Source organism: Euleptes europaea, chromosome 5, assembly GCF_029931775.1.
Source record: "Euleptes europaea isolate rEulEur1 chromosome 5, rEulEur1.hap1, whole genome shotgun sequence".
Taxonomy (NCBI): Eukaryota; Metazoa; Chordata; class Lepidosauria; order Squamata; family Sphaerodactylidae; genus Euleptes; species Euleptes europaea.
The window spans coordinates 92,863,600-92,997,840 of NC_079316.1; the positions used below are offsets into that span (position 1 = coordinate 92,863,600).

The 134,241-nt window shown below is 44.3% G+C and overlaps 1 protein-coding gene across 1 annotated transcript; it reads right to left on the bottom strand.

Annotated features, from left to right (window-relative positions):
• Window positions 1–13,902: 13,902 nt before the first annotated feature.
• TET1 (tet methylcytosine dioxygenase 1) lies at window positions 13,903–108,628 on the bottom strand. The gene is made up of 11 exons (XM_056849998.1): window positions 106,688–108,628; window positions 95,273–95,323; window positions 67,494–69,996; window positions 66,640–66,730; window positions 63,981–64,074; window positions 27,321–27,529; window positions 26,319–26,469; window positions 23,011–23,100; window positions 21,485–21,622; window positions 17,151–17,490; window positions 13,903–15,168 (listed from the first exon to the last, which is right to left on the bottom strand). The coding sequence occupies exons 1-11, from the start codon at window positions 108,626–108,628 to the stop codon at window positions 14,039–14,041; spliced, it is 6,738 nt and encodes a 2,245-aa protein (XP_056705976.1). The 3' UTR covers window positions 13,903–14,038.
• Between the last annotated feature and the right edge of the window lie 25,613 nt (window positions 108,629–134,241).

A 134,241-nucleotide genomic window follows, 5' to 3' on the forward strand; every position in this document is an offset into this window, starting at 1 on the left:
GCATAGCCAAAATATGTCCTGTCTTGACTCATGAGTGGCTAGATCATGGTAGTCTTAACAGTTGGTAAACCTCTAGACTGGACTATGGTAACTCACTCTATGCACGGGCTGCTCTTGAAGTTGCTCCAGAAATTGCAGCTGGTCCAGGATGTGGCAGCGCAGATCCTGATGGGGACCCCATGGAGTTGGCCATATTCAACCTATGCTTCACCAGCTGCTCTGGCTCCAGTTTGAATACCAGATCAAATTCAAGGTTCTGGTGCTTACCTTTAAAGCCCTAAGCGGTCTGGGACCTCTGTCTCTACGGCACTGCCTTCTCCAATATACCCCCCAGAAAGCTTTATGCTCCTTAGGAAACAACTTACTAGTGGTTCCTGGCCCCAGGAATATCTGGCTTCCTCAACCAGGGCCTTTTCAGCTCTGGCCCCATCGTAGTAGAACTCTCTGTCCAATGATACCCGGGCCCTGCAGGACTTAACTCAGTTCCGCAGGGTCTGTAAGAGGGAGATGTTACACCAGGCATATGGTTGAGGCAGCAACAGTCTAGATCAGCTGGCCTCCCTTCCCCTCCTCCCCCTTTTCTCCCCTCTGCTGGCTTATTTCCTGTTTAGGCATGGAGCTGGCGGAGGGAGGGGTGTGCCATGCACATACGTGTGCTGTGGAGCCCCATGGGCCGGGCACGGAGCCAGGGGTAGGAGCAGAGAGAAATGCACTGGGTGGGTGTGCAGGGCCCGCCCCTGCTGAAAAAAGAGGGAGAGCAGGGCAGGCAACTGCGCCCATGCTGCGGTGGCGCTCCTTCTCCCCATGCCCGTGCTGGTGCCCTCCCTCTCCTTGCGCCTGAGGCAAGTGCCCCTGTCAGACTCCCCTCCCCCAAGATCCAGCCCTGTTCTTTTTCCTGTATTCTTGTCTCAACTCCTTGAGGACTTGTTACTTCTAGATCATTGTTAGTCCTTTGCCTATGACCGTTTATGAACCCACCTCGCCATCAGGACAAAATTTAGTATTATACAGTAGGTATATTAGACTGCCATCTTTTTAACTTGATTAGTAAAATGTTTTTAGTTGTTTTTTAACCTATATTGTCTATATTGATTGTTGGAAGCCACCCTGAGACTGACTTGGTTGGGAAAGGGTGGGGTATAAATTAAATATTAATAAATTAATAAAATTAGTCCTAGCAGTATGTAGTCTGGGCTATTAAGCATTTAAGATAGACATATACTTTAAAAGCTCAACCAAGAATTTTGTGTCACTCTCATTTGAGTATTTTTGTATACTTGCCATTACTTTCTACTATTAGAGAATATCCTGGGTAAACATTGCTTTTATATTAAGATCTTTAAAAAATAAACATTATGTCCATTTCATCAGATCTGTCATCATTCTGAGAATACCCAACCAGCAGTTTCTCATACTAGGCATGAAACACCATGTTGTCACATTTGGTCTTGTAACATTTTAATCATGATCCTACCACACGTGGATGTCACAAGTAATTGGTTCAGCTGTGTGAGGACATATCGAACAAATTATGGAGAATTTACTGGATATCATAGCATCTGCAGAAGTGAAGCTGCTTTAATTTAAGGTCTTTAGATGGCCCCTTAATGAAGGGACTGATCTAGCTCTTCATACTGCACCTTTCTGCAAAAGGGGCTTCAGATCCTTGGACTGACCTAAGGTTGCCAACATCCAGGTGGGGCCTGGAGACATCCTGAAATTACATTTGGTCTTAAATGGGCAGGCTATTTGGCCAGCAGAATTTGCTATTTTCTAAGGTATGAGATCCATAAATTAAGTCAAAAGGGATGGAGGACAGTTGGCAGTTATTTGTGTCCCCCCAACCAGCGAACTTAATACACATTAGTCATACAATAATAAAATAAGAACCACTCTACTGAACTTCAATACCTACCAACGCTAGTAAAAAGGCAGACAAATGCCCATGTTACTGTTATGGGACACAGAAGAAAACTAGTCTACTAGCTAACCCAATCACAATATACCCCAAAATGGGTATTGGGGGAACGGTCAGCATCCCCATAACATTTACATCCTCAAAACGAGTAGGGCTGAATTATATAGGGCTGCCATGGTTCAAGGTGTTTTAATAAAGGGGGAGGGATTGTGGGTTACACTACTGTGTACATTATCTGGTTACCATATGTATTATTTTTCTCTTTGTTTTCTACCTGTATAATTCCGATTTTTGGCATTGTTAACATGTCTAATGCTTTGTTTTAAAATTTCTGTAATCCCAATCCTATTACTTCATTTATCCAATGTCTTATTCTATTGATTGCACTTACTTATATTGTGTAATCTGCCTGGAGTCTAATTGAGAAAGGTGAACTAAATAATGTAAAATATTATGATAAACTTTAGACTGTATCTGGTATTGCAATTTAATTAGAAAAAGACATCCTGTCTTGCTGCATGTCATCTACAGATATCAACAAGAGAAATTTTTCATGGCATGGAAATAGCATTTCTCTCCTACTAATGGCTGCAGATCCAGTAGGAGTAAGAGGCAGCAAAACGTTAGCAGTCCACTATCAGCTGTTATCAAAATTTACTTTATTATATTTGAAGGAATGAGACACATGTGTTCATATCGATAAGTTTTATTGTACACATGTTTTGGAAAAGCAGATTTACTATGAAGAATTGTTTGAAAAATATAGGAACGAATAATTAAGACAACTGAGTGCAAAATAGAAGTATAAAATTTATTTAAAACCATCCACAATGTTCTGTGTCATCAGTAATGATACACTTTGCAATAATATTTTTGAAGAAAATCATGACAAATTTAAAATATACTTTCAATGACAGTAATCCGTTGTCTTAATCAGTTATGACTTTTTAAAAAAGGAACATTTACGGTCTAAACATATGACACATACAAGAAAATAAAAAAAACAGATCATCACAACAACAATCTTTACACATATGTTTCAATACAATTTCAATGCATCTTGCTACATAAACGAACTCATGTACAATAACTGTTGTGCACCAAAAAGTGTAGCTTAGTAAGATCTTTCAAGTAACATGCAGTCAGAACTCACAATTCTTCAAGTACTGCTGGTAAGCTTTCCCTAGTCTGCAGAGTATATTCAAATGCATTTCTCCCCAAAAGAAATAAAGCAGCTTTTATTTCCTTTTCCTGTAAGTATTGTGAAATAGTGAAGTGCCTTTTCTCCCCTCTATTCGAATCTTTTAAGAAGTGTTAAATGGTTTAAAAATGTATTTGCCTTTAATTTTCCATCATCTGATACAGTAGATTGTTAAAGGGAAAAAATCTACCAAAATAAAACACAAATGTTGAAAAATAAATATTGTACACATCCCAGTTTTTTTAAGGAAGAAAGGTACAGAGAATTAGTCAAACAATATATCAAGTTTCTTCTGCTTTAGCATAATGCATTTTCCTATTATTCTGAGGCTATTAAAACATATCTGATCATGCTGCTCCTTACAGGGCATGATCCACTGGTGGCTGATCACAACTAAATCCACTGAAATCAGTCCTATGCATTTTTACTCAGATATCAGTCAGACTGTTTAACAGAACTTACTAGGAAGCAAGTCCCAGCGAATACAATGCAACTTACTTCTGAATAAGTATGCTTAGAAGCCAATTGATTTCGACAGTACTAAGGTCGTATTACTATGCACAATTATCTTGGATTTATTCCAAGTAAACATGCACAGGTCAGCAGTTCTTTGCATTTTTTTCCTTTCATCGGATGGCACCCTTCATTTCTGGTTATAATGGCCAATATCCAGGAAGTCCCCTTATGGACTGGGCAGCATCATTTTCCTACACAGCAATTCTTTTCTGTCTTTCTGCTCTGGCAGAAAGGTGGGATGCAGAGCTTAGCCCCACCCAAATCTCTGAATCACAGTCATCCCACTTCTGAAATATTTTGTCATGTTATTTAAAAAACAGCTCTTATTAAAAAAAAACACCTGAATATTGTAAGACCTTAAAATGTCTAATATCAAATGTCTCTGTGTTGATGAAACTATAAATGGAATATCTGTAACATTGTACAAAGCATTAGCAACATTTTCTCTCTTTGAAGCCTTTAAAATCTTGGGCAATAGCTACATTTAGCATTGAACACAACATACAGAATCTCAAAGCTGCCATGTTTTGCTAGAACTATAAAATGGCATTCACAATAGCAAGAACTACATGTTATTTCTGCCATGACTTGTGCATTAAATATGGTTATAATACATACACAACAGAAACCCAATTATCTGATTAGAGTAAGTGTAACTGCATATGACTGTATTCCTACAACCACTTCTTTAAAAATTAATTTTGATTAGCCCAAAATTTTAGGTGTTCCCTCCCCCCCCACCAAGCCATTTAACTAAATGAGTTTGTACTTGCAACTGATGCTACAACAGTTCTTACTGGGTTTTTTTTAAAGGAATATGTTTGATCAGATGAATGTCCATTGCCAACCATTTGCTTGATTTCATAATTGCATTTTGTTGTCCTGGAATGTTGCTTGCAACTGCATGCACGTAGCAATAGTTGTGTGACAGGCTAATACGCCAAGTTCCATGCAAGAAGCCTATTCCACATAGGATGTCATAGGGGATTGCTAGTGGAGTCATTCTTCAGCTCCAAAATTCAGTATCAGACATTCAGGTCAGAGGCATTTATTTTGCTGTTAGCCTTACCACATTAAGATGTCAATCCTGTAAATTGTGTGTGCATATTTAATCCTACTTACTAGGCTCGACTCAAATCAATTTGGAATTGGTATGAATAAGTTACTATCAACATATTTTGGATTTTATTGCAATAAGAAATTGACTTGGAGAAAATTCAATCCTAGCTTAAAAACTCAAGGAACACAAACCATTAGTTTAATTAAACACTGCACAACTGGGGAAATTATTCACATAAAATACCATATTCTACCAGTACCATGGTTCAGGAAACTGTTTCATGGCACAAATCAATTACCACAATCCTTTTGTTGACAAAACAGTGCAATATTGGTCTACAGCTATAAACCTAAATTCTGAGTCAGAGGCTGAATTTTAATCTCTAACTGTCAACCCTAGAAAAGAATCATAGTTTGAATTTACGTAGCATGCGGGAAACAGAGAACTTAAACTAAAATCTTTGATTGCACAATTGACTTTTTGGTTTCATCTTATAACAAGGTGGCACTCCTATTCATATCTACAGTACTTCAAATGTTCTTTTTACCCTGCAAGACTGACATAAAGGATTAAAACTCTTCGGAAATTAAAAGTTCCTTAAGCTGGTACTTGAAAAGAGGCTCATGTTTGTGACTCATGATATTTGAGAACCCTTTCATGTTGTGGACCAACAGTTGTGATAGGGAGTGCAAAGTAAACCACTTTTTAATGTGGTTATATGGCATTTGTGCAACTGGCATATTTCAGATGTGATCTCAGTTGCTTTCTCCCAGTTCATCACTTTGTATACAGTTCGTTAGTTACACTTGAAAGTGGCCAAGATACAGTAGGCTTAATAGCACTGCCACATCTGAAGGGCCAAACCTCCAGTTCTGGGGAAATACTTCTATTACATAATAGGATGAATCTTACAGCCACTTTACACATGCGAATGAGGTGAAGAGACAGACAATATTGAACTACATGTTTATTGTAGCACACGCTTTGTGTAAGACAACGATCTAAATGAATAGGAAAGACAAGCAGGATCAGATAGATAATTAGTAGGTATTCCTCTGGTGCGTTTGCAAAGGGCAACTCCATGTAGGTGTAACGCTCCTCCTGCATAGCGAAATATTAGGCTGTTTCACTATTCATACCTCAAGGGGAAACAATGTGGGGAGCCACAGTTGACCAACAATACTATGCTAAACAGAGTTACACACTAAGTACACTGACTACAATGGACTTGGGAGGATGTAACTCTGCACAGGAAGGTACTGCAGGTAATCTAACACACAGTGCATGTAGTTAAATATAAAGGAATGCAGTAACCTCATATGAAGGTGTAGAAGCAAGCACATCTTACATGTTTGTGTGTGTGCCTGTGTTTTCCATAATGTGCAGAACAGCCTTCAAATTGGCATTCCCATTATGGCATTGCTGCTTCATGTCTGGCTTAGCAAAGTCCCTTCAGTTCATAATCCTTTTGCACTCACTCAAGAGCAAGAAAGGACAATACCCAATTTTTTGATATCCCTCTTATTGTGAGTCAGCATTAGATGTGTATTGGTCCCAATAAAAAATTGCTAGTTGTGCTTAAATCCTACTGAAATCAGTGATCTGATTAATTTCTGTGAACTCATCTACTAGTTTTCATTAAATCAGAGCCATGAAGTTCTGGATAATTTGCAGAAAAACAGAAACTGCAACTAGTGTGTGTGTGAGGGGGGAACTACTAAATTTATCTTAATTGTTATGTGACCTCATAGTGTGATGTAGTGTGTAGAGTGTAGGACTAGGAAGACCCAGGTCCGAATCCCCACTGTACCATGGAAGCTTGCTGGGTGACCTTGGGCCAGCCACCCGCACTCAGTCTAACCTACCTCACAGAGTTGTTGTGATAAAATGGAGGAGAGGAGAACAAAATAAAAGCCACTTTGGGTCCCCAGAAAGAAAAGGTATACATGAAGTAAATAAACAGTGCTGCATTGGCTGTGGGCCCTTACATTAAAACCCTCGTTAGCTATTGCCACCACAGGAGAGTAGGCCCTTCAACATCCCAGAAACATATATGTCCCTTCCAAGTCTACTTTGCAAGCAATTACACAGAGAAGTGCCCCTCCCTTGCCCAAGCTCTCCTCATAAAATGCTCTCACACATCCTGGTAACTGCAAACCTTAGGCTTCATTCAATCCTGCTTTTTAAAAAAAGTCTCCTTTCTTCCTAGCACGGACTTTTCCAAATGGGCTGTTAAAGGTACATCATGGTGGCCAGAGACAGTCCCAGCAAGAAGTAAATGCGAATGCAAAATGCAACCTTAGATGAACCAGTAAGAGACTGAGAATACAAAATGTGCTTTATGCACCAGCAAGGCAGCCAAGAATCATAGCCTGAAGTAGTGAAGAACACAGACTTAGCCTAATTAATGCAACTACCTACAGCCCACCTACATGCTTTGCTTTTCTGTTAATAACATTTTAATAGAATTCAGTGGGTTGAACTACGCACTTGAATAACACAAGAAACTATCTGCTGCAGGACCAAAATTAAGCCTACATCTCCAGCACCCTTGCAGGGCTGAAGCCCATTAATATAAAATATGTATGTTACAAACCAAGGAAAGCTTAGTAGTTGTTTTTTTAACCTTGTTGTTTCCTAGTCCCTAAACCAGAGAGTCTGGTAGGACCATGCTGAAAGCAACAGGAAACTGGAAATCAAATTGCTTTATCCCCAAAAAGTGCATTGCCTGCACAAGCACCATTGATTTGAAAGGGACAGATTGCTGCAGCAGTCTGAGGATTTTGCTGCTTGTCATAGCCCCCCTCCCAAGAATCACAATTACAAGACAACAATATTATTGCAATCCTTTGTAGCTATAACCTCATTCACAAAATTACATCAGTTTCTATGTAAAAATGATAAATATTCTGAAATGCTACAATAAATAGCACACAGCTGTATCTACAGTAAGTCACTGTCAGTTCTCACACTACAAGTATGCTTGTAAAACAGCAACTATATCATGGGATATAAGAAGACAATTGGCTACGCTTTCTGGGTGCAAGAACGGTTTCATAAACTGCGCCATTTACATTTCAACTTATTTAAAAGGGACTGGAAATGAAAAAAAAATCTTAAAAAAATTCTGTAGTATATTGTCGAAGGCTTTCACGGTCAGAGTTCATTGGTTCTTGTAGGTTATCCGGGCTGTGTGACCGTGGTCTTGGTATTTTCTTTCCTGACGTTTCGCCAGCAGCTGTGGCAGGCATCTTCAGAGGAGTAACACTGAAAGACAGTGTCTCTCAGTGTCAAGTGTGTAGGAAGCGTAATATATAGTCAGAAAGGGGTTGGGTTTGAGCTGAATCATTGTCCTGCAAAAAGTATCAAAGGTAATGTGCTAATCATTGTCCTGTAAGTATCAAGATAATGTGCTAATGAGGGTGTGGTATGTTAATATGGAACCATTGTATCCTGCAGTGATCTGTTAATGTGTGAAATCCAAAGCTAATCCGAATGGCTATTGTGGACTGTAGTCTTTGTAGTCTACGATATACTCTGCAGGAGTATATCATATACCTTGCAGATGTGGACAAGTTTACATCGGGACCACAAAACGCAGCATACAAACAAGGATAAAAGAACATGAAAGATATTGCAGACTTGGCCAATCTGAGAAATCAGCAGTAGCTGAACATGGACTGACAAAAACAGGACACAGGGTCTTATTCCAAGACACTGAAAGACTGGACAATTCTACCAACTATTTTGTCAGATTGCACAGAGAAGCCATTGAAATTCATAAACATCAGCACAATTTTAACAGAAAAGAAGAGAGTTTAAGAATGAATAAGGCTTGGCTTCCTGTCCTGAAAACCTCCAGACTAACAAAGACTACAGTCCACAACAGCCATGCGGATTAGCTTTGGATTTCACACATTAAGAGATCACTGCAGGATACAATGGTTCCATATTAACATACCACACCCTCATTAGCACATTATCTTGATACTTACAGGACAATGATTAGCACATTACCTTTGATACTTTTTGCAGGACAATGATTCAGCTCAAACCCAACCCCTTTCTGACTATATATTACTCTTCCTACACACTTGACACTGAGAGACACTGTCTTTCAGTGTTACTCCTCTGAAGATGTCTGCCACAGCTGCTGGCGAAACGTCAGGAAAGAAAATACCAAGACCACGGTCACACAGCCCGGATAACCTACAAGAACCAATTCTGTAGTATATTTTAAACATTTTGATAGCCTGATGAATTCAACAAAGTTGGATTAGCTGCTAAAAGGGACCATTCACTCCCATTCATTAGGCAGAAGTATGTCCCAATGAAGTTATCAGAACGCTAAAATCAGTGGGATTTCTAGGTTATGGATTATCAGAGTGCCACTTCATAGTTTAAATATGTGTTGCTTCCTGTCAATTATTGTCATTTTAGGATTGGATTCTCTCCGCTAAAACAGTACAGTTTTTACCAATAGCTGAAAATTCTGCACTGCACAAAAGTGATATTTAGAGATGTATCTATCTTGATGTTTGGCCTTTTTAAAAAAGTGATCCTTATTTTAATGGATTCATTTCAGGTTCTGCATTTTCTAGCGTTACTAGAGCCTAGCATGTGATATGGTATGTATAGAGAAGTCCATCCAACATGGTTGCTTTTCCATTAGAGTTTCACAAGTGTTACAGGATAAATTTACAAGGAACAGCGATACTCTCAGCATAGGTATTAAATGCTGTGGGAAAAATAATTTCCTTTTTGACAGCACCCAACTCTGATAGCAAAGCTAAAAACACATTTCATAAGCTTCAGCTGATCCCTTCAGCAAGGTCTTGTTCCTACAGAATGATTTGTCATAAAGCTTGACTAAACCACAGTACTCCACCAAAAACAAAAAACAAAAATCAACCCGCAAAGACAAGCAGTGGAAGAATTCACAATCCTGCTTACTGTACAAACAGCTGCTATTTTTGTAATAACTTTTAGGCTCACAAAAAATATACAAATTTTAAAATGTAAATCTAAGGCACACAAAAATACCATAATGATTCAATGTATATAGATATCCAAGAAGCAGAAAACTGCTGGTACAAAATGATGATATAGTATTGACTTCTAAATTATTTACAGTCCCTTCATATCCTCTATTTCAGCTAATCATAAGCTTTGAACTAAAAAAATTGCAGCATTTTTTTTTTACAAAGTTTGTTTTTTGTACAGACAGAAAGACTGGATGGAAATCTTCCCCTCCTTATGTGTGTGATTCAAACTCCAGGTGATACAATAGGCTGTGGCATAAGAATTGCAGAACTGGTCTGAACAGCACTACATTGTAATTAACAGTGAAGTGTGGGGGCTTAAATCCTCAATGCAATCACAGAGCCTCATTTTCTTAAGACTCTGCAAATGTCTGCAGGATTGTAGATTGCAAACACAACCCAGAATGGAAAAAATAAGACCAGTTCAATTCCCCCCCCCCCCGGCAGAAATTAGCAGGACTTACTATATTCTTCCATATCACCGAGTCCATTTTTTAAAAAAGCTTGATTGCTTCAGCAAGTTCACAACAGCTATTTATAAGCAGAAGTGTGTATTTGCTGATACATTTGTCATCCTGGGAGTGCAAATTCTGGTGATGGAGAGGGGAAGGGGCAGTAAATCCTGCATATAGCACCGGACTTCACACATAGTGCTACTGCATCAGGTAGAGATCACTTAAACAGGAGCAGAACTGTTGTCTCTAACAGCAGTCGGTCACCTGTTAGACAGGGGTAAGGAAAGCAGGGACCAGACTCAGTCGCAGACACCACTGCCCCATTCCTCCCCTTGCCTAACAAGTTTTCCGCACTGGCTGGTAGGGCAGCAGGGATCCTCTGTATAAAAGAGGCCAAGGAGTTCCACAGTGCAGCAGAAGGTTCACGGTCTCCTGCGATGCTCCATTCCTTAATCCATATCTAATTATTATGCAAATCATAACCCCCACACTTCATTTCTGCAGGACCAGAGTCTGAGGTGACTTAAGGGTAAGCTATAGTATTCACATACATATATTTTAAAAACCAGAACATCGTCAGATTAAAACCACAACCATGGTAGACATTTTCCAAAAAATAATAATAAAGCACCATGTCTAGTTTTTTGCAAGAAAGCAGATCTAGACATTTCAGTTACATTTTGTTACAGCACCACTACTATCATCAAGTATGTTATCAAAAATTCAGACTGGAAAAAACATTCCAGCTCTGGTTATGCCTGTGGGATTTATATACACTGCAGAGATAAACAGGAATAACAGCATTTACCCTTCAGGCCTGAGACCCTTATTCATACAAACTATGCCAATTCAGAGCACACTGCTTTTAGCTGGAGTGGTTAATATCAACACATTTTCCATCTCTTGACTATAGCCCAGCCAGGGCACAACCCCAAACAGGGTTGACATTTGTTTGCGATCAAATTAATCAAGAATAAAACTGTACAAGAAGATGAGAAAGAGAGAGAGAGAAGTGGGATGCTACAGTATTCCAAAGAGGAGTGTCTACTTCTCCTAATACTTAATTAGGATCTCACCATCACGACTAGTTCAAATCAGTTAATTCACCATTTGAAACTAAGGTCTGATTCACACAATGTTTTGCTCATGGCATCTACCTTAAAAATGACTATCTCCCACTGTGACGCAGGGCTGTTGTGCGCCTGTGACTGTTTAGCATAAACTGCTCCAAGACAAACCAGTGAGCATCCTAGTCAAGTACTTGATTTGCTTTCTCCTCTTCCTAGAGGTGAAAGTTAACTTGAAAAATTTCTTACCTGTACAGCACTAGCTCTCATGGGGAGCCTTGAGGCAGAAATGAAAGGTGCCGCTTTCTTACTCTGTACTGACCTGTACTTTTATTCCTGCCCCTTTCTGGGAATTAAAATAATCAAGGCGTGTTTGGGGGTGGGGGCGACATTCTGACACCTAGCAATTTGCATTACAAGGCTGCCTAGATTTTGACATTTGTTAAGAACAGCTTGGAGATGGCTTAGGGATGGAATTGTGTAGGGGTCCATTTCAAACAGTCACATCTTGGCCCGGACTGTTTCTGTTGTTTAAGTCTTAGGAGCCCGTAGCACTGCCTTATGCTGAGTTGGATCATCTTTCTAGGCCAGTATTGTCTAACCTGACTGGCAATGGCTCTCTAGGGTCTTTGTCAGGAGTTTTTCCCAGCCCAGCTTACCTGAAATTCTGAACTGGAGATGCAAGAGGCATCCAGAGCTTATGACTGACCACTAAAGCTCAGCCCCGCTTAATAATTGGATCATTATGTTTTTCTATGGCCTTTTGATCAAGAAACTTAATTGATCTACCCTATAACCATGTTTTAAGGAACAAATCAGTAAATTCTTGTAATCACTTTGAAAATGGCAAGACCCAAGTCCCACTGTAGGACCAATAGGATTGCCAGCTCTGGGTTGGGAAATACCTGGAGATTTTAGGGGAGGAGCCTGGGAAGGGAGGGGTTTGCCACAGAATCCACCCTCCAAAGTAGTCATTTTCTCCAGATAAACTGATCTTGATCCTCTGGAGATAAATTGTAATAGCAGGAAATCTCTAGGTGCCACCTAAGGATCAAAGTCCCCACAGCAATATTAAGACATGTGGCTGAGTTTGTACCTGATAAAAAATGTGGTGAGGATCTGAGCACGTAAAACATAGAAAAGTATGTTGTTTGAATTCAAAACAGACATAATTCACATAAGGGAGGAAATGTGTGTGTAAAAATGCAGTGGTCTGTCAACAAGCTCAACAGTTATGATGTTAAACGTAGAAAAGTATGTAATTTGGCTTCAAATTGAGATAGGTATATGATATGTATTCTGAATTAAATATTGGTCCATGTAGCCCAATATAGTGCGTTCATACTGGTTCTGCTTTTCCTAGGCAGAAATCTTTCTCAGCCCTGCTATGGGAGACACTTTTTAAAATCTGACTGAAGATGCCAGGGACCTTCTGCATATAAAACATGTGCTCTGCCCACTCAGTTATGGCCCCTCTAACATGAAACATTTTGTGGGAATCAGCCTTAGATGCCACTGTTTGTTTTAGTATAGAGGAGGCGGCAGACAAGATTTTACAGAATATGTTATTTAATTGACAACAGCTGATGAAGATTTGGGAAGCTTAATAAAACTAAAAGTTATTCCAAAGCCACTCATACTGCAAATTTCTCTCTTTTGGAAAGGTTCTACTTTCCAAAATATTAATAAGGCAACTCAAGGGGGCAGTTTCTGATCCCATAACAACTCTACCCCTGAGGCATTAGGAACATTTGGTTGTGTCATATAACTTGCAGTGTTCCATACAATAGAGACTTATGCACTTATTGCTAAAATAAACCATGGTCAATTCATGCTTAAAACCAAAGATCACTCCATACCAATACAGATATGAACACAATGTCTCAATATTGGAAATATTGAACTTTCTGCATTTTAATTACCTTTTCCTTAGAAACAGAAATATTCAATGGGAAAAGGAGCGGGAGAAGAAATTAAAAAACAAATATTCTTAGTATATATTCACTGTTATAGCTGTATGGAACTTTACCGAGTGAGAAAAAAAATCCTTGGTAGAGAATGCACAAACTTTAGACTACTGTGATCCTTATACTATTTCAAGTTAACTTTAAAAATAGAAAGTGCTTTTAAATATATATATTTACAGCTTACAACCCCAACCATCACTAGTGATAGTGTGTGACAGAGTATGTGTGCGTGCTTATACACAACACATACATACAGCTATACATATGTGAACAATCTATACACAATTAAAATCATCATTGGTTCTTTATCCTAAAATTGGGCTTTATAGCAATGATTGGAAGCGGTCAGAACAATGGCACCATGAAGAAATAAATCAGCTTATCCTTAACTGTTCTGTGTGATTAAGCACCAAGAGCTCTGTATAGCTAATACTGTTTAACTTGATTTTACATCATAAAAGGTGAAATTTGTTAAAATCTCTATAAAAAGCCCATTTGTAGTAAACAGACGATTCAAAGCACCAAAGTATAAATTCCAAAAATGTAATAAACTGAATAAATTCAATCAGGGTTAAATAACCTAGCCAAAATCATTTAGCTATACAATTTTTTTTGTTTAAAATGTGCTTGAGCATCAGATGTTAAAATATATAAAGTCACAGTTTAAGAAAAAAAGCTCATTTTTAAATCTCAGCCTTCAAACGGTTGAGATGAACAGAGTAAGCCTTACAAGGCTTTGTTCTTTAACAGCACCTTTAAAAATTATTGTATAACACTGCTCCAAGGCAAGGTTGTATAGTTGCTATGAAAATTTATGCCCAATGGTTATATGGCCCAGCAACCCGTGTGAGGGCGTAAGTAGACACCGTTATGATGTTATCATGAGTTACTGTTAATGCTCGGCGGGAGGGAATTTGGTTGAATTCATTGTCTTCATAGAAAATCTCTCTGGTGGCATTGGCCTGCTGTGCGCTCTTGTCATTGGGCTGCAGATTGGTATTTTCCGCTTCCAATCTTTCTGCTTCTTTCTCCTTTGCTCTTTCAGCCATCTTTGCCTCCCACAGGGCAATCCCATGTTTTGGCTCATTTAAGTTTTTGTGTTGGTAGAAGACTAAAGAGATCCGTGTGGGATGATTCCGGTTGGGCTTTTTAATAGGCGTCGTAGCATGTAGTTCACGGCGTGCACATTCGATTAAGATGGAGCCATGAGATGGTGCCACAGCTACCCCGCCAATATCACTGTCCAAAAAATTATGCTCACTATCAGACCACATTTCCTCCGCTTTCTCTTCAGAATCGGTGCTTTTTAGGAGCTCACTGCTTGGCTTGTTATCCACAGTGGTGGAATTGCAATTTGGGTTTTGTTTGAAAGCACCTTTTTTCACTGGACTCTCCTGGGAAGAGCAAATTTCACTTCTGATCACCTCTCCTGGAGCATTCAACAGCACTGATGGATCAGGGTTCATCAAGTGTGAGGCAGAAGAGTTTTCCAACTTCATTTCACAACTTTGCTCGTTGACTACTTCCTGTTCAAGTGTGCAGGGAAGAGATTCTCTGTAAGATGCAGGCTTTGAAATAGTACGGTCTTGAAGGAATGGGGGCATGCCATTCCTCTTCTCATCCAGCAAAATTTCAGTATGATCACTGGCTGACACATCAAAGTACTTATCTTTGGGTGTCACATGAGGTTTGTTACTACTGCACTGAAAATACCCGTAGGGAGTTGAAAAATCTTGTTGACTATTAGTCACTGGCATTAAACCACCAGGTTTTTGAGTTAATGGGGAACAAGAATGTAAGCTATCCAGCTTTAAAGAGGAGGAAGAAGCATATTCTTTTAACACAGAGCAATTTTTAGCAGTGTCTGAATTATGTTTTATGGTAGAAAGGTGATCACCAGTTTCCATTTTTGTTCCAGGTTGCAATGTATTAGTTTTGCTCCCTAAGGGGAAAACACAAAAATGTTTCAAAGGTTTAATTTTCCCATAAACTGTTCATAAAAACTGCATTATGAGAATTACAATTTCAACTTCTCCTGAATGTTGTTTTTTACAACCTTGTGGCATTTTTCCGATTACATTTTAAAACCACCTCTTTTGCTATGAGAGCCAAAAAATGTTGTTGTCATGAAAAGAAAGTTAGGTTTCTCAGAATTCTAATAAGGCTTGCAGGTTGTACGGAAGTATCTCAAGGTCCACATACATGCACTCATGGGGTCTTCATTGTCCATCCCTGGCCAAGAACTATCCTGCCGTGTTTAATGAACAAGTAATAAAAGCACTATCCTAAATTAAGGTCCATAATCAGACACATACAGAATGATAGAGCACTTTCCTAATTTCTGGACTGATTATATTAAAGTACAACAATCAAAGCTCAATTAATATCCGCTACTACTACTTTTTTTGTTTCATTTGACATATCTCCAGTAATACTTATTGGCCCTCCTCTCTGGTTTTGGTGTTTGTTTATATATTTATATTGAATTATTCTATAATTTTAAATGTTTTTAATTGTTCAAATGTTTTAATGTTTTTATGTGCCCTGCCTTGGAGACCCTGATCAGGAAGAAAGGCAGGATAAAGCTGTTTTAAATAAATACTTATGATTTTGATCTAGTGATCCATAAGCAGTGCTCCAGCCATGTAACTTGGATGAACTTCTCTCCCCTTTCCTGATCCAGCCCCCACCCCCTGGCCCTGTGCCTCCCTGCCAAACAGAAGAACCCTAAGGAATGGCAAAGGAGGTAGCATGGGCAGCCATAGCAGGAAGGATGAAATCCCCCCTACAAACACACAAACAGAAGTGCCCTTCTTCTGTTGCAAAGGCAGATTTGGATTTTATCCAAGCCTTAGTACTAATGATGCATCAGACACATGACGGTAGAGAACACAGAAGAGACCATGCCCCTGCCTGGGCGACAAATGGTGCATCTAACGTGGAAGACTAAATTAAAGGGAGAGATCAGGAACTAAAAATGGGGGATCTTGTTTAAGAGGAGGTAACAGACTGCTGGATGAAAATGGGCTGTAAGGGAGAAGCATAGCTGCAGCAAAGCAGACATTCACGCAAGTTTGCACACAACAGCATTTTGCCCCTACATGTACAGGAAAAGAGGCTTCTGCCTGGAAACAGGTGATGTCTATGAAAAAAGAAACTACATGTGAAGTTGCCCACAGTCAAGGGCCTGAGAAGGAAGTCAGAAGTGGAACCTCTGAATTATTATGAAGCACATGGCAAGAAGGAAAGCATCAGCAGCAGAGAAAAAGTAGCTGAGGAAAATGAACTGAAGATGGTAGACAGACCAGGAAGGAAAGACAAGAAAGAAGAGGTTGCAGTGGTACAGAAAGAAGGTGAACGAATCATGGAAAGGCATCAGCAGTCCAAAATACAACTGAGAAGGTTGCGGGTTTGGGGAGGGTGAGGTTACAAAGGACAAGGAGAACAAAGACGACTCCAAGACACCATATACTGTCAACAGTAATAATTTGCTAATCAAGTTTGAGAACAGCATCATTGAAATAATCATGTGGGAACTATTTCTGAGTGGTATGAAAACTGCAACAAATATTTCACAGGCACAAGCCTATATCCTTTCAACATAAGTGGAAGTTTACCATTCCTAGCCACTTCTGCGCCCCTACTAGTACTCTGTCCCGGATTTTAAAAGAACTGGAAGAAATCAATAGGACTGCCATTCTGCCTTTTAGTGCAAGCATACAGCAATTTTCAGATCTTTACAGCCAAGACACTGTCCCTCCTCATACTGCATTCAGCTCCACTTGGGTACTATTAAATATACTGATGCCAAATCCTACAAGGAACTTTATTGTCAGTTCCAAATTCTAGAGTCAGCACCACCCACTAACTGGCAGATTTCTAACAACAACAGGAAAATTTTTAAACTCAGTATGTTTTACATACCTAAACTCTGTGACGTTTTAGTCATATTTTGCAGCACTCCACTTTTCCCCTTTACAGGCGTGGGATGCTTCTTTTCTGCTGATGTTTGCTTTTCAACAGGCACCTTCTTTGCTTCTGATTTCTTCTTCTTTGTTGCTCTACGTGGCTCAGCTAACATTCTAACTTCTCGGGGAAAAGCAGTGAGCACCTGTATTGCTCCAGCTTTTATCTTGGCTTCCAGTCCCTCCTCTCTGCCAAATTCATCCGTTTGTGAAATTTTGTAAAGGGGTAACACATGCAGCTGTTCATCATTTGGTATCATTCCCACTGTACGGTTATCTTCTTTTGTTAAAGTACAAACCTAACAAAAAACAAATGGTACCATCAACTCCGAGTTAGGTTTTACAGAAGCAAACGAAGTAAAAACAGGTTCATAGTGCAAGTCGGTAAGGACGTGGTAGGGATCTCATTTTCCCTCTCCCTCTTTCTTTTAATCTTTTCTCCCTAGCATTGCTTACAGTTTCTGTCCTTTTCTTCTCACATGCCCTTCTTCATTTGTCTGCTTCTTCTCCTCACAACCTCTGCTCCCCTGCCACCTTCTTCGGTTCCTTTCCCGCAACTTCAGCTTTCCGTTTTTACATATTTTGCTCCTCCCCTCCTACTTTACCATACGTCACTCCTATAATTTATATTTTGCGGGTTGCCTAGTAACTTCCAAAATGGCCATCAAGATCTCCCAACATAGTCTCAAGACATCTCACTAGCATGCTTTTCTTAAAGAAGCAGACATTGCTTCTATGATTTGGATTTTTTTAAAACTGCAAATGTATTTTTCTACTTTTCATATATTTCTGCAAACCTGGGGCTTTCCACCAGGCTTGTAGAAAAATTCTCTGTCTGTCCCCATTATGTGTTTTTTTCATCCGTACTCTATGGCCCAGTTCAGAACTAGACATGATTTTCCCTTTTATACTTTCAGTAAGATAGGAAAAGCCACGCCCCCCCCTCCAAAGCATGCCCTGCTTCAGCTTGGAGAATAATTTAGCCTAAACAAGCATATGTTTCAAATACAGGCATTTCTGTACAAAATTTACCTCAATTTTATATACTGATTTACCTGTTTTGATTTATGCAACATGGCCCAAATTTTAAGACATTCAACTGCCTAATATTAAAGTGAGATTGGAACAACACACAGTTATTAAAATATTCTAGTTTGAATTAAGTAGTGAATAATAATGATGATCCACTAGGATAGCCACAGGCATTACTAAGCTTATTAAAGGAATCAAAGTTCTAATTCTTTGGAGTCTCAGCTAACGTGAAGGAAAGGGAACTAAAATGTGCCCTCCACATACTATGAATTCAGTGCCTATATTTAGCTGAAAGAAGACAACACTGAATGTAAAATGATCCTGCTAAAACAAGTTATATACAAAAGGTGTTTTATTACAATACATCACTGTAACTTGTATGTAAATATGAGATGGTCCCCTCTTCTTCCTGATGACACATACAAGAAAAAAAATCTAGACCTTTCACATAAATAGAGTAATTCCATTCGAACCCTCCATTAGTTTGAGCTATGGCAGCAAATCTGCTTGACCCATATAGAATCCCATAAGGACTCTGCAGTACAAATCAAACTAGATGCATAAGAAACTCTCAACTCAACAAGATCACAGAGATGGCAAACAAAGACCATTGTTCCTATGTATGTCAATATCATCTAATAATCTTTCAACAACTTCCTTTATCTCAGGTCATAAATTTAGATTACATTCTTCCCCTGGGATTGTATTTAAGAATTTGAGAGAAAATCTTGGCTCACACTTTCCTACCCTTTGCAAGACTTGCGTCAAGACTTTAATTATTCTTTCTGGCCCTTTGGGGCCTTATAAGAGGCTAATTTCATACTTTGGCACTTTCCTTGTTCAATTTTTCCATATTAGAGAAATGATAAAGTATACAAGGAAGCTCATGAAAAAGGAAATCGGTTCCGAATCTGTTCCCACATACTTTTCCAGTTGGGGAAAATACGTTTATTTTTTTAGATTAAACTCTTGTTATTCACATCTACCTCTTCCTATTTTCTTATCGACTAAACTTTATATAGCCACTAAAATAGTCCTTTGCAGGAAGTTTCCTTTAGGGAAAGAGACATCAGTTTGGAGGGAACAGGATGTCAAACTGAGAGTGTTCTGTTGTAAGATCTCCCCTCCCATTTAATCTGGTGCAAATGGGCTTCCATAATACCCAACTCCAAAAACCAGCCATATAATTTCCAAATAAACCTGTTATCTCCTGTCACAAATTCTTCGAAATGTGATCTAAGCCTAACTTGACTACATTTTAGCCTTAATTTAGATGATGTTATATTTGAGCATTCCTGGAAATCAGAGAGTCTATCACCTTGCATTTTGTCCACCATTTCCTAGTAGTATTCTATCCTATTGTTTTCTCCACCATAATGTTATATAAATAATTTGCTTTCCATACAGTCATGCCTCCCAACACATTTACTTGCAGCTTCATTATACAATAATGTACTGATGTTAGCAATGAAATGCTGATGCTTAAATCTACTTTGAGTTTTCCAACACTGCACAATGCCTATAATGATAGGGCTCACTTCCCCACCCCACTAAGAATTTATCACAGTTGCGATGCCACAATAAAGCCTAGACAGACCTACTCGCTCTAGTTCATTTTCTTTATGAACATTCTCTCACAGCTGCTACCTTCATAATAGTTAATCAAATCTGGCAATGCTGAACTTCTGTCCATAAATCCATTTCTACAATGCTGTCTGCAACAGTCAAACGAAATAAGACAGTAATCTTGCCCTACTAGCTACAACAATGACAAAAGGGGGGGTCAAGAAGCCGCTCTAACTGGCAGTGCAATCCTATGCAGAGTTACTTTTAACAGGCTCAGACTGGAGTAACTCTGTGTAAGACTGCACTTGTAAGAGGACAGATCAAAACAAAGCTTGCTGAGACGGTCTGTAGCTGACCCACTCTGGTCAGAAGGAAATTGAGTGGGAAGGCGCTTGCTCCTTGGAGGAAGTGTTGGGAGACTTTGCTGTTCTGCCCAAGGGAAAAGAGCATCAGCTCTGTCCTGAAGTAAAGCTCTAAAAGGTTCCAGTGGAGCTGCCCATCGGTGCGCAACCTAACTGTGGAAGTAGACAGAGGTCACAAAGAAGAAAAGCAGACTTTGACGACTGTGTTAAAGATGGCCATGCAATGCCATTCCCTCTCTTTCTGGGTGGTCCAAAGGCAGAAGGAAGACAGCACAGCTTCCTGAGGTTCCACAGTGCAGATTCAAGGGAAGGAGTCTCTGGTCAAGAGGAACTAGGTGGTGCTAGATTTGAAATGAGGTTTGGAGTTATGTCCCCTTGGTTTGGCATGAGGCCTTCAAATTGATGTGGTTATGGGGCTGTCTGAATTTTCATTTTCTTCTCTCCTCCCCCTGTAAAGCAGAAAAATACATTCTGCTTTTCCTATGACCAGTTCCAATGTACAGTTCAAGATAAACCAATGAGAGAAAACAAGCGCATTGGTACTGAGAGATACTCAGAAAATTAAGAAACAGACTTGCACTATTTGCTTCCCACTGTTATTTCTCAAATTCATTAGACCCAAATGCTTGAATTTCTGGAGTCAACATAGGACAGGTCTTCTATACTTAAAAAAAAACAGATATGAAAAAAATCATTTCAGTAAGTGCAGCTCTGAGCCCTGCAGTGGAGAACCTTCACATGTTGAAAGCTTCCCTTGACTACAACCAGAGTCTCATACGGACTCTCGTAGTCTTACCTTGTGCAGCCAAACCTCTGATCCTCTAGGATAAAAAAAACAAAAGGTGGATTTTTACTGTGGCAGATCCATGCCAGGATCCAAAAGACATGGGGGAGGGACAGCACATGTGCACAGATACCCTTTAAAAAGCTCTTGTACCAAACCAGTTTCTAGAAAAACCACACATACACACACTCTGGATCCAGACTTCTCTCAAGCTAAAAAAACATGAGCTTTAATCTTGTCAACTGGAAGGGCCCCTTGCAAGTGATTTTCACTGAATGAGGCATAGCACTGAAAAAACCAAAGAATTACAGCTCTGGTTAAGCAATATTTACATCAATAAACTCTAACAAACCAAGAAAGCTTTATTGCAATTCCATACTGTGTAAGTGAGGTTCCTTTACTGAACTTTGCAATGCAAAAAAGTAGAGAGCTAAAGGTTCAGAGATGAAGGAAATCCCATGAGAAATCCCATAAAACAAGAAAGCCACAGGAAGGCTCCAAGTGAAATAATTAAGCACTTTGGGAACAGGATCCAGAAACATTACATACCACAGTGCTTCCATTGTGCATGTTGTGTGTATCCTTATGGGCATGGGCACAGAAATCTATGCAAGCTGTGACACCAGAGAATGGACGACCATCCTTGGACCCAAGCCGACAGTCAGGTCCCAGGTGCTCGTTTTCCACCTAAGCGCAAGATAATCAGATTTTATTGTAAGGTGATATGAGAGAACATCACACAACCATCAGTTTCAGGGCTCTTTTTCATTCCAAGCAAATAAATCTATACATTTTCTTGTAATGGTTGTTAACAAACGTTTATGACTCATCCGCTGGACAATGAATCTGAAAATAAAATTAACTTTTAAGAACTTAAGACAATATTTTAATTCATAGGGTCACCATAAGTTGGAAGCAACTCGATGGCACATAACACACAAGCGCACAAGACAATATACAAGCAAGCAGTTAGAATCAATTATAACCATTCAACCAATATGCGCTAGGAGCCTAGAATGTTGCAGCGGACAACTTAGTATGGTTAGCAAGTAGAAAACCTAGAAGCAGAAATCTGAGAGTTGTAACACGCTAACTATACAATCCTCAGCAAAATTCAAGCGCCATGGGCTTAGAAAGCTATAACTACATTCAGGATTGTATTTTAACTAACATTTTATCTAAGCCTGTGAAACGCCTTCTTGGAATCAGCTACTAGCACGTGATGACTGAGAGTCCCATATCTTAGCACTTAGCAGTGCAAGCATGCTCAATGAAGTACCTTCAGTAAACACACAAAAAACCTCACTCTCCAACAGGCATTAACAGCCTGCTCTCTGCTTTTGCAGATTTCCACAGCTGCAGGAGCACAGCAGTGTTTGGCTTGTTGCATAGCTGAAGTTACTCAGCACCCTACATGGTTACAGCCACTCTTTGGCGATCACTTAAACTCACCCTACGATGTCTGCTTTCAGACATCATTAACACAACAACAGAGTCTGAAGTTGAATGCCACAAACAAATTGCAGTTAGACTGAGAACTTACAGGTTCAAGTTCAGCACTGTAAATGGTGCAAGGGGGGGGAGAGGAGCGGTGTGATAGTCTAGGATTTCAGGTTCATTCTAGTTACAACTAAATTGCAGTCAGCTTGTGACATCTGAAGGAGGCTAATAAACGGTTGCATGAACGCTTTATGAAAGATACTGGTATACTACTGCTGTTTATGTATCTATGAATTCTGACCCTTACTGAAGGCTGAGGACTCGCAAAAGTGAGTATATAAAAGCAAATGGACATAAAAACCCGATAATAGTTCAGAGATGCAGTACAGCTGCAAAATTGGCAAATTGCTTCATGATGTAATTTTATCTATTGTAAAAGTCTTTTTGGACTACCGTGATTAACATTTTAAACAGGAATTGACCATTCTGCTATACGACCAACTTGTCAATAGATACACTGATATTTTTGTTAGTTCATACCTTCAGGGCTGTGTGAATTTTCTGTATCAGCAGTATTTAAAATTATGAGTACAGGGACACTGTGTGTCTAAATTTTGTTATTTTCTGAAACCTACCTGGTTCTGGAAAGCATCAGGGGCAAGTCTCTGATACAGTGGAGCCACATCAGTAGCTAAAGTTTGCAAATTATTTTCCAGATTTTCTTCCTGGACAAAGAGAAAGAGAATGAACATCATACATTTTATAGTTTGTGAGGCAAGTCAGTAAAATTATGAGCGCAACATGAACACAGCCCTGGTATGGTATTTTTTCAACTGCCTGCGGCTTGAAAGACTAGCCTATAGGCACTCTTAAAGCTATGATAGTAAACCATGACATACTTTGAGCAGCAAATGGAAAAGTCAACGAATCAATCACTTAGTACAAAAAGGAATTCGCAAAGGACTTGCAAGCCCAGCTTCCCTCTCTTTTGCCCATGTTTCATTTGAGTCCAATGGCTACCAGAGATGTTTGAAGAGGCATCCTGGTGGCAAAAAAAGATGGACACATATTTGTTCTATATACAGAATATCATATTTGGGAACCCACTATATAATACTTATCATTACAACCATCTTAGTTATTTAATAGGAGTAGAGTTGATGTAGCATTTTCAAAAGAATTCTAAGTGCTTCCCACACATTATTTCAGTAACCATTACAACTGCCCCATAAGGTAAATCAGCATTACCATAATCTCCATACTGGAGATGAGAGCAAGGGGGCTAAAGCAGAGAAATGATACATTTGCTAAGGCCGATCACTGAGTTCTTGATCAGTGCAACATTCGAGCTAGGGACGTCCTGGCCCGCAATCTGGTCTGTTTAACAACAACAAAAACCCCAAAGACTAAAAAAGGTTTTGTTTTAAATTAAGCTTTTATATTTGATGAAGAAAATTCATTTCGATGGGGGTTAATAAAGATTTATCACCCTGTTTTGTACTAGCTAAGCTAAAACATTAAATGCACATACAGGTTGGGTATCCCTTATCCGGACAGCTTGTGACCAGAAGTGGTCCGTATTTCGGATCTTTACGTATATTGGAATATTTTCAATATAAATAATGAGATATGTTGTGGATGGGACCCAAATTCATTTATGTTTTATATACACTTTATACACATAAAGTGAGTGTAATTTTAAACAATATTTTTAATAACTTTGTGTGCATTGAACCATCAGAAAGCAAAGGTGTAACTATCTCACCAGAATACCTGTATCAACTGTCAAACAGGAACAACAACAAACTAACTAACACTGGCAGGCTTTCAGTCTCCACCTATGATGTAGTGTACCCTGTATTTTATTTTTTTAGGTGAGAGGAAACATTGAAAGGCAGCACGGATCTGCCTGCACGTCAGCTCAAAGGGTCTGGTTTTCAGATCAGTCCAGATATGGGTTGTCCGGAGAAGGGATAGTCTACCTGTATTAATATCTGTTGTTAACAGATTTGAGGCCACTGGTGGCTTTAGAAATGCAAGGATCTGAATTCAGGCAATCCAATAAGCTCTGAGTACAGGAAAACATCCCCGTCTCAATAACTATACTAAAAAATTAAACGGAATAAATAATACAACCTTTCATGAAAGGGTAGTTCTTGGGGGTTCCCTCCTTATGTTTAAAAAAAATCACAAAATAAGACTGGAGTGGCTAATCCCAGGAAGACACGGAAGTATAAAGGAATGACAGGTGGTGGTTAGTGAGATGTGGCAGGTTCCTTTCTCCCCAGTTTCTGCCTTAACATGAAAGCCAAAGTCTGGTATGGAATGTTCAGTGCAATTGTGTCACAATGGGCCAGGGTGTGCAGCACGGGGACCCAAGAATGGCCCCAAGCGAGGGTGCCCTTCAGTTACCAGGAGAAAAGGAAAGACAGGACTGAGCCCCAAGAGCACCTAAAGGTAGGCAGGGCCAAACACTGCCAAGTATTAGCTACCTTGTGAGTAAAAGCCTATTCATATGTAACTCTAGACCATTCTCCAATGACACCTCTGTGTGCATGAGGAATCCAGAGTATGTATGCATAACACAGTAATTCTGATTACACTGCTTTGGGGGATATTGTATGGATTTTGCATGAGCATACCATACCATAAACTCACCCACATACAAAAACAAAAAGAGCAACAGCCCAGTATTTTTTGTTGACTCTTTTCGAGATAATTGATCTCTCTATCTTTGAAACTATACTACATGCTATTCTTACCTAAAAGGTTTTATCTTTACATTTAACCTCATCTCACTCCATCCAATTCCTCACATGATCCATATCTGTCTGTACTTTGAATCTATCTTCTTCTGTATTTGCATTGCTATACATCCTAGTTTTATGTCATCTGCAAAATGATCAATAATCAACATTTAGCTAAAACGAAGGTACAAGAAGAGAAAGACAGCTCCAAGAAGTGATTTTTCCCCCAGGGACATTTTCATCTATAACATCGGTACTATGTTTATATTAAACACCTTGAAGGTAAGCAGAAGGTGAATGATGAATTTTTGAGTGGGCAGAGGGCATACGATGACCTGTCTGCTATGACTCTGCTCAGCAAAACGTGGCGCCTTCCTCCAACTTGAGGCTCTTCCACTGGCAGAAAAGTTACTTAAGCTGGAGGAAGGCGTCAGACTATGCTGAGCAGAGTGGTAAGGGGCAGGACACTGCGCCCATGGGTGGAAAGAGATCTTTTTCCTCTTCTCACTGCAATCTTTTCTGACCCTGAGAAGGCTGATTTTTGTGGTTAGGGGATCCATGCGAATGGACAGCCATGGTCAGGGGGCTGTGCTGAACAAGAGAATGAGGGTAAAATCATCCTCTCTCCCTTCTTCAGTGCAGCTCAGATTGCAGAAGAGGCAGGAGGGTGGTTTCCACTACCCTACCCTCCATCACTGCAGTCCCCTAACCCATGTGGCTATTAGTCCATATGGGTCCTACAACCCCATGAATCAACTTAGGGTTGGATAGAACTATTGGGGAGGATATCTACAGCCATCAGTGCCTTCCACTTACAGATTGCTGGTACCCATCCAACAGATGCAGAAGAACTATGAGGTATTTGAGGCAGTTGAGGATGATGTGTGAAAAACTGCACAATTGAATGAAAAAAAATTCAGGAAAGCATGCTATAAGTTGACAACATACAAGAGGCTTGGTTATTATTAGAGCTCTCTTAGTGCTGAATCTACATATAGAAATCCATGTAGAAGTGATAGGTGTATGGGGGGACAATGGCATTGCATTAGACACCAAGTTGTCTTGAATGTTTAATGAAGTGTACTGGAAGAGTGGTAAGATGATGGTACACTGTCTCTGCTATTAGCCATTGAAAGTAACAGTAGAAACTCTATGGAAGGACAAAAGAGTATGTGAGTGGAGGGGGAGACACTTACCTGCTTGGGATCATCTGTGAGGAGTCTGAATTTCCTAGGGACTTTGCTTCTGGCAAACTTACAGCCATTATAATACATACTCCACGAACAGCCAAAAGAGAAAGATGCTCCACACGTCTCTGGATCAAGACCTTGACAGGCACATGTACGACTATGGAAAAATAAGGAGCAGCCATCAGCTAGCTGAACAGCAAGATTCTATAAATGCATGCCTGGTATAAGTATGAAAGGAATATTCAGAAAACTGTTCACCAACAGTTTTACCAGCACGACCAATTTAAGAATGGGGTTGTACATGGACCTGGCTTATCACCATGCTTGCACATCCTTCCCATGTCCCTCTTCACCCTAGTTTAAAACATACCCTGGATACCACAAAGGTATGAAGATAGGTATGAAGGTTAATCACAGTTAATTCCCCCCTTCTCCAAGCCAGGATGCTAAGCCTACAATCATATGATGTTAGTAACCAGAGTTTGTTTTAAACCAATGTCCCATGCTAGGAGAGAGGAGTGAAGAGCAAGGTGCACATGGCAAAAAGCTATGGTTGTGCACATGCCAGCTTAATGTCCATTTGCTGTGACATCTGAGAACAGCCTAAGACATGGAGACAGATCCCATGCTTTGATTTAAGAAGGGTTGGTTATGATCCCTAGATGGCATCAAAAGAAGCATGGCAAGCTGTGGGCCTGGCCAAGGGCAACCCCTTAAAAGATGAAGGTTAATGCTCCTGCCTTTATATAGTCCCTGCTTTGCCAGCTGTGGAAATGCAGAGCAGGAAGCTCATGCTGTCCTCCCACACACACTTCATAGTGTTTGCTCAATCCTACCATACAGAAGGAACACCATCGCAAAATGACAGGTCCTTTGTATTTTCCCCCCAAACGGTATATATTATGACTAATCCAAAATCTAAAAAGGGTAATCAGATTCAGAAAGATAATTGGATTTGATAATAAGACTTTCGTGCGTCACAGTATCAATGTTACAGGGTTCGCTTACTCTTCGTTGAGTGCGCATCGACGACTTGTTGGACAGCCGTATTTTCTGAGACTCTGCGTCAATTCTTTGTACAGGGTGTCAGCCAGAAGGTGGGGGATCCCTTCCCAAGCCAAAATAAGGATCACAATGACTGCTGTTTGACAGTGATGTCCTGCACGCTGTCGGACCAAGCATAACAGCTTTTCCTCTTCACTGCTTCTTCTTATAACCTGCAAAAGCAAATTTAGTTGTCTTCAGACTGAACAGAAAGGATTTAAGGTTCTGATGACAACTATTCACAAAAAGCCAGCTCCTGTGCCGGATTCCTTCTATGACAGTAATTGTACTAACACCAATTTACTGCTTACTTACTACATTATTTGCTACTGCAGTGTCCATCACCATCATAGCTTCCTTGTTAAATATCCAGAATCTGCCAAGACTGTGAGCATCTGAGATTGAATGCGATTTGCAGACAACATTTGTGGTTTCTAAAATTGTGGTTTTATATGATTGGTTTCAGTACCAATTTCTCCGAGACTTCTTCAAGGAACACAGTAAACACTATTCCACCTTTTCTATTACAACATTCCATTCAAATAATGAGGGCCACTTGTGTAATAAATTGTGCAGTCATCAATTACAACATAATTTCCTAACTACATTAAAATGTTGATTTTCAAATACTGAAAATGATATCCTCATGAAGAGTACAGTAGTTCCCTGCATGGGTGCTGTGTTTATACACACAGACAGCTAGAACAAAATTTCATTTCTGATGTGCACACCAGATGTGCACACATACTATCAGTGTAGGCCTACTGCAGCAAACAGGAGGTCTGCATGTGGCAATGATATCCCAACCCTCTGCAAGGTCATGTTTCCCAACCAGCTAGAGAGGGGCTCCAAGCATGGTCCCTGTCAGTGCCATGGAGCCTACCACACCTTTCCTGGTGCCCACCAAAGGCTTTTAGAAAATGGGTATGGCCAGTGGGCCTTTTGCCCAGCAGAGCCACTGGAGAGCTGATTGACTGTACGATTTTTTAAAAGAAATGTTTTGGCAGCAGCTGCCACCACAGGCACAAAAATCTTCACTGTGACTGAAGGTAAGCGGGGTATATGCATGAAAATTATTTTTAAATAATACATTCATTTTGAAAAGTATTTATTAAGCAGAGCTACTGCCTGAAACGTTGAAGAGTTACTATTAGAGTTATGCATAAACTCCCTCCCTAGCATTTATTGGTTGGCTCTGCCTTCTGTGGCAGTCATTTCATTACTGGCTCCACCTCCAGTGGCAGCCATTTTGTGGTTGCGCCCTCCAACCTGTGTCAGGATTCCAAAGGTGCCCACAGGCTCAAAATGGTTGGGGGCTCCTGAACTGGGGCATGCAGGCTGGCTGGCGGTAAGGAAAGTCTGTACTGATCTCCTGTTCCTTATAACAGATTGATGCAGTGCATGCATACATTAAGAAAGTCTGTTCTGCAAGAAAAGACTGTGCCTTGTGTATTTTGGCCAATTAGTCTAAAAAAGGAGATGTACAGAATAGTAAAAATTGGCTGGTAGTATCTCACAAGCTGTCAAATGAACACTGAAGACAATGAAAGACAAAACAGAAAAAGTAGTTAATGCTCAGGTATCCACACAGCAGCCTAACAGAAATAGATTCTGTACCTCTTCACCAAAGATAACCATGGTCAAGCATTATTGAAAGGGTAATGTGTGCATCTGTCCTATCTGAATAAAACTCAGCTAAATCATTTAAGACTGATAATGGGAGAACACACAAATCAAACCAAATGCAAGCCAGATTCTTAGGAAGCTGCAAATCATAAAGTACTGGGCTTGCAAGCATATTATGTCACACATACAGATGAAATAAAGCAGACGAGACATAAGAAGGCCAAAAGAAAGCCCCAGCTGCTTCAGTAGCGGTTTTAATAGATGGATTGCAAAGAAAGACCCGTCAGGTCCTGCAGCCTCAACCAGTGATCCAGATGACTTTAACAGTAACATAGGATCCTAATGCAAAGCCGTCACTGTGTAGCGTATTTGCCTTTGAGATATCTCCCCTCCTTGCAGTACAAGTTGGACGTACTTGCCACAAAATTGCCACAAAAACTTTCAGAATCCAACAGAGTATGCTTAGGTGGACAAACAGGTTCAACCTTACAAGAAGAGTACAAGCTGAAGGTAATTTAAAACTGAGACACCAAAATTAAAAAGTATCGTATACAAGACAGGTCTCACTGTCTAAAAATCTCACTGATTTTTATTGGTGGCACAGGGATTCCATCTTCTGGTCCCTGGCAGAAGCTTTAATAGCTACATGAAACAGAAATTTACGATCTTTCCCCCACGGCATCATCACAAGGCAGTAGCTTCAGCTGATAAATCTCTGCATATGACCCAACTGCTGGATATTCATCAGTAAAAAGTGTCATCCATCTCCAAATTCAACAAGGAACTCATCCAAACACAACGCCCCCCATTTACAAACCTTAAAGCCAATATTTGAAAGTACTAGACAAAAAACAGAAATAAAGCTTAAACTTTTAATATCCTTAATACCATACTATTTTCGAGGTTGGATCCAGCAGAGAATTTTCATGGTGCAAGAACATCTGCCTACAGAACACAACTTTCTTGGCTTTGCCCCTCTCACAACAGCTCAACATGCCCCCTGAAATTCTATTCTTGGGATAGCCTCTCCCTCAAAAACAAGATGGGGGCGGATTCTGGGCTGCCACAAAAAGGGGGACTCAAGAAGATTGTGCTCCATGGGAAGTCTTTGTGCTCTCAGAAATGTTGGATTGGAACCAACCCTTCAACAGCAACACTCCAAGTTAGATCACTGTAATTTCTAGATGCCCCAGAAGCTGCTGGGGCAACTGAGACTGACTCACCACTCATTACATGTACCTTAGTAGACAGAAGGACAATTGAATGCCTACTGTACAGCTAACCATTTTTCATTTTAACTAGAATGCACTGTGGATTAAACTCATGCCACATTAGTCAAAACATGCTAAAGAGCCTATTTGCAAGCCTGTGAAGTGGAAGTGATGGGGGTGAAGAAGAGGTTCTTTTTTGCCACCACTGCATCAGCTGAAATGTCCAGCAATGCTGCCTAGGGTCATTCATCTGGGCAAAGCACCCTTCAAGAATCGGATTTTGATATTGACTGTGATGATTTTACAGGATTCTTTGCTGATAAAGTCTCTCTGTATATGAGTGCTGGTGATATCCACTCAGAGTTCTATTAATAGTTTTTGGTGGTTTATCAGACTGATGTTGACAGACTGCTTGTTTGTTAATCATGGCCTATGCCTTGGACTGCTTCCCATCATGGCTGATTAAATAATGCAGTGAACAGGTGAGAGCCCTCTGGCAAAGACTATTAATGTGTCCCTGGTTCAAGGGAGGTTCACTTAACAGCTGAAGCAGGCTGAAGGAGCTGAAGGAGGCCCATGCTGAAGAACTCAGCTCCAGACAAGAGGGATGTGTACCATTACCCACCACTGACCAACCTCCCTTTTTAGAGTAAGGTGACTGAATGGTGGTGACAGAACAACTTCAGGCATATTTGGATACCACCTCTGCCTTTGACTGATTTCAATCTAGCATCAGATTTGGCTTGGGACAGAAACAACTCTAGTAGCTGTGCTGGATACTGAATAGGGGCAATGCTTCTCTGCATTTTGCTAGCTCAGCAGTGATATTTGGCACAGTGGATCATATTTTACTAGAATGGTTGGAATCCATGATAGGTATGAGAGGACAGCACTCCAGTAGTCTCATTCTTTCCTTATAGATAGGAGTCAAAGTCAACAAGCTGGGATCTAACGTGGAGTTCCACAAGGATACATTTAATCTCCTATTCATTTTTAATATTAAGGTGAAACCACTGGGTAAAATAATCTGCAGCTTTGGCGTTTGCTTACATTTATTTTCATAAATATAAAGAAAATACCCAGTTCTGCATTTCTTTATCTAAGGCTCTGGAACCCACATGGACCATTCTGGACCAGTGTCTTGAGGCTGTGGTCAGATGTTTGAGGGTGAACAAACTGAAATTCTAACTGAGACTGATTTATCAACTTTAGATGGCATTAAGCTCTCTTTGTATGATCAAGGGGAATCTAGGGAAGCTCCTGGACCCAGCTTTGTTCGTGAAGAACTGGTCAGCACTGTTGCTGAGCTCTTTCTTTCAGTTACATCTTGTTGGTAAGTTAGCTTCCTGTCCAGATGCTACTGATGTTGGTTCCTACCTTTAAAGCCCATCACAGGCAGGAACCCTCATACTTTTCAGACCACATCTTCCAACGTACTCCCACATGCCAATTGCACTCCTCAGATGACCTCTTCCTTGCTATATATACCCCCATGAGTTTTGTTTGCTGAGCTCCAGCCCAGAAAGGGATATTCTCAGTGGTAGTACCAGTGCTGTGAAATGTCCTGCCTGAAGAAGTGCAGAAGGGCCCTTCACTTTCTGTATTTCACAGGGCATGCAAAGCTGTCCTGTCAAAGAGCTTTTCTTGGAGGACAGTAAATGTCTAGACTTCACAGGGTTCTAGTGGACTTTCTGCTTGAATGTGATGCTTATAGTGGTGTTATTACTGAATTACCATTTTATCTTCCTTGTAATCTGCTGTTGCATTTGTAAACTGCACTGAATTTCTGATAAGGATGAGGGGGATGTTTCTACTAAACAAACCTTGCAGCCCTGCATATATACAATCAGCTTAATTTCTGGATTAACCAACTAACACTAAATTTTACTTGTTGCTGTAATTAGTGAGTGCAAATTTTAAACTAGTGGTGCTATGAGTTAAGACTACTATTTTTTTGCATGTTACTACAATGGGAAAAGGTGGCAGAGTGGTCTAACACCTGGTATCTTTGTAGTGCATTCCTAAGGAGAGTTACTCCCGTCTAAGCCCATTGAAATGAATAGGCTTAGACTGGAGTAACTCTCCTTAGGAATGCACTGATAGTTTGTTAAATCATAAGCATAAGCTATCTTAGGGCCAAAGCGGACTGCTTCCCCCACAGGGCAAACTGCTGCCCCAAGACTGGTTATGCTGCCCCAAAACCAAGTGTGACTCTCTACTCACAAACACTACCACGACCTCTGTCACACAGGTTCAGGGATATAGGTAGGTCACAGTTTGCCACTCGGCTCTCTTTTTCATTATATAGAGAGCCCTGACCCTTTCACACCGGAGGTTCCCTGTCTCATTCACAGAGACACCCCCAGACAGGGCAGCCCAGTACCTTTTATCAACCGCCCCTCACTCAGGTACTTCACAGAGCTGCTGAGACTGGGACTCAAATGCTGCTTCAATCACATGCTACCATTTATTCATTTCCTTGTGTGTGACACTCTATCTATATACACACACCAAGATCTAACAGGTTTGTTTGTGAGTCTCTCCCTCACTCCACACTCATTCAGTCTGCTGGGTTAACCATAATCAAGGAGATAACTTTTACTGCAGGCTACCAACAACATTGGAGTGATTCGTGAAGACACTCAGCCATGTTCTTATTCATGCTTTTGAACTATTCATGCTTCCAAGCCTATTTGCCACAAGTTGCCTTCACCTCAGCCAGCATCAGGCTGCACTTCTCCCTCTCCCTTCTCTAGCCCAACTCACCCCTAACTGAACTAAAGCTCTGCCGGCCCTCCTCCCAGCATCCCGACAACTCTTACTGGCTGCTCGCAGAGAGAGGCCGAACTGGACCTGTCCGTCACACCAAGTGTGGGAGAAAAACCATGGTCAATCTCCTTCCCATTCCTGGAACTGGGGGTTCTGACCAAACAGGGGCCTCCCAAGGTGGCTATTAACTGTTAAATATATCACAAGAGATCTAATCCCGAGGTGACATCATGGAAGGAGTCAGCCTTGCACTCTACCCCCACCCCCAATGCATTGCCTTCGGGACCTCCGAAAGTGACAAGAGGTAATGGTGACGAGAGGTAATACAAATGTATGGAAATTTAACCTTGCCCAGATAGCGGGCTCAAATTTAATTGGAGAAAAGTGGGGAAAAAATGATTAAAGTATGTGTTTAATCTTCTGCAAGAATCTACTCCGCATATTCTTCAGCTTTTAGTAAAGTTATGCTGTGGTGTTTCTTTCTCACACCCCTTGTAATTTTCTGGGCCAGTCACAGTTCCCTCAGAACTCTCTTAGCCCACATGGAGGCAGGCAATGGCAAACCACCTCTGAACGTCTCTTGCCTTGAAAACCCTACAGGGTAGCCAGAAGTCAGCTGTGACTTGATGGCGCACACACAAAGAGCAGAAAAAAGCAGCTGTGTAATCTGCCATGCGTTGTGCAGCTTTTCCTTTTACGAGGTAAGAAAAGATTGTGCAATTTCTCTGCCTTCCATTTCTCAAGCCACATAACCAGATTCTCTCTTGCTTAGCTGCTTGGTACAAAGCTCTCCTTTGTGAACTACAAAATATTTCTAAACTTCAGAAGTACAGTCCAGAGCAAAGTGAAAGATAGGCATAGGTGGGGTTTGTATTTCCTCTTAACCACCCTTATATTCCCCTAAAGTTAAATATTGCTGGAGTTTACTTCCTTGTGTATGCCTTAGACACCCGCCACAATATAATACACTTGTCATTCAGGAAGTGAAGGCAGCCCAGGGATTTGTCAGTTGTCTTGTCTACAGCCGCCCTATCACCCTCACTGCCCCATAAATTCTCAAATTTTATTGCATGAATGCGGCTGAAGTAGTTTCACTGGCTTTGCCTCCACTGTTAGCTGTACAAAATACACTTTGGCAGATCTCACTTAGCAAGAAACATGGAGCCATGTTCCAAAGTGGCAGCCTCATGTAAAGGTCCTCTCCCACTCCATAAAACTCATGTTGGATATTATTATACTATGCATTCTTCCATCCAATGATATAGAGCAGAGGTGGGGAAAGGAACTATGTAATGCTACTTGAACACAGGGAAACACATGTATGTTTTGGGGCAACAGCCTGTATTCCTTGTAACATTTAGTTCCCCCCTTACCCAGGAATCTTGAACTTTTTCTTCCTCTGTGTAACTGAAGAGACATATAGGACTGCTTTCTGTCATCAGGTAATGTTTCAGAGCTAAGAGCTCTGGACTGTTGATATTCAGTTTAAGTGAGGCATACTTCAGTTGATTCTAGCAGTGTACTAACAACCAAAACCTGAATTTATTAACTTTTATAGTCATTACAATACAATGATAGCAACTGAATTCACAAACATGATACTCCTTATTTCTTCTCCTTATGGAGAAAAAAATGGAACATTCCCAATAAACATCATTCATACGTTTCCTGTGCATTGTGTCACCAATGCAAACATAAGTCGTTACTTCTAAATTTAAAAAAAGGTAAACGTCCCCTGTGCAAGCACCGGGTCATTCCTGACCCATGGGGTGACGTCACATCCCGACATTTTCTAGGCAGACTTTGTTTCTACGGGGTGGTTTGTCAGTGCCTTCCCCAGTCATCTTCCCTTTACCCCCAGCAAGCTGGGTACTCATTTTACCAACCTCGGAAGGATGGAAGGCTGAGTCAACCTTGAGCTGGCTACCTGAAACCAACTTCCGTCACGATCGAACTCAGGTCGTGAGCAGAGCTTGGACTGCAGTACTACAGCTTACAACTCTGCGCCATGGGGCTCTTACACTTCTGAATTAACCCCTATCAAAAATCAGTACTGTCCTAATTTGTACATATGAATGTAGGTTAGTTTATTCATAAATATATATCTTCTGTATTGTTGTGTAGAAATATATTCAACTCACAAGTTGACAAAGAAATCATGGTCTACCTTGGCCACAAAAGATTAAGAATACAGTAGTAATTCTTCGCTTCCTTCTTTCAAGCAATTGAACAAAAGCTCAGTAACCTCAAATTTAAGTATATTTTTTCCTACAAGGGAAGCAACTGCCACTAGGTGGCGAGTTAAAGGATTCTAGTTACTATGTCTTTAAAAAACAGGGTTGCACTTACCTGTAACTTATGTTCATCAAGTGTCTTCTATGCAGGCACACATTGGGACTGTGCATGTGCAGCCTGCCTCAGACAGTTTCTACTAACTTTTGAACTCTTGGGAGCGCTAAACCCTCCTTTGGGTCCGTTGCAACCGTTTCCCACTCCAAGAGTCACATGGACCAATGGACCAGTGCCCCAACCCTCAGTTCCGCCTAAGCCACTGCAAACCCTTCTCAACATAAAGCATAGAGCTTGTAGCAGGGCAGGAGAGAGGGATGTGTGCCTGCACAGAAGACACTTGATGAACATCAGTTACAGGTAAGTTTTCATCATCGGTCTTCTGTGCAGTCCTACATTGGGATTCTAGCAAGCTGTTCACCAGACGGTGGGAAAAGCTCTATGACTGACCTTCATGAAACACAGCTTGCAGAACCACCTTCCCTACTGATACCTCCTTTCTTGCATCTAGATTCAAGGCGTAATGTTTCACAAAGGTATCAGCCGAAACCACGTTGCAGCTCTGCAAATGTCCAGGATTGGGACTCCACCTAGAAAAGTTGTGGAAGGAGCTTGTGCCCTTGTGGAGTGAGCACATATACCCAATGGACAACTCACACCCGCCTCAGCATAATACTTCTTTATTGTGGACACAATCCAGTGAGACAATGTCTGTGAGGAAACTCTCTTCCCCTTGCATGGACCAGAATAAGTAATAAATAAAGCATTGTCTTTCCTGAACTCTCTTGTCCTTTTAAAATAAAACAATAACACCCTCCTAACATCCAAACTATGTATCTTTCTTTCAGCCTCGGACGAAGGGCTGAGAAAAAAACAGGCAACACAATATCCTGAGCCAGGTGAAACTTAGATACTACCTTTGGTAGGAACTGTAAACTGGTTCTTCAAACTACTCTCGCAGGGAATATTCCTGGACAACTGTGCTAATGAAACCATAGTTAATGGTTCACATCCCCTAGACGTTAGCGGAGTCAACACTAAAGATAAAGACCGTTGTGGCACGACTTTAAGGTGTAGGGAAGCGCAAGAAGCGCATCCAAATAAGAACTCAAGAAATCTCTTGGTTAGTGAATGCAAAAAACCTGATTGTTCCTGGATAGGGGGATGAAATGTGGAAATTGCCGCTAAATGAACCCTGACTGATGAGAAAGCTAAACTCTGCTGATGTAATACCAGCAAGTATTCAAGTACATTCTGCAGTGAAGCCGTCAAAGGGGACCAACCCCTTGAAGCTGACCATTCTGAAAACCAACTCCATTGATGATTATACAAACACCTAGTAGCTGGCTTCCTAGCCTGAGCTATAGTATCTGTCACTTCTGAAAAGAAACTGAACCCCTGGGCTGGCCCATCAAGTGTAGATGAGTTAGATTGTAATGCCACAATGACCCCACAACAATTAGGTTTAGGTCCTCTGGCAGGCGTAAGTATGTTCCCTCTGCCAAATGAATCAGCGTTGGACAAGGCCAAAATGGGGCAACAAGGATAAAGTAAGCATCGTCCTGCAATATCTTTGCCACTACCCTGCCTATCAAAGGAATGTGCGGAAAAGCATAAAAAAGCGCTCTGTCCATCTGATTCGGAACACATCTCCCAGCAAACCCAGCTCCATTCCTGCAATGGAGTAAAACTGCTGGGCCTTGGCATTTTGCCAAGCTGCAAACAAATCCACTTGAGAGAACCCTCACTCCATAAAAATTGGGTGCCCAAATCAGACTTGCAATACCCATTCATGGTTCGTCAGCATTACCCTGCTCAGAGGGTCTGCCTCCACATTGGTGCAACCAGCAATATGAATAGCCTGCAAGGCTACCTTGTTCTCTAATGCCCATTCCCGTATGTCCACAGCCTCCAGAGACAATCAGCAGGAGCCCGTGCCTCCGCTTGTTGAGATAATACATAGCAGCAGTATTGTCTGGACCAGCACTACCCTTCCCTGCAAAGTATCTGTAAACGAAGTTATAAGGGCATTTTTAATAGTTCTGAGCTCGAGAAGATTAATGTGACACCCTCTTTCTGATGGTAACCACATACCCTGAACCCATGCCCCATCACAGTGAGCTCCCCGACCCACCTTTGATGCATCTGAGGTAACCACTGTTTCATGAGAAAAAAGACCAAATGGGGTCCCCATAAACAGGACACTGTCCTTCGTCCACCGTCCTAGACTGTGACCTGATCACCACTCATGGAACTGATTCAGTCAGAAGTCTCACTCTAAGTATAACTCTGTGTTAGCGCTCTGCCTCAAACGCTATGAAGAAGTAACAATGCTTCAGTTAATATGACAAAAGTAGTACAAACCTCTTAAGGAGAATGTTGTTTATTTACAGAAGTTTATAATCTTTTATTAAATACAGTTTTCTTTATTCTAAATACGTGTGCTGTTAATATTCCTCCACATAGCTTTTGGCTGTTTCTAAATCTGCTGATTTACACAGGTGGTATATCCTGCAACAAGTGAGTGCTGGGATATTGCCCCACATGAGGGACTGGATTAATTTCCATTTCCCCCCACCCCCTACAAGAGGGTCCTGGGCCCAGCCAAAGTGGAGTGAATAATTTTTGAATAAAAATGGCCACGTATATGAAAGCTGTAAAAGTCTTAGAGCCTGCTGTTCCAGTCCTCACATCAAGCAACTATGCTTTGTGGAAATTCAGGATGGAAAATGAGCTAGTGAAAAAGGATCTCTGGGAGACAGTTGAAGAGTCTCCACCTACAGAAGAAGATCAGAAAGCTCAATGGGAAAAACGGGACAGAAAGGCAAGAGCAGAGATTTCTTCATATGTAAATGACAGTGATTTATATCACATAAGAGATTTTAAAACTGCCAAGGAACTATGGTCGGGCTTGAGAGAGTTATATGAAAGAAACACTCTTAATGAAAGACTGTTTAATTTGAAATTAAGTGAAGGAGGAGATCTTGAAAAACATCTAACAGCCCATTCCTGAGCTTGGGTGGCAAAAGTGCTTAGGAGGCCCGAGGGGCCTCGCGACGGCACAAACAGCCTTGCCGCCAGTGTAAGACAAGTTACTGCAGTGGTGGAGGGGGATGGCGCGGCTGCGCCAGTGCAAGAGCCGCACTAGCGCCTAAGAGGCCAGGGGCGGCCATGGGGGCATTCCCAGGGGTGTTCCGCCAGCTGGGAGGCCTCCTAAGGCACTTTCTGCCCGGGAACGCCCACTTTTGCCGCCAAAAAGGGTCATCTAGTCCAACCCCCCTGCACAATGCAGGAAATTCACAACTACCTCCCCCCACACCCCCAGTGACCCATACTCCATGCCCAGAAGATAGCCAAGATGCCCTCCCTCTCATGATCTGCCTAAAGTTATAGAATCAGCATTGCTGACAGATGGCCATCTAGCCTCTTCTTAAAAACCTCCAGGGAAAGAGAGCTTACCACCTCCCGAGGAAGCCTGTTCCACTGAGGAACTGCTCTAACTGTTAGAAAATTCTTCCTAATGTCTAGATCGAAACTCTTTTGATTTAATTTCAACACGTTGGTTCTGGTCCGACCCTCTGGGGAAACAGAAAACTACTCGGCACCATCTTCTATATGACAGCCCTTCAAGTACTTGAAGATGGTTATCATATTCCCTCGCAGTCTTCTCCTCTTCAGGCTAAACATACCCAGCTCCTTCAACATTTCCTCATAGGACTTGGTCTCCAGACCCCTCACCATCTTTGTTGCCCTCCTCTGGACATGTTCCAGCTTGTCTACATCTTTCTTAAATTGCAGTGCCCAAAACTGAACACAGTACTGTAGGTGAGGTCTGTGCCGGTCTGCTGCCGGTCTGTGCCGGGGGTCTGGACTTTGCGTTTTTCTCGCTCCAACTCCCCTCTCTGCGGGGACTGTGCATGGTTTTCGCTCCAACTCCCAGGCGGGGTTCTTGGCGCTATGGCTCCTCCAGCTGCCCTCTCTGGTGGGGGGCTCAGGGGAGCGACCACCTCTGAAGGAGAGCGCCAGACTTTCCCTCTCCACTCTAACTGTTGGCATTGTCGAGGCTCACACCTGCCCTCACCAAGAGAGAGCCTTCGGGGAAGGCAGGGGCGAGGTAGCCTCTCATCCCTCTCTGTGATTTTTTTTCAGATGCAGCCGCAGTTCTGGCCAGCCCAGGGGCTCGTCGCCACCTCCATGCCGCTCTGCCTCTCTTACAGCAATTTTAAAATGTATTTATTTCCTCTAAAATAGCATTAGTGGCCACAGGTTGGACCGATGGCTGCCATAATGCCTAGATCGGTCCTTAGATCCAGTTAAACCTGGACTACACCACCACTTCCATAGTATTCCCTGATACTAAGTATGGGTGTGAAAGCTGGGCAATGAAGAAAGTAGATTCCTTTGAAATATGGTGTTGGAGGAGAGTGTTACGGATACCATGGATGGCCAAAAAAACAAATCAGTGGGTTATACATCAAATCAAGCCTGAACTGACCCTAGAAGCTAAAATGACTAAACTGAAGCTGTCGTACTTTGGTCACATTATGAGAACACAAGAGTCACTGGAAAAGACAATCATGCTAGGAAAAGCTGAAGGCAGCAATAAAAGAGGAAGACCCAACAAGAGATGGAGTGACTCTATAAAGGAAGCCAGGGCCCTCACTTTGCAAGATCTGAACAAGGCTGTTAAGGATAGGACATTTTGAAGGACATTAACACACGGCAATTAACACACACACACACCATCACAGACTGCAAGGCTAGACATAGATATCTGTAGGATTCCCTACAGTTAAAAAACTACCGTATATACTCGCGTATAAGCCGAGTTTTTCAGCCCCAAAAATGGGCTGAAAAAGCCGGCCTCGGCTTATACGCGGGTCAATACGGGGGGAGGGAGGGAGGAGGGAGGGGGGAAACTTACCGCCGCCGCCAGCCCGTGCCACTTCCTGCCGCCGGGAGGGGCCTTGGGCAGCCTCCTGCAGCCGCAGGAAGGCTGTCCCGGCCCCCGCCGCCATTTTTCCCGGCCGGGAGGGGCCTTGGGCAGCCTCCTGCAGCCGCAGGAAGGCTGCCCCGGGTCCCCCCGGCCCCCGCCGCCATTTTTCCCGGCCGGGAGGGGCCTTGGGCAGCCTCCTGCAGCCGCAGGAAGGCTGCTCCGGGTCCCCCTGGGCCTCGCCGCCGCTTCCTCCCGCCGGGAGCGGCCTGGGGCAGCCTCCTGCAGCCGCAGGAAGGCTGCCCAGGCCCCCCCAGGCCGCGCCGCCACCGGACCCTCACCGCTGGAGAACCCTGTCAGGTAAGCCTGCGGGGGGGGAGGGGTTATAAGCCGACCCTCGGCTTATACGCGGGTGCCTAATTTTTCCCCATTTTTGGGGAGAAATTAGGCACTTCGGCTTATACGCGGGTCGGCTTATACATGGGTATATACAGTATCTGCATGTGGAAAGTTAGTGTGTCAGATAGATAGCAGCACTTCTGCCTGACATAATGATTCCTTTTCACATGAAGGGAGTTCTTAACCTACATGCATACATGGAACTTCACATCCACAAATGATCTGATGTGGTCCAATCCAGGGAAGACTGTAATCCTGGACGGGTGATTATATGTAGGGCAAAGCAACTGTATGTAGTGTAGGAACGGGAGAGAGCATGCAGATTCTGCCTCTCCTATGCACTTTCACCCAAGCCTGGACATCATGATTGTGTTTGTACAAGTGATATGAGCTTAAGATTTATCCCTGTAGTTAGGAACATTGCAAAAACACTATTTCTGCTCATGAAGGCTGAGGATTAAAACAGATATTGCTCCCCCTTTTGGGTGAATGCCTGTAGGAGGGAGGCTGAGTCGTTGCATTTGGTTGGGAGAGGAAGGCAAGCCAGTATGTTCTCTCTTTCCTTGTGCACACTGGCTCATCCTTCTAATGTCATGTGTACAGACAGGACTTCACTGTATGCTATTTCTGCACAGTTGCATCACCCTTGGCTTTCTAAAGAGAGCATGTATTAGATGTACTCAATACGAAGATCCTTCTGTTATCACTGGTTCCAAAGAAAACATTGGGGGAGGAATCTGGACAGACATACCATAATATTGTGATGTAGGAATATGCAGTAGAGCATAGTGTTTCTAAGCATCATTTCACTGTTGTTTATACATCAAGTCTTCACTCTTATACCAAGGCTTTATACAAGTAAATACATTTACTTGAATGCCACAGAGATCTAGGTTAATTGAAATTTTGGAGGTTTATTGCACGGATATAGAAAGCTAAAGGGATTGCAAAACAGAGCAAGATGACATGCAGTATTGCAGTAATACGTAAGTAGCTTTTAAAACCTTCAAGGAAAAAAAAAAGCAGAGCCCCCAAAATCACCCAAGGGTTTTGTGTATATTCCACCGTACTTGCCATCATGTTTTTTGTACTTGCCATCAATCCTGAGGCATGGGGTGGGGGTGGGGATAAGTTAACATGGTGCCACCGAACCCTTGCAGCGATTTTTAAATGGCTGAATTCTCCTGTAAAATAGCATTGGCGGTTACGAATTGTACCCATGGCTGCCATAATGTCTAGTTTGATTCTTAGGTTACCTGCATTTCCAATGGAGTTTCAAGCTTTACAAATAAGAGAATGTACTGTTTCTTGGGTTCCACTCAGAGATTATTTCAGTGCCACCTCTCTTACCCACCAAAGACTCTTGCATAGTATTGATTAGGGAATGGAATATTCCTGACTTGACATGCCTTCCTGCTGTGCAGTTCTCTCATGACAACATATAATCAGGAACAGCTATGTCAGAGTGGTTATACAGTCTAATAAGCCAGAACTATTTAATTCCATAAACTGTATTAATTATATATGGAAAACACTATTTGTTAAATTACTGAAGTTAACAGTGGTTCTCTTACCCCTCCCCCTCAAAAAAATCACATAACCCGATGTTTAACGCACGCTTTTAAAAGCAACCATACTTCCTATAGCAGTTTAGCTCCTTGAGTTCTACTTACTTGAAATATCTCTTATAGTTTGTTGAAGCAACTCTCAACCCTTGGCAGGAGCTCTGGAATAAGGAATAAGTTCTCTGTAAATAAAGGTTACTTGATGTTGATGGTCCCTTCAAAATAAGCCAAAAACTAACTAAACTATGAACACACATGGGTTAACATATTTTAAAAAGCAAGAATCACCTTGCACTACTAAAGGATCAGCACATTAAGTGAAGGATGAGATGCTCTCTACCATATAACAGACTTGCAAGCAAGTCCATAAGCTTCTAACACTGTTAGGTAAGAGTCCAACTCCAGGAAAGACTGCAAAGCAGAGGCTTACACAGCTTACTGTGTTTTGCTCCCACTAACATAATGAGCAACTAAGAGGCAGAAACAATGATTAGTAACAATGGATGAAGGGATGCTACCAAATGTCATCACCAGAGGAATGAGGGGTTCGTGTTGTCGTGCATTTAACTTTGTTACCAGAAGCTGTATTTTCAAAGAACATAACCTGTTTTTCTCCATCACCAAACAAAGTGGCATTTTGTTCAAATTTTGTTCAGTTTGCTGTTGGAAATACTGTAGCATGACAGTATAAAGCAGCTTCCTCCAAAGTACTTATGAGTATAGCAGTGGGCCCCATTAACTGGCCACTGTAGCCCCAACCATTTATTATCGGTTATTGTTATTGTTCTTATGGAATTCTGAGTCTACTGCTGCTATAATGTAGGAGCGCCTGGTTTTTATTAAGCATATTGAGATTGTTAATTGTTAATTTTATGGATTGTTGGAACTGTTTTAAAGGTCTGAAAGTTGCCCTGAGCCTGACCTGGTTGGGGAGGGCGGCCTAAAAATCAAATAAAATCAAATAAACAATGTTTAATATGTCTGATTTAGAATGCAGACAGGACATCCCTGCTTTGCAGAACAAGGGCCTTACTTCAGCAACAGAAACCTGTCTTTTGATTATTTACAATATTAAACTGTGCATGACAAACTTCAGATATAACTATAGTAACAGGCTCAAAGCCACAGGAAAGAAGAACAAGATCATGTTTTAGATAATCATACACAGACTTGGGAGGGTTACCTCTCCGCTTTGCTCAATAATCGAAGCTATTTTCCAACATACACGATAATTATGCCTGTGCATAATTAATTAAATTAATGTTAAGATCATCTTCATTAAGCTACAAAGGAAGAGAAGCAACTCTTCTCCAAACAGAATTTTTTGTTCTGCTGCATTCCAGTCTGTGAGGCTGCAAAACAGTAATTTCCAAACTCCCATTGTTACCTATATGATATAGGTTTCTATATTTCTCATTACCCTCTTACTTTGAGAACTACCATGTGATGAGACAATATCACTGAAGTAGGTTAAAAATATTGAGACAGAAGCTTTTATTAAAATTTATTGGCAATCATTCTCACATCTCTAACCCCAATACCTGATCTAAAAAAATATCACCTTGGAGCACTACTCTAGGCAAGCATGGTAGAGAAAGGAGAGAGGATGTACCCCTTCAGATCTTTAAGCGGCCTCCTGACTGTGTTTCAAGCTGGACAATAGCTGTGAAAGGAGAGTGTGCCCCTTCAGGTCAATGTGCCACAACCTGTTGTCTCTCACATCCCACATCCATTAGCTAGCATTCCAAGAAGCTAGTCTAAAAAGCTCAATAAATAAGCCCTACTCATTCCACTTCCTTGCCCTTCATCTCTTTAAACAAGCAACCAGCAGCCCCAGTGGAGAAAGGAAGGGAGCTACTTGGGCAGACGGTATCACTCTTCCATTCCTCAGCCATACTCCACGTTCTGGTGTACTGATCATGAATATATTGGGAGTTCAGCATGCCATCAAGGACCAAAGTCCTAATAACCAACCTCATTCAACACACGTGAAGAATTCCCATTTGTAGCAATAACATCATCAGGAATATTTAAAAAACAATTTGAGTAAACCATGATTCTCTCACACACACATGCATCACAGAACACTTGACACAAGGAATGAAAGCTATAAACCCATCTGGGCAACAACTTGAATGAACTGGGGGGGGGAGGCTCTGTTTTGGGGTCAGTGAGGCCACACCCTTGTCTGCCTTAATGATTAGCAACCAGAATTGTCAAATCTGAAAGGCTAGAGAGGAAGCGCCCTGAACAGCCCATGGGCAATCTTGTAGAATTTTATTTACAAAATTTGCATCCTGCCTTTCTGCTCTGTTGGGGTCCCCAAGGCAGCTAACAATTAAAACAAGGTTTATAAAAAACACATCATTAAAAACGATTAACCCAAAACTAGAATACATATTTAAAAGCACAGACAAACAGTAATTAAAACACTGGGCAGGAAGGAGGGATCATTGAGAGAGTGCCAGACAACACAAACAAAAAAATCTTCATCCGCAGACAAAAAACAGTGACAGGACTAATATCCTGGGGAGATAGTTCTGTAGTTTTGGTGCAATAAGCAAGCAAGTACATTCCTGGGATGCACCCACCTAATCTCAGAAGGCAGGGACACCCAATGCAGGGCCTCAAAAGATGACCATAGCAGTTGGGTAGATTTGTATGGGAGTAGGCAGTCCTTCAAATACGCTGGTCCCAAACTATGTATGTTTTAAAGGTGATCACTGGTACCTTGAATTGGGCTCAGAAATTGGGAACTAGAGTAGATGGGCCAAGACTGGATTGATATGGTGCTTATGATCAGCTCCAGTCAACATCTTGGCAGCAGCGTTTTGTACCAACCGAAGTTTCCAAACATTCTGCAAGGGCAGCCCCATGTAGATGTTGCCCTGATCCAGATAGCTCAGGCTAGCCTGATCTCATCAGATCTCCGAAGCTAAGCAGGATCAGCCCTGTTAGTACTTGGATGGGAAACCACCAAGAAGTCCAGTATTCCTACGCAGAGGCAGGCAATGGCAAACCACCTATGTTTGTCTCTTCTCTTGAAAACCCGACAGGGTGGCTATAAATCAGCTGCAACTTGTTGGCACTTTCCACCACCGATCTAGATGTTACCAGGGCATGTACCATAGTGGCCAGATCTTTCCTACCCAGAAAGATCTTCCCCTCTCCATTGTTATTGCAGTCTGGCAGGTAGAAGCAACAAACGGAGCCTTGATTACTTACCATCAGGGCTCCTTCTGCTCTGAAGTCAGAAGGACATCTTGCAGACTTGTGGGTTTTCCCATCACATGCCCAGGAATGCAGGACCAAACTTAACCTCCTGTCTTCCTGGGCGATTTCTGCCCAGATAGCCCAGTTTGCCAACTCATTGAGCTAAGGAGATTTGTAAGAACCAGAAAAAACAACTACAAAGATAACAAAGGCATCAGAGAAGTGGAGAACTTGCAACAACATGTGACAGTATAACATTAAAACTCTCAGGACATGAGTATAAAGTGGAGAAGATGGCGGACATAGTGAGAATCTTGTATTTCTAGCTGACGGAACTGACTGATCCCACTGGTCTAGGCCGCCCTAAAGACACTTGAGAAGTTGCAGTAGTCTTGAGATGTTCATCTTCCTTCTTCTGGGCGGGCAAGATGCCCTTCTGACCTCAGAGCAGAAGGAGCCCTCACAGTAATGAAAGGCTCTGTTCTCGCTCTGAGGGAAAGGCATCTTGCAGACTTGTGGGATCTCCGAGAGCTAGATCAAGTGGATGGGTCTTAAGATTCCTCCAAGACGTGCTGCAACACCCTTCTTCCGAAGGCTGCGTCGGCTGATGCCATCGTGTCGATCTTGTAGTGCTTTATGAATGTGGAGACCATGGACCAGGTTGCCGCACGACAGATTTCTTCCAAGGATGCTTGTTTCTCGAAAGCCGCCAATGTGGCCGCACTGCGGACCAAGTGTGCAGTGATTCCCGTCGGGACCGGAACATTGCTTACTCTGTACAATTTGGCTATGCACTGCCTTACTGCGTAGCTCAGGGCCAACCTCGACATCTTCTTCCCCTTAGAGGGAAGAAATAAAACGAAGGAAATGAACAAGGCGTCTGATCGTCGGATGGGGGCCGTGCGTTTGAGATACACTCTGAGGGTCCTACGCAGGTCCAGGTTATGCCACTCCTTTTCCTTGGGATGCTTAGGATCTGGGCAAAAGGACGACAGCAGGTGTAGCTCCTGCTTGCAATGGAAAAACAAATTCACTTTAGGAATAAACATGGGGTCTGGTCTAAGGACCACCTTATCTTTGTGGAAGGTGCAAAACCCATTGCGAGCCGAGAGAGCCCCAATTCCAATACTCGACGGGCAGACATGACTGCAGTCAAGAAAATGGCCTTTATCCTCAGAAGCTTTAACGGAATTTTTTGAATTGGTTCAAATGGTGGCCTAGTAAGTGCAGACAACACCACATTCAGTCACCACATTGGAAAACAGTGAATGGCTGGGGGTTTGACTTGGATGACTCCTTTTAGGAAGGTCTGAATATGAGGGTGCCTTGAGGATGAGAATCCCTTGACTGAAGGAAGAACGGTCGATAATGCTGCCACCTGTCTGCGAGGAGTAGTTGCTTTCAGACCCTGATCCACTCCGTCTTGCAGAAACTCTAGGAACTTTGTGATACCTGGTGCCAGAGGGTCAGTTTGCTTTCTTCTGCACCACAGCAAAAGGCCTTCCAGGAAGTGTTATAAATTCTTCTCATGGATGGCCTTCTGGATTCGATCATGGAGTCAACGATCTCTGTGCTGTAACCGCATTCTAGGAGTCTGTGCCTCTCAATTTCCAGACGGTCAAGCGAAGCCATCGATGGTCGGGGTGGAATAGAGGCCCCTGGTGAAGGAGGTTGCGAGAGATCAGAAGGTCCTAAGGCAGCGGTATGGATTGCTCCTTCAGAATTGCGAACCACGGTCTCCTCGGCCAGTGGGGAGCTATTAGAATGATGTCTGCCTTCTCCTTTCTGATCTTTCTGAGGACTCCCGGGATAATCGGGAGGGGAGGCGTATAGGACTCCCTCCGGCCTGGGATTCAGCAGAGAGTCCATTGCTTTTGCCTCCTGGTGGAAGTAGAGGGTGAAGAACGGTGGCAGAAGGTGATTGCTTCCCGAAGCAAAATGATCCACTGTAGGAAGGCCGAATCTCTCCACTATCTGATTGAAGACTGAACGATTGAGTGCCCACTCACCTTTGTTCAACACCTGCCAGCTGAGCCAGTATGCTTGGAGATTGAGAACACCCTTGATGTGCAGTGAGAGTAGATGGGAGTCCACCCAGGACTGGCAGGCTGGAGAACCTTTGCTTCTCGATGTAGCTTGGAGGATCTCAAGCCCCCCTGCTTGTTTAAATGTGCCTTGGCAGACACATTGTCTGTGCAGATGAGGACATGGCAGGACTGAATGAGGGGCTGAAATTTGAGGAGTGCCAGGCGGATGGCCCTGAGCTCCAAGATGTTTATATGGAGCTTCCTCTCCGCTGGGGGCCACAGGCCTTGGGCTATGTGGTTCTCTACAGTCGCCCCCAACCCTCTAAGCTGGAATCTGTACCTGATCTCTATGAGGAAGGTTTGCCCTCTGCTGAGATTTTTCTGACTGGACTGCCACAGGAGGCTGGACCAGCAGGCTGGAGGCAAGGTCACAGACTTGTCCAGCATCTGCACGATGAGGTTCTGGTATGGCTGGAGAAGACTCTGTAGTGATCTCTTGTGGAATCTGGCCCAGGGGACAGAACTAATGCAAGAAACCATTAGGCCTAGTAATCTGGCCAGTGCTATAATCCTGCCCCTCCTGGCCTTCATTGTGGCCTTGACCACCAACCTCACCCTTGCTACTTTGTCTGGGGGAAAGACGAGTAGGTTCCTTCTTGTGTCTACTATCACACCTGTGCTGCATCCTCTGGGATGGAACCACTCTGCTCTTTTCTAAGTTTACCAGATACCCGTGTTCCTCCAGAACCTGAATGACCCTGTCTGTGTGTACCTTGGCCTCCTCCTTGGACTGGGCACATATTAGAATGCCGTCCAGGTAGGGAAAGATTTTTATTCCCTCCTGGCGAAGGAGGGCTACCAGTGTCACCAAGACCTTAGTAAAGACGTGTGATGCCAAGGCCAGGCCGAAGGGCAGGACCCTGAACTGAAAAGTGAACCTGCATAAGTGAACCCGAGGAAACTCCGGTGCATGGGGTGTATGGGCATATGTAAGTAAGCCTCCTTCAGGTCTAGGGCTGTCATGAAGCAACCTGTCTGGAGCGCCTCCATGATGGGCAGGAGGGTTTCCATTCAAAACAACTTGGCCTGGACAAACCTGTTCACCATGCTTTAAATCCAAAACCGCCCTCCAGTCCCCGTTCTTTTTGGGGACCGTAAAGAATATGGAGTATACGCCCTGACCTGTTTTCCTGAGAGGAACTGGTTCTGTGGCTTGGATGAGGACCAGGTGCTCTATTGCAGCTAGTGTTCTAAAATGCTTCTCTGGCTTCTAGGACCTTGGGGAGGCCACAAACTTGTCTCGGGGAATGCTTGAAAGCTCTATTAGAAAGCCTACAGAAACAATTTGAGAGACCCACGCGTCCGGGTGGGATAGAGCACATCGGTGATGAAAGGCCTGAAACCTCCCCCTCCCACCGCTGGTGACCTGGCATCACTGTTTTGAGGGCTTGGGGAACTTATCTTCCTTGTTGGAACTGAAATGTTATTGTCCCTGTGGGAAATGTGAGAGTCTGCCTCCGCCTCTGCAAAAGGAGCCCTTGCCACTGGACCAGGACCCCCTCCTTTGATCCTACTTGTAGAATGGAAGGGTGTGGAAAGACCTGAAACCTGGAAAGGATGAGGAGGATCTCCCCTCCTTTCTGGCAGACTTGGGTAAGACCTCCTTCTTGTCCTTGTTCTCTAAAAGGATCTTTTCGAGTCTCTCCCCAAACAGCTTTCCCCCTGTGAAGGGGTAGGACAAGGTAAGGGCTTTGGTCTTAAATTTTGCCTGCCAGGGGTGAATCCACAGTGCCCTCCTGACAGCTATGTTGGATGAAGCTGCCCCAGCCGCGAATGTCATAGCATCCACAGAAGCGTCCGCCATAAAGGTAGTCGCCTTTTGAAGCCTATTAGGGCCCTCTGCAATTCTACAGTTCTCCCCGGAATATAGTTGGATAATTTTCCTAACCCACACTATAGATGCCCTGGCTATTATGGAGGGGGCTGCAGAAGCCTGAATGGCCAGGGATGAGGCTTCGTGTACTTTTCTAGAAAGTATTTCTGTCTTTCTATCTAGGGGATCCCTGATGGAACCCATCCCATCTTCTGCTGGTAGGTCGGGAGACTGGACTGCTGCCACTGGGGCATCCACCAGTAGCAGCTGGAAGAGTTCCATGGCCTGGAGTACCATTTTGTATAACCTTTTGACATTAGCTGGGAATTGTCTGTTTGCAAAAGGTTAATCCAGTTCTGCCTTCACAAACCTTTCAAACTACTCTGAGAAGGGAACTTCACTGCTTTGAGATTGCGGCCTGGGAAAAAATTCCTTTGTACCCTTCCTTTTTGTCTTTGGCTTGGCCTCTGCGTCGGTGTCTGGATCTTCATTTAGATCCAAGGCAATGAAGGCTTTATTTACAAGACCCTGAAAATCCTCATCCAAAAATAATCGAGGCTGCTGCTCTTCCAGAATTACAGGTGTTTCTTCATCCGAAGCAAACTCCCCTTCCTCCCTATCTTTGTCTTCTGACTCTACTGCTATCAAGGAACACTCTTCTTGAGTGTTGGTGCCAGGCTCCATGCAAGGTGCCTTCATGGCTGCCTTGGTGGGCCATGGGGTTCCTGCTCTTTCAATGCTAGAATTAACTTCTCCTCCCCACTAGACACTATGATGGTATGGGGGGGGGAGCCGAGGGCCTGGTAATTCCCTGTTGGAAGCGACTCCCTGAAGGCTTGTAGCATCTGACACTGCCTATCCATTGTCGTGTTAATCAAGTCTAGGGCTTCCTGTTGGGAAAGGGAGCAGGAGAGGGACCCATTTGCTGTAGAAGGTATGTTACCGCCCAAGTGGTGAGGTGCGTCTAAATCCGCCATGCCTGTTATTGTTGCGCACGTGGCACGATGGCTTGGCTCTGCAGCCAAGGTGTGGCTTGGAGCGGTATTGGCTCTTTTTTCTTGCGGCTCGTTAGGGAGTGCTTTCTTTGGCACGCTAGGCCCTTTGGCGCCTGCCTTTGTGGAACCGCAGAGGGTTGCCCTGTCAAGGTGACAAGGGCGAGATTGTAGTACTCTTCCGAGAGAAGATCATCCTCCATATCTCTCCTAGCGTCCGCCATCTTGCTCGTAGAACGAAGCGGTGGGGGGTAAGATTGAGAAAACAAAGTGGGGATAGTCAGGCAGAGAAGAACCCAGATGGGCTGGGAAGGGCATACAGAGGAGATTAGGTGGTAAAAATAAAACACAAGGAGTAATGAAGTCAAAACAGATAACACTAGAGAAAAGTTTCTTAATGAAGTCGGAGACACTCGACGATGCTGCTCTCCCTGATTAAGGCAGGATGGAAACTGGGCTATCTGAGCAGAACCCACCCAGGAAGACAGGATGTTAATTTGGTCCTGCCTCCCTGGGCATGTGATGGAAAAACCCACAAGTCTGCAAGATGCCCTTCCCTCAGAGCGAGAACATCACTGCATCCATCACTGCGTCATAGCCCTTTACTAAAGCTACAGTTTTTGTTAGGTGAGCTGGTGGTGGGCTCAAGTCCACCAGGCCCAGCCAACAAACTGTCTGCTGTATTCTAAGTTTAAGAGCAAAAACAGGCACAGAGTAGCAATTGGCACCAATTCCTTCATCTGTAAAGGTACAACACAAATTGCTCTATTCTGGGGAAAACTCAATGTTAGCAAGCCCTAAAGCTCACAGCAAAGCCAGCCACAGAAACTTACAGGTTGGGGAACTGCAGATATGCCCTGCTAAAGTACAAAGTTTTTTTGTTTTTTTTAAACACACTGGTAATATTCAAAATTAAAATGCTCTTCAAGGAATTTTTTAAAATAAAACAACACTTATGAGAATCATACACAGAGCTTCTTTAATAATTTCTTTGCTTTAAAAAGTCACTATTTGCCATTTCAATATTTAAATGCAGCTCCTAGCATATATTTGGAACCCCACCACCACCACTCAATTGTCTTGCTCTAAGGCATGGCTTGAGCTAGTATTCTATGACAAATGAGCAGCCTACAGACAACTCTGCTGCAAAGAACTGCCTGTTTTCTTGATTGCGTACCTCCAGTAATACTACTCAAATAAATGGAGAAAGTCAGTAAGGGAGAGATTTTCTCATTGGCCTCAAAGGTGCAAGAACAGCCTCAAAGCAAATAGTTGTTAGCTAATGTGTGTTTATTTACGTAATAAATTGACTTTATAAAATGGTGAATCCAATGGAACAAACCTTGACTTGCCCAGAACAGAAAAGCAGGCAAGTTCATCAAGTAATTAATTTTTCTATGAAAGGTGCCACAGTTGCACACAAGAGATAATGAGACCAGTGGCATTTATTTCAGAAAGCTTCAGCTTCAAATATCAGATTATTGGTTCATGTGCAAACAAGTGTAAAACACTGCAAGTGACTCATTCCAACAGCTGTGACATTAAACAGTACGGAGTAACAAATCTATGTCCTGTTTTCAAACTCAGCCTCCTGTATGGACATAAATGTGAAGTGCTTAGCAAGGTCTGACATGGTTGATTTCTGTGCTGTTTGAAAGGGTAGCTGTGACAGGCAGAACACAGAAATGGACTACAGCAACTCAAGAGCCAATGACAGCCGTGCTCTGAACCAGCCAATAGCTGTAGGTTGGGAAATGTTAAATTATGACAGAGAGAAGCTTGGTCAGTTCGGTCTTGGAAGGTTGAGAGTTAGAGGGTGGAAGTGGGAATTAAAAAGTGGGAATTAAAAGTTCTGTGAAAATACCAGATCTTTGGTTAAGTCCTTGTCTGGGGAACTGAGAGCCCTAAGTGTTACACTGTGCCAGCAGGGCTTGCTGGGTCTGGTGTGTAAGTATGTTGCAGTAGTGTTGTATTGTTTGTTATAAGCCTGCCTGAGAGATTTTCCTTGGGCATATGCTGCATAAAACCTAACACCCCACAATTACTGGTTAGTTGTTCCTATTTATATCAGTCATGTGTTTCTGTCCATATAAACTTCATTCTTGTTCCTACCAGTTTGTCTCATTATTCCTGATATCAATCCAGGCCTAGATTCTATCCTCCAGAATCTTTTGTAAAACCCTCTGGGAACCCTGGTGCAATGGGTTAGGCAGGAAAATGTAATGGGCAAAATCCATTGAGGTAGTGTCTATCCCCCAGGGAATTTAACACAGAAGTGTTCATGGGGGGGGGGGTGGAGAGACCCCTAAACCTATAAATGCCTTACTATTTATTTATTTTATTGCATTTTTACCCCGCCCTCCACAACCTGAAGGTTGAGCTCAGAGCGACTTTCATTATCTGCTGCGTTTATCAACATTTATTTGGATTCTCTGTTGCTCATGATTCTTATATACAATCCATACAAAACCACACAATGATCTTCTTTGTTATGAAATTTCTAAAACCAAGTTGTAGTTTTAGAACTGTATAAGACATCTTGTCTCCATGACTGACCTTTTCCTTTGATCTTACTGGATGTTTCTGTCTGGGAACCTGGTTCTTCATTTGAATTATTAGGCTCCTTAAATAGTTTAAAGGAACTCCATACATAAAGAACTGCATTATGATGTACTTAACTGTTACTGAAAATTAGGTGTCCACATGATAAGGTGTCCACGTGACTAAAGCCTTGAATCCAAGTAGGACTGGCATCCCAGTCAGCTGACCAAAGTCAAATCACCATAAATTATTCCATGAAACCAAAAATGTGTGCAGGTGACCAGTATCTTCCTAATTTCACCATGGCATCATTTGTAAGCAAGGATAGACGGTCAGGACTGTTTGCCCTCTACCTCTGCAATAGTCATTATTCAAGTAAAAAGGGAGAAGGGAACACAAATGATGAACTTGATGCTAAGGATGGGGGTCAAAAGCTAGTTGATAATCCTGGCGTCCCAGAATAAAATCTAAAGAGACGGACACTTCACGGAATAAAACAGAGTTGCAATTACCTGTAACTGCTGTTCATGGAGGTCTTCTGTGTGCACGCGCACACACACACGGGGACTGGACCTGCGCGCAGGCCTGCCACCAGCCTGGTTTTTCATAGTTAAAAAATTCTACAGAGGGGATGCCCCTCCCCCAGCATGACGGCCTCCCGTCCGAACCATCATGTGACTAGGAGAGGAGCGTCCCTCTCTCCATCAGTTCCTGAACACCGCCACAAGCTCAAAAGGGCAGTAACACATAAGAATGACAGTAAGAGAGCTCGCAAGGGGGCAGGAGGGAGGGATGTGTGTCTGCCCAGAAGACCTCGATAAACAACAGTTACAGGTAAGTGCAACTCTGTTTTCATCTTTGGTCTTCAGTGCAGTTCCACATGGGGATTGTAGCAAGCTGACCGAAACAAAGAGGTGGGCAGCGATCTTACTGGAATAATGTCTGAAGCAGTGCCTTTCCAACTTCCGCATCTCTCCTTGCTTGCATGTCTAGTGCATAGTGCTTGACAAATGCCTCTTCTGTTGACCAGGTTGCCGACCTCCAGATTTCACTCAGTGGGATCCTTCGCCTGAAGTTACCATTCGTGGTTTGTTTGAAAGGCACGACTGAGGCTGTCTGCAAGGGTGTTCTGCGCTCCATCAATGGGTATTGCCCCGAGTTGCACGTGGTATGACAGAGCCACATGCCAGGTCCTCTGAGCCTCCCCGCAGAGAGACAGAGATCCTGTCCCCCTTTGTTTGTTGACATAATACTACTGAAGTATTGTCTGTCTGGATCAACACCCTGGTGTTCTGGAGCATATCTGCAAAGGAAGTTAGGGCAAATCTGACAGCACGAAGATCTAACACATTAATATGCAAACCGTAGAACTTTCATCCCATAATACATGGGCCAATCTGCTTCCCATGCGAGCTCCCCAACCTGTGAATGAAGCATCCGTAGTCACTAATCTTTGTGGGGATCATCTACCAAACTAGACTCCTGTAAAAAGGTTCATGTCAAGGAGCCACCAGTCAAGAGACTAACTGACTGCCCTGGGCACCGAAAAGGGTACCCTGGCTACTTACCATGAGGGTCCTTTCTTCTCTGAGGTATAAGGGCATCTTGATTGGGTGATTCTCGCTGCTTGCCCAGGGAGGCAGGAACTAATTTCCGCTTCCTGTCCCTCTAGCAGGAATCTCCCACTCATCTTCAGTTTCCAGACTTGTCAAGTCTCTAAGGACAGGAACTCACAACCCTGCTAACAAACTATTACTGGCAAGACAATAAAAACTCTAGCCAACGTGGCAACAACTGAAAGAATACCAAAAACAGAGTGTTAAGTATAACAGAGTGGTTAGCTCAGATAAGGGAACCCAGGGAATTTTCCCGAACATTAATATATTCCCCCACTTTTTTTGGTGTGTGTGTGTAGAAGATCTTGCCGTTGATTTACTTCAGGAGGGCAAGATGCCCTTATACCTCAGAGGAGAAAGGACCCTCACGGTAAGTAGCCAGGGTACCCTTCTCCCTCTGAGGAACAGATATCTTGATTGGGACCTGCAAGAGCTGTCCATAATGTCGGGTGGGATTTATGAATCTTCTACCACCTGTTGTAGCACTCCTCCCAAAGGCCGCGTCAGTGGAAGAGAACACATTAATTCTGTAGTAGCAGACAAATGTGGAGGCCAATGACCATGTGGCCGCCCTGCAAATTTCATCCACAGAGGCATGTCTTGCGAAAGCCGCTGACATTGCTGCACTTCTCACCGAATGGGCTGTTATCCCTGCAGGAAATGGAATGTCACTGGCTTGATATGCCTCTGAAATACATTGCTTTATGATGGTGCTGATGGCAGGGCTAGAACATTTGTCTCCCTTCTTTGGGCCCGAAAGGGAGATAAACATGGTCTCAGTTTTTCTAATGGGGGCTGTGCGCCGGATGTAGATGCACAGGGCTCTCCGTAGGTCTAGTCTATGGCATTCTTTCTCCTTGCTGAGTTGAGGGTTATTACAAAAAGATAGGAGGTGGATCTCTTGTTGTCTATGGAACAAAAAGTTCCCTTTTGGTATGAAGGTAGGGTCTGGGCGGAGAACTACCTTATCTGCGTGGAAGATGCATAAGCCTTCACTAATGGAGAGAGATCCTAGCTCCGACATTCTGCGTGCCGACATGACTGTGACTAAGAAAAGAGTCTTCATCCTGACGAACTTAAGTGACACCTCCCTCGGGGGTTCGAACGGTGGCTTAGTAAGAGCTGGCAGAACCACGTGGAGCCGCCAGGTGGGAAAATGGTGGACCGGTAGAGGTTTAGGTTGCATGACCCCTTTTAGGAAAGACTTGATGTGCGGTGCTTGGAAATCTCAAACCCGTCCAGGTGAGGGATCACCGTAACAATGGTCAAGACTTGTCTTCATAGAGTTTTCACTTTGAGATCTTGGGAAACTCCATCCTGCAGGAAGGCGAGGATGTCCGCTGTGGAGGGGTGAAGTGGGTCAAGACGCTTCCTCCTGGTCCACTGAGCGAAGGCCTTCCAGGTAGTATTGTAGATGCTTCGCGTTGCTGGTCTACATGACTGGAGCATGGTATCCACCACCTCTGGGGAGTAGCCCAATTCTAGGAGCCTGCTCCTCTCAATAGCCACACAGTCAGCTGGAACCAGCCTGGGTTGGGGTGGTAGATGGGACCCTGGTAGTAGGTCGGGTTGTAGAGGTAGCCGCCACAGATCTCTGATGGACAGTTCTACTAAGGTTGAATACCACGGTCTCCTTGGTCAGTCCGGAGCTACCAGGAGTACTGTGGCGCTTTCCTTGCGGGAGCAGGGGTAGAGGAGGGAAAGCCTACAGAAGACCTTTCGGCCAGGGGGTCAGCTGGGCGTCCATCTGCTCTGCGTCTGGGTGATGGTACCTGGAGTAAAAGTGCTCCAGCTGCCGGTTCGTCGGAGAGGCGACAAGGCCCACCGGGGGAGGGGGACCGAACCTGTTGGCTATTTGCTGGAAGACTTCCCTGGGAAGGGACCATTCCCCTTCTTCCACCCGTTGTCAGCTCAGCCAGTCCGCGTGGACATTCTGGGTTCCCTGGATGTGTTCGGCCCACAGGGAACAAAGGTGTCTCTCTGCCCACTGCAGAATTGGGTGAACTTTCTGATGCAGGTTTGAAGATCATGAGCCCCCCTCCTTGTTGATATGGGCCTTTGCTGTGGTGTTGTTGGTTCTGATCAACATGTGGTTGTTCTGTAATGATGGGCCAAAGAAGGACAGGGCTCTCCTGATGGCTCTGATCTCTAACCGACTGATGTGTAGAGACTTCTCCTCTAGGTTCCATTGACCTTGGGCTAGCTGTCCCTGCAGGGTCACTCCCTGTCCTTCCATGCTCGCATCCATATAGATCTGGACTGGGTCCTCGTGTAGGTAGACTTGCTCCTTGTTTAGGTTGGGGAGGACCATCCACCAACGAATACTCCTGCGTACTTGCAATGACAGGTATATCAGAGGGTCCTCCCTCACAAATATCTGCCTCTGGAAGGGACGGAGGAGCCACTGCAGTTGGCGGGAGTGGAATCTGGCCCACTGCATGCAACCTAAGCAGGATATCATTATTCCCTGGAGCTTGGCCAGAGTCATCAGTCTGGCCGACCTCAAACGTGCCACCTTGCTGGCTGATTTAGATACAGTTTAGTTACTTTTTCCGGGGGTAGTCACTGAGTTGTTGACTGTGTCTAGGATTACCCCTAAATGTAGCAACTTGTGTTGTGGCGATAAGCTGCTTTTCTGCCAATTTATGAGGTACCCATGCTTCTGTAGAAAATGAGTAACCCCCTGTGTGTGAACCTGGGCCAACTCCCTGGACAGGGCACAGATTAAAATGTCGTCCAGGTAGGGGTGCAGTTGTAGGCCTTCCTGGCGTAGTGCCACTATCAAGGTAACCAGACCTTGGTAAAGACCCTGGGGGCTGATGCCAATCCGAAGGGGAGGGCACGGAATTGAAAGTGCTCTCCCAGGTAGGCAAACTGGAGAAACTTTCTGTGGGCAACATGAATGGGCACATGGAGGCATGCCTCTGTGAGGTCTATGGATGAGAGGTATGCTCCTGGGCAGAGTGCTTCTATGATAGAGCAAAGCGTCTCCATCCGGAACTTCTTGTACTGAACAAACCAGTTTACAAATTTTAGATCTAAGATCGCCCTTCAATCCCCATTTTTCTTGGGGACAGTGAAGAACACCGAATAGACCCCAGTGCGGCATTCCTCCCGGGGCACCTCCTCTATTGCTCCAATAGACTCTAAATGCTTTATGGCCTTTAAGGTCCGGAGATGCTTCTCCGGTCAGTGGGAGGTTGGAGACTGTAGGAGTCACCGCTCAGTGACTCCAGCTCTGCCGATGTATTAGGGCCTGTAATTACTCCCACATTGCCACTAGGGGGCAAATGGGAGGTGCTGGAGGGCGGTTGGCCACTTGCAGTAATTTTGTGCCAAAAGACACAGGTGCGTCGGATCGCTTTCTCTTTCACGCGCTCTCCTCGTCTCCGCTATTGTGCTGCTGCGAGGAGGCACGTCTTCAGCAGCGGAGCTCCTGTTCCTCGCAAGTAAGCCCGCCATCAATGAAATCCTCCTTGGAAAGGAGCTCATCTGCCCGACTACTTGTCTCGTCGGCCATGTTGTTTCCTCCCAGACTGCCCCGTTTAGAAGTAGAAGATCGGGGGGGGGGGGAGGCAGACGAAAGAATGGAGGACAAAGAAGTTGAAAAAGAGAAGGATTAGTTTAAAGAACAGGTAGGGTTGAGAAGGTTTTAAGAAGCGAAAGGTGAGGAAAAAAATCACTAGTTTCTATCCTAAATCTAGAAGCCTTGGAGAGAGCTCTCCAAGCAGCCTTCCCCGGTTAAGGCAGGAATAGAAACTGAAGATGAGTGGGAGATTCCTGCCAGAGGGACAGGAAGCAGAAATTAGTCCCACCCTCCCTGGGCAAGCAGCGAAAATCACCCAATCAAGATGCCCGTTCCTCAGAGGGAGAAATGGTGGTGTTGAGGGATTACCCGCGGGTCATAATGTCTGATAAACCAATTTAGAAGGTCTCTCATGTACAATCTTGCGAGTCCAACTACTGCAGTAGTGGATGCCATAAGGCCTAGAAGACGTTGAATAGCTTTGGCCTAGAAGACGTTGAATAGCTTTGGCAGATTGCTGTCTAGACTGCTTAAAAGAGTGACCATGTTCCTAAGGACTAAAGCTCTATCCTCAGGGAGAACGGATCTTGCGCTAACTGAATATAGAACAGCCCCAACAAACTGGACCTTTTGTGATGGCTGGAGTTTTGATTTTTCTCAATTTGCAAGCAAGCACAAGTTAGAGCATGCATCAATGACCAATTCAACGCGGTTCTGGAGTGTGTCCCTAGAGTCTGCTACTATTAACCAATCATCTAAATATGGAAAAACACAGCATCCTAGAGTCCTAAGGTGCGCTACTACTACAGCCATAAATTTGGTAAATACTCTCAGGGTTGTTGCAAGTCCAATGGGTAGAACCGTGTATTGGTATGTTGCCTCTCCATACCAGAATCTAAGGTATTTCCTGTATGAAGGGTGTACGGCTATATGGAAATATGGAAATAAGCATCTTTAAGATCCAACACTGCAAACCAAGAATTGACCGAAAGCAATTCCAGAACTTCAGGAAGGGAGGCCATTCTAAATTCTGAAACCTCAAACAGTTATTTAACTCCCTTAAATCAAGGATGGGTCTATGCCCCTGTGAAGAAGGCAACAGAAACCAGGAAGCTGTTCTTGCCTTGGAGGCAGTTGATTGACAACTAAAGGGAGTCCTGGGAGTGGCTAGTGAAAGTGTTACATTCAGCTCTCAGTCAGTGAGAGGGGAAGTTTAGCTTGAGATCAGGACAGGCAGAGCTCTGAGAAGCTAGTAGCAGCTGTGTACTGCATGAGGATTTTAAGTTGTTTGATTAATACAGAATCAGCAACTGGGTAATAAGGATGTTAACTCTGAGTGAACAGAGTGCGTCTGGGTTTTGACATTGGGAGTTAGCTCTGAGGAAAAAGAGTTCTCGAAAACCAGGGAGAGGGAATTCATCTCAGGTGTATTGAGTGATCCCTAAGTAAGGTTGAGGAGAATTAGTCTCTAGAGTCCTGAGTAATCTCAGTCCAGTTTAAGTGTTAAACTGATGAAGAGTGACGTGTAGTTCCTTACACCAGAAACTGAAACTGGAGCGTGTTTTAAAGTCAACTCAAGCAAAATCTAAACAACAAACTGACAAACAAAAACAAGCCTCTCAGTGAAAACAAAGATTCTAAAGTGAATCTTAGCCATTCCGTCTAAAAGAACCAAACCTCTCTTGTATAAATATATATTATTGTGAAGTGACTACTCTCTGTGATTGGAATATCCTAATATCTTTCTGAAATCCAAGTTTACCTGCCTAAATCCTCATCCTGCCTTTCTGTTATAAATAAATTCCTGTTTTAGTTTTAGTTTTTTATTTATTTGACTTATAGCCCTCCCTCCCCAGCAAGCTGACTCAGGGCGGGTAACATCATTTTGTTTTGAACTTTTACCACAAGCCTCTGAATGCCATCAAATTTCTGACAGAGAAATTCAAGTCTCCCTTAGATCTGTCACACACACCCATCTTTTTTGTCAATGACAAATACTCTGGAAGAAAAGCCCCTACAGTGGTGATGAACTTCAACCTTTTCAACTGCGCCCTTTGCCAGGAGGTCTCGTGGTTGGTCGGCCAACTCTGGGAAGGGATTTTCCCTTGCAGATTTGGGAGAGGAGCAGGTGTAGCCCTCTGCTATTATTTGTAGAACCCAAAAATTCAAACATATATGTGACCACTGGGGGTAAAAATAGGCCAACCTGGTCCCAAAAGGTTTCCCCTCTAATGGTGCTAGATGGCATAGTCAGAATCTCTGAGTTTGGCACTGTTGCTTTTTCTGAGCATGCTGGGGTGGGGGCTGACTTGGGTCTGGAGCCACCTCTGTATTTACCAATCTGTTGGAACTGGTAGGGAGAATGGTATTGCTGCTGTTGGTAGGATCATTGTTGAGGATACTGCTGGTACTGTGATTGACTATGTTGAAAACGGCTGCCTCTATAGAAGGGGGTCGCATATCCCTGTTGGTAGGGTGGCATGTCCCTTCCCTGTAGTCCATAGGGGAGCACATCGTAAGTTCTCGCAGTCTTCCTTTCCTCTGTCCTATTTTTGAGGAATTCAGTTGTTGAGGGGGCAAACAGGGTTTCCCCTTTGAATGGCAGGTCCTCCATCTGAGCTCTCGTGTGAACCGGCAGGGCTGTGGTACGTAGTCAGGTGTGTCTTCTAAGGATAACTGCTGCTGTGAGGCCCCTGACAGCCACCTCTGCTGAGTGCTTACCAGTCGAGATCTCCTGCTTAGAGAGCGTGACAGCCTCTGACTGGATAGTATGCATGAGTATCCTGGTATCTTCCAGTACATTTTGAAAATGGGCCACTAATTTCTCCCATAAAAATAATTGGTAGCCTGCCATAATGGTCTGGTAGTTTGCTACCTTAAAATTGAGAGCTGCTGCGGTATAGAAGCACCTTCCCAGAGAATCCAGACGTCTGCTCTCTTTGTCTGATGGGGAGTAGTACTGTCCTGTTCTCTGTTTTGCTGCATCTCCGTAGCCACAATAGAAGATGGGGGAGGGTGAATTGAAAGGAACTCCGCTGTTCCTGACTTAATTCTATAGAGATTTTCCAGTTTCTTAGTGGTTGAGGGGCAGAAGTTTTTTTTGTTTTTTTTCCAAATCACCTCCTTTAGCTCAACGAGGCCTACGAGAACTGGGGAGGCTGCTACCGAAGGTGTACCTGAGTGAAGCCTGCTTAGAATTTTGTCCCTTGGCTTCTCCTGAGAGGTATACATATCTGTCTCCAAGGCCTCTGCCATACAGAACGTCTGTTCTTTGTGAAGTCTAATGTCCTCACTAGGGGACATAGGGCTGAGGTCCCCAATATTCTCATCAGGCAAAGTCCCTGAACAGCTCTCGGAACCATAGGTGGATGGTGCTAGTTCAACATCCTGTTCCGACTCCTCATACTTGGATACTTGGGTGAAGGGAGGCTGTGTACCTGAGACAGTAAGGATCAGTGTATTTTGGTATTGACTCACCATCCATTCCATCTGTTGGACCCGACAAAAATCAACCCAGTCCTGGATCAGAACTGGATTGAAGGATTGAGGGTCCAGTAGGTTGGTAGTCAGTTCCAAGCAAACCAGGGTCAGTTCTGCTTCGCCACTAAAGATGACCTCTGGAACCACCTCAGAAAAGGAGTGCAATGGAGAGCTGGAGTGCAAAGAATGTGTCCTCGGGGAGACCAGGATCACTTCGAACTCAGGGGATTTTCTCTTTTCTGATTTCTCTCTATGCTTGCTCTTTTCCGGGTGTATCTTGGGTGCTGGTTCCAATTCCGCCTTATGCTTCTCCTTGCATTTGAGCGCCGATTTCTGTGGTTGCATCGTTTGAACCTTCAGAGCTGAAGCTGGAACCGAGCTCAGAACTGTCTTTAGGGAAGCTGAAGATCGGATCAATGCAGTTTTGATATTTGATGTCGCCGTTGGAAGTGTCAGGACCGACTGCACTAATGGTGGTCTGGACGGGGTGTGATTTGGCTCTGCCTGGGCAGGGGCAACCATGGCATTCTCCCATAGGGCTGCTTTCAGTCAGGCAGCCCTGTATGCTTTGGCCTTCGGAGTAAATTTTAAGCACCCCGGACAGATCTGCACATTGTGGGTCTCACCCAAACACAGAAGACACAGTTGATGCTCATCAGTGTGAGTCATCTTCATGGCACACTTTTTGAAAAGTGCCTTGGAAGCCATATTTCCGAGATTTGGGGAAACAAGGCAAAGATGTCCGAAACGAGAAAAAACATTTTCCCTTCACGTGGGACAAACAAGAATCCATAGCCAGAGGAGCAAGCATCTAGGATACTGTATGGAAGGTTCCATCAAATCCCAATTCATGAACGGACTTGCCCCTGTAATTCAAATTCCTTGGATACAATTGAACATATTTTATGTGATTGCCCTCTATATGAAACACCTCGTAGAAAATGGTTAAAAAACTGGTTACATCCCAAGTTTTACCTTTCTAATAAAGTTAAATGTCAATTTTTAATGAATGATTCAGTTCCAGAGGTTACTGTGGATGTCACCTATTTTTTAGTAGAAGTGCTAAATGTCCAAAAACGTATAACCTCTGATATCTGATGTTACTGGCTATGATTTTATCTTATCGGTTTTAAGATTTATGACCATTGTTCGTACTAATTGTAACAATTTATATGCCATTAAAGGTTTATGAATGAATGAACGAGAAAAAACATTTTCCCTTCACATGGGACAAACAAGAATCCATAGCCAGAGGAGCAAGCAACAAATACGGGGCTAAGCCAAACAAGTTTATCTCAGATCAATTTGCAGAAAACCAATGAAACTACTAGAAATATCGCCAACCTGCTTAGCACACTGTAGAAGAACGACCAGACACGGTGGCAGCAAAAAAGGAACTGAGGGAGAGGGGGATATTCCTCCCCTAGTCACGTGACGGTTCAGGTGGGAAGCCATCGCACTAGGTGCTGGGGGAGGGGTGTCCACTCTGTAGAATTTCTTAGCTATGAAAAACCAGGCTGGTGGCGGGCCTGCGTGAAGGCGCAGTCCCCATGTGAAGACCGAAGATGAACTTAGTTATAGAAATGTGGCCTGATATTGATACAAGTTATAATGTTACAATTTTTAAAAAATTAATTCTTACAAAACACCACTTAGTTTAATTTTATTAATAGCACGAGCATCTTTTGATTAAAAGGTATTTATTGTTCTGATGGCACTACTATAAAATATTGACATCTGACCATGCAATTGACCAAACCTTTTTTCGCTGGTCACATGTCCAACCCAAACCTAAATAGCTGTGTAAATGCTAGAACAACATCAGAGATTAGGGATGCAACCTTAAACATAGGGAGTAAGTCCAACTCTCCTCAATGGGTCTTACTTCTATACACATACTTAGGACTGTGATATGCCCCATCTAAGGATTCATTTGCTAATGCAGAAAGTCTTCAGAATGGGATGTTAGTGAGAACATGAGTGGACCATTAAAACCAAATGCAATATGTGCAACTTCGTATTATAAATGCCTGAAAAGCTCGTATGAACAAGGCATAAATTTACTGAGAGCTGGGGTGGTTAAGAACTATGATCTGGGAAGTCTCCAGCCCAACCATGAAGTCAGTGGCTCAGCCCCTTCCATCTGAAATATGGGGATAATACTGGCCTAGCTACTAGGGTTGCCAACCTCCAGGTGGTAGCTGGAGTTCTCCCAGGCAGCAAGATTTCAGTTCACCTGGAGAAAATGGCAGCTTTGAAAGGTGGACTATGGCATTATACCCCATTCAACTCCCTCCCCAAACCTCACCCTCCTGAGGCCCCACCCCCAAAATCTCTAGGTATTTTCCAACCCAGAACTGGCAACCCTACTACCTACAACTGTTCTAAGAACTACTGAGAGAATATATGTTAATACTTTCAGCAAAGATAATGATTCAATCAAGCCTAACGTTTGGGGAAAAGGCTTTGGAAGAGAAGCAGTTTATAAGCACAAGGTATGTATTAAAGAAAATAAAATTCAAGCATTCAAATAGATATATTACTGCTATAAAATAAAAACTTACCCACTTGGCAATCGGACAACCCTGGGAACTTTTTCCTTCTCTGCCTGTATACACTACTACTTCTATTCTTACAGCGCTTCCTTTTGCTCCATACCTGTATAAAGGGGAAATTATAAGAAAAGGTATGAAAATTACAAAGTTTTTTAGTAATTAATGTTAACAAGGGCGGGGTAGTAACAAATCTACTACAAAATTCTTCCTGCCTCTAAGAAACTACTGGAGGTAATATTTAATTTTGGAAAAACCAGAATACAGAAAAGATGTTCTCAGAATGTTTTATGTATATAGCTTAGCACAGTTGATTCGACACCACTACCACATAAAATAGCCATGCTAAAACCTCAACCCCCAATAGCATTTGCCCCATCATCAAATGTCAGTAAACAGGAAGATCTAACAGAGCTTTCCAAAAACTCTGGCTTTGATGAATTTCCATGTCTGAATCTTGTAATGCAGTCACTGACGATACCTCTCCCACATGCACACAGTGCTATAATTTGACATGCTGACATAGTTACCAAGATAGTACCTTTGGTGTGTGTCAAAGATAACAAGGGGACATAAGATAGAAAGAAACCTCGTACACACAAAAACATCATCATTTTAAAATTGCACATGCAAGAGAACAGGAACCCAGTGGAGACAGGGCACACCATTCTAAGCAGATCTTGATGAGCCACCCCTGTCAAGGTGAAGACTGTGGCATTCTGCACCAGATGGGGAACATGTAATAACCATCAAAAGAAGCCCCACATATGGCATATTACTGTAGCCTGCCACACAGGTGGTGAACATATGAATGAAGGTAGCCAGATCTGGTCTGAGAGAGGACTTCAGCCTTATCATATAGACGGCACACCTGGCCACGGCTGCAACTGGGGCTCTGAGATGCAAGGGCAGATAAGGACAAGCTGATACTTGCCGAAGTGAGCCCTACATGCATATTTCCCCAACATCATTAGGGTTGCCTACCATCTTTACGCTACAAATGGCAAAGTAAATCATCACTCTTCCCCCTCACTTTCTCATCAACTGCAACACCACTGTCCCAATCATTCCCATTCCTTCCATGGGGGGGGATCCCTGCCTACCACACAAGCTTCTTTCCAATGCCATGCTCAGTGATACAGGCAAGACTAAAGGAATCTCATTTGCGCCCACTAAAAGAGTTCTAAAATTCTCTCCCACCTGCTAATACTCCCCGCTCATTACATTAGTGAACAGTCAAACCATTCCTCTCTTATCCTCACAGTCCTATCTTGAACCCCCCTCCTCATCCAATAACTGAAACTTCCCATTAAAACCAGAGAATCCTTACCCTATCCACAGAAACAGAGTTCTGCTTTTTAAGCCCCATCCCTAATAGTGCTCTTTTACAAGCAGCCCTGTCAGCCAGTACTCGTCGACAGCCACTCTCCTAGCAAAGAGGGTATGACGCAACGCCTGCAAAATATGGAGTGAAGCACTCCACATTCAATAGCCATACCCAAGGAGATCTTAATGGTGATAAGCAACAATAAAACCCGAAGAGCCACACAACTAGTTCATACCTTGACTTTGGAACAAAATCCTTTCTCTCCTGACTTTTACAACCTGTTTTGAAAGCTTAGAAGATTTTGGAAGCCATTTTGGGATTACCTAAATGAGCTCTTATGGATTGTGGCAATTGCCAGGCACCAGTAATTGCGTTGTTTGGGTCTGAAAGGGAAAATGCTCCCTATTGTAGTTAGCATTCATTTCTACAGGAAATTAGCCTTCCTCCTTATTGGAGTGGTATCTTGAACTGTCCTAATGAGTCTTCAGACAATCCTCCAGTTGGCCACATTGCCCTTCATTTACCTCCTGAGGGTTACTATCGGTATAGGGTACAGCCCTTAGGAATCAACAATGAAGAGTTGGACCTCCCAGCCCATTAACTACTTGTACCCACTTCTTGTATGACTTCTAACACCAACAACCATTAATATCAGTGGTAGTTTGTGTGTGTGTGTGTGTAAAGTGCCTTCAAGTCGCAGCCGACTTATGGCGATCCCTTATGGGGTTTTCATGGCAAGAGACTAACAGAGGTTTGCCAGTGCCTTCCTCTGCACAGCAGCCTTGGTATTTCTTGGTGATCTCCCATCCAAATACTAACCAGAGCTGACTCTGCTTAGCTTCTGAGATCTGACAAGATCAGGCTAGCCTGGGCCATCCAGGTCAGGTAGTTTTTACTAGGGGTATTCAGCCCTTCTCACTAGGAATGATTCATTAGGTAGGACTGACAGCCAAAGTAGTGCAATGAATATAGAGTAAGATCTGGGAAATCCCGGTTCCAATCCCTACTCTGGCATGGAATCTTGCTTTGTGACCTTGGGCCAGTCACACTCTCCACCTAACCAACCACACAGGGTTGTTGTGAGGATAAAATGGAGGAAAGGAGAATGATGTAAGCCACTTTTGGTCCCCATAGGGCTGAAAGGTGGGGTATTAATGAATAAAATAAACAAAATATTTGGAAGGATCAAGCATTCCAGTTACTACAGCTCAGATGCTGAAATCCAGACATCCATATTAAGACATGAGATACTCTGTATAAGCAGTGTAAGAAAACAAATGGTGTCCTCCCTGTTTTGCTGCTTGTAGATATGCAAATATTTTAAATAATTTACTGGTTCCTCACCTGTCCTCCATTATTTCCCTCACAGCGGCAACACTCGGTCCTGTTCCCAGGTGTGTATAATATGGCCCTTCATCCTTCTCTATAATTTGTTCTACAGAAAGGATAAAAACGATATTAACAATGTCATCTACATATTACATAAGCACTCATGCATTCACACACTAATTTCAACCACTCAGAATGCCTGCCAAAATGCCACCATGAAGTGCAACCTACACAGGTATTTCCCCAATCGGTATGTCTGTTGCTCCCTCTCCTATTGTCAGTAGAAGGCCCTCTCAGTGGCCAGAGGCCAAGCCATCTACTACACCCTTCTACTGGTAGAGTATGACTAACATCATGGTTGAGCCCTATTTTTAAGAGCCCAAGGGAGGAAGTCCGCCACATAACTGTAATTCAAAAAGAGCAACTTACTACAGGTTGGGATTAAAGATTTCTAAATCTGAGCAGGCTGAAGAATATAATTTAATGATAACAATTCATTATTAATCTGGTAGCAAATGCAATATATAATAAGGGTCTATTGGAGCCCAATGAGAGGACACAAAACATCAGCAGTAAGGGTCAATGGCAACAGATCTGCCATTTTATTTACAATGTTCAAAGCTCATTAGCTAAAAGGTAAGAAAACCCCAGAAATCCACCCCAAAGCAGTTACCTGCATAGGATCTGGAGTGACTCAATGGCATGATCTTACCCATTATTGCTGGGATGGGAGATCATGACACTGTGTGGCCTTAATGGAGCAAGAATCAATGTTTTAGCTTACCAACCCCTAAAGCACTCTTCTGTGAGAAAACAATCTGAACACATTTTTGAAAACTCTATGCAATAATGAACCAAGCAGCACTTACCAACACAGTCACAAGATGGAAAATCAGTCTGTCCTCTCTTTGTAGGAGTATCGATTAGGTTTTTTGTAGGGGTGTCTAGGAATTTCATAGGTGATTCAAGAAAGCTACTGAGTGTATTTTTTGCTGGAGAATATCCTAAGATTCCAATACTCTGTGGATTCTCACTCGCAAAACTTCCTGATGTGAGAACCTTAACTTCATCTGCACCTTCAGCATTCCTGTGAGTCTGCAATGGATCCTCTGAAGGGGGTTCCCTACAGTTTACGGGCATGGCCTGAAGCTTCTGGCCCTTTTGCTGTTCCAGAGCATCCAGCTGGAGTTTTGCTTTGTTTTCTGCACAGAGTTCATCCCCTCTTTGAGTGGACTGACAGAAGGGCTGAGGCAAAGGATGCATCTGAGAAATACTCATTGCTTGCTGTACCTGAGAAATCTTGTCCTTTTGTGTAAACATCTGCATATTTTCACTTCCTTGGCTGAAGCAGGATTGTGTGTCTAAGTGAGAAACAGCTGGAAGATTATTGGAGGGTAGGCCACTGTGTTGCAGAGCAACAGATGCACCACTCGGCGGGTCAGCATTCTGCGCATCGCTGGAGCCCATGGTTTTTGTGTATTTCGGCGCCATCTCACAGCCAAGCAGCTTGTCTTTCATTTTGTCCTGTGCTGAGGCAGGTAAAGGTCTAGGAAATATTATTTGAGTTTTGGGAAGAAATAACATTGCTGTTTTTTGCTGCGATGGCAAAGTAATCTGATTCCGCACCTTTTGTACTTTGGCTTTAGAAGGTTTTTTCCCCGTCACAGTTAGCTTGGAGTCTTGTAGTACAATCCGACCAGGCTTGCGGAGTTTAGAAGACCTCCTTGGTTTGTCTTGTAATTCACTAAACTGGCATTCTTGCTGCAGTTGGTCAGGCATGGCTTGAGGCTTCTTCTTTAATCTCTTTACCCTGGGTACTGGTTTATCGTTTTTCCGTGCAGGTTGCCTTTGTTTGACTAACAGAGAGCTATAATTGTTCCTTACAAATACCGATTGTTTCTTCTGCAATAGGCACTGGTCCTGTTTATATTTTGATTGCATATCTGGTGGTATTCGACTAAGAAATGATGTCTTCTGATCTGGGTTTGTGGATTCAATTATTGCTGCAAGTTGAGTTAATTGGGTAGCTACTTCTTCTTCATCTTGGCTATGAATACCATCCTTAATTACGGAATTACTTTTTGAATTCAGGTCATGAATAGTCTTTCCCTCCCATTTTCCAAGCATCTCCACTCTGTTCCTCCGTTGTTTGACAGTATTTGAGATTTTGGAACATGGCCCAATGGCAGCTTTATGGTGAAGAGGATGTTTCTTGGTAGTATGACTTGAATTTCCACCGGACACTAATGCAGTGAAAGGCTTAGTATCTCTTGGAGAGAAGTGTAATCGACGCAATAAACTAGATGGACCTGTGGATTTATTATAGAGTTCAGAAGTAGCACTTTGACCATTATAAAGCAAATTGTTTGGAAGAATTTTTCTCTGTGAATGAGCACAAGGAAAAAGCTGTTGGTCTTTTGATGGGCAAGTCCCTTTAATTGCTTTCAGTGCTGATGTCAAAGAATGGGAATTCTCCTTTCTGTAATTGTTAAGTGAATGAGAGGTTGTTTCTTGCTCTATACACTGACCACTTTCGGTTTTAGCTGGTGAAGAAGCACCTAAAGAGACTTCTGACAGACGTGTTAATGCCTCAATAGCAACAACCTGCTCTACAGTTAAATTTCTGTTTTTAATCAGTGATAAAAAAGTTGATTGAAGTGACATATCTTCAGGCTGGAAATCCTTGCTTGATATGTTTGAAGCACCATCCTCAAGACTGCCATCTTCCTCAAGCACCGGAGTACAAGATGGCTTGTCCTGCAGGTCGAAAAGTGAAAAGGTTTGCAAGAGTGAGTTCTGAGACTCTTGAATGGCATTAGCGTTTTCCGTCTGCTTCACTAGAACATGGTTGTTTTGGGGGGGAGGAGCACCACATGTTCCAGTTGTCAAAGCGCTGAGGTGGTTCAGCGGAGAAGCACCAGTCTCAAAGGCATTGGAGTCATTCTCTTCGCAGCTTTTAGTTGAATCTGCACTTCTGCTCACGTCTTTTTTCAGTGATAAATCACATTCTGCTGGTGAATAAGGAATGCTTTTAATACCGTTTTTAACAGTTTGTGCAAACAACTTTTTGGGCTCATCTAACGCACTGGAAGAAGAAATGGTTTTTGCATCCTTTTCAGAATGCGTCAAATTCTCATTCCTTGCTCCGATTCCAGAAAGGTCACCATTCACATGAACGCTGAGCAACGGCTTCTCGTTCTGTGCCCACTTCTCAGCTTCTAAACCGGTCATACTTCCCTTTTCATACGCCTGTGCATTTTCCCAAGGCAATGGTTGGTTTGGTTTCACCTTGTATTTTTCACTATGGCCATTAGCAATACATTCCATGAGCTCTGGTCTGCAGCCATTTACTGGTTTGTTTTCTAAGTCTCCCTGCAAAATAATACAAACAGGGTTTTAGCCAGAGTTGTGATCCCACCAAAATATGGAAGCTTTGGCACTTGCCTACTCAGTGTTTTTAATGGGAAAGAACAAGATAGAGATGTGACACACACACACACACACACACACACAGAGGCAAAAGCAATTAAAAGGGAACACAAGGAGCAGCAGCACAGCCACAAACACATAACTGAATGCACAGTTTACTTTCAACCCAACTGTCAATAACGATTACTTCCAAATAAGCACGGACAGGATAAAGCTTTGATTCTCATTTCTACGCAGGCAGAGATTGCTATTTTAGATTAATAGAAACACAGAACTCTATCAAGTCTGAAATTTTTATTCTTTGATCCCCTATTCAAAAACTGACAGAAGTTTAACTGGATATGCAAACCCAACTTGGTTCAGTAGTTTCAGCGCTACGGAAGGCAGTTCAGAGGCAGAAGGCGCAGGTCATCAAGAAAATGAGGGGAAAGGGGGCGGTGATGTGGATTTTCCATGAAAATACGAATTGGAAAAATTTCCATAAATTTTTCCAATGCAAATTTAAATAAATGATTTAAATAACATTAGCAAAAGAAGGCAAATTTGGTACTCCATGTATAAGCCGGGACCATGTATAGGCACTGCGGTCTGTCCATACTTCACATCCCACATTTAACCCTTCAAACAGTTGCAGCACAACAGCCCTGACAGCTCTAGATACGCAGACTATATTTACATACATGGCAGGAAAAATTTTAACTGAAAAATTAATTTTCCCTCCACATCACTGGAGGTTGTGTGTGAAGCAAATGATGATGAGCTGGAGTCTTCTTTAGCCTGACCAGCTCACAATGTACATGTTGAGGTTTTGATGCTTTTTCTTAAGATGGGAGAAGTCTGTATCTGAGTCTTGGAACAAGGCCCAGAAAGTCTTTGGCACTACCTGGCATGCTATTACATGGGGCCCTGTGTTAGTAATATCAGCACAGCAGTGTACTAACTGAAAGAGAGTGGAGCAAGATTGCCTAGAGCTATTCAAAATATGAAGGAAAACATTAGAGTACCAAGTGACAGAGAGATTAAAGAGGGATGATGAGAGTTGTGTGTGTTAAGCCCCGAGGACTGATTCCTGTTGCTGGGGGTTACCTACGGAATGCGACAATGATGTAATGCAGGAGATACTGGAAATCGTGCATTCATACAACAGTGAATTAAGGCTGAAGCTGGTGAAGTTATGCAGGAATAGGAGACAAAGCAGCAAGAAAGTTAGCATAGTAGTGTGGCAGAGAGAGATCACTGATAATCAATGACACTGGGAGGTGCATTTGTGCAGGAGATATAGTCATGAAAAATGTTGGGAAACAGATGTGTGGATGGTTATCACGGCATAGTTTTCTAAATGTTGAGAACATATAGTACTTCCCCCCCCCCAACTCTTGTGCTATTAACCCTGTTTCTCAAAAGAGCTAAAGCTCCACAATTCATTGCCCCATTTCTACCGGCACCTCCAAGTTTTGTCCCTGGAATTATTTCAAACAGTAGCTTGTGAACATAAGAACGGCCCTGCTGGATCAAACCAAGGCCCATCAAGTCCAGCAGTCTGCTCACACAGTGGCCAACCAGATGCCTCTAGGAAGCCACAAACAAGACGAGTGCAGCAGCACCATCCTGCCTGTGTTCCACAGCACCTAATATAATAGGCATGCTCCTCTGAAACTAGAGAGAATAGGTATGCAGCATGACTAGTATCCATTTTAACTAATAGCCATGAATATCCCTTTCTTCCATGAATATGTCCACTCCCCTCTTAAAGCCTTCCAAGTTGGCAGCCATCACCACATCCTGGGGCAGGGAGTGCCATAATTTAACTATGTGTTGTATGAAAAAATACTTCCTTTTATCTGTTTTGAATCTCTCAACCTCCAGCTCAACAGATTACCCCGCGTTCTAGTATTATGGGAGAGGGAGAAAAACTTCTCCCTGTCCACTCTCTCCAAACCATGCATAATTTTATAGACCACTATCATGTCTCCCCTTAGCTGCCTTCTTTCCAAGCTAAACAGCCCTAAGAGTATTAACCGCTCCTCATAGGGCAGTTGGTCTAGTCCCCTAATCATTTTGGTTGCTCTTTTCTGCACCTTCTCAAGCTCTGTAATATCCTTTTTTAGGTGTGGTGACCAGAACTGTACACAGTATTCCAAGTGTGGTCTCACCATAGATTTGTACAACGGCAGTACGATATCAGCAGTTTTATTCTCTATTCCTCGTCTAATTATGGCCAGCATGGGATTTGCCTTTTTTACAGCAGCTGCACACTGGGTTGACATCTTCATTGAGCTATCCACTACCACCCCAAGATCCCTTTCTTGGTCTGTCGCTGCCAGCACAGATCCCATCAGTGTATATGTGAAGTTGCCAGGTAACAAGTGACAGCTTTATTGTCTTGTAAAGCCCCTACACGTTTCATTATATAAGCTTCATCAGGGGGATCAGAGTTCCTTTGTGCTGACCCACTCCACAGCAATTGAGTTGCTGTCCCCTGTTACCTAGCATCTTTGTCCTTTTTTGGTTTGCAAGCCTGTTGGTGTATCAGCAAGTGACTGTATACAACGGACTCTCCAGCCAAAGTTGTCTTAGGTCCCTCCATGATGTCCATGAGGCTCTCCAAAATAATACCTGACCTTAAAACACATGGTAGGATACCCACTAGGTTTACACAATGCCTTGTGAACATGTCACTTGGCTACTGGAAGGTGCAAGAACTATACAACTACTGTCATCAGTTAACCACTAGCTGAAAGCAGAGCTCTCCACTTACCTGCCCCAGACTGAGCAGGAGAGTAACATAGGTGGCTTGCCCCTAGAGACTTATATAGCCAATAGGATTCCAAAATTTTCTTCAGAACATGTTCATTGGCCTTGAGAATTAAGCTTCCAAAGACTTGGCCAAACTATGAAACACCAGCACCCAGGAACAGTTTCCCACCTCCCTTGTTTGCGGAAAGCCTGAAGCAAAAAAAGGAAGTGTCAGGGGACAGCTAGAGCATGGCTGACTCTTTGCTTGAGCCAAATTTGGTTTATTGTGAGATCTGCAGTTTTTCGGACTAAAACATGGAAGATTTTTCTCGTCTCCTGCCCTCATTAATAAGCCTGTGACACAACATCCAGTAAAGCCTCTTTGAGTGATGTGACAAGCCTGGTCAATATTGGCCTTCAGAGACCAGCATGTTATGCCAGCAGTGCTAAGGATACCATCTACTTGACAGTCACAAACTACCTTAACTTGGTTCAATTAAGAATTGTTTAAGTAAGGTTCAATGAGTCTTGCTCATTTAATTGGATACCTTTCAACTGGTCTCACAGAGGTGGGCATATGGGTTATAATTTGCATTTGCGTTCATGACCATCCTGTCAGAAGAAATTCATTGGACAACAATGCATTATTTATTTGTTTGGGATCCATGCATTGCTCAGGGAAGGCAGAAGGGAACAAGCCTTCATTCAATTGGACCCTGCTAAAAAGTAGCCAACCAGAATACAGCTAAAACAGCTCTACTTCCAGCCAACCTTTTCTGGAAAAGGTTGTTGAATGGTGGCTCAGCAGCTCCAGACATACCTGAATACACTGCAAGCTACATATACACAAACCATACAACAGCACATTCAACTTAACTAAATACACTATGAAAACCCCTGCCATTAAACAGACTTCTGGCAACATGTTTGAATCAAAGCAAGCTCCTCTCCAACACACATGAGCTGCAGTCAAGGCACTATTTATGTATTATTATTTAAAGCATTAAAGGTCCCCAAGGAGGGAATATTAAAACACTGCATACATTAAAAAGCATTTAAATATACAAATAGGAAATATTTAAAACAAATAAAACAATTAAATAAAGACACGGAGGAGGGCTAGTAAGAGTTAGTAAGGAAACACCAAACCAAAAGTCTTCACATGGTGGCTGAAGCCAATGACAGAGGGAGACAGACAAGGGGAGGGACTTCCAAAGTCTTGGCACCATGACTGAGAAGGCCCTAAAAGATAAACCAGTTATTTTTCTAAGAACAAAGACACTTGGTCAAAGGCATACCCATCCACCCCTGTAGCAACCATGTAATTCAGCAACAACCACAATATGATACAGATAACAGATTATAAAAAGATGAACCTTTGGACATTTAAAAAAATTAAATTGAGGCTATTAGCCTGTGCTCTTTTATCATAAGCCTATTACAAAACAGGCAAAAAGCATTTTGTAGAGCCAATGACTAAATTGACTTGTTTAAGAGAAACAAGTAAAAGCTATGCAGTTATATGGCATCTACAGCACAGACAAGTAAGAAAGCTTACCAAATGCAAGTAATGATACCAGGTTATCAAACATCAAAGGGAACCTACCAGAAAAATCCTCCATCTCTTCCTTCTGCACCATCTAGAAAACAACTGTTAGGTATTAAGGTGGGGGAGCAAGGCAAACTGTTTAGAAGCCAGAATCGCTTGTGAGAATCGCTGGGCTACTTAAACTCATCTCAATCATCAGGACTAGTCTAGCCTTTTCCAAGTACTTGCTAATGCTCCTGACACGGCTGTAAAGTCACTTGTAAAGACAGACAGCCAAATGTTTCCAACAGGAGAGAAGTCTTCACAATCAGTACCTATCAATGCCTTGATATATGAAATAGGAACACCACCCACAGGCTTCTAGACAGGAACAAATGGTACCTTTACATCTGGGATAAGGGGCTTTTTAAAAACAACAATGTGACGGATGAGGGGTTAATCTGCAGCAAGAGACGACAGACCAAGAGTGGGCGGAGCCAGAGAGCTGACACTGTGAGTTCTGAGAGACAGAAAGCATTGGCAGCTTGGGACCCAGCCTGAGAGGAGGCTATGATAGATTGGGAGCTTGGGAACCAGCCTGAGAGGAGGCTGTGAAAGGAGTCCTAAGACTGGAACCAGCCAGAGAAGGCTGTGATAGATTCTGAGCTTGGTAGCGAGACTGAGCAGAAGCCAGACTGTACTCTGTGAACCTGAGGGGTTCTTTTAAAGCCAAAGCTATTGGAACGCACACAACCTGTGGGAGTGACAGGAGTGAGAACTGGGTTAGAGAGGGCCCATTCTCAAGTCACAAAGGGGAATTAGTCTCTGAGGTAGAGCTATTCCGGTAGCAGGGAGGTGTGGAGGATTACAGCCACTGAGGTGGGGTAGTCAGAGAGAACTGGAAGAGGGATTTTGGATATTTCCCCAAACTTCTGTGAGTTCTCTGAGGAGAGAAAGGAACTCAAACTTCCTTCGCTCCTGTGAGCTAGGCTGGGAACAAAGAGTCTGAGAAACTGAATCTGAGTAACAGTTCTGAGGGACAGAACTAAGCTTGAAACTAAGAACTGAAGGAACTTGAGTGAAGAAAACATCTAAGCTATCTCTCTGAAGTAATCTTATGTATATAAATCTGACTCTGAGTTTTTCCTCCAATTCTGCCTTTTCCTTGAAAATCAATCTCTGTGAGTTCTGTTCAATAAACTTCCCTATTTTGTTGGTTGAAGTTAAAAAGCCTCTTGTGTCATATTTCTCTCTGAGGTAAATACGGGTGTGGGACTGGAGGAGAAGGAAAATAATCTCCTCACAAATATACTCAGGCCAACGCTTTTCCCTCAGCATATACAGTCAGGCTGAGAGAGTGGAAAATTGAAGTGGTTGAAAGGGGGTGGCGTCATAGCAACACAGCAGGTTCTCTGCAACAGTGATCGTAATGAAGAGGCAAAATGAAGGTGGAGGGCCAAGGCATGATGATAAGAAGCTTTGCTAATCCAGAGGTTTCGTGCAGTCCTGCAAGTCAGGAGCTAACGTGGCACACTCCTATTCCCTTGCGCCCAACCTTGCGCCCAATAGGCTGGTTACCTATGTCAAGTAAGAAGTGCCTCTACATGACCAGAAAGGAAAATTTCCTAGAAGTCTGTGGTTCTTCTTTTAAGCCATAAATACCTCAGAATAGTAGGTGGAGACAGGCTAATAAAAAAAAAAAAAATCACAATCCCGGCTAGCAACTCTTGTTGTCTTATCTATCCAAATGAAATTACTTTCTGAAAAGACAGATGAAGCCACGCAACTTCGTCCAGAGGTAGAGAAAAAAAATGAGATTACTATACTAATATTTTACTCAGTGTGCCAATGCCTAGCTGATTAAACTAGCCCTTCCTTATAGCAATTTGACATAGATAGGTTTCCTGTTCTCACAACTGCCTATGAGAACAATCCACCACCCCAAAAATGTTGAAGAATATAAGTGCCTGAGCCACAAAACAGAAGGACAGCAACTGAGAAGACCTGCTGAAAACCTACAGCCACTTATCACAACTGGGATTATCCAAGAGCTGCAGGGAAACTTCACTTGCAGGCACACACAGCTTATTTTAGGAATTTGAGAGTGGATGTAGCAGTGAGGAAGCACTCATTCCCACATCTGTACACAGGGGAAAGGCCAGGTGCCAGAACTGTTGTGCAGATGGTCCCACATCCATCAGCATACACTTTCTGGCGTGTGCTAAAGCAACACACTGATTGAAACCACACCAACTCTGCAGCGAGAACCAAGCATATGGTAACCTTATAGCAAAACTTTGGCTGCAAGGGCTAAACACCATTATTGGTCCAGTTTCATCAAATCCTGAAAGAGAGCAAATAGGTTATACTTCTTAAAGGCTGGTATTCTCTTGTCTGACCCTCTGCAGTTGTAGACTGCACACTGACCTGTATCATTAAAACTGAGCTTGTCATGCGATGCCCTTCCTCCCTCATTAATTGTGTCAATGCTGCCTTAAATATAATCTGATAGTTCTTAGAATCAAAGGCAGTCAGCCAACAGCAGTGAGAGGCCAAAAAGGTACCAAATCTCAAAGTTTTACCCCCGTGATGATAAATTACTAGCAAATATCCTAATCTTTTATATGTAGAAAAATAGAGTTGCGCTTACCTGTAACTGTTGCTCATCGAGGTCTTCTGTGCAGACATGGATTGGGACTGCCACTGGCAGGACTTTTTAGCTTTCAGGCCGATGAGGAGGCACCCGTCCCCTCCAGAGGGGCGGGACAGCTTTTTCCCGCCTAAGCCGCCACGTGCTCCAGAGCAGCGCACCCCCTCTCCCACAGTTCTTACATGCCACCACAAGCTCCCAACAGCAGAGGTATTTACAGTAAGAGAGCTCACAGCAGGGCAGGAAGGAGGGAATGCGTGTCTGCACAGAAGACCTCAATGAACAACAGTTACAGGTAAGTGCAACTCTGTTTTCATCTTCAGTCTTCAGTGCAGCCCCACATTGGGATTTTAGCCAGATACTCACCCATAGGAGGTGGGGTGGCACTCTTACTGGAACAACAACTGAAGTATCGCTTTTCTAACATCTGCATCCTTTTTTGCCTGCAGGTCCACAGCGTCACGTTTCATGAACGTATCCTCCGTATCCTAGGTTGCAGCCTTACAGACGTCTACCAATGGAACCCTTCACCGGAATGCCACAGAGGAGCCCTGTGCTCTCACAGAGTGGACTTTCACGTCCGGGGACAAGTCTTACCTGCTGTCTTGTAACAGGAATGAACAGTTGAGACCACCCATCTAGATACTGTGTGCGCTGATGCAGCCTTATCCTACTTTGGGCCAGCCTAACAAATGAAGATGGATTCATCCAATCTAAAGTGCTTTGTCCTATCAATGTTGTAAAGATCCCGCCCAGATCTAGCCACGGTTATCCATGCGACAGTCACATCTAGGCTGGACTACTGTAACTCGCTCGACGTAGGGCTGCCCTTAAGACTGACCCGGAGGCTCCAGCTGGTACAAAATGCGGCGGTGAGGCTCCTTACTGGGGCCTCGCCCCGAGACCATATACAGTCAGTGCTCAGACAACTGCACTGGCTCCAGATGAGTACAGGATCAGGTTTAAGGTGTTGGTTTTAACCTTTAAAGCCTTACATGGTCTGGGACCGTCGTATTTTCGCAACTGCCTCTCTTGGCATACTCCACGAAGAGCATTACGCTCTGCTGATAATAACTTGTTGGTGGTCCCCGGCCTGAGGAGTGCGTGGCTGTCCTGGGCCAGGGCCTTTTCAGCCCTGGCTCCGGCCTGGTGGAATGCTCTGCCTCGTAACATCAGGGCCCTGTGGGACCTGAAAGAGTTCTGCAGGGCCTGTAAGACAGAGCTATTCCGCCAGGCCTATGGTTGAGGACAGCTGCAAGTGAGATCAGTGCTGGCCTCCCTACTCCCCCCCTTCTTCGCCTATAACCAACTTATTGGGAGTGGATAGCCGACCAAGTTTTAAGTCGTTATTTTATGGCTGGCTTCATCTGCGACAGTGGGCACTTTATATATATGGCGACCATTGTTTTATAATTAATGGAATGATTTTATGGTTTTATTGTTATATTGTAAATTTTAATGTTGTAACCCGCCCTGAGCCCAGCCTTGGCTGGGGGAGGGCGGGCCAGAAGTATGAAAAATAAATAAAAATAAAGAATAGCTCTTCTAACATCTAACGTGCGTAAGGCCTGCTCAACCTGTGAGGCAGGATTTGGGAAGAAAACTGGCAACACAATTTCTTGCACCAAATGAAACCTAGATATATCTGCGGCAGAAAATCTAAACTATGGTGCAGAACTACTTTCTCAGTAAACACCTTCAAAAACGGGGAGTCAGCCTTTAGCGCGGCCATCTCGCTCATCCATCTGGTGGATGTGACCACAACCAGGAATGCCACCTTCTTGGAAAATGTGGCCAAGGGGCAAGTTTTCATTGGTTCAAAGGGTAGTCCCAAAAGTTGCAGCAGGACTAAGGACAGAGACCATCGAGGCACTGTTTTCAGTAAAGGAGGGAAAGCATTTATTAACCCCTTCAAGAAACGCTTAGACAAACTGTGAGTAAATAAAGACATCCCCTCCACCATGTCATGGAATGCCGACATAGCCGCAAGGTGAACTTTTACTGATGCTACAGCCAACCCCTTATGCACTAAGGCCAGTAAATGTTCCAATACAATTGGAATGGTACACATAAATGGGGAGAATCCTCACTCTGTCACCCATTTTCAAAACGATCCCACTTCCTGGTATACGAATATCGAGTGGATAGTTTTATGGCTTGAACAAGGATATCCTTAACCTCCTGGGAAAGAGCTATCTGCAAACCCTTAGTTGCCACGCCATCAGATGGAGGCATTGCACATCATGATGGAACAGCTGATCCCAGAGTAGTAAATCTGGTTCCTGGGGGAGGGTCATATATTATGGCCCCGCTAACTTGAGGAGTTGCAAGAACCAAATCTAACATGGTCAAAAGGGAGCTATAAGTATGCCGTCCAAATGATCTGCTATCACCTTCCCTAGGACTCTGGATAACAACGGGAAGGGTGGAAAGGCATAGAATGGGCACCCTGATGACTGGATCTGGAATGCATCCTCCAATGACAAGGGGTCGTTCCCTGCCAGAGAGCAAAACATCTGAGTTTTTCTCATCTCTCTGACTGCAAACAGATAGAGCTGTTGCATGCCCCAAATCTCAAATACTGGTTGAAGGTACTTGTCCTGAAGGGACCACTCATGGTTGGTCTGATAACTTCTGCTTAACCTGCCTGCTAAAATGTTTTGTATACCCTGCTATGTGAATAGCTCTTAGGGAAATTTGGTTGTTTAGGTCACCTTCCAAGCCCATAAGGCCTCCATGCAGAGGAGGAGGGAATCTGTGCCCCTTGCTTATTTAGATGGTACACCATGTTCATATTGTCAAACTGAACCAGAATCCTCTTTCCTTGAAGGATATCTGCAAATAAGGTAAGGGCAAAGGTAACTGCAGTTCAAGCACATTAATGTGACTACAGGTCTCATCATTCCCCCAAATACCTTGAATCGATATCCCTTGACAGTGTGCCCTCCAACCTTTCAGGGAAGCATCAGTGGTAACAGTAACTTCAGGGGCCCAATAACTGAATGGGAGGCCCCCATATAAATTACAGTCCCATAGCCACTAATCCATCAAGCGTATCACCCGGCGAGGGATGGCGAGATTATGACCTTGGGTCAATTTCATAGGATTAAAACGCTTAATAAACCAGTTCTGCAGAACCGGCATGAGTAGCCTAGCCTGCCCTACAACAGCTGTGGTAGAGGCCATCAAGCCAAATAACCTCTGTATGGACTTGACCATTAGCCAGCGAGACCTTTAAAAGGATCTAATCATGGTCTGAATGGCCTTGCCCCTCTCATTGGGAAGTAGAGCCCTGGCTTGTACCAAATCCAACATAGCCCCAACAAACTGGACTTTCTGAGAGGGTTGCAACTTAGATTTTTCCTAATTAACAATGAGTCCTAACATCTGACACATAGAAAGCACCAGGTTCACATGATAAGTCAACAATTCTTTGGAGTGGGCCACTATTAGCCAATCATACAGATATGGGAATATGGAGCAACCTTTCATTCTTAAGTGAGCTACCACTACAGCCTCACACTTGGGGAAGACCCAGGAGTCTGAGGCCAATCCAAAGGGTTGTGAAGAGTACTGGTAAATCTCAGAGACATATCTGAAATGAAGGAATTTTCTATGGCTTGAGTGGATAGTAATGTAGAAATAGGCATCTTTGAGATCAAGTACGACAAACCAGGTATTTATTGTAAGTAACTCCAACACCATAGATAAAGAAACCATCCTAAACTTGGAAATATGTAAAAACTTATTTAACTTCTGTAAATCCAGAATTGGCCTACGCCCACCATTCTTTTTGTCCACCAGGGAAAACCTGGAATAAAACCCCCATTGCAGGAGACCTTCAGTAACTCTTTGAACATCTCTCTTGCCAGTCAGCTCCAAAAGCTGTGTTGCTAACTCAAGGAAAAGATTACCTTGAGCCTTAGAGGGGGGCAAACAATTTGGTAACTCTTTAAAATCTAACTGATAACCATCTTTAACCCTCTTTCCTTGTAGAATATCTGCAAACAAACTAAGGACAAAGGTACCCAGGCATCTGAGCAAATCTCATGCTATCGAGGGTAGAATCTTGCCAGTCTTTCCCAGAAACAGATAGTACCCTCAAAGGGTGGTAGCAATAGTCAGAATCTTTGCCCTTGTTGTTGATGATCTTTGGGAGGGTGTCACAAGACGTGCTCCTGAGTCTCATGACTAGCCCAAGGCATCCCCCTTTGGGCCCAAGGAACTGCCAGAATGCAGGAGATCCTAAGACCCGGTGGCCTGGAGAGGGCCATGAGCCAAGCAGCCGGAGACCTTCAAGTCTGTCTGGCTATGGTATAAAGTTTGGCTACTTTTTCTTGCCGTAGGACGAAGGAGATTTGGTTGTATCTATCAGGATTCCCAGGTGGAGAAGCCTCTGAGAGGGCTCCAGATTACCTTTGTCCCTGTTGATTGAGAACCCATGATCTTCCGGCAGTTGCAGAACTAGCTGCGTATGCGAGCAGCTCTGATCCCGGGATAGGACACATATAAGTATGTCCTGTTAGTGAATTAGAGCCACCATCGTCACAAGAACCTCAGATCCAGAATGGCGTGCCAGCCCCGTTCCTCTTGGGGACCGTGGAAGGCATGGAGTATACACCTAAGAAATGTTGAGATGGAATGGCGTTTTCGATAGCCTGACTGCCCATAAGGTGTTTGCACTGCAATGGCAGTGTGAAGAAGTTTGTCTCTTTTGAGAGGTCAGGGAGGGGGGACGGGCAATCTGGAGAGGTATAGGAGAATTCTATTAGATATCCTTGATTGACTATCTGAAGTCCCCAGTGATCTGCTTGGGCAGCTGTCCAACAGGTGGAGAAGAGGCGCAACCGTCCTCCCACTGGAGGTGGGGTGGCGTCCCTGCTTCGCTGGACAGGAGCTGCTGGCGCATCAATCTGTCTGGAACTGGGAGTAGCGTGATGTTCTAAAAAAACGACCTCCCCTGAAAAAGGATCCTCAGGAAAGAGCCCACTGACCCCTTCTTTGGTTACAGCGGAATCAGGGAAGAGAGTGGAAGGAGCGAAAGGAATGAGAGGAGTAACCCTTGTGCTCCCTGAGCACGCTTCTGGGCAAGGACGTCTTCTTATCCTTAGATTCCACGAGTATGGAATCCAGCGGATCCCCAAAGAGCTTGCCGCCTTGGCAGGGGAACCCCAAAGCTCAGCTTTGGATCGTGGGTCGGCTTGCATGGGCAAAGCCATAAGGACTTCTTGGCTACAGATTGTGTGGCCAATGCCCATGCCGAGAAGGACACGGTGTCGAGAGTAGAGTCTGCCAGGAAGGGAACTGCTCTTAGTACCCTAGAGACTCCTTCTAAAGCCCTATTGCTATCCTCTGAATAAGCAGACCCAACATGTGTGTCCGCACTAAGGCGGCTCTGGAAATAAGGGCGGAGGTGATAGAGGCGCTAATCGCCATTGCAGAGGCCTCATGGGCTCTTAGAAAGACGAGTACCGCCCTTTCTATCTAGCAGGTCTTAGATTGTCCCCAGGTCATGTCTGGCAACGAGGTCAAAGGAGTGGAGTGCTGTAGCTGGGGCCTCCACCAGGGGGACCTGCAACAACTGTGTGTTGGTATTGGATAAAGAGTAAAAAATTTCAGAGCCTCCACTAGGGGGCGCCTGCAAAAGCTGTGTGTTGGAACTGCTTAATTTCCAAAGGCTTCTCCCCTTCCGCCTTTGGCAGAGCAGTGAAATAATCTGGCACTAGGGTAGACCTTGAAGGAGTGGAGTGCCTAAGAAAAAACTCCTCAGATCCTTATAATTTGTCAGCAGAATGAAGGTTGGAGCCCTCAGATAAGTCTAGAGGTGGCAAGAGCCTTAGGTGGTAGGGTCTGGAACTCCTCTTGAGCAAATAATCTAGTTTGCTTTTCCTCTGTAGGTGGGATGTCTTTCTCAGAGGAGAAATCCTCCCTCCTCCCTGTCCAAATTATCTGAGGATGTAGAGGATATGATAGGCTCTGGGTGTCTGGGGGGGGCTTTTGGGGTGGCTTTAGAGGGCCCCCATTGACCCTCACACCTTTGACAGTCATGGTGTACCGTACTGCTTTTCACCCTGGGTGCCTGTAGTACAGCCTGAGGGGGACAGGAGACATGTACTGAAGGGACTGGGGAGGAAATTTGAAGGGCTTGAAGCCCGTCTGCAAAGGCACTCCTTACTAATTCAGCCAGCTCTCACCTTAGGGCTGAAAATACCTCCCTCTGTCTGAGGAACCGCCGGGAGGTGTTACCCATCTTCACATGCTTGAGGCGGGTTGCTCCGACACGCCGGAGAAGATCTCATGCACGGGCTCATGGCCGGCTGAGAAGCCCTGGTCGCAGGGTTGTAAAGGAGGCTTTACCGAAGTATCGGAAGAGGCCCAAGGCGCAAGAGGTGTACGGCTAGCAGCTGCGCCAGTTGTCTTTGTAGCAGCCTCTCCACCTGCCACGCCACCTGATTTTAAAAATGCAGGCACGTTGATAGTCTTTGTAGCAACCTCGCTGCCTGCGGACCCAAGGCACAAGGGTAGCAGCCGTGCCGCCTGATTTCAAAAGTGGGACTAGAAGTCGCGGCGCTGCTTTTTTGGGCCCCTTGCTACGTTTTGGGCTGCTAGGCTTTGGACCATCAGAAGGACCCTTTTTCTTTCTTTCTTTCTTTTTTGGCGTCTTTTGATTTAGTCAAGCCAGATTTCTTACTTTTGGTGCCAGGCTCCTTTCCCCTCATAGTCAAATCGCCTCCATAAGTACAGGAGGGTTGGTCTTAACTCTACGTGGTCGCCACTAGCAAGCCTGGATCTAAATCCGCTGGCGAGATATACTCGTCGTTGCAGGCCTACACCATTTTGTTTGGGAGGGAAAAATTAGTTGCCTAGCCTAGGCATGAGGCAAATAGGGGGCGAGAGCCACACCAAACAAAAGACAGGGGATGACAGACTAGACATGAGAGACACAAAGGACTAGCACTAAAGAAGAATAAGCTAAAGTAAGTTTCCTAAAATCCCTAAACACACCCGAGGGCTGTGCAAACTGCTCTCCCTATACAAGGCAGGAAACAAAACTGGAGCTGAGGAGGAGGGAGGGGTCATTTCCCTCAGGAGGCAGGAAGTGCTTAGTTTTTTGTTCCTGCCTCCCTGAGCAAGAGAAGGAAATAACCCAATCTGAAGATGCCCTCCTACCCAGAGCGAGAACTCACTCCGCCCCAACTATCTGTCGATAAGAGGAAGATCGAAGGAGGAGAAAATGAAGAACAACGAAGAAAAGGCACTGAAGAAAAAACATGTCTGCTGGCAGCAGCGGCCAAAAAGGAACTGAGGGAGAGGAGGCGTGCTGCTCCAGAGCACGTTGACAGCTTAGGCAGGAAAAAGCCATCCCACCCACTCCAAAGGGGAGGGGCACCTCCTCATCAGCCTGAAAGCTAAAAGGTTCTTCTGGTGGCAGGCCTGTGTGCAGGTGCAGTCCCAATGTGGAGCTGCACTGAAGACAAACAATAAAGTATTTGCAGATGCAGCTAAGTATGCTGCATACAGTGAGAAATCGTTGAATAGTTATTGCTGATCTGAAACAAGGAAAGTAGTAAGCCAGTTCCACAGAACGGAGGAAAGATGAATAGCAAGCTGTAAATCCATTGAGTGGGAATGTAACAATGAGAACTAGTTTCTAACTGGCCTGTAACTTAAACATGAAACTATGGTCAGCAATGGTTTAGATCAGTTGGAAGCAAGACAACCAGATAGTTTCTGAACTTTTCAGTCAGCGACCATGTCCAATTAATCCCTGGGAATGGGCATGAAACTTCCATTCCAAATGGTTTTTAAAACCTTACACTTGCAAAAATTGCAAGTTCACTTATGCAGGCAAGTCTCACAAACATGTGCAATGCCACTTTCTCAAGACAAAAATATCCACAGAAGTAATATGAAAGGTATCTCACGCCCTGGCAATATAGTAAGAACATTCTCCATGTAATAAACATATAACACACACTGGGAGAAATAGGTTATATCCTACCATTATCACCAGAGAAGTGACATACTATTCACATTAATAAACAACTCTAGAAAAAAGTAAACAGATCTACTTGTTGTCGAAGGCTTTCACGGTCAGAGTTCATTGGTTCTTGTAGGTTATCCGGGCTGTGTAACCGTGGTCTTGGTATTTTCTTTCCTGACGTTTCACCAGCAGCTGTGGCAGGCATCTTCAGAGGAGTAACACTGAAGGACAGTGTCTCTCAGTGTCAAGTGTGTAGGCTTCCTGTCCTGAAAACCTCCAGACTAACAAAGACTACAGTACACAATAGCCATGCAAATTAGCTTTGGATTTCACACATTAACAGATCACTTCAGGATACAATGGTTCCATATTAACATACCACACCCTCATTAGCACATTATCTTGATACTTACAGGACAATGATTACCACATTACCTTTGATACTTTTTGCAGGACAATGACTCAGCTCAAACCCAACCCCCTTCTGACTATATATTACTCTTCCTACACACTTGACACTGAGAGACACTGTCCTTCAGAGTTACTCCTCTGAAGATGCCTGCCACAGCTGCTGGCGAAACGTCAGGAAAGAAAATACCAAGACCATGGTTACACAGCCCGGTTAACCTACCACAACCAAAGATCTACTTGTATTCACTCATAAGACAGAATTTAGAAATACTTTAGTATTATTTATTTATTTATTATTTCCATTTGTTACCCCGCTTTTCCCGGCCAAAGCCAGGCTCAGAGTGGCTTACAGAATATAAAAGTCATATTAATCAATAAAAGCATTAAAACATTTTAAAATAGCCCTATAAAATCATAATCATTATACTAAGTTACCTAGGCGCCTTTAACAAACGAGTCACAATACAACAGGGATGGGGAACGTCCGGCCCGGGGGCTGTATGTGCCCCCTGAGGACATTTTCAGTGGCCCTTGGGAGCTCCAGGGCCCAGGGACGGAGGCGCAGCACAGTGCAGCCCTCCCCGAGGGTGTTCCTGGGGCCGCGGCGCCCTTTGGACCTCCTCTTGTCGACTGTTGGTTGGCGAGAGGAGGGGGGAGGGACGCTTCCCCCAAGGCTGCCCCCTACAGTCATGGCATGCAGGAACGCCGTGGCACACTGTAAGCCCCTCTCGCCGCCTGTCAAGCAGCAGGGGGGAGGAAGAGGCTGGTGGCTCCCAGTGGCGGAACATGCGCGTGGGAGCCGATCGGGCTTGGAGGGCCTTTTGTGGACTCGGGATGGGGGGGCATGGAGGCTGGGGCCCGGTTGTGCAGGGCTGCGTGTGCTGCCGTGTGTGTTGGGGGAGGCGGGGAGCCTGGGGCGCGGTTACGTGGGGCCAGCGTGTGCGTGCGTGTGTGGGGGGGAAGGCTTTTTCCCTCTTATTCCGTCACTCTTTCTCCTTTCTCCCCCGTCTCTTTCTTTGTCTGTCTCCTTCCGTCCTTTTCTCCCCCTCCATTTCTCTGTTTTCCTTCCTTCCCTGAGGATCGGCTGCAGGCTGCGCCCCTCGGCGCCTCGTTTGCTCGAGGCCCACTGCTGGCTGCCCTCCCGCCTGGGAGGGGGGGAGCGAGGGTGCCCTCCAGGCCTTCTCTGCGTGGCCTCCCCTGTGGTTGCCAACCTCCAGGTGGTGGCTGGAGACCTGGCAACCCTAGCCTTCCCCCCCCCCGCGCCGGGAGATCTACACCTGGTTATGACCCCCAAATGATGTTATAAATTAGCAAATGGCCCTTGGCAGGAAAATGGTTCCCCACCCCTGCAATACAACAACCCAGCTAGGCGAGCAGATAGAAGGCACCAGATGGAATAAAAGGTGTTAACCACAATGGGAAGGTTAGGGAGGCCAGTCTTTATATATAGGAACCGTAGCTGGCCTCAACCATAAACCTGGCAAAATAGTTTTACAGGCCCTGCAGAACTCTTTAGAGGTCCCGCAGGGCCCTGGTCTCGCTAGCGAGGCTATTCCACCAGGCAGGGGCCAGAGCAGAGAAAGCCCTGGCCGAGGCCAGCCGGACATTCCTCGGGCCGGGGACCAAAAGATTGTTATTAGCTGATCGAAGAGTCCTCTGGGGAACATACCAGGAGAGGCGGTCCCGCAGATACGAAGGTCCCAGACCATGTAAGGCTTTAAAGGTAATAACCAGCTCCTTGAATCTGACCCGATATTCCAGCTGGAGCCAGTGCAGATGTTTAAGCACTGGCGTGATAGGAGCCCGCGATGAGGACCCAGTAAGCGGCCTTGCTGCGGCATTTTGTACCAGCTGGAGTTTTCGAGTCAGCCTCAAGGGCAGCCCTACGTAGAGCGAGTTACAGTAGTCTAGCCTGGAAGTGACCGTCGCATGGATCATTGTAGCTAAGTCGGGGCGGGAGAGGTAAGGCACCAACTGCCGGGCCCGGTGGAGATGGAGAAAAGCCGACCGGGCCGCAGCTGTGACCTGGGCCTCCATAGATAAGGAGGCATCCAAGGTCACACCCAGGCTCCTGACAGCAGGCACAGGTGTTAGCGGCACGCCGTCAAGAGCAGAGAGTCGGCACCCCACCCCAATGCCGCCCCGGCTGAGTCACAGGACCACCCAGTCATCCAAGCACCTGGCCGGTGTGTCTGGGGCAGAGTCTGGATGGCCGTCCATCAACAGATAAAGCTGGGTGTGATGACATCCCAACCCAAAACTCCGGACAAGCTGGGCAAGAGGACGCATGTAGATGTTAAATAACATAGGGGAGAGGAATGCACCTTGCAACACCCCACACACCAAAGAACACCGCTGCGACACCTCTTCCCCTAGCGTTACTCTCTGTCCCCGACCACGGAGAAAAGAGCTCAGCCATTGAAGGGCTAAGCCCGGGATTCCAATATCGGCGAGGCGGTGGTCTAGAAGATCATGATCGACCACGTCGAAGGCTGCTGATAGAGCCAATAATATCAGCAGCCCCGCCCCGATCCAGCTGTCGAAGGAGATCGTCTGTGAGGCGACCAGAGCTGTCTCCGCCCCATGACCAGGGCGGAAGCCAGACTGGAATGAGTCCAAAACTGATGCTTCATCCAGGAAGACCTGGAGCTGCTCAGCCGCAGCTCTCTCAACTACCTTTCCCAGGTACGCAAGATTGGACACTGGGCGGTAGTTGGAAAGGTCCCTCGGATCTAATGAGGGCTTCTTTAAGAGCGGACGCACCACTGCCTCCTTGACCAACCAGGAGGGGCACGGGTCCAAGAGGCAAGTGATGGGCCTTACAGCCATCAGGACCAGAAGACGGGCAAGGGGCCTCCAGTTCCCTTACTGTATCAAAAGTTGGCCGGGAGATCATGGCGGAGCGGCAAAACTTTATCCGCAAAAAAGCTTGAAAAAGCCTCGCAGCTATGGGTCGAATTTTGATTTAAATTTGGCAGTCCCCCTGTTAGGGACGTTAATGAACTAATAACTCTAAATAATTGTACCAGGCGAGAGCTAGCGGATGCAGTTTCAGCTGCATAGTATTCTTTTTTAGCAGCTTTCATTGCCACCTCATAGGCTTTCATAAAAGTCCTATAAGATGTTCTTGCAGCCTCGTTCCAAGTTCGCCGCCATACTCGCTCTAGCCGTCTAAGCTCTCGCGTCATACTCCTGAGTCCCTCAGTAAACCATGGGGCCCAGTTTCTGCAAGGGCGAAGAGGGCGTCGGGGAGCAATCTCGTCAATGGCCATGGAGTCAGCTATGCCAGTCCTCCACAAACACATCAAGAGAATCGCCAGGAGGAACAGGATCCCGCAGAGCCCTCTGGAATTCAGTCGGATCCATGAGTCTCCGCAGGCAAGCGTAAGTCAGCTCATTGCCCAAACAGGGAGGAAGCGGGAAGCCAATCCGAGCCTTCAGGACTAGGTGGTCTGACCATGGAACCTCTACTTTCGGCATCAGAGCAAATTCCAGAGCTGTAAAAATGCTGAGAGTTCCCGGGCCTCCCACACGGCTCACTACCAATTTGCAGGCTCCAAATTTAACACAAATACTGCAATTTTGCTATTCTTCTGGTCAGTAAAATTTTGATTTTAAAGTCCAATTTAGACCATAGACTAATAAAACTTCCTCAGAGGCAGGAGCTTGGGCTAAAGCTACCTACCTATTGGTGCCATTAAAAAAAAAGTTTGGCAAAACCACAAAAGGAGAGGCACAGGCAGAATCAGCTGGGTTTGCCCAAACATAATATACACAGTCATGATGGGCACATTCAGTCTTTCCCTGCTGACCTCTTTGAGACCCACAGGGCCATGTTGCAGGAAATGCTTTGTCTAAGACATGTTATCCCAACCTTAGACATTTGCCCAGTGCTTTGGTTAAAGATCTCCAAGAGCATGATTTCCCACTTCATTGCATGGTGTGCCATTATTCACATTTATTATAGGAAGTTCAAGGGTATCTAGTATAATACCAGCATATTGCTAATGTCATTTTGGAAACAATAGCACAACTCTCTGTACCCATAAAGCACCACATGATTGATTCAGTGGAAGCCCTGTACAATTTACAAAGCACCAAGTTAAGTGCAACTCACCAACCTCATACTGGTACCTGCCAGGAGTCTGACAAGCCTTCAGTTTTTGTACTCCCAAGCAAGAAGCAAAAAAAGGCTTACCTGGAATGACTGAGGCTTGGATCCACTGAACTATTTCCATGAACACAGGAATTTATTTATTTATTTTATTAAACTTATATCCCACTCTCTATCCCAACCAAAGCCAGGCTCAGAGTACAATATAAAAGTACATTATAAAGTACATTATAAAGTACATTAAAGTACAATATAAAGCACATAATATAAAATTTAAATTCAAATACAATCTAATAATCAAGTCTAACAATAAAATCCAATTCAATTGGTGCCTAATTATTGGCTGGTTGGCTGGAAGACAGCAACAGAAGCAGCAGCATTGGTTTTTATATGCTGACTTTCTCTACCTTTTAAGGAGAATCAAACCAGCTTACAATCTCCTTCCCTTTCTCTCCCAACAGACACCTTGTGAGGTAGATGGGGCTGACAGAGTTCAGAGAGCTGTGGGCTAGCCCAAGGTCACCCAGCTGGCTTCATGTGTAGGTGTGGGGAAACCAACCGGGTTCACCAGATTAGAGTCTGATTCCTCACTCCGCATGAGTGGCAAACCTGGTTCTCCAGATTAGAGTCCACCGCTCTTAACCACTACACTACGCTGGCTCCCACTGGTCCTCGGCGTGCCTGGGGAAAGCAATCAGGGACCCCAATTAAGACTCAATAAGATGGAACAGAAACAGGAGAAGAGGAAGGGAGGCCAGCTATAATAAACACCATCACTGCCCTCAACAGTAGGCCTGATGGGACATCTCTCTCCTACAGGCCCTACAGAACTGCACTAGATCCCACAGGGCCCTGCTCTCACGAGAGTGAGTTCCACCAGGCCTACTGGTGAGAGTTCCACCAGCTTTCTTCAGCCACTCCAGTTCTCATGCTGCTCTTGGGGGGTCCCTGACCCCCAGGAGCAGTATGGGGTGGGACATTTTCAGCTTGAGCAGGAGGGGGAAGCAAGGAAGTTGTGGTCTGTTGATGGAAATCTCTTATGTTCACAGAAATTCTTCCGTGAATCCAAAGGCAGTCTACATTTGGCTTTGTAAATTACTAGTTATGTAGGCCTTCCTATGGCTTAAAAAACACAGGGTACCATACATTACATGACATAACTTTTGAATACACCCCAATAAATCAAGTAACAAAAAAAATCTTTTTTGAAGGGGGAAGGAGAGGAAGAGACCCTGGTTTGTATCTTATTTGCTTGCAAGATATTACCACACTCCCCGACTTTTACTTATTCTGTAGACATTTAACATCGCTTTCCTCTCATAATTAGTGTTTTTCCACACTCATGCACCAAGTAAAAGGAATTCCTCTTACCTAAAGAAAACAAAACAGCAACTGCAGTGGAAGTTTTCTCCAGACAGCACTGACTTACTCAGAAGAACCCCTTCCACTTGAGCCACTCACTAGGACCAAACACAACTCTCAATAAAACCTTAAGCTCTAAGCAAACAGAAGACTTGGAAATAAAACTTGCATATTTTTTCTTCTTCCCACAGTGCTGAACCAGGGTAAGTCTGACTAATTTTACCTCCTCAGTTATGCTGCCATTTATTTACGGGGTAACTAATGAGGCCATGATTTAATTTTTTCTTTTACAAGTTACATTGTTCTTTTACAGGAAATTACCTGCATGGTACAAAAATTATTTCCTTAAAAAAAATCAAGCTTATGTAAATTTCCCTGTGTTTTTATTGGAAGGTCTGAGATCTGAAGGCTCATACCAACATAAGAAGGGAATTTTGTGTTTTTCAGATCCACTTCTTCTCCCAACTGCAAAAGATTTTACCTTCATAGTCATCTTATGAGAAATAATTATTATACCTTCCATTTTGCAGTTGAGCAAATTAAGCCTGCAAGAAACCAGCTTGCTGCCCAAAGATATCATCCACTGGTTTTATACTTCAGGTAGAATTTGAATTCAAGCCTTTCAAAGTTGAGACACCGTAACACCTTGTTTTTTACCACTTACACAAAGAACCGCAGGAAAAAATTGTCCTCCAAACAGCTGGATGAAGAAAAATGCCCTTCCAATTTGTTCTGGGCCTGCGTTCAGGGAGACATTAAAAGCTCATTTCTGAGAATTCAATCCAGGTGTACACAGTATACTGCATGTATTCCCCAAGGCCACGAACAACTTTAATACAAGGCATAAGAATCAGGCATTCTAAACTCATAAGAATCAGGCATTCTAAACTCATAATGATGAGAAAGATGGGAACCATCTGAGATAGTGAACCTTAATGAGAAACCTGTGTGCAGCCGCCCAGATTCCCAGTGAAAGCTTGCGCCCTCTCCCCACTCTGACGGGCCAAAAGAGTGTGGGGCCAAGAAGGGTTTGTTTCCAGATGCATCTCAAACTGCTGGTGACCTCTGAAGCCCTAAGCGGCTCTAAAATATTGCCTTTTACCATATGACCCTGTCCAGTCCTTCATAGCAGCAGCAGAGACCCTTGCCTACATGTCCTGCCCCTCCACAGGTTGGCAGCTGCTTACCAGAGAGGGAATTCTCAATGGTGATGCCATTAAGGAAACCGACAAATTAGAGACACAACAACACTAGCATTAGTGTTGATGTCCTGTTAACTGGGGGCTTTTTGATTGCTTTGTTGTTTGTGCCTTGCTGTTTATTAGCTCTTATTAACTTTGGTTTCTCTATTGATTCATGAATTTGGCTTATTACTTTAATGATGGCTGGTTTATTGGCGGAACATTGTGTATATCGCGATTAGGCTTTTAGAGCATGTTTGCTTATTTCATGAACTTCACGCAGACATGTAGGCACAAAAGACATTGCACATGTTATCATACCTGGAAAATAAGAATGCCAGCAACAACAACAGCTGGTACATCATCCACGCCCAGTGAGCTTTTCAATCCGATCACTAAACACACTACGTGCTTGTGAATTTCCAAGTGATTACTACAACACTCATGGCATTGCATGAAACCAGCACTAAGAAAATCTAACACTACTTTCATGCCTAGTGACAGAACTTTGGATCCTAGAAATGAAATGCAGGATACATATTTATTCTGCCCTTTCTCTAATGAGCTTAGGGCAGCATATCTGATTCTCAACTCCTCCATTTTATCCACACAACAATCCTGTGAGGTACATGAGGCTGAGTGTGCGTGATCGGCCCAAGGTCACCCAGCAAGCTTCCATGGCAGAGTGAGGATTCGAACCCGGGTCTCCCATGTCCTAGTCCTACATTCTAAACGCTACACACCATGCCAGCTCATGGTTTTGGATGCTCACCTTACCTACAAAGCCTGCTGCCTCCTACACAGCCTGCCTTGAGGCAGCCCTTGACACATCCAAACAGGAGACTTCTATGGGCTCAGGTTTGCTTAAACCTAGGTGGCTACACTCCCCACGGCAAGGTGAACAGGGGCTGGCCACTGTCATGCCCCATTCTGCTGTCCAGACATGAGTCTGGCCAGGAGCCGATTATACCTATATTCACTTTGCCTCTAGTTCTATCCATTTTATCCCATGTTTTCCAGACGCTGTACCTCAAAACAATGAAAGAGAAGATGAAGCTTACATATGAGAAATTTGCCCTGACCTGGATAGCCCAGGCTTGCCTGATTTTGTCAGATCTTGGAAGCTAAGCAGGGTCAGCCCTGAGACCACCATGGAAGTCTAGGGGTTAATTACTTATCTGATTTTTGGCTATGCAGAGGAAGGCAATGGCAAACCACCTCTACTAGTCTCTTGCCTTGAAAGCCCTCCTATCCACATGAGTAAGTTGAGAACATCATTCCAAATGCATGAATATATAGCCTTGCACTATATAAGAATATGAGCATACCAGCTCTTGCACAGGCATAAGTCACAACTGTTATACAAGCATCGTTGCAGAAAGCTATGCAATACAAATATGCACAATCCCCAATCTGAACACACAACTGATATAAATCACAATGCTGTCACTCACTTTCAAAAAGCTAGATCGCATCTTTCCAGCTCAAGCCCAAAGTGAATTACTAGTATACGGTGATAAAATGCCACCACTTCCAATTGAGCTGGCACGAGAAAGTCATAAAATAAGCACGATGCCTCAGGAACTTCTTCCCCTGTGCATGAAAATGAATGAGAGCAATCCAGTGGAGGTTTAATGGAAGTACTGGAATCCATATCCTGTTCACTTAGAAATAGATCTCACTGGTATTGATAGAATTAAGAATCCAAACAAGAACTGTACCCTAAGTTTTTGGGTTGTCAATTAAATCGAGAACAAAAAGTAAATATCTAACATGCCAACTTAATAGAAGTGCATTGTTTCAAATAAAAGCAAACCAGTCAAATGTCGTAGAGCCAAATGTGAGCATTTGGGAAATAATTGGCACTGTTCTTTACCAAGTTAAAAGTTATGGGTCCATTTCAGACAAACTTCAGTATACTTCTTTGCCCTTGTTATGAACGGAACTATAAGCACAGTCAAGTGAGCATAGGACTGCAGCCTTAAACACTAATTTGGTAATAAGCTCAAATGAAAACATCAGGACTTACTTGTGCGTAAACATGGATAGGGTCATGCAGTAAATCTCATATTTCAGTAGAATTTAAGCTTCCTTAATTTTCTGTAAACACTTTGGGGGATAGGTTTCAAAGAAGACATTTGCATAGTTAACTTGACATTTATTTAACATACCATACATCCGATTTTTAATCAATGAGCCGCAAACAACACAGTCAGCATACCACACATGAGCATTTCCACCATTCACACCAAGAAGTGCCCTCTCAAAAAGGCCCACATTCATTCACACACTTTCCAGCCCAGTCCTTGGACTCAAAATGCCGCATACCAATAGCTTATGCCAGAGCTACACACCGAACGCAACTTTATGCCAACATCGCAGACAAAAATAAAAACCAGCAAAAGTGTGCCAACACACGTACAATACCTTTTTACTTTAGGCAAATAACTGTAAAAACACCAGCCATGATCCAGAACTCTGGAAGGCTCCAATGACACATGGAGTTCTGACACGTGTGGGAGGGGCCACATTCTCTACTATGAGATGGGGAATCCCCATTCTTAGCAGGGATTTCCTCTATACGTGCACAGGGATTCCCCGCCTTAACAAGGAAAGAGGGCTGCCATTTATAGGAACCAGTGTGCCTGAGAAACACTGAACACACACACACACAGGTTTCATCCTTCATTTTCATTTCAGCAACCATAGCAACCTTTTTAAAAAGCCCATTGCATTTAGAAATGTTTTCAGTCCAACGCCCATTAAACGATGAAAATAATCAACCTAAAGCGTGCATTGCTATCATTTAAGACTGAGCCATCCAATGAGTAAACAAAAAAAAAATCATATTTTTACATACGAAGTTTGAATATTCCATCTTTAATACAACATCAAAGAACACACACAGCTTGAGCCCCAAAAAAAACCCAGAACCCATGCATGCTAAAAACTGTGCCAATTCATGAATGAAGGGAGGACTCAGTCATTTTCAATACCTCAAGGGTGGTTAGACTGTAATCTGCCGTCTTGTGCACAAAGAGTTAAATCTCTACAAAAAGACTACACCATACAGAGGGGAAAACAAATGTTAACATGATTTTTAAAAAAATCAGCCACACAGATATATAAAAATCTGGGGAACGCAATGCCCTTAATATCTGCATACTTTCACTTACTATTCCTTAGCCAGGTGGCAGTGTTTTTTTAAACGGCCTGGGGCATATTATTATTAATAAAGCAATTGTCAGATTACCTTTAGAACTCTTTGCTTTCTCCTCTGAGGCCTTTTGTTTTCAGTTAGCACCTAAAGAAAAAAAAAACACACACACCAAATTGCAGAATAAGTCTGTGCGGATACGAAAAATCATTTTGCAAAGCAGTCTCTCTCTCTCTTTTTGGTAACGTTAGAAGACTTGAGACACGACCAGAAAGGTTCCTCTTGCCCAAAAAAAATAAAAATAAAAAAAAAATAAAGGAACTGATGGGAGACTTTAGACGTTCAAGTCCCCGGAATCAAAACCAAAACGGAAAAAGAGGGTTAAAAAAGAGGAAGGAGGGACAAATAACCTTCCCCCCACCCCTCTCTTAAAGTCGGGTCTACTTAGTCGCTGCATCCTTCATTGCAAAACCCACAAGGTAGCCATCTTGCTTCCTCCTGCAGAAGAACCCGCTACAGTGTAGCGCTTCTTCACGCTGCTTTTGGGGCATTAGGATCATGGTGCTTGGAAAGCAGCAGAGCCCCGGCAGCAAGCGGCAGCGCAGCTAAGCCCTGCCTGCCAACACTGGGGACGTGCCGGGCATGCCTCTCCAATATTATTAGGGGGAAGGAGGGAGGGGCTGGGGGGGGTCGGAGGGGGGGAGCTCCAGAAAAGGCCCGGCCAATGGCGAGGCGAGGCCAGCCGCTTGCAAAGGCGCTCTGCCCCCCCCCCCGCCTAGCCCTTCCCAAACAAAGGGGCTCCTATGTGGGCTTGACTCGGAGCAAGAGGACGCGGGAGCAGGCGCAAGCTGCGGCATGGACTCGCTCGGAACGCGGATCCGGGCCCGGGGGGGAGAGAACGCCGGCTGGAGGCAGGCAAGCCAGCCAGGGGCCAACAACACACCAGCTTTGGTAGAAAAGGGCAAGAGTCCAGTAGCACCTTAAAGACTAACAAAAATATTTTCTGGTAGGGGATGAGCTTTCGTGAGCCGCAGATACCCTACCAGAAAATATTTTTGTTAGTCTTTAGGGTGCTACTGGACTCTTGCCCTTTTCCACTACTGCAGACAGGCTCACGAAAGCTCATCCCCTACCAGAAAATATTTTTGTTAGTCTTTAGGGTGCTACTGGACTCTTGCCCTTTTCCACTACTGCAGACAGGCTCACGAAAGCTCATCCCCTACCAGAAAATATTTTTGTTAGTCTTTAAGGTGCTCCTGGACTCTTGCCCTTTTCCACTACTGCAGACAGGCTCACGAAAGCTCATCCCCTACCAGGAAATATTTTTGTTAGTCTTTAGGGTGCTACTGGACTCTTGCCCTTTTCCACTACTGCAGACAGGCTCACGAAAGCTCATCCCCTACCAGGAAATATTTTTGTTAGTCTTTAAGGTGCTCCTGGACTCTTGCTGCTCAAGATCAATTGATCAAGGAGCTTCTAAGGGATAAAAGGAAAAGGAAAGGAAAAAGGAAAGCTACTGGACTCTTGCCCTTTTCCACTACTGCAGCCAGGCTCACGAAAGCTCATCCCCTACCAGAAAATATTTTTGTTATTCTTTAAGGTGCTACTGGACTCTTGCTGCTCAAGATCAATTGATCAAGGAGCTTCTAAGGGATGAAAGGAAAAAGGAAAGCTCCTGGACTCTTGCCCTTTTCCACTACTGCTGACAGGCTCACGAAAGCTCATCCCCTACCAGAAAATATTTTTGTTAAGTCATTAAGGTGCTACTGGACTCTTGCCCTTTTCCACTACTGCACACAGGCTCACGAAAGCTCATCCCCTACCAGAAAATATTTTTGTTAGTCTTTAAGGTGCTACTGGACTCTTGCCCTTTTCCACTACTGCAGACAGGCTCACGAAAGCTCATCCCCTATTAGAAAATATTCTTGTTAGTCTTTAAGGTGCTCCTGGACTCTTGCCCTTTTCCACTACTGCAGACAGGCTCACGAAAGCTCATCCCCTACCAGAAAATACTTTTGTTCGTCTTTAAGGTGCTCCTGGACTCTTGCCCTTTTCCACTACTGCAGACAGACAAACACGGCTACCCACTGTGAATTAACACCAGCTTTGGGTTTATCTGGATTGCTGGCTGAAGGCCATGCATGTGCGGGCCAAAGATACGGAGGCAGGGAAGGGAATTTGATCCCTTGGGGAAGGGGGAGCGCAGATCGTTGGCACGCACACACACACACACACACACACACACACACACACACACACACGCTCTTCAGGAAGGTAGTGTGCATTTTGACTTTATAAGGCCAGGGGGCTATCTACTCGGCGATCTGTAAGGAGGAGGGTCATGCGAGGACACCGTCTGGCGCGGCCATCCCCGGGTAAACTCTCCCACGCGCGCGCTCCGGGGGGGGGGCCTTGGCCGCCCGCTCCGTTGAGCCCTGCTCATCGATGGCTAACGGGGGTTGAAGAAAAAGAGCAAGCACTGATGGCTGCCGGAAGCATCAATGATACTTTGATCCCTGTCATTCGGTCATATAAACCGAACAATATACAGTAGAACAGGAAGCACAAAAAAGTCCCGTAACGAATGTGAATTCCTCCGGGTAGGCTCTCCCGATCCGTTCCACTGAGGCGGCACTAGAGGCGTGAAGAGCCGCAGATGAGATAGGTTCCGCAAACGGCAAAAAGCCATCGATTGTGTTTTTCAAGGGTGGGGGGGAGACAGACAAGGCCTGTCAGCATCACCCACCTATCGCCGCAGACAAGAAAATGTACATTCGGTGTGCATTCAACAAGTTGGGAGACTGACGGTCGGGCACTGGCCCCGCACGATTTCAAGAATGACAGCTCTCGATTCAGCTGATCCCCAGGGGTTGTTTTTTTTGCCTTGCTTTTTAAATATAGGAGTTGATGCGGGAGGGGGATCATCTCTCCCCACCCATTAATTGGATGAAAAAGGGACTCCGTTGAGAGGAAATAATTTTAAAACGTTTTTACTTTCACTGGACAGAAATGCATTATTCACAAAGCCAAAGCCAACATTTCACTAATTCAGCTCACGAAGTTGACCAGCATGCACGTTTACTATCTACTTAGCCTCACGTGCCTGTGTTTAGTAATTTGGTGCACACTGACAGCCTGAACAGAGGGAGACACAAGAAAAGAACTAAATTCTCCAGTTGACAATTCTCCTATCGTCCCTTCCTGGTTTGCTGGAAGCAAGTCCTTTTCGGCTCAGGCAACCAGATAAAGCAGCTAGTCATAATCCTGTTCTGATCCATTTGTCATCATCACTCAAATACAACATAAAATGCAATTCACAACATTCATTGGCTAGTCACCAATATGATGTCATGAATACATGTGAACTCATAAACCAACATCCACAATTGAGAGGCTGATCAGAAGAGAGATGGTCAGGTCCCTAGAAGCATGCCAAGCTTACTCTGACTGCATGGTTGAATGCTAGCAGCACGGGGGATCTCCCATCTTTTTAATGTATTCTTCTGGAGCAAGAATTTTAATCTACATTATGAGTACAAAATTAATAGGTCATTTTTATTCCAAAAGAGCAAAAAAATGTGATATTTTGACTACTTTTTTTGAGAGTCACTTCACAAGTTGTGCTTTTCCAAGTGTACACATCAACACATGACAAGTGTATGAAAGCAAATATGTGCACTTACACATGGGGTGTTAAATGTGTGTTTCAAAGTTTCTCACACCCAACAAGTACAGTTTTTGTAGAAAAACTGTATGGAATGGCCTTTATAGCAAGCCAGGATCTGTCTGAGCCTAGGCATGTTTACTCAGAAGTCTCACTTTCTCCAATCAAGCCTACTTCCCAAGAAATGTGCATATGACTTCAGCCTAAATCTAGTGTGCTATTACACCTTGTTAAATGAAAGATTCAAGAGCCAGCAGGGTGTAGTGGTTAAGATGTTGGACTAGGACCAGGTCTGAATCCCTACTCGCGCCATGGAAGGTTTCTGGGTGATCTTGGGCCAGTCACACACTCTCTGCCCTGACCCTGGCTCGTATTTGGATGGGAGACCTCCAAGGAATACCAGGGTCATGACGCAGAGGCAGGCAATGGCAAACCACCTCTGAACAGTCTCTTTGCCTTGAAAACCATACAGGGTCACCATAAGTCAGCTGTAACTTGATGGGAAAGGAAAGGAAAGAAAAGGAAGGAAAGGAAAGGAAGAAAGAAAGCTTCAGAATTTTCAGTTGCTGTCCCCACACAACCAAGACTTATGCATCCACACACACTTTTTAGTATATGAAATTACAGCTACGTATGAACAAATACAAATAAATACGAACTTATTACCTGCCTGCCTGTCTAAATGTGGAAGTAACAGATAAGGCAAAAGATGGAAGACTTGATATTTTAGAACACACAGGTTGGTCTGGAAGTAAAGAAATAACTAATACCACCCTGCCCGCTGTCAAAGGTTTGCATTGCAGGGCAGTTCTTCAATTTCTCACTCGCCCGTGCTGCAGTGGGGATATATTTTTGAAGGATATTGTGCTTACGAATGGGGCAGAGGATGGGCTTTCCTTCCCCCCCCCCTTTAAAACTGGGAGCTGTGTTATGCTTGGTTTTGCAAAAGGCCACAAGTAGACCTGTCCCCTCATCTGACAGGCTTGGCCTTCCCCAAAGGGCCTGATTTTACACCTAAGGACAGGGAGGGGGACAAGTTCACGTGCGTTAAGTCGCTTCTGACTTATGAATCAATGACCTGCAAAATGTCCTCTCATTAACAGCCTTGCTCAGGTCATGCAAACTGAGGGCTGTGGCTTCCTCTATTGAGTCAATCCATCTCATGGTGGGTCTTCCTCTTTTCCTACTGTCTTCAACGTCTCCTAGCATTGTCTTTTCCAGTAGCTTCAGTTTGGTCATTTTTGCTTCTAGCAGCATAATTATTAGTTAAAGCTTTTCTTGGGCTGTACTTTATCAGGCTGCAAAGGAGTGTGAGGTGGTGTTTCCCATGTCAAAATTATGTGTGCTGTATTTTAAAAAATGTCCGGGAAAAGGCTAGGCTGAAAAACCTTTTCCTTGGATTGGGTTTTTATGTGTGCAGAGGGGTTGATATATAAAATAATAACATTATAAATAAAATAATGTAGAAGAAGAAGAGTTGGTTTTTATACCCCGCTTTTTCTCTACCTTTAAGGAGTCTCAAAGCGGCTTACCATCGCCTTCCCTTCCCCTCCCCACAACAGACAACTTGTGAGGTAGGTGGGGCTGAGAGAGTTCTGAGAGAACTGTGACTAGCCCAAAGTCACCCAGCAGGCTTCATGTGGAGGAGTGGGGAATCAAACCCAGCTCTCCAGAATAGAGTTCACCGCTCTTAACCACTACACCACACTGTTCATAGAAGTCAACATAATTTATTCTATCATTTAAAAAAGTTGTTGATTATATTTGCTGATTATATTTGTATATATAAAGGAAAAATGTATATAATATATGGGGGGGGTGTCATTTTGTACTTTTGCCTCCCTTCCAAAAACATGTAGATCTGGCCCTGCCTCTCCGCCTCCTTTCCCCCCCACCCACCCAATTCCATCAAAACCTCAAGAGCTGCATCAAAAGGCCCTGAGGGCTTCATCTGGTAAATGATAACATATAGTTTTGTTAACATGCTATTAGGAACGGCACAACGCTGCTGGTTATTCCAATATCAAATGAATGTATGGCACCTAACCCCAAATAAGCAGAGAATGTTATATGCCATTCCTTATTCAAACCTTGCCTTCATTCAACTAGATAATGCAGCAATTGCAGGACAATGGTTGTCATATTTTGTGACTTCTGTAAATTGCTTTGTCGTTATTCAATGAATGAAAAAAAGATGGGTTTAGAGGGCATGCCCAAAAGCCTGCCAAATGTTCCCTGTGATTTCCCTTCATTTAGTAATTTGACTAATTTTTTTATGCCATTCATTTCCCGGCCTTAGAATCTGACCAAGGAAGAGATGAAGCCATCTATCTGTCCACGGCAACTGCTATTCCCACATGCTTTAGGCCAGTGTAGTCTGTCAAACCGCCATTGGGCAGAATTTGGTTTAAGAGACCCAGGGCAGCAGATCAGACCAGCCTAGAGATGTGAAGGTTTGGAAAAAGCCCAGAAAAATTCAGGGGGGAAACCTCATTTCCCCCCATTTTTTTCTCGAGGCCTTTTTTCCATTTTTCCAACAGAAAAATTAGAAATTTTTGGGTGTGCTGAAAAAACTATGAAGTATTTTGTCTTTTAGAATGAGTGAAATGTTTCCAAGGACAATGTGGGCATGCCCTAGACGTATACAGCTCTTAAATGCAATATGCATTTCTGCACCTAGAAAGAGGTCTGAGCTTCATGAGTAGGGTTGCCAACCTCCAGGTTGTGGCTGGAGATTTCCTGGGATCACAAGTATGGTAATCTCCAGGTGATAGAGATCAATTCACCTGGAGAAATTCTATGGCTTTATACCCTATTGAAGTCCCTCCCCTCCCCTCCGACTCCACCCCCAGAATCTCCAGGTATTTTCCAACCTGGAACTGGCAACCCTGAAGACCGCATGCAGGGCTTGCATGACTTCGGAGGCCCTTTCAGTCTGACTCTTCCCTTGTGGCTGACTTTTTCACCTCTCCCCCAAACACTGTGACATATATACCCACAGACTGGGTATGAAGTAGCTTATTGCCCTAACTTGCTGGAGGGGGGAGATCAGAAGGAGATGGTGCAGAAAATGCACCAAAGCCTCAGAGGAACACTTTGACGGTTTTATTGAGACCTGAGCTCTCTCTAATCAGCAGCTACAGAAGGAAAAAGACAGTATCTAGCTGGAGCTACATCTGGCTGTGCAGATATTATTTTTATGTTTTATTTGAAATTTTCAAAAAAATACAAACATACCACATACCTTCTCAGTCATCCACATACAATATAAACAGTCTTTCGGGGAGTTCCTTTTGAATTAGGACTAATGTCAAACTGGACATTTATTTAATCATTACTTAAATCCAGTATCCATATTTCCTCTACTTTCCAAGCTGACTATAAAAGCTATACTTTGAAGTCAGATATTATTATTGAACCTTTGTGTGACCTTTTTTCTAACCAAATAATATATATTATATTGTCGAAGGCTTTCACGGTCAGAGTTCATTGGTTCTTGTAGGTTATCCGGGCTGTGCGACCGTGGTCTTGGTATTTTCTTTCCTGGCGTTTCGCCAGCAGCTGTGGCAGGCATCTTCAGAGGAGTAACACTGAAGGACAGTGTTGCTCAGTGTCAAGTGTGTAGGAAGAGTAATATATAGTCAGAAAGGGGTTGGGTTTGAGCTGAATCATTGTCCTGCAAAAAGTATCAAAGGTAATGTGCTAATTACAGGACAATGATTAGCTCATTACCTTTGATACTTTTTGCAGGACAATGATTCAGCTCAAACCCAACCCCTTTCTGACTATATATTACTCTTCCTACACACTTGACACTGAGAGACATTGTGCTTCAGTGTTACTCCTCTGAAGATGCCTGCCACAGCTGCGGGCGAAACGTCAGGAAAGAAAATACCAAGACCAGGTCACACAGCCCGGATAACCTACAAGAACCAATATATATTATGTTATTTAACACAACGCTTTTATTTTCTGTTTAAATCCTATTTTTTCTACTTTTCAGATAGTAAAAAGTAAGGTGCATGGGCTAAGGTAGCATAGGGTGCATCAGCTTGGAGTTTTCTCTTAATCATTGGGTATATATAAAATTGTGCTTGTAGAAAACTGAGGCATTTTAACTTTTAAGTTCCATAAATATTTCAAATATTGCAATTTTGTATGCCGCGTTATAAATAATGCATTTTCACTTGTTAAAGTAGTAAAATTAGTTTAGGTTTGATAGGACAGCAAGAATTGCATGTATTTCAATTTCCTCCCAAAATTTCCATTTTTTCCATGGCTTCAAAATTTTGGGAACGTTACATCTCTAGACCAGAACAAGCAAAGATTTACAAACCAGAGAATCCATTTTGAGGCATTAATGTACAACGTAGGACAATCAGGTGACTGCTTAAAAGAACACAGAGCTCACACTGGTCGGTTCTCAGACACTTCAGTCCTACATACACTTGTGTGGAACATAAGAAAAGCCCTGCTGGATCAGACCAAGGCCCATCAAGTCCAGCAGTCTGCTCACACAGTGGCCAACCAGGTGCCTCTAGGAAGCCCCCAAACAAGACGACTGCAGCAGCACCATCCTGCCTGTGTTCCACAGCACTCAAGATAATAGGCATGCTCCTCTGATCCTGGAGAGAATAGGTATGCATCATGACTAGTATCCATTTTAACTAGTAGCCATGAATACCCCTTTCCTCCATGAACATGTCCATTCCCCTCTTAAAGCCTTCCAAGTTTGCAGCCATCACCACATTTTGGGGCAGGGAGTTCCACAATTTAACTATGCACTGTGTGAAAAATTACTTCCTTTTATCTGTTTTGAATCTCTCACTCTCCAGCTTCAGCAGATGACCCTGCGTTCTAGTATTATGGGAGAGGAAGAAAAACTTCAGTCCTGCTGATTCATCATCTAGGGTTGCCAGCTCTGGGTGAGGAAATACCTGGAGATTTTGGGGGTGGAAGATTTGGGGAGGGGAGGTACTTCAATGGGGTATAATGTCATACAGTCCACCTTCCAATGTGGCCATTTTCTTCAGGTGAATTGATCTCTGTTGCACCTGGAGATCACTTGTAATAGCGGGAGATCTCCAGCCACCAACTGGCAACCCTACTCAGCATCACATGCAAGTTGGATGGAAGACTGCATATGGGACTGGCCGATAGCATGCCGTCTTAAGCAAGCCTAACCCCACAGAAGTTATGCCTAACTCTGCACAGGGACTGAGCTACAAAACTGTCGTTATAGGCACGCTGATTTGGCCGCAGGCCCCACTGAACTCAGAGAGACTTTTCTCTGGGAAAACACACATAGGACAGGCCTAAAAATATACTAGAGCTCCTCCATCTCCTAATATCTAGTTAATGGGATATGCAAACCATGGACACTAGAATTTATTAGCAGAATTCCAAGAACAAGGTGTAATGGTTAGAGAATTGGACTAGGGTTGGGGAAACAAGTTCAAATCCCCATTTAGCCATGAAAGGCGAGTCTCTCTCAGCCTAATCTTCATCACACGGTTGCTATGACAATAAAACAGAGAAGGGAGAACCATGTATGGCACCCCAAGCTCCTTGTAAGAAGAACAGGTTAAAAAAGAAGCCACATGCCAATTCTTAATCATTATGATCTAAATTATTTTGGAGCCACAGAACTACTTCCATGTGTGTGGCTGGTGGGCCTGTCTCTAGTTTCCCTGTTTATAGCCAGGTGGTGGTACCTGCCTGCGTTCAGGTCCCAGGTTCACAACCTGGTACAGGCTTGAATCTTGACATCCGAGAACAAAAAATATAACAGGTTCACTGAATTCTTCGAATCTGATCATAGTGACTGGTGATATAGCAATGAAATCAAAATGCCCTACAGATCAAATGTTTCCTTACGGGAAGCAGAATGAGAAACCACATATAGATTATCAGTATTTGGACCAATAAAAACATTTAGAATTAGCATTTGAATTCACAGGTGAAAATTAAAAAACTATCCTACCAAGATGGGGGTGGGGGGGAGTAGTAAGGGAACGGGACCCTTATGGGCCCAGCTGCAATTTTTAGTCTGATTATGCAAAACATCTACAAAGAAAACAAATCTATGTTGTTAAACAGAAAATATTTACATAATTTAAATTACTCACAAGAAATGTTATTTCAGAATCTAGTTTAAACTGAACACGCTTATTGGTTTAAAACCCATCGAGAAAAAACAATTTTATCATCAACACAATCTAGATCTGGCAGTTCATTTGCGTTTTAAAAAAATAACAAAGCATCAAAGGCAATTTCAGAATGCCTTACGAAAGTGGGAATTATTCTACCTAAAAGTCAGAGTGCGGGATTATTCTACCTATAGCAGTCAGAGTGCGGGATTATACAATGGGGGACCTCAAATCCCTGCTCCTCAAGCTGGGCTGTGTGGTCCACCTTGAGTCTCCATGAGAAAGGCATAACTAACTAACTAACGAACAATTTTTGACTACTCCTGACTACTGAGGATAAAAGTCCTCAGGAGGCCAGGAAAGGGCTGTGCTGGCGTTGGGGCCCCACACGCCAGCGTCCGGGCTACTTACGCTGCTGTAAGTGGCCCCAATGCCGGCAGGGAGGCCTGGACACCAGTCTCCTGGTGCTGCGGCAGCGCCACCCTGGGACGTCGGCTTGGTCTTCCTCTGGCATCCCACTGGTGTAAAGGCCCGCGCCAGTGTTCGGGGGGGGGGGGATTCCTGCGTGCATTCCCGGGGCAGAGCTGCCTGTAGACAGCTTCCTGTCCCCTTTCGGCCCTGGACGCTGGCGCCGAGAATGGCAGTGCTGTGCCTGCTATTTTGCAGGCACAGCCTTGCTATTCTCCATGGGGCAAAAAGGTCCATTTTTACCAAAAAAAAGAAAAAAAGAAAAATGCTTTTTTAAATCTTTTGGTGGCCATGAAACGGCTTTGGAGGCACTGCCTCAGCCACACCGTCCCCGACCCCCAAAAGGTGAGGAATGCACTGTAACTGAAGGATAACCATGGACCAGCATAGTCTCTTAGCTTAACCTTCATCACAGGCTGAATGTGAAGATAAAATTGGAGGAGGGGAGGAACCTCACACGCGGCCTTGAGCTCCTTGGAAGAACAGCAGGAGAAAATAATATTCTACATTTAAAAATTAATGAAAATTTTAAAAGAAAAAGATATTATTCAGACTTTTTAGCAGCCTTCCTTTTTAGCACCTTCCTGAGTTTTGCTCTAAAATTCGGTTGCTCTAAAATTTGGTGAACTCCATCAATATTTACCTCTTTATATCTGAATGTACAATAGTTACTTGTTTGCTCTTTGTCCTATGCATGTTTACACGCATGTAATCAAACAGCATTGATCTCAATGGGCTTAAGTGTACTTCTCACAATGTTACATTATGCCTGGTAATTAGAACTATCTTGACAACGGTCATTAATCCCACCAATATTCCTAACGTTTAAGCCTAGCGGCAGAGGGACATAATTTTGAAAAATAACCTTATTCAAATTTTATGAAGAGCGTTCTTAAAGTCAAAGCTTCTTAAACTGTGGGTCATGACCCCATATGGGGTCGCGTAACTGAATGCGGTTGTCGCAAAAAATTTGGAAACAGTAAATGGTAAAATTATATGTATACCAATTGTGCTGGTCATTGACTGTAATAAAAATTTCTTCTTCTTATGTATACCAAAGAATTGTTTTAAAATAAATTTCTTTATGATTTATTATCAGTAAATGTTTGATTTGTATACCTATTTTATATACCTATATACCCAGGGTCGCGTAAAAATTTCTCGGGTGAAAAGGGGTCGCGAGTGGAAAAAGTTTAAGAAGCCCTGCTTAAAGACATATTCTTTACTTACCTCTAAGGGTAGAAAGGGTAGCATTAATGTGGGCGGTGGGTGCAGAGGCTTCTTCAGTTCTTCACATTTTCTCTTTTTACATATCCGGTGACTAGTTTTACGTTTCCTGCAACAGCTGCATTCTTCACAGTTAGTTTTCCGCAGACAAGGTTCGCATACGCCACATCGCCTCCGCTTCTTCTTTTCCAACACGGGTTGCAAAGAGGTATTTGGGACAGAAAGCCCATCAGTTGGACTTCCATAAGAAGATGGTTCTAAAGCTGTAACTGGATTAGTCCCACATTTTGAGATCTGCCAAACAGAGTTTGCATCGCCTCCCAATTGTGGCAAGGGATCCTGAGGCTTTGGAATGGAGTCATCTGGCAATACTGTCCTATCTGTGTCCACTGCATTGTTGGATTTCAGCCCTGAATTAGAACTCCCAGGGGATTTTGGAAGAGTTTCCAGCAAGACCTCGTTGCTTACAGAAACCAAACCTGTATTGTTGTTTTCCAGGATGAGTGACGTAACAGGCATAGCCACTGAATCTAAAATGAAAGTTTCTGCCGAAATTTTTTCAAGTGTCCGCTGAAGATCTCCCAAAATAAAACTAGGTAAAGAGGTATTATAAACTTGTTCACAAACTTTGTTTATAGGATCATATCCTAGATCATTTTGTCTAGGGCTGAAAGAAGAATCAAGTGCTTTATTGGATGCTTCCAGTTCCAGGTCTTTTGGTGAATGAGAATCCACACAAAGACTTGGATCTTTTAACCAACCTTCTGATTCAGAGACATAATGTGAACCAGTTTCTCCTTTATCAATAGGTTCAGGAATTTGTTGGAAGTGGGACTCAGGTAACACAGACTGTTCATCTAAATGTAATTTTGAGATTAATTCAGAGGTAATCAAAACATCAGCATCAGGTTCACAATCAGCTAGCACCAAAGAACAGTCAGTTCTGGAGTGAGATTCTACAGAAGACTCTGATTTTTTTACAAGTACCTTTGATTTTGTTTCAGAGGAAAGTGTCTGTGTAGAATTGGAATGTGTACTGGAATGTTCTTTCAGGACAGATGGCAAATCTAAGCCACTCTCAAAATGTGATTTCACAAATGTTTCTGGTTGATTTTTCTGTACCACTGAAGTGATGGCACAGTCCAGGTGTGAAAGTGGGAGAACAAAACTGGCCAATGTTTCAGCTGAGCTGTTAGTTGAGAGATAATTCGGGGCCTTTCCCCTAACCCCAAGTTCTTCACAGTCACATTCCTCTTTTAATACTTCTGGATTATGGCTATGGGATATAGCATTGTTGGAAGCAATGATACTTTTCTCAAGGGAAATCTTTCCTTTTTTGACTTGACGGTCACATTCAGAAGCAAGGCTTTGTTTTATACCAAACAGAGGCTCGTCTGGTTTGGGAGAAGTTAATTCATTCTTTTGGTGTAACTCTTGTTTGGAATCCCTGGTTGTCCCTTCAGCTTGTTTCTCTTGTAATAAATGGGAGGTTTCCAATTCACACTTATTTTTCTTCCTCGTGTTTTTTTCTGGGCTTTTCCCCTTAGCTTTTGCAAGGGTTGGTTTTTGGAAAAGTCTATGGGGAAATGTTTTCCTGCGAAGAGTCATCGTGAAGCTGTTGTAGCTCAGAGGAGACTGCTGAGGAAAGAGAACATTATCAGCTAACTCCAGATTCACCCAAGATGCTGCTGATAAGGCTTTGGTGACGCTGCTCCTGAGGAATCTGCATGAGGAATTCAACTGGGGTTTCTGTTCTTGTGGCTTTTTCTTGCCGTCGTTTTTTCCTTCGGTTAGCTTTTTGCACTTTGCAGAACTTTCTGCCTTTGGAGAAGTTTTCTTGGCGTCTTTTGTGGCTTGGCAAGGTTTGCTTTTGACTGGGCTTGATTTCTTTTTGCTTGTCTCCTCTGTTTTTGCTAATCGTGACAATCGGGGATCACGAGCCATCTCTGTCAGACAGCAGATGTGCAGCTAGGAGGGGGAACTGCAGATCTTCAATTCTTGCAAAGGCTTTTCACTTCAGGAGAAACTGGCATATTCAGTGTGGCATTCTCTGTACAGGACAGAGCTGAAAGAGAAAGACAAGCATCAACATTTCTGATTAACACCCCATGGTAGAGCACTCAAACGGCTTCAACACTCATCACCTTAATAACTTTTACAACTGGCCTGTAAGGTAGGGTAATACTATTATAGATGGGGTGGATGTGAAGGTTCAAAGTCTGCCTAAAAAGGCAAGATCAGAACCAGCTCAGTCTGTTCAGCCACTAACCTGCAGCATAGCGACAAAAAGTAACATACATTTTTTAAAAGATTAAACTCAGTTATATAACTGTGCAGGAGCCCCGTGGCTCAGAGTGGTAAGCTGCAGTACTGCAGTCCAAGATCTGCTCATGACCTAAGTTCAATTCCAACGGAAGTCGGTTTCAGGTAGCCGGCTCAATGTTGACTTAGCCTTCCATCCTTCCAAGGTCGGTAAAATAAGTACCCAGCTTGCTTGGGGATAAAGGGAAGATGACTGGGGAAGGCACTGGCAAACCACCCCATAAACAAAGTCTGCCTAGTAAATGTCGGGCTGTGACATCACCCCATGGGTCAGGAATGACCCAGTGCTTGCACAGGGGACCTTTACCTTTACCTTTATATTATATTATACCTTTCAGTTATATTAACCCTGTAACAAAAGACTGAACCTTTTAAAAAAATCTATGAATAGTTTCATGAAATAGCATCACAATGAAAGAGGGAGGGGGGAAATCACTTCTATCAATCCAACCATCTAAGGAAAGGTACAGCTAAGTTATGGCATGATGTCCTTTCCGGGGAAAACCCAGAAGTGACATCACGCCTCTCTAGGAATCCTCAGAAACAGCATTGCTTTACCGTAGCATTTCTGGCAATTCCTAGAGAGAATTGACATTACTTCCGGAGTTTTTCTGGAAACTACACCATTCCATCACTGATGGCCACCCCCACTGTCCCCACCCCTCTATTGCCTGCTCCCTCCTTCCCTCTCTCCACTGAGATGGCAGCAGGCCCAGCCCTCTTCCTCCTTCCCTCAGCCATGGTGCAGAGGGGACAAGGCCATGGTGCAGAGGGGACAAGGAGGTGGGTGGCGGCTTCCTACTGCACCATGCAGTGCCAGGAGGGTGGGCACCACAGTGCCAAACTGCCAGGCCTCACCCCACTACTCGAGGACGGCAAGCACCATGGGGATGAGGAGGATGGGCAGCTGCTCCTCACTGTGGCCCAGTAGGGAGGAAGAGGGTTGGTACCATCTCCCTGCCTTCCCACAGTGCAGAAGGGAATGGCTCGGGTATCCTACCCCAGGGTGCTTAAAACCCTTGGACAAGCCCTCATCTAAACCCACTGATTTCAATGAGAACAGACTGGAGTAGCTCTGCATAAGATGGCATTTTAAATCTCACTGATATGAAAGAAACTTCAGGCCAGCGCTCATTACGGCTGCCAGAGGGATGTATCCTTCAATGCAGCCATGTGGTAGCTGCTGTCGTGTGACAAGCTGTGAATGGCAGGGGCTTACCACACGTATCAGACAACTTTCCCCCTGCCATAGTAGATCTCTTTTACCAACACCAATAAAAGTCACTCCATCCATGAGATGAGTTGCTACATACGCAAATGTCACCATCTGCAGAAAGTCTCAGTGTAGAATGGTTTTAAAAGGTGTTCGTGTAGCAGCCATAAACACTTGCCCCAAATCCCAGGTATGCCTATCTTGCTCTGGATTATGTCCACTAACAGCAAAAGATCCTCTGACATTTCAGTTTGCTTTCTTTGATACACTCTTTGCTGACCACAGAGTATTCTTTAAAGTTAAGCTTTATTGCTTCATTATTTCCTTATATGCACTCTCTCCTCAATAGCTGGGCCTTCCATACGGAATGCACAAAACTCAAGCATACCTTAAAAAGTTGTACTGTATACAGCCACAGGAAGGAAGACAGCATGGTACAGCCCTATCTCATCAAATCTTGGAAGCTAAGCAGGGCTGGTACTTAGATGGGAGACCGCCAAGGACAGCACAGAGGAAGGCAATGGCAAACTACGTCTGCTTCTCACTTGCCTTGAAAACCCCTTGCTGGGATCGCCATAAGTCAGTTGTGACTTGAAGGCACATATTTATGTATACACAAGCAAAATCTATGCAACAATCCCACAATGAACAAAATAGTACATTTGAATGCACGTTCAAATTTTTTGGTACAACTCAGGAAAAGTGAGCTGTGACTAAGTCCTCTTGAATCATGAATCGCTGAAAACTCAACAGGGAATTGATTTCGACAGGGGTCTAAGCCATGATTCATACTTGCTACACTGTGCTTGTTATTTGCATAAAGCTACTGTTTAACCTAGGGTGCATCTGATTACAATTATAGAAGAAGAGAGATATGCCAATATCCTTTTAAGGATATCCTCCTAAGCAGCTATCAGAAAGAATGAGAGAAAACAATTGTTCAGCATATTTGTCCTGTATGAAGCAAGAAACAATAGCTACAATCCAGAAAACCAAGCTTTCTGTTTTAAGCTAAAACAAACAATAAACTGTAAATATCCATTCCTCCCTGGTTCACATTATTAATGAAAAAAACTGGGAACATACTGATTGCCAATATGATGTACTGGTTGGAGTGTTGGACTAGGACCCAAGGGGACCCAGGTTTGAATCCCCCCTCTGCCAAGGAAGCTCACTGGGCCAGTCATACATGCTCGGCCTAACCTACCACACAGGGTTGTTGTGAGGGTGAGAGGGCAGGAGAATAATGTAAACCGCTTTGGGTCCCCACTGGTTAGAAAGGCAGTGTTCAAATGAAGTAATTACATACTACGTAAATAATTGTTATCAGGACATACGTACAGGTTTGGATCTGAAGGCTTAGCTCTGTTTGCTCCCCCTCCCCTATGTATATTGCCCAGGCAGTCCTCTGCATACCATGTTCCTCTAATGCTGGGTGTTTTTTGATAAATTAGAAGACACTGATCTGTAGGGTTGCCAACTCCAGGCTGGGAAATTACTGTATATTTGGGGGTGGAGCCTGGGAAGGCAGTCTGGGGCGGGAGCTCGGCAGGGACGTGATACCACAGTCCACATTCTGAAGCTGCCATTTCCTCCAGAGGACGTGATGTCCGTAGCCTGGACAGCAATAATTCTGGGACAACTCCAGGCCCCAGCTGGAGGTTTGTGCGAATGGAAATACCCAGTGCTGAAGGAATGCACTCTGCAGCGGAAGATTCCTTCCGTGATGGGAAAGTGCATTGCAGAATGAGAAAGAAGGCAAAGGATCCAAACTTATATTTATTTCTCCCCCCACATTTAGTCTTTTACCTTCCCAAAAAGTAACTATTGACCATCACACTCCCATAACATAATCCCTTTTACCTTTCTTTAGTTCTACAAGACCTGCAGCGTAGGTCTTAGAAAGTTGAGGAGTGTCCAAAGTGGTTTTGGAACACAGTATAGAGGCAGATATTCAAATAAAAACTGGGTGGAGGGGAGAGTGCCACTGGGCATGCTCAAAATGTTGGAACATCTCTCTTGAGTGTGGCCGTTGGTTAGGGTTGCCAACTTCCAGGTAATTGCTATATTCCATATGGAAAAATACCAAAATAATAAACAAAATTACAAATAAACCTTATTTCCTTTTTACTGTATGTTGTATATACTTCATACAAACTCACAATCATTGGACTTCTCACATACATACAGATTTACAAATCTGAATATATAGGAATAATTTGCCCTTGCAGTTTTTTCAAGTTTGGCATAATTGCCAATTTTTCTATGAGCATTACTTGCCCTCACAGTCTATGCTGTGCCATGTGCCATGCCAACTTTATTTCCCAGGTTTGGGTAAAGTTTCAATAATCTTTATCAAGGTATCAACGTAAAAAATAATAATGAAAACATTTATAATCAAATGCAAGTTCCATAATTTAATTTCTTTTACCCTTGCCATACTTACTGAAACTGAGGCAACAGCCTTCCCTTGCCGGTCACGATTGAAAAGTGCCTGACCTAACATGAGGTCCCTATACTTTTTATTCATTTTGGTGAATTTAACTTTTATTTAAAGGGACAGATCCTTTCAAAACTTAAAGAAAAGCCGACAAACCCAGTGCCCTGTTTAATCCCACCGGCTCAAGAGTGTTATATTTAAAAATGCATTTTGACTCCATCCTGGATAATGCCTTTTCAACAGAAATTTGTGTAGAAAACCTATCTACTGATTCCAACACAAAAAAACTAATTTTGTTACAATCATGATTATTGTCCAAGCAATGTTTTAGCAACCCTAATTACGATTGATCTCCAGATGAGAGTGATCAGTTCCCCTGGAGAAAACAGAGTCCAGCCTTGGAGGGTGGGCTGTAGAGTGTCACGGTCCCACTGAGCATCCTCCCCTCCCCTAACTGCACACTTCCCACACTCTGCCCACAAATCTTCAGCAATTTCCCAACCCGGAGTTGGCAACCCTACTTCACACTGTGACATAGGGTTGCCAACCTCCAGGTACCAGCAGGAGATCTGCTATTACAACTGACCTCCAGCCGATAGAGATCAGTTCACCTGGAGAATACGGCCGCTTTGGCAACTGGACTCTATGGCACTGAAGTCCCTCCCCTCCCCAAACCCCGCCCTCCTCAGGCTCCGCCCCAAAAACCTCCCACCAGTGGTGAAGAGGGACCTGGCAACCCTAACTGTATATGTTTTATTTTGGCTGGAATACACAGTACAGAAGGCCTTCCAAACATTCTTTCATGTAAGTGATGTAAACTAAATAAAAGCCAAATAAGCAAGAAAACAGAAAAAACAACTGTGAGAGGCCCCCCCAAATAAGCCAACTGTAACAGGGCTCCACAATACCAAAAGTTTTAAGAAGCCCTAAAATGTAGGAAAAATCGATGTAGGTGAAGTATTTATTTCTTCTTTGTTAAACGAGAAAGAGCCCCAGAAAATAATTAGGCAATCTACTGGGGGGGGGGGAGGGCTTGGGAAAATCTCCTTCTTGCAAAGTTTTCAAGCAAAGTCTGAACAAATATCCGTCAACGTCTGCAGAGATAAGCATGCTTCGTTCCAAGGCTGTCAAAGTGGGAGGCGAGCTCTCTTTCCCCACCCCCACCCCTTCCCCAGCAATTGCGCATTCGCCGGCTTCGGTCAAAGGGACCGTGATTTCCCACTCACCCACCATGCTATCAATGTGATGTGGGAAGCATAAGGATCTGCCAGAGGTCCGGCGCTCAGGCTGAATAAAGCAACCCCTTAACCAGGGCCGGGATTTTTCCACCTTTTCATTTTTATCTGCAGCCTGTGCTTAGGACAATAGTGAGACCTGCCAGCAAATACACATTTTTTGTTTAGTTACCCTTGGAAGGTTCCGCCTGTTTGTTTTTCGGACTGGGGAGGCTTTTATGTGAGCAAGATTGGCCCAAGGCATTTTAAGGCCTAAGGCCAAGAAAAAAAATCTAGATGGTGGCTTCCTTCCATGAGACAGCAGAGGCCGTGAACTACTAGGCAGTTTGCTTTGCAAGTCCCCGCATGCTCACACAGAACTACATTTCGCTCCAAGAGGCTTGTGTAGCAGACAGCTTTGTCGCTTAGCCATCCCTAACAGTGTCAAAGCAGAGATTGCACTGCACTTTACAGTAAAGAAATGGTTTGAGAAACTCTTTGTCTACACATCAATGGCTGTTACCACACTTGTATTCCCAGCGATGTATTAAGAGTTTGAAAACGTTATAAAAAATACTGTTCGCACTTTCTATGTATTCCCACCAATGTATTAAGAGTTTGAAAACGTTGTAAAAAATACTGTTCGCACTTTGCTTGGCCCCTTTAGCTCTGAAGACGTCTTCCAACCATTTATAAGCCGTGTTATCCAAAAACCCTTTTAAAGCGATGTTTTTTACAACATTTTCAAACTCTTAATACAAAGAGGGAATACAAAGTGCGGTAACCCCCAATATCTATCCTTGCTAACTGCTTCCCTAATAACAAATGTACTAGCTAGAGCAGAAGCCCTCTGGGCAATACTAAGGGGTCAGTGTTCAGTGGCAGACCACACATGTAGGTCTAATACTTGCCTGCTCCTGTATCCACTATCACAGGCAGCAGGACTGGAAAAGACTTTGCCTGAGACCCTGGCGAGCTGCTGCCAGGAGAAGCAGCTAGTCCCTATGCTGGACGGATCAAATGACCCGGCTCTTTAAGCACACTTCCTTAATATGGACCTTCCCATTTTCCTCAACAGATATTTTGATGTTATTTCACAATGAGAATTTGAATTCTCTAGAAGTGTGGCTTCCAGTTCTACATACTGACTGGGAACTGGCTGGAAGCTTCAATCAACGTACCCCATTGTTTGGTGGACGTAATGGAATCTTGACAGATAATCTGATTATGATAAAGTCGGCTGCGACTTGATGGCACTTTACACACACACACACACACACACACACACACACACACAAAGCTTGCTTACTTATAAGTAAGACCCCTAGGGTCAATGGTTCTTACAAGTAATTGTGCAGCTGACCCCACTGATTTTAGGGGAGCTGCTGTTTAGACAACTACTTCAATATTCATTGTGGTTTCCAAAATTACTTAAGGTCCACTCTCACTATATATCAAACACATTTCCATCATGCCCTCTTCCATTTCCTCTCACATCACCCATGTTGAGGCATGTTAGACTGATAGACAGTGACTAGCCCAAGGTCATCGAACCATCTTCAGGGTTGGGTAGATCTGAACCCAGGTCTCCCAGGCCACAGTCTAGCATTCTAACCACTATGCCACATTGGCTCCCTCCCCCTTCCCTGGGGAGCTGACAGTCTACATGTGGCTAGTAAGGAGAGAACAACTTAGTCTAGTTTCAGCCAGACCTCTTTTGAGAGGGATTCTGGGAAAACTACCAAATTTTATATTAATGGACCTAATTTGTCATTCAAACGATCATAATGGCCCATACTCATTCTTAATTTCTAAAACGCAGGATGTAATATTATTAGCTTTTCTAACCTGGTCAACTGTAATTGCAAGGGTAGGTTGTTAACCCTGAAACAACTTTGTTGGGTAACTCTTTTAGATAGGTACTTGTTTTGTATGGATATACTGATCCTCGTGGGACACCCAGGCCTGGAATCCTCCACTGCTACTTAGGATATAATGGGCTAAGCCAGGGGTATGCAAACTGCGGCTCCTGAGCCGCATGCGGCTCTTTGGCCCGTTGAGTGCGGCTCTCCGAACTTGGTTCAGAGCCCCTGCTCTTGCGCCCGCTCGCGCTGGCAGCCGGGCTGCGGAGCCGGTGCACCTGAGAGAGAGAGAGAGAGAGAGCGGGCGCACTGTCTCTCCCCCCCCTGCCGTGGAGAATGGCCAGGTCCCCCTTTCCCTTGCCCTCAATGGTTGGGAGGCTAAAGCCCCCCTCCCCTCTAGCCGTGCGATTGCTGGGCGGGCGGCTCGGCGGTTCCTGCCCCCCCCCACCTATCAGCTGTTGGGCAGGGCGGGCTTCCTTTGGTAGACCTGGCCTCCGGCTGAGTCCCATTGGGAGGCCATGTCTACCCACTGGCTTTCTTGGCGGTAGACCTGGACTCCGAGGAGGGGAAAAAGTCCCCCTTCAGAGGCCAGGTCTACCAATTGGCTTCTAAGGGCCTCCGGAGGCCAGGTCTACTGCCAAGAAAGCCAATGGGTAGACCTGGCCTCCCAATGGGACTCAGCCGGAGGCCAGGTCTACCAACAGGCTTTTATGGCGGTAGACCAGGCCTCCAGACATTACATTAGTATGTAAAATGATTTCTCCACACCCATCTCTCCCCTGGACATCACAGACTCTTCTGCATACCACACCTAATCCCATCACGCCTGCTATTCACATTTACATACTGTTAACATTTACATACTAATACTTGTCTGACTTCACTCTCCTCTACTTAAAGACAGATGGATTCACATTCTAGCTGTATCTGAAGAAGTGAGCTGTGGCTCCCGAAAGCTCACACCCTGCCAGAAAATATTTTTGTTAGTCTTTAAGGTGCTACTGGACTCTTGCCCTTTTCTACTACATACAGGCAAGATACAAAACCCACAGGTTTCCAGACACAAATCCATTTCAAAAAATTCTTTCTCCGGGTGCTGATGACCCATGCTCAAAACCCAACATGTTCAACATCACCTTGAAAACGTGTAAGCGCTTCAAGACACAACACTGACGAAGGTTTCAAAGGTCATGAACAAAACTGGAGCACCAGTTCGACAAACTGTATCACTACAGCAGACCTAAACAATTAAGAGGGAATCCAAACTACCACTCAGCAGAAGGGGGGGGGGAGAGCAATGGTCTCTTCCCATCTTCCAGCCCTCCTACTAGAACAGAGTTAGCAAGCAGGAAGCTTGAGATCCAACAAACAGACTTTTCAAAAGACACTACAGAAGTATTCTATTTTCATGATTGTTCAGAATGAAGACTTTCATCTTACAACTACCTGGCCAACAAGTCCCCAATGACCGTTTTTCCGACAGAGGGATTTCCCCTGCAGGGAGGAAGTCTCTTGAAAAAACATCGGAGGAGAAGCCAACGAAGAGACTTTAGTAAAACTAAAAAGGCTATGCTCATGGCTGAAAATATGAAATTATGGATTGGTCCGTGGGGGGAGGGAAAGGGGGAAATTTGTATTGGAAGAAGGAAAGTGTAAATTGTAACTATAAAGGTATGGAGATGTAAAATGACCTCCAATGCAATAAAAAATATATGTTTAAAAAAAAATCTTGATAAAACATCTTAAAGACGCACAGCCCTTTCCTGAGGAAAGGGGGAGGAATGGGCCTCGGCGGCGGCGTGACCCCTACGCTGGTGTCTGGGCCACTTGCACCTTGCAAACTGGCACGGACGCCGGCGCTGGGGCGCTTTTGCCGGACCCCCCGGACGGTGGCAGCAGCGCAGCCCTCGGACGCCAGCACGGCCTCCTGCCGGCGTCCTCCCCGCTCAAGTCCTCGCACCAGCGTCCTGGGAGGCGTTCCCAGGGTGGAGTTGCCTCCTAACCCCTGTTCAGCCCGGGAAAAACCCCTAAAGCGACGGCAGTCCGGCGCCACCTTTGTGGTGGCTGACGGAAACATTTCACTCACACTTGTAGTTGTATGGAACTTAAATTGTACTCAGTTGCTTGAAAAAAAAATTATATGGCAAAAGCATAAGTATATGCATATGGCATTGTTTATCATTTCTTTGTGTATTAAATTATGTCATAAATTAGTAGAAGCTTAACATGCTTGTGTTCGTTGGTTTCTGCTTTTTACTTTTCTTTACCTCCCCATGCGGCGCTGGGTTGAACTGCAGCCAACAACTGCTTTCAAGGCTGTGGTCTTGAGTAGAGGAGAATTAAACAGAGGAATGGGGTAAAAATGCCCGTAGTCCAGACGCTCTGGAGCACATTGCCATGGAGGATAGATTACTGGATGGTCTTATGAGGAACTGTTGCAGGACCTGGGCGTGTTTAGCAGGAAGAAAAGAAGCCAGAGGGGAGATAGGACTGTGTCCTTCAAAAGCCTGAAGGGCAGGACTGTTGTTCCAAGGGGAAAGATTAGATCTAGTAGCCTTCAGTTACAGGAGCATGTACTACAGCTGAATATTAAGAGAAAGGGAAGCTTGACAATGAAACCAGGTTCCTAGGGGGACGGTGGGCTTTCTCGCTGGACAGTCATCTATTGGAATATTCCAGCTTTTTTTAATATAATTTTTTATTAATTTTTATAACAAAACATAAAAAAACAAATACAATGAAAATAACATAAAAAAGAATACAAAAAGAATATTCCAGCTTTGAATATCCTGTATTGATGGGGGATGGGAGGGACTGGAAAAATTGTCACATTAATTTTTCTCCAGTAAATCCCCTCCAAATACTTTGTTTTCAACCATCAGGTTACAATAGCGCCTGTGTTCTTAACCTCAAACCTGCTTGGTAAGAGGCTGCAACAGAAAGCAAGGCATCCTAAGTAGGTCTACTTGCAAGTAAGTCCCATTTTATTCAACAGGGCTTACTCCCAGGAAACTGCTCTGGCAAATACATCCCTGTTGAGCATGGTGAGACTGTTTTACTAAACATGGTGTGGGAAAGGTGGTCAGAGGACTTGTGTCCAAGGTCAGTTGATGGCACTTTACACACACACACACACACACACACAAAGCTTGCTTATCCATAAGTAAGACCCCTAGGGTCAATGGTTCTTACAAGTAATTGTGCAGCTGACCCCACTGATTTTAGGGGAGCTGCTGTTTAGACAACTACTTCAATATTCATTGTGGTTTCCAAAATTACTTAAGGTTCACTCTCACTATATATCAAGCACACTTCTATCATGCCCTCTTCCATTTCTTCTCATATCACCCATGTTGAGGCATGTTAAACTGATAAGACAGTGACTAGCCCAAGGTCATCGAACCATCTTCAGGGTTGGGTAGATCTGAACCCAGGTCTCCCAGGCCACAGTCTAGCATTCTAACCACTATGCCACATTGGCTCCCTCCCCCTTCCCTGGGGAGCTGACAGTCTACATGTGGCTAGTAAGGAGAGAACAACTTAGTCTAGTTTCAGCCAGACCTCTTTTGAGAGGGATTCTGGGAAAACTGCCAAATTCTATATTAATGGACCTCACTTGTCATTCAAACGATCATAATGGCCCATACTCATTCTTAATTTCAAAAGCGCAGGATGTAATATTATTACGAGGCAGCCCACTAGAGTTAAATTTCCCCAAGCCTCACCAGGAAAGGGTTAACAGACTGGCTAAAGGTGCTGATAATGACTATTATTGATGCAAGACCTAGCCAGAGTCCCATGACCAACTGCCTCCTAAAAGGACACCTAAGCTTAAGAGAGGAGGAAAGTCATATTTGGAGTTGGAGTTGGGAGGTGGAGTTGGAGGTGGGGGAAGAATGAGGTAGCAATTTTTCCCTAGAGGAGTTACAAAGATTTATTCAGGACTCTAATATAGCTAGGAAAAATTAACACTGACTTTGAAATAAAGTTGACAAGCAGCCAGAATGGGAGGAGCTGGATTCGATTTGACCAGCTTCCCTCTAGAACAGGTGCCCCAACCTTTTTGAGCCCATGGGCACCTTTGGAATTCTGATATGGTGTGGTGGGCACAGCCCCCCCCCAAATTGCCGCTGCAGGTGGAGCTAGCCACAAACTGGTTGGCGCAGCGAAGATCCTTGTGCTGTTGAAAGCAGCTGCTGCCAAAACAACATTTTTAACAATCTGCACAGCCAATCAAATCTCTAGTGGCCAAACAGAAGCCTTGCTGAGCCAAAGCTCCACCTGGCCCTGCCCACTTTCTCAAAACACTGGGTGGGCACCACAAAAGGTGCTCGTGGGCACCGTGACACCCACCGGCACCACGTCGGGGACACTTGCTGTAAAGGAAGAAGGGTAATCTTGCCCAGGTGTCCTTGCTGCAGGTCTCCCCATCCAATCCCCAGCACAGCTTTGGGGGAGTCAAAGGAGGCTGCTTAGGGAAAGAGCAGTGTGCGGAATGATGTGCTCCTGCTGGTGAAATCTGGCATATGACCCAACCTGGTGTAACTGTGCATTTGAAAGGTGGAAGTTGTCACTTCACAAGCTGCCATTCTCCCTGTGCAAGGAGATGCGACAGTCATTTGTCTATCTAGAAAATGTGAATGGGTCCTACAAAAAAACCTGGAATGAAAAAAAGCATATCAATGAGTGGTGGAAGGTTAATAACCGATATATGTAATAAATTTTCGGTACAGCAAGAATTTCTGTATAGAGACTAGCATACAAATCATATGTAGAGAATCATGTGCGTTTCACAGACCACACGATGTAATACGTGCAATCAAATACACTCACTGTACAGTCCTAAGCACAGTTACACCTTTTCTAAGCCCATGAACTTCAATGGTGTTAGGAGGGTGTAACAAGAGATGGTAAGCTCCAGGTGAGGACTGGCGTCCCCGGAAATACAATTGATCCCTAGATTACAGAGGTCAGTTCCCCTGGAGAAATTGGCTGCATCAGAGAGTGGGCTCTATGGCATCACGTGTCTACTGAGTTCCTTTCCCTCCCCAAATGTCACTCCCCAAACTTCCAGGATTTTCCTAACTCAAAGTTGGCCACTCTGCCTTCAGGACTGCGCAGTTTCCTTTCTGGAAGCAACGTCACATTTGAAGCAGCCTGGCATTCAGTCTAGGAACAGGGCCATGGAGGCTGCGGTTAGAGGTGTCACAGAAGAATAATCAAAATAGAAGGGCCATCTGTCAAAGTTGGCCATGGTTGCCTACTGGTAGATGAGGGGCCAATTTCTGGTGGACTGCTTAGAGCTGGCTGGTTGCTGGGATTCCTGCTTGGATGTTTAGAGAGGGTATATCCAGATTTGAACCACAAAACACATCTTGTTGTCTTAAGCAAAAATACGTACTCAGAATATTTTAACACAGATTAGATATTCACTGTGGCGAGATCCTGAGAATGCCTTCCCATCTGGTAAATGTAGGAGAGTGTGGGGTTTCTAGCCTTTTAAAACTATGTGCTCTTGCAAGACAACCTGCATCTGGTGTACTGTTAATTTTAGACTTGTTTCTTTCCCCTGGAACTGAGCATATAAATTGAGAAAGTTTAGTTAACAAAACAAGTTACAAAGCAAGCAACATAAATAATCTTAGGTTTTGGGTTTTTTAAAAAACCTATTAGGGTATTTGAGGGGGAAATGCAGGACTGTCTTCCTAATTAGCTATATTGTTTATTACATTTTTAGTCTGCCCTTCATCCAAGGAATTAGGAAACCCAGGTCTCCTCCAGACTTGTCCAATGCTCTAACCACTATGCCATGCTGTCTCTGTGACCTCTTTTAGAATATAAAGGAACATAAGTATAATGTACTGCCACTATTAACCAGCAAGTGCAAGACAATAACAGGCACTAGTTACTGCACAATCAAGACTTTTTTGTGTGTGGGGGGCGGAGAGGGGACACAGGAGCTCTATATCACCACGATTTCTGACAATTCTCTAACACTAATGGATGGGATTTGCTGTCTTTTAATGAACCAGATCAGTTGACAGGCAAAGGTAGCAGGCATGTGAGTAGCACAGACTGCTTCTTCTATAAAGAAAACCTCTGTTCAGCTCAAATGCTTGCTATGCATCCTGCCCACCCAAAGAAAGTTGCTTTTCAACAATGTAATATAAATCCATTAATTTGTTCAAAGGTAGAAACAAAATAATGTACTAATGAGCCTTTTGGAAAAACAACATGCTTTTTATGTTTCTGCCTTCTGAGGTTTCTAGCTTTATGCTGTAACCAACAGTTAAAGAAATGTAAATGTAAAAATAAAAATATCATACCTCTGTGGTCTTTAATAAGAGCACTGGTGACAATTTTGGCAATATCATACCTGCATATTTACCCTAAGTGTAGACCCTGAACTATTAAGACAGAGTAATACTACTTAAAATGTATATTATACTTTTTGAAGGTTCAAAGCAGCTCACAATATATTCCCTCTGTAATTCTTGCAACAAAACTGTAACGAATTTAATTTTTTCCTCATATTGCAGAGAGAGGGTACAAAATCTAAAATATAATGGCTTGCCTAAGGCTTACAGAGCAATCCTGAAGGGGGAGGATAGTTAGGGAGCATCCGGGCACAGCAGCTTGCAGCGGCGCAGAAGGAATGCTTCTCCTCCGCTGGGTTTCATGGGACTATGCCGCGGGTTTTGCAGGCGCAAGTTCACGCCAACATAAGGGGGCGTTCCCGGGGCAAAAGGGCTTAGGGAGCTGACTTGAGTCCCTGGAAATGCCTCCTTCGGCGCCGGCACAAGCTCTCGCGCCCGGGAAACACTGCCAGGGAGGCAGTGCCGGCACCCGAGCCACACTGCTTCCCAAAGCTGGTGTAAGTTGCCCTGTGCCAGCATTACTGCCCACTTATTCGCCACAAGTTGCACTAACATTGGTTCAGGGGTCACGCCGGCTCCGAAGGCCATTCCCCCCCCCCTCCCGAGGATTGCTCTTTTAGAGTGAGTTTGTGAGTAAGGAAAGATTTCAACAGGGAACCGCCTGACTCACCGGTAGTATTGCCAACCAGCCTGGAGAAAAGTGTCTTTTCCCTTCAATAGAAACTTCATGTGCGGAAATGGGCAGCTGAAGCTTCTCATGGCATGGAGGTAAATAACATCACCTGATAAATTAGAGCCAGCGTGGCACTGAGGTTACAGTGTCAGATTAGGATTTGGGAGACCCAAGTTTCAGTCCCCGCTCTGATACGGAATCATGTTGGGCAACCTTAAGCCAGTCACACTCTCTGCCTAACCGAATTCCCAGGGTCAATGCGGGGAGAAAAGTGAGAAGGGGATAATGTTGTAAGCCCCTTTGGGTCCCCACTAGGCAGAAAGGTGGGGCAGAAATGATGTTAATAAATTAAATTAAAATAAATAACATTCCATTTAGCCATTAAGGACATTTTTTTTCTCCAGACATCTGGCAATCCTACTCATATAAAAGGTAAAGGTAAAGGTTCCCTGTGCAAGCACCGGGTCATTCCTCACCCATGGGGTGACGTCACATCCCAGCGTTTCCTAGGCAGACTTTGTTTCTACGGGGTGGTATGCCAGTGCCTTCCCCAGTCGTCTTCCCTTTACCCCCAGCAAGCTGGGCACTCATTTTACCGACCTCGGAAGGATGGAAGGCTGAGTCAACCTTGAGCCGGCTACCTGAAACCAACTTCCGTCGGGATCGAACTCAGGTCGTGAGCAGAGCTTTTGACTGCAGTACTGCAGCTTAACACTCTGCGCCATGGGGCTCCTCATTCTGCTCATAGCAACTGATATATCATAATTTTAAAAACCTTAAAAACATTACACATGGCATGTCCTTAGGCTTGATCTTGCTTCCACCAAAACAATCAAAGCAAAAACCATTCTGACCAATGTATGCCGACACAGTGATCTAATCATATTAATCTACCGTACATTTCAAGTATCAAAGTGCTTTTTATACACCCTCTTGTTATTCCTTATAAGAGCCCTGTACAACAGGCCATGACTATAAATACCATGTTACTGTTGGGTGGTGGCAAAGACTCCGAAAGCATAACTTGCCTAAAGCCACCAACTAAATTGGTGGCAGAGATGAGATTTGGACAAGGGAGTACGCAGCTCACACTCTTGGCTTTGCAAGGTCCATTTCCACTGAAACTGACACAGAGCTGAAAAGGCACTAAGACACCCCCACCCCTAAGGAACTGAACTATAACTATTTTGGCCATTTGGTGTCATTCAACTAAAGAACAAAGAGCTTTAATTTGGCACCGGTGGGGGTTTCCTAAGATACAGTACATTCATCTCCTCCTATCTTATTTCCAATGAATGAGACTGCCAAAGATTATCAAGTAAATATAGAAGGTGGACTAACTGAAAATTCAGCTCTTTGAGGTGACAGAACAAAAACACGGCAAAATGTGAGATTTCTAGGAACTCTCTCCATTATGCTTCTACTATGTGATAAAGCAGGGAATCTGTTCCGCTTCATTGGGCACAAATGTCATTATGGTCTACATGGGTCCCCAGAAGCCCTCAAGGAAGACACCTCAAGCCAGAGATCTGATGGATATTATGCATGCTTCTAACTAACATTGACCATCCCCATAATAAACACTGGCACAGATAAAGCCCAAAATATGTTTTACTTTGCCTTATGCTGTGTGTGTCTGATACAATCATTTTTTAGTTTCAATGCCAAACTGTATTAACATTCAACAGATGATCTACATGCCGCTTAAAAATTCGGCACCATGGCACATATGTGCCCTTCTGACTGAACAATGAATCAAGTTTCCTTTCTTGTCACTGGGAGCACTGTGCACAAACTTGCAAGATAAAAATTATTAACTGATGGCCTCCTCGTCACCAATGCTTTTTTTTTTTTTAAATTACTCAATCTACCTGCAATTTTAGAGAAGGGAAATCAGTTTTCGTTTTCTTGGTGAAAAGGATATTTTAAAGGGTGGTGATTGCATCTCTTGTGAAGTTTCACAACTGGCTAATTAAGTATCTGTTTTTTGGAAATGGGAGCAGCTTTGCCATCATTGCTAGTAGTTTGTTTCCACAAGTTAGAGCCATGTCATGCGACAATTCCCCTGGTGTGTGCTGTCACGAACAGGTAGAGCATGAAAAGGAATGCGTTCCTCCAAACACATGGGGAAGTGCCTAAGGGAACTATGACTTGCCACGGCTGCACACCTGTTGCCTCTTGAGAGAAACAATATTCCCAATTCATTTAAGGACCCAATAAGACACCCGGTGTAACAAAACGGCTCTGACTTGCAGGGTGATATTGTGGGTGCCAATGTACACGCCTCCTCCTGCTCTTTAAAGCAGTAACGCTGCACCCAGTTTCACAACCGCTCTGTTACCCTAGGATATTATAGTAGGAAACTGTGTTCTTACACTGCACCCCCAATGTAAACCTGTCTTTTTTCTACCCGCAGTATTCACACTATCCCTGAGGGGGAAATCCCTGTGCTAAGATGTTATTTATGCAACTGCAGGATAGCGCTGCTCAGAGTGCTCTGCAGTTACTTAACTGCAGTTATTCCACAGATGACGGCCACACTATTATCCTGCAATTAAAAACCACTTCACGCTGGGTGTAGCAGTCCAGGCACAGTGGCATTTCACTGATGGGTACTACTCTGCCATGGAAGTTTGCCGGATGACCTTGGACCGGTCACCCTCTTTCAGTCTCACCTACCTCACAAGGTTGTTGTAAGGAGGAGAGAATGCTGGAGGAGAGAATGCTGTTGTAAGCTGCTCTGGGTCCCCATTGGGGAGAAAAGAGGCAAATACATAAATAAAATTACCAATAAACATTTAAAGTGGGAAGGTGATACATGTGTTTCAAAACAGGCAACGGGCAACACTGAGCCACGGCCAACCCAAGTGTCCCTACACAATTCCCTTCGCGTCCGGGTACTTGTGTCTCCCCACCCCAATTTATGGTGGATGAGGAAGGATAAGACCAAACAACTTCTTTTGCAGGCAGTTCAATGCTTCGGTACTGAGCCAGGAAATGCGGACCTGGGGGCGGCGGGGGTGGGGTGGAGAAACCATTTTCCTTTACTGGGCTTAAAGCACAATTCCTAACATACAAGTCGTGTGCATCCTGCAGTTGCTACCGGGCAAGGCTTGCGCGTGCATGCATGTAAAAAACCAGCATGGTTTGAATTGGCAAACTCCGTGCAGACTGTACGGTACCAGATTCACGCCAGCTGCGCATCTGTCCCTCTTCCAAACCGCTCGGAGACGCATTGGTTTCTTCAAGGAGGCGCGCAGGGTCTCTTCCCAGCGGCAGCATCTGGCTGAAAGCTCTCCTTTCTAAATGCACCCCAATGCTTCTGCCCTCTCCCCCCCCCCCACACACACACCCCTCCCTCCCCTGCTTTTGGGGAAGCAGAACTGAGAGCTGCTCCCGCATGACTCAGGCTGGCATCCTTGACGACTCTGTGCCCCGGCACGTACTCCAGGCCACCGCCGGAGCCTCCCTATGCAAATCGGGCGATTCCCCCCAACCCCACCCCTGCAATGGTGACTCCAGAGGCAGGTATGCGGGCGAACCACCTGCCTCTTCCAGTTCTCGGGAGCCGGCGGCTGGGCAATCAATCGCGACCCACAGGTCCTCCCTTCCCCAGCAAGCAAGCGATCAGCTGGGGGGGATGGGGATGGGGATGGAGAGGAAGCCTCCGCCGGGTCCAAACAGATGGCTTCCCGGAGCGGGATCGACTTTGTGCAGGAGGCAGAGGTGGTCTGGCCGCTCCCACTGTAGCCCTGCCCTGCGAGGGTTAAACGCGATGCAATTGACGACAATGCAATGGTTCAGCAGCCGCCCCGAGAGCGACCCGGGAGAGTCGCTGCAAGACCCGGAGGGGTCGGGGGCGCTTCAACGAGGCCGGTTTTTATTAAAAATTAAGTTCGTTGCACAAAAACCCGAAAGGTTTTTGCGAGTTAGAAAACAAATACAGAGGGGATCATCTAGATATTAATTGGATCGAGGAGGGGGAGTCAGAAAAGCCAACACTGATTAGGCTGATTCGTTTGAAAGGGTTTTATTGTATGTAACTCTGAAGATGACAATATTGAAATTGAGTGTGACTTAATAAGAAAATTTAAAAAAATCTTTAAAAAGAAAGAAAACCCCGAAAAGTTTAAAGGGCAGCTTCTAGACGAGGCGGCTCGACCTTTCCCCCTTTTTCTTCCAAAACCGAAAGCTCGAAAAAACCCGGGGGTGGTGGTGGTTTACAGGGCTGGTGATCCCTTTAATGGTTCCCCACCAGGGCATGGAGATTGCAGCCAGCTTTGCCTGCCTGGCGGGGTTTTCCAGCGGGCTGGGTCCGCTCCCAGTGCAAATAAATTTGCAGCGCGGCGGTCGCCCCTCGGACTGGCTTGGGGGGCTTTAACCGGACAACGATTCAACCTCCCCCCCTTTTTTTCCCCTTTACGAAAACTTCCCGGGTCCCCGTCCTTCTTTTCGGCGGCATCACAACTTCCCCCCCCCCGGGTCCCCCCCCAACTTTGAACTGCCTCGGGGGTCCACTTCCCGCAGGGAAACTGCAGCCGGGGAAGGGAATGCTCTCCCCGAGCCGGGGAGCAGACGGAGAAAGTTTCGTGTCTCCCCCCCCCCGTCCCCACGTTCTCGGCTTCCCCGGGAATCGATCCCCCTCCTCTCCCCGTGCATACCAGGCGCGTTGCGTGGCCGATGCGCTCCTAGGAGGCGAGGGGGATCCGCGCGTGGCTTGGCGATCCGCGCCAGGGAAGTTGCATGGCTCGTCCAGCCGGCTTATAGATCCAAGAGATCCAACCCGTCGGTGGGATCCGGAGATGCCGGCCCCCCCCCGCTGCCCCCCTCCCCCGCCCCCGAGCAACGGGGGACTAAAACGTGCTCTCCCCGGAAGGTTAGTATCTTCCCCGGCCAGACCCTCTGGGAGGGAGGCTGGGCCCTGCTCGGGAGCTGGACGGAGCCCCTCCTAGCAAGAGGAAAAGTGCGAGCTGGATCGCCAAGCCGGAGTGGGATTGTTCACCTCTGGCCCCTTGAGTATTTGGGGCTAACTAGCCTCAAGTCAAGAAACCTTTAATGGCATAGCCAATATTACAAAGAAGAAGGAAAAAACCAGTATAAATACAACTATCAGCTAATTCACAGTGGGTCGCCGCGTTAGTCTGTTTGCAGTAGTCAAAAAGGGCAAGAGTCCAGGAGCACCTTAAAGACTAACAACAATATTTTCTGGTAGGGTATGAGCTGAACCACAGCTCACTTCTTCAGATATAGCTAAAAAAGCTAAAACAAACATAAAATCATAACACAAGAGTTTCCCAAATTTTTTCATCGTTAACCCATCGGCTAAAAAATTGCCCACCGCCACAGTGATCTCTACTGTTGTGTCGTTCAATAACATTTGACATTATAGCCTCAAGTCAATACAATACAATACAAACACCTTCAATGGCATAATACAGTTTTAAAATACGAGGAGTGGAACCAGGTTAGAAATTGGGATGTAGTTCGTTCCAGAAGTCTGTCTTCTTCTTCTTCATTTTTTAATATTTTTTTTATGTTTCTTCATTTAATATATCAACAAAAACAATATAATAATAATAATAAACAAATAGTATTTCTAATTTAACAATCAAATGACTTCCCCCTCTCCCTCTTCCATCTAAAATTAAATTGTATAATCTTGTGCTAACGGAACTAATCCCAGTATTATTTTAATTAACCTGTTCTTGTCGTATCCAACATTATTAAATCAATACCTAATTATAAAAATTAATACAAAAATATGAGTAAGGGATTAGATCAATGAGTATCCTTTAAATGGTCCCGTTAAAAAATAATTTTCATAGTACATTCTCCAAGCCTCCCATTCCCCCCAAAATTGTTCATTATCATTCTGATTTATCAAAGCTGTAAGCTTCGCCATCTCGGTCAGTTCCAGCATCTTTTTTATCCAGTCTTTTTTGTCTGGTATCTCAACTGTCTTCCATTTAGCTGCATATATCAATCAAGCAGCCGTGGTGGCATGGGTTATAGTCGGTCTTCTGACTGAGTTCCCATTGGGTAGCATCTATCAGAAGGAATCTAGCCACATTTCCTGTGATCTCAGGATCCGGATCTGCTAGTAGATTATGAAGCATTTTCTTTTTGTTTGAAGCCTCAAGTCGCACTTCGGATGCTCCCTGTCCAGCACAGAATGGAGAAGGTGCCCAGGAGGTTAGAATTAGTAAAGTGTCTTTAAAAGTCTTCAAGCTGGATTGTGCTTTAAATCTGTTTTCTGATGCACATTTAAAAATAACACCCACACTGGCTAGAATGGACATTTGATGTATCTTCCGTGGCCTGTACTGTATTAACAATGTTAACAAGGGACACAAATATCATTAGAGATGCTGAAAGAAGCCTTTCAGAGTCATGTGAAAATGACCTCTGGCACCAAGTGACTGTCTATGATCATGTTTATTACGAACCTAACAGCCACATTTTATTCATTTATTTATTTGGATAGTGATACCCTGCTTTTCTCCCCTGCGGGGACCCAAAGTGGCTTAGGACATCATTCTCCCCACCTCCATTTATCCCTCACAACAACAGCTCTGTGAGGTAGGTGAGGCGTAGAGTGCGAGGGGCCCAAGATCATTTGGCGAGCTTTCATGGCAGAGAGGGGATTTGAGCCTCTGACTCCCAGATCTTAGTCTGACACCCTAGCTGCCACTCCCTGCTGGCTCTTGGCCAGGAAAGTTTCACACACTAAAAAGGTTTCATCACCTCCCCTCCACTACCCTCGCCAGGTTATCAGCTTCTCCAGGAACTGATCCTCCCTATATACCAGGCTTCTCAATAAGATTCTAGCAGGAAAGATCCAGGCATGGCTTTGCAATCCACAGCTCCATTTGAAGCTTTGCCTGTGCAGTCCACTTTCCAAAATCCACTAACGTAAAGGGGCTTAGAACCATCTAGTTCTGGATAGACCAGGCTGTACAATAACCAAGCACAGCATAACATTTTGAAATAAACCAAACCTTTCTCAGATCTGCAATCTAAATCAGGCATGACCAGTCTAGCACAATCTTGAAAGAAACAGACTAAAGAAACACTTCTTCACTCAAACAGTCATTAATTTGCAGAATTAATTGCCACAATATGTGACAACTATTGGCTTGAACCAGAGATTAAACAAAGGGATGGAGGACAGGTTCATCAATGGTTGTTAGTAATGGTGACTAACAGCCCATTCCTGAGCTAAGGTGTACGGGGAAGGTGGGGAGTCGTTTCGCTGTTTAACTGGGGTTTAGCAGGCGCAGCAACGCTGTTCCGGCCGCTGGCGCAAGTGGCCAAAAGTGGGTAGGAAACCAACCAAGTGGCAGCTCCTCCCCCCGGCCCACCCCCGGAATGCCCCCCCTGCGCTGGCACGGCCTCTCCACACCGTTGCTGGCGCCATGGAGAGGCTGCGCCAGAGGAGGGGGGCGGTGCAGTCCCGCGGAGCTTGGCCACCGGCGGGACTGGCCTCCCCACCGGCGTGAACGGGTGTAATCGCATGATTGCACGCATTTACGCCGGCGGCGAGGTCACGCAGCCTCCTATCGACTTTCAGCCCCATTCTCAGGAATGGGCTGTAGATAGAACTTATGTTCAGAGACAGTAACCTTCTGAATACCATTCACAGTGGGTAGCCGTGTTAGTCTGTCTGCAGTAGTAGAAAAGAGCAAGAGTCCAGTAGCACTTTAAAGACTAACAAAAATATTTTCTGGCAGGGTATGAGCTTTCGTGAGCCACAGCTCACTTCTTCAGATACCACCAGTGTGTGTTTGGGAGGGGGGGCACAACAGAGGGAGGCTTTGGAGACTTGTTGGCCACTGCATGAAACAGGATGCTGGACTAGATGAACCATTTAGTGTGATCCAGCATGGCTGCTCTTTTGTTCACTGAGGTGTTCAAAATGTATAAAACAAGGACACGCTCAGGATGAAATAAAGCATTGCTTTCCTATGTTCAGTTATCCCGGGTATACTGTCTTGTCAACCAAAGTCCAGCATTCTTTGCAAGAAACCCAGTCTGATTCCCCCGTTAAAAATTGGCCAATACCTTCTTCTTACAAAGCACCTATAATTTCCAGAAGCACCTATAAGAAACCTCTTTGGGAGAATATCTATATATGTACAGTCTCGCCTCTGGATGCTGATGAGGGTGGGAGTAAGTGAGCTCAGGACTGGGCCTTCTGGCAGCCTCTCTCCAGCCTTGGGGGTACATACATACAGCAGTAGCAGCATGCATCCTGTGTTTGGTGCGCAACCAGAAGAGCAGGAAGTAGTCCTGGGAAAGGAAGATAATTTTTTTTTGGTTTTACCCCATGTATGCCCTCTGAGCCTGAAACAGGAAACCAGCCACAAAAGCAGGCTTGGCCCTTCAGCCACTGAGGCAAGACCCACACAGGCTGAGGCTCCTGTCGCATGTTTTCTACAGGGACTGAATGTGCGGTACGGCTGCATCGAGTCCCTCAAATCAGCATTGTACACTTATGCTCTCGAAGCGCTTTCACCTAGCTGGCCATTGCATTAGTGGTGGCACAGGCTTCGTTGGCATGCTTCAAGGCAAGCGGCATTATGTACAACTGCAAAGGGAATTCAAGCCAGTGACCATTGCTCTGAGGCTAGCTCCCTCGTTCTTTCAGAATGTAAAGCTGTGAAAGAACATTTGACAATCAATTTGTTAAAACATTTATATCCTGCCTTTCCTCATAGTTCAGGGCATAGCTTACAGGCATCCCACATTTATATCAACACACACCTTTCCAAATAACAGGAGTTCATTCCCCACACTGGGTTTGGCTGTAAAGCATCAGCTGTCAATGGGAATTCAACTGTTCCTCTTCTGTTGCTTTGCCCCCATACTGAGAAGAAAAGTAGTGCCTATCCTTTGTGTGTTTGTACTGGGTAAGGGAATGCCAGGGTGCCTACGAAAAGGGCACTCCGCTTTTGCGAAGGGGGCTGGGCCAGCCATGCATCAATACTGCTCCATCTGCATGAACTTTCGCCTCACCAGCTGATGTTGCATGCAGGCATCAGAAGAACTGAAGAACCATCACCAGCTGATGTTGCATGCAGGCATCAGAAGAATTTGCCAAGCCATCTGGTCCCTGGAATTTTTTTCTGTAGAAAAATCATCGTTTGACATCATTTGACAAAGCTGATGGACATCAGCAATGTTTCATGGAAGTTGTGTTTGTAGACTAGCAATGCTTTCAGTTTGCATTTCTGTGGGCAGGAAGCTAGTTGCTTATGTTTAGGAGATCTCTGATAAGGAAGGAAAACGACCGTGAAGAAACAGAACATTGCTGATGACGGCCTGGAACAGAGTAGAGTGACATAGCTAATGGGATATTTGGAGTCGGGGTTAATGATCAGGGAATTGTAGGACTGACTGTTGAAAGTGTGAATGTGTTTCTGACCAATAGATGAAAACAAGGTAGTTGGGAAGGAAGTAGTTAAATGTTATGTGATGGGGAAAATATGAAGACTGCAATCCTGTGCATGGTTACTTGGGGAGGGGGGTGCTGTCAAGTCACAGCTGACTTATGGCAACCCGGTAGGGTTTTCAAGGCAAGAGACATTCGGAGGTGGATTTCCAATGCCTGCCTCTGCGAGGGCTTGAGAGAGTTCTGAGGGAACTGTGACAGGCCCAAGGCCACCCTGCAGGCTTCATATGGAGCAGTGGGGAATTGAACCTGGTTCTCCAGATTAGAGCCAGCGTGGTACAGTGGTTAAGAGCAGCAGACTGTAATCTGGAGACCCGGGTTCGATTCCTCACTCCTCCACACGAAGCCTGCTGGGTAACCTTGGGCCGGTCACAGTTCTCTCAGAACTCAGTCTCAGCCCACGTGGTGGCAGGCAATGGCACAACCTCCAAACGTCTCTTGCCTTGAAAACCCTACAGGGATGCCATGTCGCCTGTGACTTGATGGCACTTTCTACCATCAAGCTTAGCGGTGGCTCTCTGTGGCCTGCCCTGGGATGTAAGGCAATGCCAGACACAGAACCTGAGAGTGGGTCCCACTGAAATGAGTGGTACTTTTTTATGAGTAAACATGCATAAGAACAACTCAAGTCACGTGATTTTACTCCAGGTGTTTCAGTGAGGTCTACGTCAGAATAGATACAAATAGGACCAGATTGCATTAAACATAACTTTCAGTTCAGACAAATCTTAGAGGACAACCATGCAGCAGCAAAATACTGAAAATGTAGAATTGCCAACAAGCGTGTCCTGCCTCTATAGTAGAGGCTTAAGGTGTGGAAATGGACAGCTCAGGCTGTCCATGGAGCATGGGTCCCACATCTTTGTGAATCTGCGGTGCACCTTTGGAATTCTGACACTGGGTGGTGGGCGCAGCCACAAAATGGCTGCAACAGGAGGTGGAGCCAACCACAAAGCATCAGGAAGCAAGGTTATGCCTACTTAATTGATATTGCTTAGACAGCCAAAACACCACAAACAGCAGGGTTATCTAACAGTGGTTCTTCAACATTTCAGGCAGAAACTCTGCTTAACAGGATGTTTAAAAAAAACGAATAAATTGTTTTAAAATATTTTCTGGCATGCTCACAGCTTACCTTCAGTCATATGGAGAAGATCCTTGCACTGTGACGGCAGAGGCTGCTGAAAGCAATGTTGTTGTAAATCTGCTCAGCCAATGAGATCTCCAATGGCCAATCAGAAGCCCTGCTTCTGGCCCCATCCCCATTCTAAAACACACTTGGTGTGCACCAGGAAAGATGTCAGCAGACATCGTGCCATGTGCACCATGTTGGGGACCCCTGGCCTGGAGGTAAATAATATCTCCTGGTAAGCTATTAAGCCTTCGACCCATTAAGTCTCTAGCAAAGGAATGGGACATGTTTTCTCTAGGCAGTTGATAATCCTATGACAAGATCTTTTTTCATTATTATTGTTTGTAGTCACTTTTTGCATATGCATGGCTACAGACAGCCATTCAGCAAACCTAGCTTGACTTCCAGACAAATTTCCTCATCACCAGGCTAACCCAAGGGCGAACGCTAATAGAGGTAAAGGAAGCCAGGACCAATCGTTGCCCTACTGTGGATCAAATGCCACCCAGCTACTTCCCTTATCTTTCCCTTTTCATGGGAACTATTTAAATGTGTGTGATCTGCCCTGTCCTGATCTCTTGGATTAGAGCGGGCTATACAGCTGAATTAATAACACAGTGGATTGGATTCAGCAATCAATTTGTGCAATATTGTGAATGTTTCCTACATTCCACTTGTCCCCAGCAGACTGTTCTGGAAAAGCTGACTGCCTGGGTCATGGGACCCAATAGACTAGTGGCCAAATGGGTTGGTGGTACTCCAAGGTGGGGGAAGGGGGCAAAATCACTCCTTCTACCAGCTCCACTTCCTTAGTGCAGCTCCCTGACTCACACAGCTGTTAGTCTACACAGGTTCTTTTGACCAGGCCGGGAA

What these genes read in the sequence shown, in the direction of transcription:
- TET1 (XM_056849998.1), bottom strand. Translation starts at nt 108,628, where the DNA reads ATGGCTCGTGATCCCCGATTGTCACGATTAGCAAAAACAGAGGAGACA. An exon ending in GAAAGCAAAGAGTTCTAAAG is followed by an intron (nt 69,997 to 95,272) that starts GTAATCTGACAA and finishes ATTATTTTGCAG; the next exon opens with GGAGACTTAGAAAACAAACC. An exon ending in TGCACAATGGAAGCACTGTG is followed by an intron (nt 17,491 to 21,484) that starts GTATGTAATGTT and finishes GTTTTTTGTTAG; the next exon opens with GTTTGTACTTTAACAAAAGA.